General features: G+C 42.5%; 1 long non-coding RNA gene across 1 annotated transcript; it reads left to right on the forward strand.

The window, feature by feature from the left end:
• The first annotated feature begins 54,050 nt into the window (after nt 1–54,050).
• On the forward strand, nt 54,051–97,010 carry LOC140741552 (uncharacterized). The gene is made up of 3 exons (XR_012102078.1): nt 54,051–54,302; nt 56,445–56,520; nt 95,187–97,010. It is a non-coding gene; the product is annotated as an uncharacterized lncRNA (long non-coding RNA).
• Nucleotides 97,011–144,179: the final 47,169 nt, after the last annotated feature.

Raw genomic sequence — 144,179 nt, forward strand, 5'->3', positions numbered from 1 at the left:
ACAGTGACAGACAGGAGCTACAGGGAGGTAGTCACCCCAAGGCTACAGGAGACAGATAAATGGGTAACTGTCAGGAGAGGGAAGGGAGAACATCAGATAGTAGAGAGCACACAGGTGGCCATCCCCTTCAACAATAAGTACTCTCTATATGTGCCAAACATTCATTAATACAATTTAAGGTTGTACATAGGGCCCATATGTCCAAGGATAAATTAGCTCATTTTTATTCTTATATAAACCGTATTTGTGACAGATGTCAATTGGAAATCGCGTCTTTAACTCATATGTTTTGGTCATGTCCGCTTTTGAAAAAATATTGGAAAGATATTTTTGATATTATCTCTGCGGTACTGAACATCGATTTACAACCCCATCCTATTACCGCAATTTTTGGTTTACCGATGATGGACTCACTTCATTTATCTCCTTCCGCCTGTCGAATGATTGCTTTTCTCACTTTGATGGCTAGGAGATCTATTTTGTTGAATTGGAAGGAAATTAATCCTCCCACTGTATTTCATTGGCTTTTTCAAACTATGTTATGTTTAAATTTAGAAAAAATTAGAAGTGGTGTATTCGATACTTCTATTAAATTTGAAAAGATATGGAGACCATTTATTCAATATTTTCATATGATGTAATACGACCCTGTTCCAAGCTTATTGGTTTTTTCAGCTTTAATCGTATTTATGTTGAGAGGATCGGAATTGATGACATTGATGTTTATGTATTCTTGTGAGATATTATAAACAGCCCTTTTTTTTCTCTTTTTTAGTTTTTCTTTTTTTGCTTCCTTTTTTTCTTTAGAGATTAGATTAGTAGGTTAGTCAATTTGCAAATATTTTTTTTTCTTTTTTTATATTATATATTATGAAATATCCAGATTTACCTTGTTCATACATATACTATATGGTTCATGTTTTGGGAAAACTTATTTATACTGTAATCATTGCTTATGTATTCTTTCATGTGTAATGGGAATTTGTACGTTTGTAATCCCTTTATTAATATATCAATTGTATTTTGTTCATAATATTATTAATACTAATAAAAAGATTGAAAAAGAAAAAGAAAGAATAAGTACTCCATTTTGAGTACTGTTGGGGGAGACGACCTACCTGGGGGAAGCAACAGTGGCCGTGCCTCTGGCACAGAGTCTGGCCCTGTGGCTCAGAAGGGTAGGGAAAGGAAGAGGAAGGCAGTAGTGATAGGGGACTCTATAGTTAGGGGGTCAGACAGGCAATTCTGTGGACGCAGGAAAGAAACACGGATGGTAGTTTGCCTCCCAGGTGCCAGGGTGTGGGATGTTTCTGAACGCATCCACAATATCCTGAAAAGGGAGGGTGAGCAGCCAGAAGTCGTGGTACATGTTGGTACCAATGACAGAGGTAGAAAAAGTGAGAAAGGAGGTAGGAAAGAAGCTGAGAAGCTGGATCCCAAAGGTAGTAACCTCGGGATTGTTGCCTGTGCCACGTGACAGTGAGTATAGGAACAGAATGAGGTGGAGGATAAATGTGTGGCTGAGGGATTGGAGCAGGGGGCAGGGATTCAGATTTCTGGATAATTGGGACCTTTTCTGGGGCAGGAGTGACCTGTACAAAAGGGTCGGGTTGCACTTGAATCTGAGGGGGAACCAATATTCTGGCGGGCAAGTTTACTAAAGCTGTTGGGAGTGGTTTAAACTAATATGACAGGGGGTTGGGAACCAGGATGATAGAGCTGAGGATGAGCCAGCAGGTTTACAAGCAGATGATGGGTGTAACATGGATGTAAGGAAGGACAAGCCAATGACTGGGTACAAATACAGACAAAGCAGAGTGTTAAATTGTACCACAGAGGCAAAATTCAAAAGTGTGAAGAATGCAGGACTGAAGGTGCTGTATTTAAATGTATGTAGCATTTGGAATAAGGTGGACGAACCTATGGTGCAACTAGAGATTTGTCGGTATGACATAAATGGCATCACTGAATCGTGGCTGAAAGAAGGCCATAGTTGGGAGCTTAACATCAAAGGATATACTTTGTATCAAAAGGACAGGCAGGGAGTCATAGGTGGTGGTGTGGCTCTGTTGGTAAGAGATGGAATTACATATTTAGAAAGAGGTGACATAGGGTCAGAGATTGTCGATACTTTGTGGGTGAAGTTAAGAAACTGCAAGGGTAAAAAACGATTATGGGAATCGTATATAGGCCTCCAAATAGTAGCCAAGATGTGGGGTTGAGTTTGGAGGTTGCAAAGGGAGCTGGAAAAGGCACGTAATAAGGGTAATGACACAATTGTAATGGGGGACTTCAATATGAAAGGGGATTGAGAAAATCAAGTTGGTGTTGGAGCACAAGAGAGGGAATTTGTTGAATGCCTATGAGATGGCTTTTTAGAGCAGCTTGTGCTCAAGCCTACTCAGGGAAAGGCTATCTTAGATTGGATGTTTTGTATTAACCCAGATCATCGTGGCTTGTTGGGGCTCAAGGAGGTGCACCTGATGCCCATTGGCTGGCAGGTGTACATAGGGGGCTCTGGGACTGGAGGGGGGTCATCCTGCTTATCCTGTTCCTCTGGTTGCCCTGGCTTGGAGTTCCCCTTGTTAAAGATGAGTTCTTTGAGTAGGTCTGGCAGTCACCCTGGACCTAGTTCCCTTCCTATCCCTTGTCTCTGTCGGGCAAGCCTGGCTGGACTGCCGTTGCCCGGTGGGGAACTCTGCCCCTTTCCATCCCTCGCTGCTGATGGGTTGTGCCTTGCAACCTATCCAGGTGTCCTGTGACCTGCCCAGGCCCCTGTGTTCCTGCCTGGGAGGTCTGGGCCCTGCCTAGGAGTTATGTGGCCTGCCTGGTGAACTCCGGGATCCTGCCTTGCCTGAACTCCGGGATCCTGCCTTGCCTGAACTCCGGGATCCTGCCTTGCCTGAACTCCGGGATCCTGCCTGCCTGAACTCCGGGATCCTGCCTTGCTTGAAATCTGGGATCCTCCTTGCCTGAACTCTAAGACTCTCTCGGAACCCCAGCATCACCTTGAACGTCACGTCCCTCACACACAGCACGGTCTCCACGTCTTGTCTCTCATTTAGCTGTTCCCGTCCTGCCCCTAGTACTTCAGTGCCTGTATCCTGTGCTTGGGTCCAGCCTCCTGTCCCCTTATGACAGTTTTTAAAAAAAAAACTTAACCCTGACATCTCTACCTACTTCCAAGTACCATAAAACTGTGCCCTCTCATGTTAAGCATTTCAGCCCTGGGGAAAAAGCTTCTGATTATCCACATGATCAATGCCTCTCATCATCTTATACACCTCCATCAGGTCACCTCTCATCCTTTGCCATTTTAAGGAGAAAAGGCCAAGTTCACTCATCTTATTCTCAGAAGGCATGCTCCCCAAACCAGGCAACATCCTTGTAAATCTCCTCTGCACCCTTTCTATAGTTTCCACATCCTTCCTGTAGTGAGGTGACTAGAAATGAGCATAGTAATCCAAGTGGGGTCTGACCAAGGTCCTATAAAGCTGTAACATTACTTCTTGGCTCTTAAACTCAATCCCACGATTGATGAAGGCCAATACACCATATGCCTTCTTAACCACAGAGTCAACCTGTGTAGCAGTTTTGAGTGTCTTATGGACTCAGATCCCAAGATCCCTCTGATCCTCCACACTGCCGAGAGTCTTATCATTAATACCTGTACTATATTTCGCCATCATATTTGACCTACCAAAATGAACCATCTCACACTCATCAGGGTTAAACTCCATCTGCCACTTCTTAGCCCAGTTTTGCATCTTATCAATGTCCCACAGTAACCTCTGACAGCCCTCCACACTATCCACAACACCTCCAACCTTTGTGTCATCAGCAAACTTACTAACCCACCCTTCCACTTCCTCATTCAGGTCATTTATAAAAATTACGAAGAGTAAGGGTCCCAGAACAGATCCCTGAGGCACTCCAGTGGTGACCGACCTCCATGCAGAATATGACTTGTCTACAACCAATCTTTGCCTTCTGTGGGCAAGCCAATTCTGGATCCACAAAGCAAGGTCCCCTTGGATCCCATGCCTCCTTACTTTCTCGATAAGCCTGGCATGTGGAACCTTATCAAATACCTTGCTGAAATCCATATACACTACATCTACAGCTCTACCTTCATCAACATGTTTACTCACATCCTAAAAAAATTCAATCAGGCTCTTAAGGCATGACCTGCCTTTGACAAAGCCATGCTGACTATTCCTAATCATATTATGCCTCTCCAAATGTTCATAATTCCTGCCTCTCAAGATCTTTTCCATCAACTGACTAACCACTGAAGTAAGACTCACTGGTCTATAATTTCCTGGGCTATCTCTACTCCCTTTCTTGAATAATGGAACGACATCCGCAACCTACAATCGCCAAGTATCGTAGTGAATACTGAAGCCAAGTATTCATTAAGTACCTCTGCTATCTCCTCTTCTCCACTGTCACACTTGATTAGTCCTATTCTCTCATGTCTTATCCTCTTGCCCTTAACATACTTGTAGAATGCCTTGGGGTTTTCCTTAATTCTGCCCACCAAGGCTTTCTCATGGCCACTTCTGGTTCTCCTAATTTCATTCTTAAGCTCCTTCCTGCTAGCCTTATAATCTTCTAGGTCCCTATTGTTGCCTAGTTTTTTTGAACCTTTTATAAGCTTTTCTTTTCTTATTGACTAGATTTACAACAACCTCTCTACACAACAGTTCCTGTACCCTGCCATACTTTCCCTGTCTCGTTGGAAGTACCTATGCAGAATGCCACTCAAATATCCCTTGAACATTTGCCACATGTCTGCTGCACATTTCCCTGAGAATATATGTTTCCAATTTATGCTTCCTTGTTCCTGCCTGATAGCTTCATATTTCCCCTTACTCCAACTAAACGCTTTCCTAACTTGTCTGTTCCTATCCCTCTCTAATGCTATGGTAAAGGAGATAGAATTGTGATCAGAATTTAGATAATGGAATTGATGGCTTTGTAGCCAAGTTTGTGGATGATACAAAGATAGGTGGAGGGGTATGTAGTGCTGAGGAAGCAATGTGATTGCAGCAGGACTTAGACAAATTGGAAGAATGGGCAAAAAAGTGATAGATGGAATACAGTGTTGGGAAATGTGTGATAATGCATTTTGTAAATGTCTTATGGTCTTATCTTATGAACTTGATCATACTTTTGGAATCTCAGGTTTCACTGTCAGGCTGTGAATCTGCAGGTAACAAATGATGGAAAATAGTGAAAGAAACAAAGCAGCTTCAGGTAATTGAGTTGTAAGTAAATCTCCTGCAGGTCAGTTGACATCATTAAAATGAAGGAACTGGTATATGTGATGAATACAGCACTTTTCCAGATATGTGAAGCTGAAAGATAAATTTTAACAAGAGAACAAAAGAAAATGTGGGAAGAATTAGCAGCCATCAAATATCTTGCTGTTTGCCTTTTCATGGAGTGGAAATGTTGGTGCAATGTCTGCATTTATTGCTCACCCTTTCTTACTCTATAATGGAGCAGCTGTTCCATAAGGCAGCTAACATTCTTCCAGAGATTTATGGACCAGTTGCACAAGTTGGACCAGATAAGATTTCTTTCCATTCCTCAGGCAATCAGGGTGTTTGGAGTTTTCTACATGGACATCTATAGATGGTTGGTCATTGAGTATATTCAAGATTGGGAATCTCAGGACAGCATTGAAGATGGAGATGTCATGGAAGATTAGTCTAAATATTATTTGATAGGGGAGAGTGCTTGATGGGATATGCACTCCTATTTTGTACATTTGATGTCTTTAAATTCAGTCTATGCAGAAAATACCCTAAACATGCAGTGGTTACCATGGAGAGATCACAGAAACAAACATAAAATAACTATGGCTGCTGCTCCCTTTAGTCCTCACTTTCCCCTTCAGAAACTGGGCTCAGGCTACATATTGAATGTCAAACATAAACTTTAGTTATTGTGGCATCTCCTACTTATTGTTTAGACTGTATATTTTAGCTACTTCCTTGCCAACAAAGGAAGTAAGAAAATATTTTTAAAAACAGCAGAACATTTGAGTGTAGCTATAAATGCCTATGACAAGTTGGTCCTCAAGAATTTTCTGCGTAAGCATTTTTGATTTCCTTTTGCAGTTAAAGACAATAAGATATAGGAGCAGAATTGGGCCATTTGGTCGAGCCTGTTCCACCATTTCATCATGGCTGATCCATTTCCCTCTCAGTCCCAATCTCCTACTTTCTCCCCATATCCCTTCATGCCCTGACTAATCAAGAATCTATCAACCTCTGCATTAAATATACATGAAGACTTCGCCTTCACAACCATCCATGGCATCAAATTCCACAGATTCATCACTCTCTGACTAAAAAAAAAAATTCCTCCTCATCTCTATCCTAAAAGGACGCCCCTCTATTATGAGGCTGTGACCTCTGGTCTTAGACTCTCCCACCATAGGAAACATCCTCTCCACATCTACTCTGTCTAGACCTTTCACCACTTAATAGGTTTCAATGAGATCCTCCCTCATTCTTCTGAATTCCAGTGAGTACAGGCCCAGAGCCATCACACGCTTTTCATACGACAAGCCATTCAATCCTGGAATCATTCTCGTGAACCTCCTCTGAACCGACTCCAAAGTCATCACATCCTTTCTTAGATAAGGGGCCCAAATCTGCTCACAATACTCCAAATGAGGCCACAGCAGTGCCTTATAAAGCCTCTATATTCCATCCTTGCTTTTACATTCTAGTCCTCTCAAAATAAATGCTAACATCACATGTGCCTTCCTCACCAGTGACTCAATTCGCAAATTAAACTTTAGGGAATACTGCACGAGGATTCCCAAGTCCCCTAAGGTTAACTAAGGAGCAGGACAATGTAAAGGTTAAAATAAAGATTAGCCCTACTGGTCACATGTACATTGAATCATTGAAACATACAGTGAAACGCATCATTTGTTTCAAAAACCAGCATTGTCTGAGGATGTGATGCGGGTAGCCCGCTAGTCTCACCATAGCATACTCACAACTTACCAAACCTAACCCATACACCTTTGGAATGAGGAAGCCAGAGAACCCAGAGGAGAATGTACAAACTCTTTACAGCCAAAGTTGGGAATTGAACCACAATTGCTAATTGTTGCACTGTAATAGTGTTACGCTAACTTTTAAACTACCATGCCTACCTTAGAATAGAACAGAAAATTTTATTTCTTACGTCCAAGGGAGTAAAACTCTTTCTGTTGCGCCACTGTTCCTATGTACAAGCAATAATGAAGGGAAATGTGGGAGGATATTGCCCAAACACTCAGTTTGTATACATAATTGTTTTGTATACATGTAAGTACAGTCAGATACACAATCAGATCAATGTGTATGATAAATCTAATGGTCTGGTGAAGGAAGCTGTCCCAGAGCCTGTTGGTCTTGGCCTTAATGCTGTGGTACTGTTTGCCAGACGGTACCAGCTGAAACAGTTTGTGGTTGAGGTGGCTGGAGTACCTGTTGATCCTTCAGGCTCTTTTTATGCACCTGTTGCTGTAAAAGTTGTGAATAGTGGGAAGTTCACATCTACAGATGCACTGGGCTGTCCGCACCACTCTCTGCAGTGCCCTGCGATTGAGGGAAGTACAGTTCCTGTACCAGGGAAAGACACAGCCAGTCAGGATGCTCTCAATGGTGCCCCTGTAGAAAGTCCTGAAGATTTGGGGACTCTTGCCAAACTTCTTCAACCATTTGAGGTGAAAGGTGCTGTGGTGCTTTTTTTAACCGCATAGTCAGTACATACAGTCCAGGTGAGATCCTCAGTGATGTGTATACCAAAGAACTTGAAACTACTCACCCTTTCAACTACAATCCCATTGATGTCAATAGGGGTTAGTCTGTCTCTATTCCTCCTGTAATCCACAATCAACTCCTTCATTCGTTCAACATTGAGGGAGAAGTTGTTTTCTTGGCACTACTGTGCCAGGGTGGTGACTTCTTCTCTGTAGGTTGTCTCATCTTTGTTGGAAATAAGGCCTGTCAATGTCATGTCATCTGCTAATTTGATCAGAGAAATTGTTTTGCTCTGTGATGTAATGAGTGATGTTGCAATGGTGAACAGCATCAGAGAGCCCTGGATGGAATGACAAGATTTCTTATACATAACTATTAAGTTAGAAAATAGATCTAAGTTTCTGCAACTTGTGATATAATTTCAAGATGATTAGTGGATGGAAATTGTTATAGTTATAAAGTTATACAACATGAAAATAGGCTTTTCATATGCTGTCCATGCTGACTAATGTGTTTATTGGAACTAGTCCCATATGCCTGCATTTGGCCTATATCCCTCTATCTGCTACTTACTCTTGTACTCATTGCAAGCCTGATGTATATCTGCTTCATCATCCTGTCTGAATGTGTCGCCAAGTTCAGAGAATGACATTGTTGCACTCATAAGCCTCTCTCTTCTACACCACTCCTCACTGTATATGGCATCTGCCCACTTTCCCAAATCATCTGTTGTTACCTCAAATAACCTTCTTCACTGCCCACTATGCCACCAATTTCGGTATCACTTGAAAATCATGCTACCTACATCCTCATCCAAATTGTTAATATACAATATATGACCAATACCAGGGAACCCAACCCCGATCCTTGCAGTGCACCATTGGTCAGAAGCCTCAGTCTGAAAAACAACCCTTCATTGCTACCCTCTGACTCCAGCCACCAAGTCAGTTTTGTATCAAGTTGGCTAGCTCTCCCTGGATCCATTCAGATCAGTCTGCCATGTGAGATCCTGTGAAAGATCTTGCTAAAATCCATGCAAGCAAAATCTACCAATCTGCCATTATCACTCCTGTTGGTCATCTCTTTGTAAAATTTGTGAGACTTGATTTTCTACACATTTGCCTCATAGGTAGATAGGGTAGTTAAGAAAGCTTATGGGATGTTAGCTTTCATAAGTCGAGGGATAGAGTTTAAGAAACGTGATGTAATGATGCAGTTCTATAAAACTCTAGTTAGGCCACACTTGGAGCACTGTGTCCAGTTCTGGTCGCTTCACTATAGGAAGGATGTGGAAGCATTGGAAAGGGTACAGAGGAGATTTACCAGGATGCTGCCTGGTTTAGAGAGTATGCATTATGATCAGAGATTAAGGGAGCTAGGGCTTTACTCTTTGGAGAGAAGGAGGATGAGAGGAGACATGATAGAGGTGTACAAGATATTAAGAGGAATAGACAGAATGGACAGCCAGCGCCTCTTTCCCAGGGCACCGCTGCTCAGTACAAGAGGACATGGCTTTAAGGTAAGGAGAGGGAAGTTCAAGGGAGATATTAGAGGAAGGTTTTTCACTCAGAGAGTGGTTGGTACATGGAATGCACTGCCTGAGTCAGTGGTGGAGGCAGATACACTAGTGAAGTTTAAGAGACTACTAGACAGGTATATGGAGGAATTTAAGGTGGGGGGTTATATGGGAGGCAGGGTTTGAGGGTCGGCACAACATTGTGGGCTGAAGGGCCTGTAATATACTGTACTATTCTATGTTCTATAAAATCATGCTGCTTATATAGTTGCTGCCTTTTCAGAATCTCTTTCAGTAGGTTTTTTCACCATTGATGTCTAGCTCACTAGTTTGTCCCTGCAGCCCTTAGTGTTACAGCCTGTCATACCAGCCCAAGGCAGTTATTGATTATACACATCAAACTCTCATAGTACAAGCTGAATAAATGATCAAACAACCTGCACTTTATCAATAGTAATATGATTGCTTTTTTCTATTACCACAGTGTGGCTTATCAAGCCAGCCGTTTGGTTCAGTGATATTGTCATTGATCTGTAATTTCATCCGCTTTTCTGCCTGATCTCCAGATCTCTTGTTTCTTAAAACTCTCATTGAACACGGTCAACAAATGATCATCTGAGATTTCTGAGTGAAAATTCCAAAGTTGTATAATTCATTGAGTAAATAAATTTCTCCTCATTTCAATCCTATATAACTATATAACCATATAACAATCACAGCATGGAAACAGGCCATTCCGGCCCTCCTAGTCCGTGCCGAACTCTTAATCTCACCTAGTCCCACCTACCCGCACTCAGCCCATAACCCTCTACTCCTTTCCTGTCCATATACCTATCCAATTTTACCTTAAATGACACAACTGAACTGGCCTCTACTACTTCTACAGGAAGCTCATTCCACACAGCTATCACTCTCTGAGTAAAGAAATACCCCCTCGTGTTTCCCTTAAACTTTTGCCCCCTAACTCTCAAATCATGTCCTCTCGTTTGAATCTCCCCTACTCTCAATGGAAACAGCCTATTCACGTCAACTCTATCTATCCCTCTCAACATTTTAAATACCTCGATCAAATCCCCCCTCAACCTTCTACGCTCCAATGAATAGAGACCTAACTTGTTCAACCTTTCAATATGCCTGACTATTGATCCTAAAATGACATCCTTTTATTCTAGAATATTCAGTCCATGGAAACAGCCAGTCAATATCTACCCCATCAATTCTTCCACCTCCTTTAGATCTCTCTGCACAACAATGCACAACTCCTCCACAAATCTCTTCCGATTTGGAGCTACACATCTGAATAACTTGGCCCCAGATTTCAACCAAGTATCTGTTTCTTCAACACTCTTTGCTGCTCCCAAATTCCAACTTCCCCAGTGTCAGTTGCTGTACTAGAGACAAACACCTGTTCTATTAATAGGCTGAAAAAATCCATTTATGTGGACACACAAATGACTGCAGATGCTGGAATCTGGAGCAAAAAAGCAATCTGCTGGAGGAACTCAGTGGGTCAAGCAGCATCCATGTCAGGAAAAGAACTCCTGATCCTGATGCAGGGTCTCAAGCTGGATTTCAACCCCGAATGTCATTAATTCCTTTACTCCCAACAATGTGCTCAATCCATTAAGTTCCTCCAGCAGATTGTTTGTAGATTCATCCACTAGTCATGTGCTGATATCGGGCAGCTGAATTTTATGTTTACACTTAGGTTTAAAATAAACTACTGTGTGACTGCCATGTTTCCTACTTGTCTGAGGGAGGAGCCCATAGTATCTGGGAAGGAATGTATCCGGGTTCCAGGATGGTTATGGCAAACACTCTCTTCCCATGACTGCCTACTTAATATTGCTTTCTTTCAGACTTTTGAAGCCTCTATTAATCAGATTTGACTATATGCTGCAATTTATTGTCATATTTAAATTCACATTTAATTCTTACAGTGGATCCTTCTGTAGGAACAAAACAACTGAATTACTAATCCAAGTTTGAGATATAAATGGAACCAGACTGGATTCTTCTTGACCTCTCACCTCACAATCTTTCTCAAGCTTTCCCCTCATAAGCATATTGGTGGTGTTGACAATATCAGAACTCTCGATTTTTTTTCCGCTGCCCATATAACTTTACATCCATTAGAAAATTAGTTGGACATACCTTCAGGGAGACCTTCCTTAATGTAGTTTTTTTTTATTAATGACAGATAGCCTCTTTTCTCGGCTCCTGTTATCAGCAGTTCCTGTCATATTTTCGTTTGTCAAGGCGTTTAACACTTTGAGTGCGAGGACTGAGGGGTCCCAGCCAGATTAGGGCTGTCTGTTTGAACAAATGATATATTGCAGGAAGAGATTATACTTGTACTGTAAAGTGAATTTACAACCAAATATATTCTGTGGAATCAGCAGAGCATCATGCTTAAAAGTAATCATCTCCCAATGGGAACATTATCGAGTAAAGGGCTGAGCCACTGCACAAACATTATTTATGGGGCAATCATTTTTAATTAATGTTCTGAGATCATAACGGCAAAGAATAAATCACTGAGTGGATGTGATAATAACAATAATACTGAATTAGTATTAATCCTAGAATTGTATTCTTGTGAAATGCATTAGTGAAGTGGAATTTTTTCCCTCTAGTTGTATTTCAATGGCTTTCTTCAGGCGGTCCTAAAAGCTACTGGCGCGACACAGTAATTTTGTGCTGAGGTCAATCCTGTGGCCATTATGAATGCAATGTTCTGCTACTTCTTATTTCTCTGGGTAACCCAAATAGATACACCTCTTGTGCTCCTTGATGTGGGTTTTCACCGCATGGTCCCGTCTGGCCAAAAAACGCTGCTCCACATTCACAAGGAATCCTGTAAACGTCAACTGTCCCGAGTCCCGAGTCATCTTTGACCCTCATAATCTGTGATTTAAGCTTCCTCATGGGCTTGTGGATGGTATTAATCTGGAATTTCCTCAGGATTTTGGCACTCTTTCCAGTGAGTGTGGAAATATAGGGAAGACAGGCAGTAGTTACAGATTCCTCCTTGTTGTTAGGTTTCCAGGTTTTTCTGTCGGCCCTTTTAAGGGCCTGATTGATCTCCCCTTAGAAGTGGTACAAATACCACTGGACCAGGCAGGCATCTCTGATGAAGATGGCAGAGTTTGTCATTGAAACATTGGTTAAAATCAATACTCATAGCCAGCTGGAAGCCCGAGAAGTGTTTATTCAGAATAAGGGCTATTATGGGGCTGGGTTTGCAGGATCAGGATTGGCCACAAAGGCACAGTGGGAAGTAGAGATAATGGAGTGTTGGGGTGGGAATGAGTAGTTAAGGATGCTGGTGATTGTTTGGTGGAGTTGTTGTAAGGATGAGGGCTTCAAAAAAGAACCATGTACACAACAGGTTAAAGAAGAGTGAGGTTCCTAGTGTGGGAAGACACTAAGTTATTCTCAATAGGTACATTTAATGTCAGAGAAATGTATACAATATACATCCGGAAATGCTTTTTCTTCACAAACATCCACAAAAACAGAGGTGTGCTCCTAAGAATGAATGACAGTTAAATGTTAGAACCCCAAAGCACCCCCCAGTTCCCTCTCCCTCCCGCACATAAGCAGTAACAAGCCAACAACACCCCCCAATGAACACTCAAGCATTCAGCAAAGCATCAGTAAAGACACAGACTTGCAGTGCCTTAAAGATTGCTTGTTCATCCAGTAATTTGACATACCACAGGCTCTCTCTCTCCCTAATAAGGGAAAAAGAGGTGTCCCTGTTTCACAGTAAGAGGGGAGACATAACAAACAATTCACTGACTTACGCTGTTAAATGTCTGTTGCATCGCCTTTTCCGAGCCCCATGCCCAAAGAACTCGGGTCCCTGGGCACACAGCCAGCTCGCTGCTTCTGATCTTCTGTGTTCCCTCGTGACGCAACAGTCAGCAGCACTAGCCTTGAATCAGCTCATCCCCAGAGACCCAAAAATTCCAGGCTGCGTCCTTGGCATATCGAAAAGCGGCCGGTCCTGAGGCCCTGAGAGCGGGTCCCATTTCCACAAAGAACCAAAGTCAGCGTGTAACTTCAGATCAGGGTCTTCAAAAGAGCCTTGAAAAGGAAAAAAAGCGATATCAAAAATAGAAATAGAGCTGTTTCCAAAGATGCAAGCAAAGGAGTCATGAGGCCAGGCAGCATCTATAGGGAGAAGCACTGTCAACGTTTTGGGCCGAGACCCTTCGTCAGGACTAACTGAAAGGAAAGATAGTAAGAGATTTGAAAGTAGTGGGGGGAGGGGGAAATGCAAAATGATAGGAGAAGACCGGAGGGGGTGGGATGGAGCTGAGAGCTGGAAAAGTGATTGGCAAAAGGGATACAGAGCTGGAGAAGGGAAAGGATCATGGGACAGGAGGCCTAGGGAGAAAGAAAGGGGGAGGAGAGCAGACAGAGTGATGGACAGAGAGAGAGAGAAAAAAGGGAGGGGGGAAAGCTAAATATGTCAGGGATGGGGTAAGAAGGGGAGGAGGGGCATTAACAGAAGTTAGAGAAGTCAATGTTCATGCCATCAGGTTGGAGGCTACCCAGCCAGTATATAAGGTGTTGTTCCTCCAACCTGAGTGTGGCTTCATCTTGACAGTAGAGGAGGCCATGGATAGACATATCAGAATGGGAATGGGACGTGGAATTAAAATGTGTGGCCACTGGGAGATCCTGCTTTCTCTGGCGGTCAGAGCGTAGGTGTTCAGCGAAACAGTCTCCCAGTCTGCGGCGTCGGGTCTCACCAATATATAAAAGGCCACACCAGGAGCACCGGACGTAGTATTCCACAACAGCCGACTCACAGGTGAAGTGTCACCTCACTTGGAAGGACTGTCTGGGGCCCTGAATGGTGGTGAGGGAGGAAGTGTAAGGGCAGGTGTAGCACTTGTTCCACTTACAAGGATAAGTGCCAGGAGGGAGATCGGTGGGAAGGGATGGGGGGGACGAGTGGACAAGGGAATCACGTAGGGAGCGATCCCTGTGGAAAGCAGAAAGGGGGGGAGGGAAAGATGTGCTTGGTAGTGGGATCCCATTGGAGGTGGCGGAAGTTACGGAGAATTATATGTTGGACCTGGAGGCTGGTGGGGTGGTAGGTGAGGACAAGGGGAAACCTATCCCGAGTGGGGTGGTGGGCGGATGGGGTGAGGGCAGATGTGCGGGAAATGGGAGAGATGCGTTTGAGAGCAGAGTTGATGGTGGAAGAAGGGAAGGCCCTTTGTTTAAAAAAGGAAGACGAAGGAGCTCCACCCCACCCCCTCTGGTCTTCTCCTATGATTTCGCACTTTCCCCTCCCCCTCCTACTTTCAAATCTCTTACTATCTTTCCTTTCAGTTAGTCCTGACGAAGGGTCTCAGCCCAAAATGTCGACAGTGCTTCTCCCTGTAGATGCTGCCTGGCCTGCTGCGTTCCACCAGCATTTTGTGTGTGTTACTTGAATTTCCAGCATCTGCAGATTTCCTCGTGAGCCGTCATTAGGCACCATCATAACTAAGCTCCGCCCTCCTGAAACAAGTTTGACAGGTGTGAAAAGTTTGCTTTGTTTGTGAGCTAGCCACACAAGCCACACACCTGCTACTGAAACTCCCGGTGACAGTAGGTTTGCTACATTGGTCCTCAGGACTCATGACAGTACTCCATTCATTGTGTATTTCCTACCCTTATAAGTCCTCTCAAAGTTCATCACATCACACTGACAGTGTCTATACAAAGTACTCACTCCACTTGGAAGTTTTCATGCTTTATTGATTTACAACATTGATTCACAGTGGATTTAATTTGGCTTTTTTGACACTGATCAACAAAAAAAATCTTTCTTGTCAAAGTGAAAACAGATCTCTACAAACTGATCTAAATTAATTACAAATATGAAACACAAAATAATTGATTGCATAAGTATTCACCCCCTTTAATATGACACACCAAATCATCATTGGTGCAGCCAATTGGTTTTAAAAGTCACATAATTAGTTAAATGGAGATCTGTTTTGGAGACCTGTGTGCAGTCAAGGTGTTTCAATGATCGCATAAGAATTCACTCCCTTCAAGTCAGTATTTAGTAGATTCACCTTTGGCAGCAATTACAACGTTGAGTCTGTGTAGATAGGTCTCTATTAGCTTTGCCCGTCTGTACACTGCAATTTTTCCCCATTCTGCTTTACAAAACTGCTCAAGCTCTGTCAGATTGCATGGGGATCATGAGTGAACAGCCCTTTTTAAGTCCAGCCACAAATTCTGAATTGGATTGAGGTCTGGATTCTGACTTGGCCACTCCAGGATATTAACTTCATTGTTTTTAAGCCATTCCTGTGTAGCTCTGGCTCTATGCTTGGGGTCATTGTCTTGCTGGAAAACAAATCTTCTCCCAAGTCGCAGTTCTCTTGTAGACTGCTTCAGGTTTTCCTCCAGGACTTCCCTGTATTTTGCTGTATTCATTTTACCCTCTACCTTCACAAGCCTTCCAGGGCCTGCTGCAGTGAAGCATCCCACAGCATGATTCAGCCACCATCATGCCTCACGGTAGGGATGGTGTGTTTTTGAAGATGTGTGGTGTTTGAGTTATGCCAAACATAGCGTTTAGTCTGATGGCCAAAAAGCTCAATTTTAGTTTCATCAGACCATAAACCTTCTTCCAGCTGACTTCAGAGTCTCCCTTCTGGCAAACTCTAGCTAAGATTTCATGTGATTTTTTTTCAAACAGAGGCTTTCTCTCTGCCACTCTCCCATAAAGCTGCAACTGGTGAAACACATGGACAACAGTTGTTATATGCGCCGACTCTCCCATCTCAGCCACTGAAGCTTGTAACTCCTCCGGACTTGTCATAGGTCTCTTGGTGGCCTCCCTCACTAGTCCCCTTCTTGCACGGTCACTCAGCTTTTGAGGACGGCCTGTTCTAGGCAGATTTAAAGCTGTGCCACATTATTTCAATTTCTTGATGATTGACTGAACTGTTCTCCAAGGGATATTCAGTGATTTGGAAGTTTTCTTGTATCCATCTCCTAACTTGTGCTTTTCAAAAACCTTTTCGCAGAGTTGCTTGGTGTGTTCTTTTGTCTTCATGGGATAGTTTTTGTCAGGATACTGACTCACCAGCAGTTGAACCTTCCAGATACAGGTGTATTTTTACTACAATCAATTGAAAAATGTAATTAATGTTGTTAAAAATAAAACATGAAAACTTCCAAGGGGGTGAATACTTTTTAAAGATTTGGAATCAGAATCAGAATCAGGTTTACTATCACCGGCATGAGTCGTGAAATTTGTTAACTTAAAAGGCAGAAGTTCAATGCAATATATAATATAGAAGAAACAAATAAGTAAATAAACCAATTACAGTATATGTGTATTGGAGATTAAAAATCATGCAAAAACAGAAATAATATATATTTAAAAAGTGAGGTAGTGTTCACAGGTTTAATGTCCACTTAGGAAATGGATGACATAGGGAAAGAAGCTGTTCCTGAATCACTGAGTGTGTGCCTTAAGGCTTCTGTACCTCCTACCTGATGGTAACAGTGAGAAAAGGGCATGCCCTGGGTGCTGGAGGTCCTTAATAATGGACGCTGCCTTTCTGTGACACCGCTTCCTGAAGATGTCCTTGGTACTTTGTAGGCCAGTGCCCAAGATGGAGCTGAATAGATTTACAACCCTCCGAAGCTTCTTTCGGTCCTGTGCAGTAGCTCCCCACCCCCATACCAGACAGTGATGCAGCCTGTCAGAATGCTTTCCATGGTACATCTATAGAAGTTTTTGAGTGTTTTTGTTGACATACCAAATCTCCTCAAACGCCTAATGAAGTATAGCTGCTGTTTTGCCTTCTTTATAACTACATCGATATGTTGGGACCAGGTTAGATCCTCAGAGATCTTGACACCCAGGAACTTGAAGCTGCTCACTCTCTCCATTTCTGATCCTTCTATGAGGATTGTATCTGTTCCTTTGTCTTAGCCTTCCTGAAGTCCACAATCAGCTCTTTTGTCTTACTGACGTTGAGTGCCAGGTTGTTGCTGTGGCACCACTCCACTAGTTGGCATATCTCACTCCTGTACATCCTCTCGTCACCACCTGAGATTCTACCAACAATGGCTGTATCAGAGTCTCCCACTCTGAAATGGATCCGGCTGCTGCTCCTCGACCACTGTGTTAGGGATCTGGAGCAACACCTGGATGATCTCAGGCTTGTACATGAGAGTGAGGAGATCATCGATCAGATACAGGGAAGAAGTCACCCCTAGGTTGCAGGAGGTGAGTAGCTGCGTGATTGTCAGGAGAAATGGAAATGTGAACAGGCAGTTAGAGCAGAGCACCCCTGTGATCATTCCCCTCAATAATAAGAAAACCATTTTGGATACTGTTGCAGGAGATGACCTCCCAGGGGAATGCCACAGAGACTGGGTTACTGGCACTGAATATGGGTCTGTGGAGCAGAAGGGAAAGAGGGAGAAGAAGGGAGTGGTAGCGATAGGGGATTGAATAGTCAGGGGAGCAGACAGGAGATTCTGTGGACATAGAAACATAGAAAACCTACAGCACAATACAGGCCCTTTGGTCCACAAAGTTGTGCCGAACATGTCCCTACCTTAGAAATTACTAGGCTTACCTATAGCCCTCTATTGTTCTAAAGTCCATGTACCTATCCAAAAGGCTCTTAAAAGACCCTATCGTATCTGCCTCCACCACTGTTGCTGGCAGACCATTCCACACACTCCACTGGTGACTGACCTCCGTGCAGAATATGACCCATCTAAACCACTCTTTGCCTTCTGTGGGCAAGCCAGTTCTGGATCCACAAAGCAATGCCCCCTTGGATCCCATGCCTCCTTACTTTCTTAATAAGCCTTGCATGGGGTACCTTAACAAATGCTTTGCTGAAATCCATATGCACTACATCTACTGCTCTTCCTTCATCAATGTGTTTAGTCACATCCTCAGAAAGTTCAATCAGGCTCATAAGGCACGACCTACCCTTGACAAAGCCATGCTGACTATTCCTAATCATATTATACCTCTCCAGATGTTCATAAATCCTGCCTCTCAGGATCTTCTCCATCAACTTACCAAGCACTGAGGTAAGACTCACTGGTCTATAATTTCCTGGGCTATCTCTACTCCCTTTCTTGAATAAAGAAACCACATTCGCAACCCTCCAATCCTCCGGAACCTCTCCCATCCCCATTGATGGTGCAAAGATCATCGCCAGAGGCTCAGCAATCTCCTCCCTCACCTCCCACAGTAGCCTGGGGTACATTTCGTCCGGTCCTGGCGACTTATCCAACTTGATGCTTTCCAAAAGCTCCAGCGCATCCTCTTTCTTAATATCTACATGCTCAAGCTTTTCAGTCTGCTGCAAGTCATCACTACAATCACCAAGATCCTTTTTCATAGTGAATACTGAAGTAAAGTATTCATTAAGTACCTGTTCCATGGGGCGACTGAGGACAACCCAAGTGCAGGACACACAGGGTGTCAAAGGATATGGTGAGAAGGTATATGTATGGGGTTGAGAGGGATCCGTGATCAGCAATGTTGAAATGACGGAGCAGGCTTGATGGGCTGAATGGCCTAATTCTGCTCCTATGTCTTATGCTCTTAAGTTAGGGACAATGAAGGCAGCATTTGTACAAGGTCCATGAACACAGAACTAAGTTAGACATCAGGAGGTTTACTCTTTCCCAGAGGGTTATTGACATGTGGAATGCTGGTTTGTTCAGTAGTTATGCTCTCATTGCAAATATTCAGTAGGGAACTGTAGGCTGGGTGGTAGGCTCAGTGCATGATCTGAAAATTCTTACTCAGTTTACTGAAGTATATGTGCACTAGAGAAACCGGAATAGAACAAATAGTTTGTGTTGAAAATAGCAGTTGGGCCTCCTTTCATGCTCTATGCTTAGACTTCCTATTGCCGCAGGTCTAATTTGAGGTCTTACAGGATGTTTTTGACAAAAAAAGATGTATGTTTGCAGAGGGGAAATCAGAATGTCAGGCATTCAAAAATCACCAAATTTAAAGACCATAAAGATTCTGTGGTTCTTGATGCAGATTATTTGGCTGAGATTATTGCCATTTTCTCACGTTTCAGAAAAGAATGTGTAAATTCACCATGGTATTTTAACATAATATGGGTTACAATAAGCAAACTATGTGCCTGTTGATGTAATTAATCAATATTAATTGCGACAAATTTCTCGGGGTTAGTTAGATCTTGGAATATTCTCCAAATGCCTTCACAGAACTGAGTCAATCAGCAGAACAAATGTTCAGGAACTCAAGAATCTATTCAAAAATATTCATTAAAAGTGACAGATCGTGCAATAAAAGAAAATGCTTGTAAGGTTGGAAGTAAATTAGTACAATTGATTTCAATTCATGCCATCTTGCTGCTCTGCATTACTTACCAAATTATAAAAAGTGTTGACTTATAGATCACCCAATAGTAACAGGGACATCGAGGTGTAGATAACGAGACAGATTCTGGAAAGATGCAATAATAACAGGGTTGTTGTGATGGGAGATGTTAATTTCCCAAATATCGATTGGCATGTCCCTAGAGAGAGGAGTTTAGATGGGGTGGAGTTTGTTAGGTGTGTTCAGGAAGGTTTCTTGACACAATATGTAAATAAGCCTACAAGAGGAAAGGCTGTACTTGATCTGGTATTGGAAAATGAACCTGGTCAGGTGTCAGATCTCTTAGTGGGAGAGCATTTTGGGGATAGTGATCATAATTCTATCTCCTTTACAATAGCATTGGAGAGAGATAGGAACAGACAAGTTAGAAAAGCATTTAATTGGAGTAAGGGGAATTATGAGGCTATCAGGCAGGAAATTGGAAGCTTAAATTGGAAACAGATGTTCTCAGGGAAAAGTACAGAAGAAATGTGGCAAATATTCAGGGGATATTTGTGTGGAATTCTGCATAGGTACATTTCAATGAGATAGATAAGTTATGGTAGGGTACAGGAACCGTGGTGTACAAAGGCTGTAATAAATCTAGTCAAGAAGAAAAGAAAAGCTTATAAAAGGTTCAGAGAACTAGGTAATGTTAGAGATCTAGAAGATTATAATGCTACTAGGAAGGAGCTGAAGAAGGAAATTAGGAGAGCCAGAAGGGGCCATGAGAAGGCTTTGGCAGACAGGATTAAGGAAAACCTCAAGGCATTCTACAAGTATGTGAAGAGCAAGAGGATAAGATATGAAAGAATAGAACCTATCAGTGTGACAGTGGAAAAGTATGTATGGAACCAGAAGAAATAGCAGAGGTACTGTCATGGTTCCAGTTGGCTGTTTCCCTTTAACACTCCTTTCTCCCTGATTATGCCCTAACTTCAGTCATTAGATTTCCAATTGCTGCTAGTTTTCTTAATTACAGTACACCTGGTTTTCATCAGAAATAAATACGATGGCATCACTATCACAGGTTGCCAGTTTGTTGGTGTATTCTCATGTGATACTTCGTTCTCTTGTCCGATTAAAACCGTTAGTTGTAAGTCAGCTCCAGTTTCAAGATAGTCCCTGTAAATCCTATCTCCTTGTCAAGATTCCTCTGGTTTGCTGTTCTACATTCACATCCATGCCAGCATCCCCAACTCAGTTGATGTGCCGGTGTCCTGCACTTGGGTTGTCCTCAGTCGCCCCATGCAACAGGTACTTAATGAATACTTTACTTCAGTATTCACCATGAAAAAGGATCTTGGTGATTGTAGTGATGACTTGCAGCAGACTGAAAAGCTTGAGCATGTAGATATTAAAAAAGAGGATGAGCTGGTGCTTTTGGAAAGCATTAAGTTAGATAAGTCGCCAGGACCGGATGAGATGTACCCCAGGCTACTGTGGGAGGTGAGGGAGGAGACTGCTGAGCCTCTGGTGATGATCTTTGCATCACCAATGGGGACAGGAGAGGTTCCAGAGGATTGGAGGGTTGTGGATGTTGTTCCTTTATTCAAGAAAGGGAGTAGAGATAGCCCAGGAAATTATAGACCAGTGAGTCTTATTTCAGTGGTTGGTAAGTGTTGATGGAGAAGATCCTGAGGGGCAGGATTTATGACCATTTGGAGAGGCATAATATGATTAGGAATAGTCAGCATGGCTTTGTGAAGGGCAAGTCATGCCTTACCAGCCTGATCGCATTTTTTGAGGATGTGACTAAACACAATTATAGGCCTGTCAGTTTGATGTCAGCGGTGGGTAAGTTAATGGAAAGTATTCTTAGAGATTATATATATAATTATCTGGATAGACAGGGTCTGATAAGGAACAGTCAGCATGGATTTGTGCATGGAAGGCCATATTTGACAAAATTTACTGAATTTTTTGAAGAGGTTACGAGGAAAGTTGATGAGGGTAAAGCAGTGGATGTTGTCTATATGGCCTTCAGTAAGGCCTTTGACAAGGTTCCACATGGAAGGTTAGTTAAGAAGGTTCAATTGTTAGGTATTAATATTGAAGTAGTAAAATGGATTCAACAGTGGCTGGATGGGAGATGCCAGAGAGTAGTGGTGGATACCTGTTTGTCAGGTTGGAGACCGGTGACTAGTGGTGTGCCTCAGGGATCTGTACTGGGTCCAATGTTGTTTGTCATATACATTAATGATCTGGATGATGGGGTGGTAAATTGAATTAGTAAGTATGCAGATGATACTAAGGTAGGTAGCGTTGTGGATAATGAAGTAGGTTTTCAAAGCTTCCAGAGAGATTTAGGCCAGTAAGAAGAGTGGGCTGAAAGATGGCAGATGAAGTTTAATGCTGATAAGTGTAAGGTGCTACATTTTGGTAGGAATAATCCAAATAGGACATACATGGTAAATGGTAGGGCATTGAAGAATGCAGTAGAACAGAGTGATCTAGGAATAATGGTGCATAGTTCCCTGCAGGTGGAATCTCATGTGGATAGGGTGGTGAAGAAAGCTTTTGGTATGCTGGCCTTTATAAATCAGAGCATTGAGTTCAGGAGTTGGGATGTAATGTTATAATTGTACAAGGCATTGGTGAAGCCAAATTTGGAGTATTGTGTACAGTTCTGGTCACCGAATTATAGGAAAGATGTCAACAAAATAGAGAGAGTACAGAGAAGATTTACTAGAATGTTACTTGGGTTTCAGCACCTAAGTTACAGGCAAAGGTTGAACAAGTTAGGTCTTTATTCTTTGGAGCATAGAAGGTTGAGGGGGGACTTGATAGAGGTATTTAAAATTATGAGAGGGATAGATAGAGTTGACGTGGATAGGCTTTTTCCATTGAGAGTAGGGGAGATTCAAACAAGAGGACATGAGTTGAGAGTTAAGGAGCAAAAGTTGAGGGGTAACACGAGGGGGTACTTCTTTACTCAGAGAGTGGTAGCTGTGTGGAATGAGCTTACAGTAGAAGTGGTAGAGGCAGGTTCAGTATTGTCATTTAAAGTAAAATTGGATAGGTATATGGACAGGAAAGGAATGGAGGGTTATGGGCTGAGTGCAGGTCATTGGGACTAGGTGAGAGTAAGTGTTCAGCATGACTAGAAGAGCTGAGATGACCTGCTTCTGTGCTGTAATTATTATATGGTTAGAAATGGACTTTAGCAAGGCATTGGATAAAGTATCCCATGCAAGGCTTATTGAGAAAGTAAGGAGGCATGGGATCCAAGGGGATATTACTTTGTGAATCCAGAACTGGCTTGCCTACAGAAGGCAAAGAGTGGTTGTAGATGTGGCATGGAGGTCGGTCACCAGTGGAGTGCCTCAGGGACCTGTTCCGGGACCCTTATTCTTCCTAAATTTTATAAATGACATGGATGAGGAAGTGGAGGGATGTGTTAGTAAGTTTTGCTGATGACACAAAGTTTGGCCGTGTTGTGGATAGTGTAGAGGGCTGTCAGAGATTACAGTGGTATACTGATAGGATGTAAAACTGGGCTGAGAAGTGGCAGATGAAGTTCAACCAAGATAAGTGTAAAGTTCATTTTGATAGGTCAAATATGATGGCAGAATTTAGTATTAATGGTAAGACTCTTGGCAGTGTGGAGGTTCAGAGGGATCTTGGGGTCCGAGTCCATAGGATGCTCAAAGCAGCTGCGCAGGTTGACTCTGTGATTAAGAAGGCATACGGTGCATTGGCCTTTGTCAATCATGGGATTGAATTTAGGAGCCGAGAGGTAATATCGCAGCTATATAGGACCCTGGTCAGACCCCACTTGGAGTACTGTGCTCAGTTCTGGTCGCTTCACTACAGGAAGGATGTGGAATCCACAGAAAGGGTGCAGAGGAGATTTACAAGGATGTTGCCTGGATTGGAGAGCATGCCTTATGAGAATATGTTGAGTGAACTCAGTCTTTTCTCCTTATGGTGACGGAGGATGAGAGGTGACCTGATAGAGGTGTATAAGATGATGAGAGGCATTGATCATGTGGCTAGTCAAAGGCTTTTTCCCAGGGCTGAAATGGTTGCCACAAGAGGACACAGGTTTAAGGTGCTGGGGGGTAGGTACAGAGGAGATGTCAGGGGTAAGTTTTTTACTCAGAGAGTGGTGAGTGTGTGGAATGGGCTGCCGGCAATGGTGGTGGAGGTGGATACAATAGGGTTTTTTTTAGAGACTTTTAGATAGGTATGATGGCAGAATATAGCATTAATGGTAGGACTCATAGCAGTGTGGAGGATCAGAGGGATCTTGGGGTCCGAGTCCATAGGACACTAAAAGTTGCTACGTAGGTTGACTCTGTGGTTAAGAAGGCATACAGTGCATTGGCCTTCATCAATCGTGGGATTGAGTTTAAGAGCTGAGAGGTAATGTTAAAGCTATGTAGGACCCTGGTCAGACCCCACTTGGAGTACTGTGCTCAATTCTGGTCGCCTCACTACAGGAAGGATGTGGAAACCATAGAATGGGTGCAGAGGAGATTTACAAGGATGTTGCCTGGATTGGAGAGCATGCCTTATGAAAATAGGTTGAGTGAACTCAGTCTTTTCTCCTTGGAGCCCAAGGCTTTTACCCAGGGTTGAAATGGCTAGGACAAGAGGGTACAGTTTTAAGGTGCTTGGAAGTAGGTACATAGGAGATGTCAGAGGTGAGTTTTTTATGCAGAGATTGGTGAGTACATGGAATGGGCTGCTGGCAACGGTGGTGGAGGTGGATACGATAGGGTCTTTTAAGAGACTCCTGGATAGGTACATGGAGCTTACAAAAATAGAGGGCTATGGGTAACCCTAGGTAATTTCTAAGGTAAGGACATGTTCGGCACAGCTTTGTGGGCCAAAGAGCCTGTACATTTTCTATGTTTCTATGTTTATATTTCAAGGTCTTTACCCTTTCTTAGTATCTTAATTCAAACACTTTAGAAATAGTACGGTAGACCACTTTGTTTACACCACCATTTAAGATCATAGCTGATATCTTATCTCAGCATCACTTCCCTACACAAAACACCTGTCCCTTTATTCCATAGGTAGATGCATGGTATTCTGTCTGGAGGCTGGTGACTGGTGGTATTCCATAGGGATCTGTCCTGGGATCCCTGCCAATTTTTATTAATGATTTGGATCAGGAAGTGGAAGGGTGGATTTGTAAGTTTGCTGGTGACATGAAGATTGGTGGTGCTGTGGATAGTGTAGAAGATTGCCATAGGTTACTTTGGGACTGATAGGATGCAGAGCAGAGCTGAGAAGGTGACAGATAGAATTCAATTCAATAATGTGTGAATTGATACACTTTGGAACGTCAAAATTGAATGCAGGGTACATGGCAGAATTATAAGCAGTGTGGAGGAACAGAAAGATCTTGGATGTCCAAGTCCATAGATCCCTTAAAGTAGCTGCACAAGTTGGTAGTGTGGCTAAGAAGGTGTGTGGTGCTTTGGCCTTCATTATTCAGGGGATTGAGTTCAGGAACTGTGAGGTAATATTGCTGCTCTATAAAACTCTGGTTAGACCACACTTCAGAAGTTGGAGATGTAAAAGGGACCAGAATTTGAGGAACGTAGAGACCTTAGCAGTTGGAAGTGTGAAGGAAATTGAAGGGATAGGAAGGATGGGAGAATCAGAAAATTCTATGTAGTTCTGGTGAGGAGTGACACAATATTCTGTCTTTTAATAGAAGCCATCAAGAAAAACAGGCATTGTTAGAATCTTGGCACCATGTCTGCCTATACTTGCTGTGCCCATCCATTTAATACACCAACCTCTAAAACAAGGAGGATTTCCTTCATGTATCTGCACAATCAGTGAGGATTTCATAGTGTGAGTTAGTTGCACTGTAGATGTCTGGATAAGATTCCAGCATCATAGTAGTAGAACATAGAATAGTACAACACAACCAAAGCTCTATTATGCTGCAGCCACCAATGCTCCCTTTTCTACTAGGATAGTAAACCTGAGTGAAATCTCCTCCTCTCAAAACTTCCGATGTCCAGATTAGTAGCTGGTGAAAGGATAAGAGAGTTTACATGGAGACACAAAGTGCACTGCAGATGTTGTGGTCAAATCAAGACGTACAAAAAAGCTGGATGAACTCAGCAGGTCAGGCAGCATCCGTTGATGCAGTCAATGTTTCGGGTCAAGACCCTTCGTCAGGACCAAAGGAGGAGGGACAGGGGCCCTATAAAGAAGGTGGGAGTAGGATGGAAAACCAATCAGAGGAAAGATCAAGGGGTGGGGGAGGGGAAGCAGGGAGGGGATAGGCAGGAGAGGTGAAGACGGGATCTAAGGGGAAAGCACTATGGGTAGTAGAAGAAAGCAGAGTCATGAGAGGTGATAGGCAGCTAGAAGAGGAGACAGAGTGAAGGTGGGATGGGGGAAGGGAGAGGGAGGGAATTACTGGAAGTTGGAGAATTTGATGTTCATACCAAGGGGCTGGAGACTACCTAGACGGTAGATGAGGTGTTGTTCCTCCAACCGAAGAGGGAGGAACCTGGCTCACCTGAGTACTTTTCTGGAGGAGGTATCAAAGTTCAGTCAGGGATCAAAACATCCAGAGAAGTCCAAAAACCAGAATCAGGAAACAGGCAGAGTTAATATTCAGACAGACAGAATTCAGATACAAATACCCTACTGGGCCTACACGATCAACTGCTCAGAGACGTCATGGAGAATCTCCGTGCCCTGTCCGAGAATGTAAAGAAGCTCAGTGAGCAGCTCGACCGAGTATCCGCTCCTCTTACTCCGTCCCTTCTGAGAACCCAGTCTGACCAACCCGCACAGCCTGGGATGGCAACACCCGATGAGTCGGCAACACGATCACCAAGAGAGCCGCACATTCCCGAACTGGAACCCTACGCTGGGGACCTAGGGAAATGCCAGGCTTTCTTACTGCAATGCTCCTTGGTTTTTGAGCAGCAGCTATGTATGTACCCCATGGACAGATCAAAGATAGCGTACATCATGGGGTTGTTGTGAGGGAATGCCTTAGTATGAGCCACCGCGATTTGGGATAACCAGCCAGAGAGCTACAAAGCGCCTACCATCTGGTCAGAATAAGTGAGGGGACGAGTGGAAGACGACATTTAATATCCCTCTAGGCCACTTCGAATACTTGGTCATGCCATTTGGCATCACCAATGCCCCCGCCGTTTTTCAAGCCTTGATTAACGATGTGCTGAGAGACTTTATTAACCGCTTCATGTTTGTCTATCTGGATGACATCCTGATCTTCTCCAGCAGTCTCTAGAACCACATTCATCATGTCCGTCAAGTTCTACAGAGGCTGTGGGAGAACAAATTATTCGTGAAGGCTGAGATGTGTGAATTCCACGACCTCTCGGTCAGCTCCTTAGGCTACATCATTGAGAACGGATCCTGAGAAGATCCAGGTGGTGACGGAGTGGCCCAGACCCATGACCCGCAAGCAACTCCAGCAATTTTTGGGGTTTGTGAACGTCTATCGCCAGTTTATCAGGGATTACAGTCGGGTGGCGGCACCCCTTACCCGATTTACCTCACCTTCAACACCTTTTCTTTGGGACTCCAAGGCTGACTCAGTGTTTGCTGAACTGAAGAGGTGTTTCACCTCCGCCCCCATCCTGGTCGAACTGGACCCCTCCTGTCAATTCATTGTGGAGGTCGACGCCTCCGACTCCAGAGTGGGAGCGGTCCTGTCCCAATGCTCTGGACCTGATCAAAAACTTCATCCCTGTGCCTACTTTTCTCGCTGGCTGTCCCCCGCTAAACGAAATTACGACGTGGGAACTGGGAGCTACTGACGGTCAAACTGGCGTTGGAAAAATGGAGGCACTGGCTGGAGGGAGTGAAACACCCATTCATCATCTGGACCGATCACAAGAACCTTGCATATATTCAAACCGCCAAACGCCTGAATTCCTGCCAAGCCCATTGGGCATTATTTGGTCAGTTCAGATTTACACTCACCTATGGTCTGGGGTCCAAGAACAGGAAACCTGACGTGCTCTCCCGTCAATAGATTTCCGAGGAGGACCTTTCTAGCCCGGAGACCATCCTTCTGCCATCCTGTGTAGTGGCTGCCCTCACCTGGGAAATCGAGTCCATAGTAAAAGAGGCCTAATAGGCTGAACCTGACCCCAGCAACGGACCCGCCAATCACCTCTTTGTGCCTGATTCCGTTCGATCTCAGGTTCTCCCGTGGGGGCACACATCTCGTTTCGCCTGCCATCCTGGAGGCTCCCGTTGAGAGGGGGAGTACTGTCATGGTCCCGTCTGGCTGTCCCCCAACTTGCTCCTATCTCCTTGATTATACCTTAATTCCCGTCATCTGATTCCCAGTTGCTGCTAGTTCACTTAATTACAGCACACCTGGTTTCCATCAGAGACTGTAGGATAAGAACCCCAGCGTCACAACCATGGGTCTCCAGTTCGTTGGGTGATTCCCGTATGTTAACCTTGTTTCCCACTCACTTAGGACCGTGAGTTCTAGGTTCAGCTCTAGTTTCAAGATATTCCATGAAAACCCAGTCTCTGTGTCAAGACTCCATATCAGTGCTCCGTGTCAAGATTCCTCCTGGTTATCTGTTCCACATTCGCAAGTGTGCAAGCACCTCTCACCCCTATCTCCGTGTCTGTGTCCAGCACTTGGGTTTGTCCCCAGTCGCTTCGTGTAACATTGGCAAGTGTGGATTGGGACAGACTGTTTTCTGGCAAAGGTGTACTTGGAAAGTTGGAAGCCTTTAAAAACAAAATTTTGACAGTACAAAGCTTGTATGTGCCTGTCGGAATATAAGGTCAAGTTAACAAGTTCAAGGAACCTTGGTTTTCAAAAGATATTCAGGCCAAAGTTTAGAGAAAAAGCAAGGAGCACAACAGGTATACACAAGTAGGAACGAATTAGGTGCTTACGGAGTGCAAGAAATGCAAGAGAACACTTCAGAAAGAAATCAGGAAAGTTGAAAGAAGGCTTGAAGTTTCCATAGCAGACATGGTGAAAGAGAATCCTAAAGGATTTTACAGATATGGTAAGAGTAAAAGGATTGCAAGGGGCAAAATTTGTCCTCTGGAAGACAGGAATATTAATCCATATGTGGAGCCAAAACGGATGGGGGCGATCTTAAATACATTTTTTGCGTCTGTATTTAGTTAAGAGATGTATACAGAATCTATAGAAGTGAAGCAAAGTGGCATCAACTTCATGGACCCTATACAGATTACAGAGGAGGTGTTACCCCCCCCCCCCCCGAAGTAAATCAGGATAGATAAATTCCCAGGGCCCTACAGAAGGGCCCTACAGGGCGAGCAGAATCATCTGCAGCTTAATGTGAAAAAGACTAAGGAGCTGGTGGTGGACGAGGAGGTCTAAGGCACTGGTCACCCCTGTTTCCATCCAAGGGGTCAGTGTGGACATAGTGGAGGATTACAAATACCTGGGGATATGAATGGACAATAAACTGGACTGGTCAAAGAACACTGAGGCTGTCTACAAGAAGGGTCAGAGCTGTCTCTATTTCCTGAGGAGACTGACGTCCTTTAACATCTGCCGGACGATGCTGAGGATGTTCTATGAGTCTGTGGTGGCCAGTGCTATCATGTTTGGTGTTGTGTGCTGGGGCAGCAGGCTGAGGGTAGCAGGCACCAACAGAATCAACAAACTCATTCGTAAGGCCAGTGATGTTGTGGGGGTGGAACTGGACTCTCTGACGGTGGTGTCTGAAAAGAGGATGCTGTCCAAGTTGCATGCCATCTTGGACAATGTCTCCCATCCACTCCATAATGTACTGGTTAGGCACAGGAGTACGTTCAGCCAGAGACTCATTCCACCAAGATGCAACACTGAGCGTCATAGGAAGTCATTCCTACCTGTGGCCATCAAACTTTACAACTCCTTCCTCAGAGGGTCAGACACCCTGAGCCAATAGGCTGGTCCTGGACTTATTTCCACTTGGTATAATTTACTTATTATTATTTAATTATTTAATAATTTATGGTTTTATATTGCTATATTTCTACACTATTCTTGGTTGGTGCGGCTGTAACGAAACCCAATTTCCCTTGGGATTAATAAAGTATGTCTGTCTGTCTGTCTGGAAGGCAAGTGCAGGAATTGTGGGAGCCCTAGAAGAAATATTTAAATCATCCTTAGTGACAGGAAAGTACCAGAGGATTGGAGGATGGGCAGCATGGCCTTGTGCATGGTAGATCATGTCTAACCAATCTTATAGAGCTTTTTGAAGAAGCTACCAAAAAAATGGATGAAAATGGCAGTGGATGTTGTCTACATGGTCCCGAATGGAAAGCTGGTCAAGAAGGTTCATTTGCTCGGCATTCAGGATGAGGTAGTAAATTGGATTAGACTTTGGCTTTGAGGGAGAAGCCAGAGAGTGGTAGTCGAGAGTTGCCTCTCTGACTGGAGGCCTGTGACTCGTGGTGTGCCGCAGGGATCGGTGTTGGGTTCTTTGTTGTTTGTCATCTATATCAATGATCTGGATGATAATGTGGTTAACTGGATCAGCAAATTTGTGGATGACACCAAGATTGGGAGTGTAGTGGACAGTGAGGAAGGCTATCATGACTTGTAGAGGGATCTGTATCAATTGGAAAAATGGGCTGAAAAACGGCAGGTGGAACTTAATGCAGACAAGTGTGAGGTTTTACACTTTGGTAGAACCAACCAATGCAGATATTGCACAGTGTACGATAGGGCAGTGAGGAGTGTGATAGAACAAAGAGATCTGGGAATACAGGTCCATAATTCATTGAAAGTGGTGTCACATGTAGATAGGGTCATAAAGACACCTTTTGGCATATTTGACTTCATAATCAATGTATTGAGTACAGAAGCTGGGATGTTATGTTGAATTTGTATAAGACATTGGTGAGGCCTAATTTGGAGCATTGTGTAAAGTTTTGGTCCCCTACCTACAGGAAAGATGTAAACAAGGTTGAAAGAGTACAGAGAAAATTTACAAGGACATTGCTGGGTCTGGAGGATCTGAGTTATAAGGGGAGTTTGAATCGGTTAGGACTTTAGAACGTAGAAAATATAGGGGAGATTTGATTGAGGTATACAAAATTATGAGGAGCATAGATAGGGTAAATGCAAGCAGTCTTTCCACAGAGGTTTTGTGGGACTACAGCCAGAGGTCATGGCTTAAGTGTGAAAGGTGAAAAGTTTAAGGGGAACATGAGGGGAAACTTCTTCACTCAGAGGGCTGTGAGAGTGTGGAATGAGCTGCCAACAGAAGTGGTGCATGCGACCTTGATTTCAATGTTTAAGAGAAGTTTGGATGGGTCCATGGATAGTAGAGATTTGGAGGGCTATGGTTCCGATGCAGGTTGATGCAAGTAGGAAACTTAAATTGTTTGGGCATGGACTAGTTGAACTGAAGGACCTATTTCTGTGCTGTACTTCTCTGTTAATGCTCTTATCTTTTACTGTGACAAATAAAACTTCAGCAAAGGTACAACTTGAATACATCATAGAATCATAGAAACATAGAAAACCTACAGCACAATACAGGCCCTTCGGCCCACAAAGCTGTGCCGAACATGTCCCTACATTAGAAATTACCTAGACTTACCCATAGCTCTCTATTGTTCTAAGCTCCATGTATCCATCCAGGAGTCTCTTAAAAGACCCTATCGTTTTCGCCACCACCACCGCCGCCGGCAGCCCATTCCACGCACTCACCACTCTCTGCGTAAGAAAACTTACCCTGACATCTCCTCTGTACCTAACTCCAAGCCTTCTCGTGCTAGCTATTTCAGCCCTGGGGAAAAAGCCTCTGACTATCCACATGATCAATGCCTCTCATTACCTTATACACCTCTATCAGGTAACCTCTCACCTTCTGTCTCTCCAAGGAGAAAAGGCTGAGTTCACCCAATCTATTCTCATAAGGCATGCTCCCCAATCCAGGCAACATCCTTGTAAATCTCCTCTGCACCCTTTCTATGGGTTCCACATCCTTCCTGTAGTGAGGCGACCAGAATTGAGCACAGTACTCCAAGTGGGGTCTGACCAGGGTCCTATATAGCTGCAACATTACCTCTCAGCTCTTAAACTCAATCCCACGATTGATGAAGGCCAATGCACTGTATGCCTTCTTAACCACAGAGTCAACCTACGTAGCAACTTTTAGTGTCCTATGGACTCGGACCCCAAGATCCCTCTGATCCTCCACACTGCCAAGAGTCTTGCCATTAATGTTATATTCTGCCATCATACTTGACCTACCAAAATAAACCAGCTCACACTTAACTGGGTTGAACTCCATCTGCCACTTCTCAGCCCAGTTTTGCATCCTATCAATGTCCTGCTGTAACTTCTGACAGCCCTCCACATTATCCACAACACCCCCAACCTTTGTGTCATCAGCAGATTTACTAACCCATCCTTCCACTTCCTCATCCAGGTCATTTATAAAAATCACAAAGAGCAGGGGTCCCAGAACAGATCCCTGAGGCATACCACTGGTCACCGGCCTCCATGCAGAATATGACCCGTCTACAGCCACTCTTTATCTTCTGTGGGCAAGCCAGTTCTGGATCCACATGCCTCCTTACTTTCTCAATAAGCCTTGCATGGGGTACCTTATCAAATGCCTTGCTAAAATCCATATAAACTACATCTACGGCTCTACCTTCATCAATGTGTTTAGTCACATCCTTAAAAAATTCAATCAGGCTCATAAGGCACAACTTGCCCTTTACAAATCCATGCTGACCATTCCTAATCATATTATGCCTCTCCAAATGTTCATAAATCCTGCCTCTCAGGATCTACTCCATCAACTTGCCAACCACTAAAGTAACACTCACTGGTCTATAATTTCCTTGGCTATTCCTACTCCCTTTCTTGCATAAGGGGACAACACCTGCAACCATCCAATCCTCTGGAACTTCTCCTGTCCTCATTGATGATGCAAAGATCTTCACCAAAGGCTCATCAATCTCCTCCCTCATCTCCCACAGTAGCCTGGGTTACATCCCAGCTGGTCCCAGTGACTTATCCAATTTGATGCTTTTCAAAAGCTCCAGCACATCCTCTTCCTTTCTATCTACAAGCTCAAGCTTTTCAGTCCACTGCAAGTCATCCCTACAATCGCCAAGATCCTTTTCCATAGTGAATACTGAAATAAAGTATTCATTAAGTACCTCTGCCATCTCCTTTGGTTCCATACACACTTTTCCACTGTCACACTTGCTTGGTCCTATTCTCTCACGTCTTATCCTCTTGCTCTTCAATACTTGTAGAATGCCTTGGAGTTTTCCTTAATCCTGTCCACCAAGGCCTTCTCATGGCCCCTTCTAGCTCTCCTGATTTCATTCTTAAGCTCCTTCTTGCTAGCCTTATAATCTTCTAGATCTCTATGATTACCTAATTTTTTGAACCTTTCATAAGCTCTCCTTTTCTTCTTGACTAGATTTACAACAGCCTTTGTACACCACGGTCCCTGTACCCTACCACCCTTTCCCTGTCTCATTGGAATGTATCTATGCAGAACCCCACGCAAATATCCCCTGAACATTTGCCACATTTCTTCTGTACATTTCCCTGAGAACATCTGCTCCCAATTTATGCTTCCAAGTTCCTGCCTGATAGCCTCATATTTCCCCTTACTCCAATTAAACGTTTCCCTAACTTGTCTGTTCCTATCCCTCTCCAATGCTATGGTAAAGGAGATAGAATTGTGATCACTATCTCCAAAATGCTCCCCCACTGAGAGACCTGACACCTGACCAGGTTCATTTCCCAATACCAGATCAAGTACAGACTCTCCTCTTGTAGGCTTATCTACATATTGTGTCAGGAAACCTTCCTGAACACACCTAACAAACTCCACCCCATCTAAACCCCTTGCTCTAGGGAGATGCCAATCGATATTTGGGAAATTAAAATCTCCCACCGCAACAACCCTGTTATTACTCCTTTCCATAATCTGTCTCCCTATCTGCACCTCGATATCCCTGTTTATAAAAACACCCAGTAGAGTCATTGACCCCTTTCTATTCCTAACTTCCACCCACAGAAACTCCGTAGAAAACCCTTCCATGACTTCCTCCTTTTCAGCAGCTGTGACACTATTTCTGATCAACTGTGCCACACTCCCACCTCTTTTGCCTCCCTCCCTGTCCTTTCTGAAGCATCTAAAGCCTGGCACTCGAAGTAACCATTCCTGTCCCTGATCCATCCAAGTCTCTGTAATGACCATAACATCATAATTCCAAGTACTGATCCACGCTCTAAGCTCATCCACTTTATTCATAATTCTCTTTGCATTAAAATAGACACATCTCAAACCATCGGTCTGAGCGCGTCCCTTCTGTATCACCTGCCTATCCTCCCTCTTGCACTGTCTGCAAGCTTTCTCTATTTGTGAGCCAATCTCCCTTTGCTCTGTTACTTCAGTTCGGTTCCCATCCCCCAGCAATTCTAGTTTAAACTATCCCTAATAGCCTTTGCACACCTCCCCGCCAAGATATTGGTCCCCCTCAGATTCAAGTGCAACCTGTCCTTTTTGTACAGGTCACACCTACTGCCGAAGTGGTCGCATTGATCCAGAAATCTGAATCCCTGCCCCCTGCTCCAAGCCTTCAGCCACACATTTATCCTTCACCTCAATCTATTCCTATACTCATATTCACATGGTGCAGGCAGTAATCCTGAGATTACAACCTTTGAGGTCTTGCTTCTCAACTTCCTTCCTAACTCCCTGTGGTCTGCTTTCAGGACCTCCTCCTTTTTCCTACCTATGTTGTTGGTACCAATATGTACCACAATCTCTGGCTGTTCTCCTTCCCACTTCAAGATATCGTGGACCTGATCAGAAACATCCCGGACCCTGGCACCTGGGAGGCAAACTACCATCAGTGTTTCTTCCCTGTGTCCACAGAATTGCCTGTCTGACCCCCTAACTATAGAGTCCCCTATCACTGCTGCCATCCTCTTCCTTTCCCTACCCTTCTGAGCCACAGGGCCAGACTCTGTGCCAGAGGCACGGCCACTGTTGCTTCCCCCAGGTAGGTCATCTCCCCCAACAGTACTCAAACAGGAGAACTTATTGTTAATGGGGATACTCTCTAGCATCTGCTTTCTGCCCTTCCCTCTCCTAACTGTTACCCATTTATCTGTCTCCCCAGGCAGAGAGTGACTACTATCTGTCCCAAATTAGGTCTTCAAGTTGCAAGGAATCTTTTCAAGATGGTCAGAATTGCAATAAAGTTCAGAATAGTATTTCATTTCCTTATAGGAAGTTCTTACCAATTACAAGTTAAATAACTGATTCAACTTTAACATTAATAATGATGGGCAGAGGACTAGGAAATCTCAGCTTTCTCTGTTTAAGAGAATTTTTTTCTCAGGTAGCGTGGTGCATCCTTTTTTACCTCAGTAAGTGTCAGCATCTTGTTTTTACATCCCATCCAAAGATGGAAGCTTTCCCTTTTGTGCTACACTCCAAGGATGTGAAGTAAAAAGTCATTCCTATGGCTTGGTTGAGGTGAAATTCATGCCAATAAATTAAGCTTCTTTCTGTGTTATGTATTCCCAAGGGCAAAGAGCTGGGATATGCTCAGCAGGCCAAATTGTACTACGAATGCAACTCGGGGTCTTGTCTTTCTGTAATAGTACATTTGGCCTGCTGAGCATATCCCAGCTCTTTGCTCTTGGGAATACATAACACAGAAAGAAGCAGCATGTTTTTCCAACAGACAAATTGGTTCATTTGGTCTCCCCCTATTGTTCTACCCATTCCCTCCTCCACATTCTCTGCTCCTGAAAACTAACTTCTCAATTTTGAATTCTGATGGAAGGCATCTGAACTGAAACAATAACTCTTCTTCCTTTTCCCCAAATGCCTCCTGACCCACTGAGTATTCCAACCTTTTCTGTTTTTGTTATGGATAGTTCATAAGGATCCATGGCTTTGACCTGAATTGCTTTATTCATTACTTGGGACCAAACACTTCAAAGATGTAAGAACAATCTTATTGAAGCCTCTTTCTAACAACATTTTTGGAACATCTGTGTCCAGGCAATCAGTCAGAATAATTAATTGCTCAAACATTGGCATTTTCTAGAAGTGAATCTGGATTTTTAATCCAATATTTACCTTAACCCGCAGTCAACAGCTTACTCCCTCAGTCGAAAATACTTAATTTTTGTCCCCCATTAGAGTTAACCATGACAGTGCAAACTGTACCACAATTAAGTAGTGATTTATATGTCAGCTTAATTTAAATAGATATTGTACTACCAATGCTCAAGAATCTGAATCTGAATATTAAAAATTTGATACGAGTTACAGTACTGAATCTAATCATTTTCCTTTTGCAATATTCACAATGTCATTTTAAATCACAAGCCAAACTTTGAAGGATATTTCAAATGTGTGTGGCGTACTTGGAAGAGCATGTGAAAGTTTGTGAGGCCAGCCACAACTTATTTGCTTATTTTCACTGAGGAAGACATTTATCTGCCCACTGATGGAACAAAAATATCTATATTGTGTGGTCTTAGAACTTTGAAAAATAGATGGGAGTTCTTAATAATCATGAGTTTTGCCTAAGTTTTAATCAGTGCAAAAATGTTTTATTGAAAAAAACACAACATCTATTCTGAATCTAAAGAAATGAGCCACTCCAAGTTTTTACTCAGGTGGTAATGATGTTGAAGATGAGGATTTGAATATTTCCTCCTCATGCTGCAGGTACAGGATTACCTGGAGAGTTAAAATATGGATATAACCCATGATAATATAATGCAATGTTTCAATAACCATTTCCTGGTTCCATATTTGCATCAAATAAGAATGTCAAGATGTACAGAGCTAAGGCTAGCAAATGGATTGAGTAATACACACAAAATGCTGGAGGAATTCAGCTGGCTAGGCAGCATCTACGGAAAAAAGTAAACAATCAACATTTCTGGCCGAGACCCTTCAGCAGGACTGGAGGGAAAAAAAGATGAAGAGTAGAGTTAAAAGGTGGGGAGGGTGGAGGGAGAAGCACAAGGTGATAGGTGAAACCGGGAGGGGGAGAGGTGAAATAAAGAGCTGGGAAGTTGATTGGTGAAAGAGATACAGGGCTCTGGAGTATGGAGAATCTAACAGGAGAGGACAGAAAGCCATGGAAGAAAGACAAGGGGAAGGAGCACCAGAGGGAGGCGATGGGCAGGCAAGGAGATGAGGTGAGAGAGAGAAAAGGGGATGGGGAATGGTGAAGGGGGGGCATTACCTGAAGTTCGAGAAATCGATGTTCATGCCTTCAAGTTGGAGGCTACATGGAAGGAATATAAGGTGTGTCCTTCCAACCTGTGTGTGGCCTCATCGCGCCAGTAGAGGAGGCCATGGATTGGAATGGGAATGTGAAGTAGAATCAAAATGGGTGGCCACCAGAAGATTCTGCTTTTTCTGGCAGATGGAGTGTAGGTGCTTGGTGAAGCGATCTCCCAATTTCCTTTGGGACTCACCGATACACAGGAGGCCACACTAGGAGTACCAGACACAGTATATGACCCCAACAGACTTACAGGTGAAGTGTCACCTTGCCTGGAAGGACCGTTTGGGGCCCTGAATGGTGGTGAGGGAGGAGGTGTAGACATAGGTGTAGCACTTGTTCCACTTGCGAGGATAAATGGATTGAGGTGCAGATTAGCCTTGATTTAAATGAATGGAAGGGCAGGCTCAAGGGCTTATGACCAGCCATCCTCTCTTTCTATGTCCAAACATTTTCTTGGGTATGAGTGCTGAGGTGGGACATCTGCTTGCCTGATGTCCAAGCTCTGACCCTAATAGGAATTACCAGGGTCACAGTAATTTCGGATGAATTCCATATGTTTGAAATGCCAATCACGGGAGTTTGACTGCTGTGTGACATAGGGTTGAAACAGCTTTAAAATAACTACAACACAAACCTTTGCTCAGTGTGCTGGTTAAAAATGCCTTATGAAACACTGTTGGGAGCAGAATACTGTAGGGGACAGAGTTGCTTCCAGGCTTTATGCTATGGATGCCACTATTAAATTGTTGATTTAGGATCCTGGTCTTACATAGGGCTTACTCTTTGCAATGTGTGAAAGGCAGGACTAAAGATTTGTAGCAGAAAGTTGAAAGAGGATGTTTGGATTAGTGAGTAATTAATAACATGGATTTAAAATTTTAATAGTGAAATTAATAAAATTGTAAGTAACACCATGAAGGTGGAAGATGATGTTGGAGACTTTTAATGTAATAAGTTCTTGGAGCATGGGATGTTTTTCAGGGGAACTAATTAAAGCAATGACCATTGCATCTCTGGATGTTAGAGCCAGCATTAAATTAGAAGAATATAAATGCTGCTGGGAAAGATTAGGGCAGTGGGTTAGAAAAGAGTTGTTACATATTTGGCCACATGGTCATATTCCACATGTAAGTTGCTAATAGCCTTTGTTCACTGTTCTGTTTTCCCCGTTTACTAATGAGTTAAGAAAGACATGATCTTGTTTCTTCTGTGATCATTGACATGTAAGTTCTTTTTCCCAAAATCCATTCTTATCTTTTACTATTTCTGTCTAAGGTGTAAAGGCTGATGCATCAGGCATGGTAGATCTAGTTTGATCAATATTACAGAGTACATTTCATCAATCAATCTCTACACCTTCCAAGTTTTTGTATAGTGGAATTATGAAGTAATTTACACAGGAGACATTGCATAGTGCACAGAACCTGATCCATTTATCTCTTGCCTCTTGAGATTGATATCTAAGTATCACTTTTAAAAAGGGCTTTTACAAGCTTTCATGAATTTACATGGATCAGACACCCCGCAGTCCAGATACCTCAATTGCAGATCAATTGAAAGAGCAGATCCTTATGCATGATTTTCATATATTGCAAAGTTCATAACAGCACATGACAACTAGTCACATCACTTCACAGTTGCCATTCAGGTAGCACTTGAAGAAGCACTGGATTAAAGTTAATTTTTACACTTTCTTCATAGCTACCAAGAAGAGGCAGAGATGGAAGGAAACACCAGGCACAAACACACAAATCCAGGGTTAGCATTAAAAATCATGCTTGCACCAGTATTGTTTATCTAGCAAGTGTTGTTCTTGGCAAGACTTGGTGGAGGTTTTCATCAGATCGCATGCACAGGAATCATGTGATGATATGTTGGAGGGGGTGGTATATTTGTGGAAGGAAAGGAGAAGAGATAGACAAGGCTTTCAGTGTACTAGCTGGATTAGGAACGCAAGAAAAGGCTCTTGGGTAAGAATATATCTCTTTCAGCTGGTTCACCACATCTGCTTCAGGATCTTTATTTGATGCTGTTGTTTTTTTTTTGGTTAGGTTGGGATTATGGGGAATGGGTCCCTCCCTTCTTTAAAAAGACCTTTTTGAACAGGCAGTGTTCAACCACGATGGAAGGGACTATCACACAACATCCCTGGACAGATCTAGGCATGTGAACAGCTTTCAATATTCTGACTAGATTTTCAGTGATTGCAATGATTTCATTATACAGATACTTGGCCGCAGTTCAACAGAATAATAAAAGCTTTATCACTTTGATTTGAATCTTGCACAAACAACACTGAATATTGCAGTCAGACTTTAAATTGAGTTAATCCATTTCAGACAAAAGCAGCAGTCAGTTCATGCACTGTGTACCACACCCAACATTTTCATTCATTGAGGTATTGAGGAAGTTGGTGTAATCCTCCTTTTTTGCTAATTTGATACCTTTGATTTGACCTCACTTTCTGAATTAACTACCTGATAGTCCCTTCTTTCAAGTGTCATTCTTTAAATGAACTATTGTCACAACAAAGTTAATAAGTATGGTGGTTCAGATGGTGCATATTAATAACACACAGAAATCTGTAATACTATTTCTCTGTGCTTCTACTTTGCTCTTTCTTTCATTATTGTCTACATAATTACCAGAATCATATTTGTTGCTTAATGGCTTTTGACTTGTCCTTTCATTTGCAATGAAACTGTTGTCAGAGATTTCAACACTATGTCAGGCTGTATCACTAATAAAAAGTGGGGGGAAAAGTTAACCATTTGAAAGAGGAGGCAGAAGTACATCTGAGCTGGAAATAAAAATGAAAAGACTTCAACAAAATTCTGCAAAATATTTTCAAAAGCAGTGTCAAGACACTGAATGACCCACATAAAAAATGAGTGAGATAAAGATAATTAAACACAGTATAAAGCAAAAGAGATCCAGTTATGCTCTTGGAGAGCTTTTAGGTAATTGAAATGTAACATACTTAATAAAAGGTATATTACATGGAGAATATGAACATTTGCAGCAATAGTCATGATTACAAATTAACAGCAATAAAATACCATCAATACTCTGTTATATACTCAAACATAAAGGGCTTTTCAAATTCTGGTAAGATGGGAACGGCCTCTCGGGTGTCAACCAAAGGTCTTCTTTTCTTTATTAAATGTGTTTTTTATGATCATAAGACTATACTGGACTCTAAGAACTATGGATACAGCAGGTCTACCACATCAGTGAGATGCTGGCTGTTCAGAGTAGCCAGCCAGGGTGTTGTAGGAGCTGGCTGGCGGATTGGTGGAGTTGACCTGGGTACAGACCATGTAGCAGGCTGCTAATTGAAGGCATAGATATTGTTGGGTGAAGGCAGCGTGCAGTTTAGCTGTGAGTGATTGTCTTGGATGTTTCTCTTGTGATCGCAAGACCCTGTTGGACATTGATAATGTAAGATGCCACAGACATGTTTCCTTTGTTTGGTAGTGAGACGGACGGTGTGGTAGCTGTGTAACCTCAGTTGCAGTGAGGACTAGGCCTCAAGCCGTGGGCTTTCCTGCTGCTGTAGTCCAGGTGAAGAGACGCTGGAGGTAATGTAGCATGGTGTCTCTGCTCGGTTAGAGACTGTCCATCCTGTCAGTGTTGCTCTCCAGTGTTCGATCGGTGGACTGACAGTCTTGATTGCCGGAAACTGTACCATCAATTTGTGGGATGTGGACTATATATGTGATTCTTGTGTGACTATGTTTTTTTTTTGCTATTTTGAATGTGCTGTGAATGTTTTGTACCTTGGCCCCAGAGGAATGCTGTTTCGTTCGGCTGAATTCTTGTATGGTTGAATGATAATTAAATCTGATTTGATTTGATATTAACATACCATAAAATGATAAGACATAGGAGCAGAATTAGGCAATTCAGCCCATTGAATCTGCTGTGCCATTCCATCATGGCTGATTTATTATCTCTCTCAACCCCATTCTCCTGCCTTTTTCCAATGCCCTGATTAATCAAGAACCTATCAACTTTTGCTTTAAATATACCCAATAACTTGCACAAATTCACCACCCTCTGGCTAAAGAGATTCCTCCTCATCTCTCTTGTAAATGGATATCCCTCTATTCTGAGGCTGTGCCTTCTGCTCCTAGACTCCCCCATTATTGGAAGCATATTCTCCACATTGACTTTGTATAGGCCTTTCAATATTCAATAGGTTTCAATGAGATCTGCCCTCATTCTTCTAAACTCCAGCAAGTATAGGACCAGAGCCATCAAATGCTCCTCATAGGTAAACCCTTTCATTCTTAGAATAATTCTCATAAACATCCTCTGCATCCTTTCCAATGTTAGCACATCTTTTCTTAGATCAGGGACCCAAAACTGCTCACAATGTTCCAACTGTGGTCTGACCAGTGCCTTAAAAAGCCATAACAATACATCCTTGCTTTGTATTCTAGTCCTCTCAAAATGATTGCTAACATTGCATTTGCCTTCCTCACCACTGACTCAACCTGCAAGTTAACCTTTAGGGAATCCTGCATAAGGACTCCCATGTCCCTTTGCACCTAGTATTTTTGAATTTTCTCTCCATTTAGCAAATAGTCCATGACTATTCCTTCTACCAAAATGTAAGACCATGCCCTTCCCTATATTCCATTTCAGGATCATTTTATTGCCAATATGCAGAACAAGTCAGAATCGATTGTAGTTCAGTGCCAAGCACAAAAAACATAGAACACAATAGCAACCAACAACTTAGAAGACAATAGGGGCAAACAGTCATGAGCAATCAACAATTAGCAGAATGGTCACATGTGCAAATGTCAATAATTAGACTTAAGTAAATGTGGATGTATGAACATACTTAAAAATTATCAACAGAATAAGGTGAGCAGGAAAGACTATTTAATAAATATTGTGCAGGGACAGTTAGGGTATTACACTTGAGTGAGTTTTGTAGAGAAGCTGAACAGCTACAGGAAAGAAGCTTTGGAGATTATGTTTAATCCTCATGATGATGGACTTGTGGTGTCTCCCTGATGGCAATTTGGAGGATAGGTGACTGCTAGGGTGGATGGAGTCAGGAGTAATTTTTTCAGTTCCTTGCTTCACTCTGGTGATGAACAGGTAACTGGCATTTACTGTCGGCAACTGACAGCCAATGATCTTCTCTGCTGAGTGGACCACTCACTGAACTTGGACTTGGAGAGGGAGGAGGTGGTGAGAAACCAAACGGTGATGGAGATAGAGGTGATAACAACACTTTCAATAATGGCTGGGTAAAAATTAATCAGGATATGCCCTAAAATGTTAAGTTTCCTAAACTGGTGTAGGAAGACCAATCTCTGCTGGGTTTTCCTAGTAATGAGCATAATGTGCTTGTCCCACTTCAATGAATTGGTAATGGTAGTTCCCAGGAACTTGAATGACTCGACCACAGACACAGTCTGACCATTAATTTCCAGGGGGCGGGGGCAGGTAGGGAGGTCAATCCTCATTTCCACTGTCTTGATAGCATTCAGCTCCAAGTTGTTACGAGCACATTATGCTGCAAGACAGTCTACTTCTCTTTGGGAGCAGGTCACAACATTGTTAGAGATGAGACCAACTACAGTCGTATCATCCGTGAGCTTGCTGTGGAGCAACTCCAGAACAATAGTGTTGAAGGTGGAGTGCAAGTCCACAAACAAGATTCCCACATAGGTGTTGGGGGAGTCCAAGTGTTGAAGAATGTGATGAAGAGACAAGTTAACTGCATCCTCAACTGAGTGATTTGCTCTATAAGCAAACTGCAGTGGGTGAAGAAGAGGATCAGTAATGGACTAGACCAGCACCAGAAGTTCAAAAGTTTTCAAAGTTAGAGTGACTGGCCAGTGATCTTTCTTGGAAACTGCAACATTTGTAGCAACTTTAAAGCAGTCCGGAGCCCTGCATCATTGCTCCCTTGTGTGTGTGTGTGCCCTTAACTCCTGGTGGAGTCGTCGGGGGGTGCCATCACAACAAGCTTTTTGCACCGATCTTTTTGGTGATTGCTCATTCAGTCTTGGGCGACCAAAACCTGGCAGACCCCATCCCTCTCCAGGCTTTTTTTAACGAGGTCAAGTTGCTCAACCCAGGCACAGATGGAGAGCGTGCAAGGGAGCCGGCTGGATTCGAACTTGGGACCTCTCACTCCGAAGTCCAGCGCAGATGCCACTATGCCACTAGCCGGTGCATCATTGAAGAGATGTTAAATATCTCAGTGAAGACAGGTGCTACTTGGTCTGCAAAGTGCCTCAGAATACCAGGTGAAACACCATCAGGGCCTGCAGCTTTCCCAATGTTCTGCTTTCCAAATAGTTTGCAAACGTCTTCTTCTTTCACAGAAAGTATAGGGTAGGATGGTAGGAGGGGACAAGAAGGGTGAAAGAGGTTGAACACGTGAATGGGGCTGGGTAAAGGGGGATGGTGACATTGAGTGATTGTGAAAAGGAGAGGGTTAGGGGGTAGGGAGGGGCTTAGCATATCTGCCATTTATTTGCTCATTCTCCTTATCTATACTTCTACTATTTTTTCAGCATTGTGCAGATTTTACACTCAAAATTTAAATTCATGGTACAGTCGGCCCTCCTTATTCGCAAGTTCCGCATCCACGAATTCAACCAACCGCGAATTGAGAAAACCTGGAAGTGCTCTTCCAGCATTTGTTGCTCGAGCATTGTTCACCTCACATCTCGTTCTTTTGCTACTTTGTTCCTGTGAAAAAATGGCTCCTAAAAAACAATTACGTGGTCAAAGCAATTCCTCAAAGGCTAAGGGGAGCGTAAAGGGCTCTCTCTCACCAAGAAAGTAGAAATATTAGATCTTTTGAAAAGTGGCATGTTGCTTTCCGAAGTGGGCCGTAAGGTTGGTAAGAACGAATCGAGCATCCGCACAATAGAGCAGAAAGAAGCTGAAATTCGTGGAAGTGTTAGTGCGGCCCCTACAACGGCAAAAATGGTTTCTCTGGTCTGTGATAAAGTGCTTGCGAAGACTGAGAAAGCATTAAGTGTGTGGCTAGAGAACATGTCATAGAAGCATATCCCTATCGATGGCCAAATTATACGTGAAAAAGCTTTTAGTCTCTATGAGCACGACTGTGATGGAGTTGACGAGAGTGAGAGAAAAGAGTTTAAGGCTAGTAAGGCTGGCTGGCTATGTAAAGCGCTATAGCCTCAAGAACGTAAAGATCACAGGAGAATCGGCGTCTCATTCATTCACTGTTTGTGTTGTGAGCGAGAGGAACATGTACAGTTTTTTTTTCTTGTCAATATTCCATAAACAAGACAGTGTAACAACTTTTTACGTAGCATTTCCACTGTATTAGGTGTTATAAGTTCTGTAATCAGGAGATGATTAAAAGTTTTACTCATTGTTTGGTCATTGTTCGCCTCGCGACTCGTTCGTTCGCTACTTGTGCTGTGAGCAAGAGGAACATGTACAGTTTTTTTCTTGTCAATATTCCCTAAACATTACAGTAAAACAACTATTTGCATAGGATTTACATTGTATTAGGTATTATAAGTAATCTAGAGATGATTTAAAGTATACGGGAGGATGTGCGTAGGTTATATGCAAATACTACACCATTTTATATAAGGGACTTGAGCATCTGCGTTTTTTGGTATCCGCGGGAGGTCCCGGAACCAATCCCTCGCAGATAAGGAGGGCCAACTGTACATATGTATGTGTGCTATGGGTGCAATTTCATTTCCAAAATGGCATCCAGGATGCATGCACATTTGAGGGCACAAGTCATTCCTGGAACTGTATCAATGAGGATGTTGTTATGATCCTCACCTATCCATGTCAGCTTCCAAGGTTTAGATGCTCTATTGTCTCAGAGTATGTGCAGCCCCTTTAAAGGTTAAGGACTGTCCCACTAATTGGCAATCAATTTTTGGGTGCCAAGGATTGAGTATTTAAGGAGCATCTGAACTGAAGTTTGGGGATCAGTCGTAAGCCTACTCATGATTTCGTCTAGTGTTTGTTTGGTGCTCAGATTCTTGATCCAGTTTGAAATCTGTATTTGGGTCCAAGCTATTCTCATCAAGAACTCTAGTCATAGTATGATTGAGCCAACATGGACCCAGTGGGGTATCAGTCTTTTGTCCGCTGTGACCAGCCACAGCGAAGATATTTCCCAACAGATCCTGGAGATACATGACCTCCAGGTAGCCATTGGTCAACTTTTGCAAGAAGGAGGCCAGAATCACTTGGGAGAATCAGTCAGTACTGTTCTAGAGCCAGTACATCTTCCAACTCTCGAGAGAATCAATGGTGACCTGGGTTCTTGCCATGGCTTATTTATCCAGTGCTTGTTGGTGTTTGAACTTCAGCTATCCTGGTTCCCTTTGGAGTGCGGAAAGGTCACCTTCATTATCTGTCTTCTGACTGGAAGACCCCTGGCCTGGGCCACTGTACACTGGGAATGAAGGTCAGAGTTCTGCACGGAGTTGGAGGAATTCATGGCCGCAATGAGGGAGGTGTTTCATCATCCAGCCAAAGCGACTGAGCCTTGAACAGTCTGATGAAACTTGGACAGGGGGAATGGTCAGTGGCCAACTATGCAATTGAATTTTGGACCTTGGCCCAGGAGAGAGGTTGGACCGGGGAGGCCTTGGTCATGCTCTACAGCCACAGACTCTGAGTTAAACTGAAGGATGCCCTTGCCTTGGGAAAGCCAGTAGAGAACCTAGAGGTTCTTATCAACCAGTCCATCCGTCTCGGTAGCCGTCTGGCAGAGCGAGAGTGGAACTACGTCATGAGGTCGAAGAGGGCTAGCCCGAGCCTGGACTCAATGCATTGTTGTTCCAGTCCCAAACCTCAGACCACGACAAGCCCATTGCCTGCTCAAGATCCAACTGAACCCGTGCACGAGACTCTCCGCCGGAGTCAAGGTTGCTGCTTTTACTGAGGGGAAGCGGGCCACCTGCAGGCAGAATGTCTGAAGCTGGGGAACTGCTAAGACTGTCCAGTGTCGGGAGGACTGTGACGGTTGCAGCCACTACTCCCAATCCCACAGATTCTGGTTTTGTGCTGAACTCACCTGGGTTAAGAATCTGAGGCAGGTAAAAGCTTTTGTGGACTCGGAGGCAGCGGGTAATTTTCTGGATAGGGGACTGCCCATCAGTTCGATATACCGCTGCGAGACTTGAGTCAGTCCTTGCCTGCAACTGTCTTGGGCAGCCGACCACTAGGCTGCGGGCAGATCCAATACAGACTGTGGTGTTGCAGATGAGGTTAGGGGATCATGCAAAAGATATTAGTTCCTACAGTATTTACTTCAAAGTCAAAGTCCTGTCCCGAGCCTTTGTGGCTCAGCATTGTGGCATAAACTGGTGCTTTTGCCGGTTACTGTGAAGTGACTGAATGTACGAGACTCCCCCCCCCCCCCCACCCCGGATAGGACGCCAGTCTATCGCGAGATTGACCTCCAGCATTTTTTTTTGCTGGTACCCATTTTTCAGCTGGTTAGACTGGAGCATTGCGTAGTTAAGTGCCTTGCTCAAGGACACACACGCTGCCTCGGCTGGGCTCGAACTCACGACCTTCAGGTCACTAGTCGAACACCCTAACCACTTGGCCACACATACAGTATTGACTTTCCACTCATATGCCTGATCCTCAGGTACCCTTGGCTGTCCCAGCATAACTCATCCGTGGGCCGGAGGGAGGGGAGAATCATCGCTTAGTCCAGTCAGTGTAAGAGGGTTTGTTTGTGGCATGGTGGGCCGACACCCAGACTCTCCCAAGACCAGCAGCCAACAAGGGGACAGACTTCTCTCAGGATAACCTGGAGCCTTCAGGAAACCTAGTCCTACTTTCCATAAGACCATAAGACACAGGAGCAGAATTAGGCCATTCAGGCTGATCCATCATGGCTGATCCTGGATCCCGCTCAACCCCATACAGCTGCCTTCTCACCATATCCTTTGATGCCCAAACTGATCAGGAAGTGATCAACTTCTGCCTTAAATATACCCACAGACTTGGCCTCCACCACAGTCTGTGGCAGAGCATTCCACAGATTCACCACTCTCTGGCTAAAAAAAATCTTCTTTACCTCAGTTCTACTCCTCCACCTATCTTCATTTCATCTTTTCCCTACTTATAGCTATTCTTAGTTGCCTTTTGTTGGATTTTAAAAGCTTCTCAATCAATCAACTTTCCACTTACTTTTTCTGCCTTATATGCCCTTTCCTTGGCTTTTATGCAGTTGTTAACTTCCCTTGTCAGTCACTGTTGCCTGCCACTGCCATTTGAGAACTTCTCTGGCGCATATCTATCCTACACATTGTGAACTATTCCCAGAAACTTCAGCCATCTCTGCTCTGCCGTCATCCCTGCCAGTATCCTCCTCCAATCCACCTGGGCAAGCTCCTCTCTCACGCCTCTGTAATTCCCTTTATTCCATTGTGATACTGATACATGTGGGTTTTGCTTCTCCCTCTCAAATTGTAGTATGAATTCAATCATATTATATTCACGGCCTCCTAAGGATTCCTTTACATCAAGCTCCCTAATAAGATTTGGGTTATTACATAGCACCCAATCTAAGATAGTCTTTCCCCGAGTAGGCTCAAGGACAAACTCCTCTAGAAGCCATCTTGTAGGCATTCAATAAACTCCTTCTCTTGCGATCCGACACCAACCTGATTTTCTCAATCCCCTTGGATATTGAAGACCCCATAACAATTGTGTCACTACCCTTATTACATGTCTTTTCCAGCTCTGTTTGCAATCTCAACCCCACATCTTGTCTTCAAAGGCAGACAGGCCGGCTCCAGCCAATAGGCCTGTACGAGCCCTGATCCAGTCCAGTCAGGGATGCACTGGAATGAGATTTCTCATTCAGGAGCAAACCAAGGAGGTACCCAAACAGTATGGGACTCTAGTAGACTCTAAATCCAAGGGGATTTAGATACCAGATCCGTCTAAGGGGAGGGCTCCAAGACAGGTCCTTGGAACCTCATGTCAGGAGCACAAGGATCATTTGTCACACCTCACTGCCAATGTCTGAGGAGACGGATAAGGAGTTGGACTGTGATTTGGCTTCTGTTTTCACTAAAGACTCTTGTGGACCGTTGGGAGAGTCTGGGGTCTGCCGAAGCAGCCCTGCTAGCAATGGAGTCTCAGAAATCATCCTTGGAGGAAAGTTCAGGGTAATTTCTACCAAGCTGGTAGAAATCCCATCTGCTTACAAGGATTTGGAAGAGGTCTTCAGTTAGGGCAAGGCCTCAACTTCTCCACTGCACTGACCCTACAACTGTGCGATGGATCTACTACCAGGTTCAAGTCCTCCGCAAGGTCAATTATACACGCTCTCAGGTCCAGAGAGATGCACTATGGAGGAATATGTTAAGGAGGCTCTTGCACTGAGATTCATTTGGCCCTCCACTTCTCCAGCCAGCACTAGCTTTACCTTCAGACAGAAGAAGGATGGGAGTCTGTGGCCTTGCATTAATCATAGAGGGCCGAATCACATAATGGTCTTGAATCATTACCCTCTTCCACTCCTGAACACTGCCTTCGAGATTCTCCAAGGAGCAAGAGTATTCTTGAAGCTAGACAGCAAGAGCCCTGCTGGCAGCCGATGGGGTAACATCTTTTTAAATTGTTATGAATGTACCACAGCTCTGAGGGGCCGAAGGGTGCGGGGGTAGCCCCCTCCTTTGTGAGAATCGCAAGATCACTATTGAGTCAATTTAGGAGACACAGGAAATGAGAGAAAGACATGCAGAATCCACAAAAGGGTTAGAATGTGTCCTGGCCTCCGAAAGGCGGACCCATTGATACCGGCTATTGTCTCTTGGAGACGGACTTGTGTATTGCATCCTGGACAATGCAATCAAAGCCCCAGGCAATGAACCAAGGATCGTCATCCCCAACCTGGTTGACACCTGAGACTCTGTGAGTCAGGATAAAAAGAGGGTCTGTGGGAACAGCCCCTCAGACGCACCAGAAGAAACGCTAGCGATCCCGTAATAGCGAAAGCAGGTGGAAGGCCACGTGCGTCCGCTTCCATTTGCCCGGAATCGGTGACCTTTGCCACGGAAAAACGGTTTTTAGCTAACAACGGGGAACTCAACTCTCAACGACTCTCGAAGGATTGACATCATAAACAGAATGGGCAAGTTTTAACCCGTCTCTCTCGCTCTCCAACAATTGCCACACAGGGTCCCCAACGGCTGCAGCCTGTATGAACTGAACGAACTATATATTTCCATCGGACAATTCATTATCCCCTAGACAACGATACAGCTTATTTCTTATTGATTATTATTATACCCACGCTTTTAGATTTAGTATTGACGACGTATATTATCTGTGTGTTTGCCTTGATATTATTTTTGTGTATTTCTATCAATAAATACTGTTAAAAATAGTACCATCAGACTTCAACGGACCTCTCTATCTTTGCTGGTAAGTGACCCAGTTACGGGGTATGTAACAATTGGGGTTCTCGTCCCAGGATTTGACACCAAATTGGGGGGGCCAGTGAATCGGGCTTGTAAGTCCAAACTTGGATCTGGTTACGCGGGTAGCCAGACAGGAAACCAGCAAAGATGGACGTGGGGGAATTATAGAAAACCCGACTCTGGAGGTGCTGGAGGTGGCCACCAAATCAGACTTGATAAATTTGGTGAAGGGGTTAAACCTCGCAGAGGTGAGGTTGTCAATGAAAAAGCGGGAGGTGCGAAGGGCAATAACTCAGTATTATATTGGGAAGAATGTGTTTACAGCTGAGGTATTGGAAAATATCCCTGAAAAGGTACCAGCTAGTGGGACGGCTCAGTTAGAGTTGGAGAAATTAAGGTTGAAACATGCAATTAAGTTAAAGCAGCTGGAAGCAGCTGAGAAGGAGAAAGAAAGAGCTGACAAACAAAGGGAGCATGAGCTCCAGCTAAAGGAGTTAGAGCGGGACCGGGCTGAGAAAGAAAGGGAGAATGCGCTCCAGCTAAAAGAGTTAGAGCAGGAAAGAGCTGAGAAACAAAGAGAGCACGAAATTCAGTTAAAACAGCTGGAAGCAGCTGAAGAAGAGAAGGAAAGGGCCAAGAAGGAGAGGGAGGCAGAGAAACAGAGGAAACATGACTTGGAGATGGAGAAGTTAAGGCAAGAGCAACGAGTTCAGGGGTCAGACCGAGAGGAGCGGTTTAATGTTAGTCGGGAGTTGAGATTAGTACCTCCGTTCGAGGAGACGGATGTTGATAGTTATTTCTTGCTTTTTGAAAAGGTGGCAGTGAATCAGAAGTGGCCCAGAGAACAGTGGGTGGTGTTGTTACAAAGTGTGTTAAAAGGGAAGGCACAGCGGGCATATACGGCGTTGTCCATGGAGGAGGAAGAGGAGGAGAGTTATGACAAAGTAAAGGCGGCCATTCTCCGGAGTTATGAGCTAGTACCTGAAGTGTATAGACAAAAGTTCAGAAATTTAAAGAAAGGGTGGAATCAGACATATACCGAGTTTGCCTATGAGAAGGGTGTGCTCTTGGACCGTTGGTGCACCGCAGAAATAGTGGACGAGGATTATTGGCGTCTCAGGGAGTTAATTCTGATTGAGGAATTTAAAGGTTGTGTTTCGGAGGATATCTGGATGTATTTGAATGAAAAGCCGAATAAATCCATCTCAGAATTTGCTAGGTTCGCAGATGAATATGCCCTAACCCACAAGACAAAGTTTTCCTCGAATAAAAGTTCCCAGAGAGACCGTGGGAATGATCGAGAAAGCCCGCCGGCTGAGGCAGAGGTCCCACCGGGAGCTAGTGGTAAGATTGAGGGGGAAAGGCAAGATGGCCAGAGATTTCCGGGCTTGACCTGTTTTAATTGTGGAAAGGGGGGGGCATATTGCATCTAGGTGCTTTGCTCCGAGGAAAGAGACAGGAAAAGGGAAAGCAGCAGTCCCTATCGGATGCGCCGTGGTAATCAGTAAATTGACAAGAGAGCGCCGGGTAGACAGAGTACGAGAAGGGTCTGAGACTTGTATGTCAAACGGAACCGTGTCTGTGAGGGAGGGAGGCACCCCAGTTCCAGTACAGATCTGGAGAGACACGGGGGCGGAACTATCATTGATCAGCAGTAAGGTACTAGATTTTGGTTGCAAGACGGGAATGGTAGCTGTGAAAGGGATAGGAAAAGGGACGGAAATGGTGCCCTTGCATAAGATCATTATGAATTGTGAGCTAGTCTCTGGACCAGTTGAAATGGGGGTGCGATCAGAATTCACGAGAACTGACGCGGACGTCCTTCTGGGTAACGATTTAGCCAGTGGTAAGGTTTGGTTGGCAATGACGCTGACAAAACAGCCTGTGAGTGTTGAGGCTCCGCCCCTAGATTCCAAGATCTATCCCGCATGCGCGGTCACTCGCAGCATGTCGAGAAAGGCAGCTGAGAACGAGAGCAGTTTAAATCTGGCCAGTATCGATTTGGCCGAGACGTTTTTACCGACTCTGCACCACGAGGGTTTGGAGGGTGGTAAAACAGAGGGTAGTAAAGTGAAAGAGAGTAAGGGAGAGGAGATAGACCTGCCCTTAGCGAGGAATGAAGTGCTAGAGGCACGAAATGGAGATGAGAAACAGGTAAAGCTGTTAAAAGGTCCAGAGGTGGACATGGATGATCTGTCTGGTTTGGCAGAACTGTTTGAAGAAGTTGAAAATTCTAAAGGTGTTCCCAATAATGAAATGAGGGCAGTCCTAGATGAAAAGGATGCCCTTACCTTGAAGAAGTCTGCTGGGTTGGCAGATGAGGTTGTTGCAGCCCACGGGGTTGAATTTTCTCCGGAAGGGAGTTGCCCAGAGAGCAGCTGGGAGAATCAGGGGAATTTAGAATTTGGACTGGGTACGGGTATTGAAAGCCTGGAAGAGGCAAATGTCCCGTTTGAGTGTGTCCAAGATGTGGATGCACGTGGTACTGAACCTAGTAATGGAGCTCAGAAAAAGTCTGAGGTATTTGATTCAGTTAAAAAGGAATGCAGTCCTTGTGGGTCAGATAGACTTGGTTCAGTGAAGAAAGGGTTAACCTTGGTAATAGTGGGAAGTGAGAGTTCCCAGGTGGTTGTGCTCGAAGGGGTGTTAAAAGTTAATGCGGAGATCAAACGTGGGGAGATGAATATTATCATTGAAGAAAACGGGAAATATGTAGTTCCCAAATCGAATGAAAAAAATTTAAAACCTGTGGATCACTTACAGGTTGAGTTGGAAGATGACGGGGCCCCCCATGCTATTGTTATTCCAGAGTGTGGTGTGAAAAGGCAGAATTTGAAATGCTGCTTGAACAAAGAGTTCGAACTGAAAACTAATAGCCTGAAGGGTCCTGAAGAGAAAGCTAGCAACTTGCGTAAAATTAAAGAATTGGGTGGAAATTCAGAAGATGGTCTAAGTTTGGGACACAGTGTTGATAAAATAACTCCTATGAAAGAAGTGGGCAAAAGCCTATTTTGCCAGGTTACCCGAGCTCCCCACGTGGGAACTAACCGGAAAAGAGACGAGGGTTAATGGGGACGCCATTTTTAAATAGCAGAAACCGGTTTTAAGGGATTTCGACAAAGCCTGTGAATAATAAAAGACAACCCCCATGCAAGCCTGCCTGTTGAGTTTGAAAGCAACATAACGATTGGTATTTGCATGAACTGTTGTAGTATACCCGTAAGCTAAGATCACAACTCTTTAGTTTTGTTGGCTAAAGAAAAATAAGACCTAAAAATAGGTGGTTATTCAATTGGAGTCTGATGCTACAAGACTTTAGTAGGGTACAAGATGTTAAGATATTAAAGGAAGTGTCAATTGTAATCGGTAACCATCTAGATACTGAGTTGAATGTATAACTGTATTACTCTGTAAAAAAAAAAGAAAAGCTTTTGTATTGTGTTAGATTCTAAAATCCTGTAAGACTCTGTACTACTTTGTTTTCACCGCTGGTGAAAACGCTTTGAAGAAAGGAGGTGTTATGAATGTACCACAGCTCTGAGGGGCCGAAGGGTGCGGGGGTAACCCCCTCATTTGTGAGAATTGCAAGATCACTATTGAGTCAATTCAGGAGACACAGGAAATGAGAGAAAGACATGCAGAATCCACAAAAGGGTTAGAATGTGTCCTGGCCTTCGAAAGGCAGACCCATTGATACCGGCTATTATCTCTTGGAGACGGACTTGTGTATTGCATCCTGGACGATGCAATCAAAGCTCCAGGCAGTGAACCAAGGAGGAGGTTGGTGGAGGGATTGCATCATCCCCAACCTGATTGACACCTGAGACCCTGTGAGTCAGGATAAAAAGAGGGTCTGTGGGAACAGCCCCTCAGACACACCAGAAGAAACGCTAGCGATCCCGTAATAGCGAAAGCCGATGGAAGGCCACGTGCATCCGCTTCCATTTGCCCGGAATCGGTGACCTTTGCCACGGAAAAACGGTTTTTAGCTAACAACGGGGAACTCAACTCTCAACGACTCTCGAAGGATTGACATCATAAACAGAATGGGCAAGTTTTAACCCGTCTCTCTCGCTCTCCAACAATTGCCACACAGGGTCCCCAACGGCTGCAGCCTGTATGAACTGAACGAACTATATATTTTCATCGGACAATTCATTATCCCCTAGACAACGATACAGCTTATTTCTTATTGATTATTATTATACCCGCGCTTTTAGATTTAGTATTGTCGACGTATATTATCTGTGTGTTTGCATTGATATTATTTTTGTGTATTTCTATCAATAAATACTGTTAAAAGTAGTACCATCAGACTTCAACGGACCTCTCTATCTTTGCTGGTAAGTGACCCAGTTACGGGGTATGTAACAAAATTTGCTCCTACCTTACCTATCTCTACCTACCAGTTTTTTGAAACCTTATTATAAATCTTAATATTGTTCTAGTATGTCTTTGAGAAAGACGAAAGCCTCTGCAAAAGAAAAAGAAGATAACTTTCCAACTACTTTGGAATCAATTGGAGATTTCCTTAAAAAGCAAAGAACAGAGCTCTCTGTGGAATTTCAACATCTTAATGTTAAGTTGGACGCTATTCAACAAACTTTAATTGAACATGAAAAGCGAATTAAAGAGAATAAAGAAGCTTTGTTGTTACTGGAAGCGGACTTAGAGGACATGAATAAGCTCTGCAAAAAATTATCATTATCTAATGAAAAATTAACAAAGAAGATTTTGGAAAGCAGAAGCAGAAGGAACAATTTACGTATTCTGGGTCTTGAAGAATCAATTGAAGGTGCCCACCCCACAGAGTCCTTTGCAAGTTTTTTGAAGCAGCTATTCCCTGATTTATTGCCATCCGTGCCTAAATTGGACTATGCCCATCAATCACTGCTCCCAAAACCAAAGGCGGGAGAGCGTCCCAGGTAGGTCATTTTATGCTTTCATGAATTTCACACTAAGGAGCTTTTAATCCGACATACCCGTCGAGTTGGAATGATTGATTTCAATGGGAAGATGATTAGATTCGTGGAAGATTATACACCGAAGGTTATGGCTGAATGTGTTAAGTATAAAGAGGTCATATGGCTGCTTTATAAGAAAAGGTTTAAGCCCTCCCTTTGTTTCCCCGCACATCTTAGAATCGTTCTGACAAATGGTGAGCAGAAATGGCTGGGATCGGTTGAACACATACAGAAGTTTTTGGAAGCAGAAGATTAATTGCATTATATCTCTTACAAGAGCAATTATCTTTTAAATGTTGGACAGAATAAGGTTTTAATAAACCTACATTTTGAGCGTTTATATATCTTGTTTTTTGATATTTTCTTCAATATCTTACTATTTTATTCTTTTTTGTGGGTTTTTTATATATATTTCTTTTGAAATTGTTAAAATGAATCCTCTTATGTTTTGGATTTTTGATCTAAGTTTTTTCTCTGTTTTGTCTGGGTAGGAACATAACAACCTCGAATGTTTTTGGGGATTTGCCAGCAGGATTCCTTGGGGAGAGTTGTCTTTAGGGTTAGCATGCCAGCTGTCCTTTGGCTGGCTTTTTTAGCTTTGGGAGGGTGTGGGGGTGGGGTTTCTTTTTTCTTTTTTTCTGGAAGCTGGGTTGGGCTACCATCCAAATTTTCTGTTTGAGTACCTTATTTTAATGGTCTGTCCTTTGGATCTAATAATTTATGCTCAGATATTTTAACTCTTCTGTTAATTAGAATTTAAAATGGAGAAAAAATTAATTTACTTAATTTTAATCTGAAAGGGTTAAATCATCCTGTGAAACGAAATATGATCTTTGCTTATATTAAAAAGTTAAGGGCCCTCATTATTTTTCTACAGGAAATGCATGTACGTAGTTGTGATAATGCATGCCTTTTTAATCGGTGGAGGGATCTACAATTTCATCCTTCATTCAGAGCAAAATCTCGAGGGGTCTCGATTTTTATAGATAATGCAATTTCTTTTGATCAACATAAAGTTGTCTCTGACCCTAATGGGTGATCTGTCATAGTGTCAGGGAAACTAGATAATAAATTAATTGTATTTGCTAATGTGGATGACTCAAGATTTTTTGAGCTTTTCTTTCTTACCAGATTTGAGTTTTTATTCTTTAGTGATGGGAGGAGATTTTAATTGTTGTCTAGACCCAGTATTAGATAGTTCTTCTCTTAAATTAGCCTCACTTAATAAATCAGCTTTATTTATTCAATCCTTTCTAACGAAATGTGATATTGTTGGTATCTGGTGTTTTCTTCACCCAGCAGAAAGGAAGTATTCATTCTCCTCTCATGTCTATCATTCCTATACTAGGATTGATTATTTTTTTATTGATAGTCAAATGATTCCATTAGTTCATTGAATATAAAGAAATAGCTGTGTCCGACCACGCTCCTGTATTTCTATCTTTAAATCTTCCTGGTTTCACTCGTAAGAACAGATCCTGGTATTTTAATTCAACTCTATTTTCTGATAAGGACTTTCTAAAATTTCTGAAGAATCAAATTACTCTTTTTTTTGAAGAAAATGTGTTGGAAGAGACTTCTAGTCTTATCATTTGGGACACTTTTAAGGCATATATCAGAGGACAAATTATCTCCTGTACTGCCTATATTAAGAAAAAAGCTAATAAAGAGAGAACTGATTTAGTTATTCAATCAAGACAATTAGACCAGAAATATGCTTTGGCATCAGACCCTGAACTATACAAAAGAAGTATTGAAATTAAAACTAAATATGACGTTCTTATAACATATCCAATTAAAAGCCAACTTTTAAAAGATAGAAGCCAATTCTATATACACAGAGAAAAAAAAACCAGTAAACTATTGGCTAATCAATTGAAGACCTTTATAGCTAAATGGCAAATTAAAGAAATTTGCAAAACTAATGATGATATGACAACTGACCATTTTGAAATAAATGACACTTTTAGAGAATTTTATTCTAAATTGTATAGTTCTGATTCAGTTAAAGATAATACTGCAATGAACAATTTTTTAGATCAATTAAATATTCCTGGACTTTCAGTTGATAATTGAAAGCAGTTGGATCAACTTATTTTTCAGGAGGAAATCACTGAGGCTATACGTTCATTGCATTCTGGGAAATCTCCACAACTCGACGGATTCTCTGGAGAATTCTGTAAGACTTTTTCTTCATTGTTTATACCTTATTTATGTTCTAACCTTACTGTGTCCTTCAAGGTCAGTAGGTTGCCACTGTCTTTTTATGAAGCTTCCATTTCACTTATTCTTAAAGAATAAAAATCCCACTGAATGCTCTTCAAATAGATCAATCTCTTTACTCAATGTTGATGCTAAGATCCTATCTAAAGTTTTGGCCTGTAGACTCGAAAATATTATGCCTTCTATAATATCTGATGATCAGACAGGATTTATTAAAAATCAATATTCCCATTTTAATATATGGCGACTGTTAAATGTTAAGCATTCTCCATCCAAGGAAATATCTGAATGTGTGATTTCTCTGAATGCGGAGAAGGCTTTCAATCGAGTTGAACGGAATTACCTATTTAAAACCTGAGAAAAATTTAATTTTGGGCCCAATTTTATTCATTGGATTAAATTATTTTATGTACCTCCCTCTGTTCGGGGCCTTACTAATTTTCAGATTTCTAAACCAATTAAACTCCAACGTGGAACCAGACAAGGATGTCCGTTGAGTCCTTTGCTTTTTGATTTGGTATTAGAACCTTTAGCAATTGCCTTTCATGAGTCTAAAGATATCACCGGTATCTTAAGGATAGGTACTATTCATAAAGTCTCGCTTCATGCTGATGACCTATTGCTTTTTATATCTAATGTTACAACTTCTTTACCCTCTATGTTTTGTTTACTGACTAATTTTAGTCAGTCTTCAAGATATAAATTGAATTTACATAAGTGTGAATTGTTTCCTTTAAATAGTTTGATACTAACTGATATTAACCTTCCTTTTAAAATTGTAAGAAAACAATTTACATATTTGGGTGTAACAATCACTAAGACTTACAAAGATCTATTCAAAGAAATTTTTTTAACCTTAATGAATTATTGAAAAAGACACTTTCTAATTGGTTGCCTCTCTCTTTATCATTGATTGGTCAAATTAATTCTATTAAAATGAATATTTTACCTAAATTTTTATGCCTTTTACAAGCCTTACCTATTTTTAATCCTAAGTGGGTTTTTTTTGATTCTCTAGATTCGATTCTTTCTTCCTCTATATGGAAGAACAGAAAACCCCGATTAAATAAAGCACACCTTCTAAAAAGCAAAAGAATGGTGACCTTGCTTTACCCAATTTTAGGTTATATTATTGAGTAATTAACATACGAAATCTCATGTTCTGGTTATATTATATTAATAGTGAGGATTGTCCAATATGGGTCTTTTTGGAAGCCAATTCTGTTATGAAATTTTCTATTACTTGTCTTCTTGGATCCTCTCTTCCTTTATCTGTAAATAAATTAACTGACAGTTTGGTGGTTAAACACACTTTGAGGATCTGGCTACAGTTTAGAAAGCATTTTGGTTTATTGAGATTTTCTCTTTCCAGTCCAATTTTTTTTTTTCTAATTTTATTTAAACCATATACGACCGATCTGTTTTTTAGAGAATGGGATAGATTAGGCATTAAATGATTTCAGGATCTATTTATTGGAGGGTATCTTTCTTCTTTTGAGCAGTTTTCAGTGAAATATAACCTATCAAATACTCATTTTTTCCGATGTCTACAGATTAAGGATTTTTAAGATCTAAACTACATATATTTCCTACTAGCCCAGATAAGAACCTAATAGATGTAAATTTTAATTTGAAACCTTTTGAAAATGGCTCAATATCTTATACTTATGGTCTGTTGTCGGGATTGAGAATGGCTCCTTTAGATAAAATTAAAAAAGATTGGGAAAAGGATTTACAGACTTAATTATCTGATGAGACCTGGAGGGTTATTTTCAAAATGGTTAATTCTTCATCACTATGTGCTAGCAATTCCTTCCTATAATTTAAAGTAGTTCATAGGACTCATATAGAACCATAGAACATCACAGCACAGAAACAGGCCTTTTGGCCCTCCTTGGCTGTGCCGAACCATTTTTCTGCCTAGTTCCACTGACCTGCTCCTGGACCATATCCCTCCATATACCTCTCATCCATGCTCAAGTTTTTCTTAAATGTTAAAAGTGAGCCTGCATTTACCACTTCATCTGGCAGCTCATTCCACACTCCCACCACTCTCTGTGTGAAGAAGCCCCCCCCCAATGTTCCCTTTAAATTTTTCCCCCTTCACCCTTAACCCATGTCCTCTGGTTTTTTTTCTCCCCTAGCCTCAGTGGAAAAAGCCTGCTTGCATTCACTCTATCGATACCCATCATAATTTTATATACCTCTATCAAATCACCGCTCATTCTTCTACACTCCAGGGAATAAAGTCCTAACCTATTCAACCTTTCTCTGTAACTCAGTTTCTCAAGTCCTGGCAACATCTTTGTAAACCTTCTCTGCACTCTTTCAACCTTATTAATATCCTTCCTGTAATTCGGTGACCAAAATTGTACACAATACTCCAAATTCGGCCTCACCAATGCCTTATACAACCTCACCATAACATTCCAACTCTTGTACTCAATACTTTGATTTCTAAAGGCCAATGAACCAAAAGCTCTCTTTATGACCCTATCTACCTGTAACGCCACTTTTAGGGAATTTTGTATCTGTATTCCTAGATCCCTCTGTTCTACTGCACTCCTCAGTGCCCTACCATTTACCTTGTATGTTCTACCTTAGTTTGTCCTTCCAAAGTGCAATACCTCACACTTGTCTGTATTAAACTCCATCTGCCATTTTTCAGCCCATTTTTCCAGCTGGTTCAGATCCCTCTGCAAGCTTTGAAAACCTTCCTCACTGTCCACTACACCTCCAATCTTTGGATCATCAGCAAATTTGCTGAAACAATTTACCATATTATCATCCAGATAATTGATATAGATGACAAATACAGTAACAATGGATCCAACACTGATCCCTATGGCACACCACTAGTCACAGGCCTCAGAGAAGCAATCTTCCACTACCACTCTCTGACTTCTCCCATTGAGCCAATGTCTAATTCAATTTTTTTGTAATTTATTTTTTTATTGAAGTTCATCAAACAAACATTTCCATAAGATGTATTTCAGACATTGTACATATATATCATATAATCATATATATCACAAAATCTCCACAAAGTATTTATCTGGGGTATATACTTATAGAAATGAGTGGAAAGAAAAAACAAGCAAAAGGAAAGAACTACCGTAGATTCCGGACTACAGAGCGCACCTGATTAAAAGCCGCTGGCTCTAATTTTAGAAATAAAATCATTTTTTTAATTGTAAAGGCCGCATCGGATTTTAGGCCGCACCGGATTTTCGGCTGCAGGTGTCCCACGTTGTAATATGAGATATTTACACAGAAAGATATTACACGTGAGGATTTTTTTAACTTTTAATTAAATCCATATGGTAACAAAAACAAATACATATTGCAAATGCTTTTTTTCGAACCGTGCCCGTACGCGGCTACTTTTAAATATACGTTGCGTATACTTCTTTACTGAACAACATTCCAATATCTCCTAACGACTGGTAAAAAAATATATATATTGCAGCCTACCAGGAAAAGTTATTGATACCTTTAACTTAAAAGCAGAGTTCGCTCAGATCCAAAGCCGCTCGCGTAATGCGCTCCCTCCCTCCGTCCCGTTTCATCGCAAACCGGCATTTTCCCACAAGACACCGCGAAACCGGGTGTGACGTCATAGCATCCCGCTATATTGTTTATATATTTAAACAAATATAGTTTAAACTAAGTAGGCAGCACAATGCTTCGAGTGTTTTCCATGTTGATGAGGGTGAGTACAAATGACTGATTTACAATAATTTAATTGTGAAAGTGCGCTTGATTTATCGTACAATTTCATTGGACCTCTGTGAACTACTCATCAATTTTATTGGTCTACTGTTATGAGGCAAAATGTTTACGAGGCGGCATGAAAAAAATCATGCATTAGCCGCTTCGGATTATTGGCCGCAAAGTTCAAAGCTGTTCAAAATGTGGGAAAAAAGTAGCGGCTTAAAATCCGGAATCTACGGTATGTACAAGTAGGGAGTGATCTTTTTTTACAACAGATTCATTGATTTGTGAGAATAAAATCAGGCCTATGAGGCATTATGTAGTTAAACCATTTTTCCCAGTATGAATCAAATTGTTCCAGCTGATAATTAACAGATGCTGTTATCTTCTCCATTGTAATTTCCATCCATGGATTTAAAGTTGGGCTCTCCTGTGATAACCAGTTCCTAGTAAGAGACTTTTTACCAGCCACCAACAGTATATTCATTAAATATTTATCTCTTTTCAACCATTCTTGAGGTATATATCCAAAATATATGGTCTTACTCTCCAAGGGTATTTCACATTTAAAGATGTCTTGTAGGGCATTGTGTATCCCCCTCCAATAGTTTTTGATAACAGGGCAGTCCCAAAAAATATAGATAATGATTTGCATTTTGATTTCCACTATTTCTCCAGCACACAGGGAGGTTATTGTCATAATGGGATTTCTGAGAGGGTGTAATAAAATATCTTATTAAGTTTTTCCATCCAAACTCCCTCCATTTCTGTGAATTGGTACACTTCCATTGATATCTCCATATTATTGTCCATTCTTCCTCAGATATAATTATTCCTCCTTCCTTCTCCCATTTTGTTTTAATGTATGAAGTCGAATGTGTTTTAAGATTTGACAACCCCTTATACATGCTTGAAATGATTCTACTACCATTATCTGAATTATATGCTTTTCTAAAGAGCTCTATCAAACATGTATTTGCCTTGGTTACATTTTTAAGCGTCTTATTAACATATTGTCACATCTGTAAATACTGATTAAAAATCTTGTTTTTCTAATAAGTGTTTCTCTTTAAGCATTTCAAAACTGAACAGTGTTCCTTCTTTCATTATGTTGCACAGAACTGTTATTCCATTAGATGTCCAGTCCTTAAATCTAGCATCCAATTTATTTGGTGTAAAATCCGAGTCATATGCACAGCATTTAAGAATTGCAATATCTCCCTCTAGATTATATTCTTTTATAGTAGTTTTCCATATTTTAAGAGTCAATTTCACCCATGGGTTATCAATAGTATTTATGTACCTTTGCAGGTTGTTATCAGCCAAAATTGCTTGTATGGGGATGGGAAGTACCCACTCCTCAATGTTTTTCCATTGAGCGTCATATGATGGGTTGCACCAACATATCACAGCTCTCAACTGTGCTGCAAAATAATAATCGCTAAGAGAAGGTAGGCCCCATCCCCCCTTTTCCTTTGCTAATTGCAAAGTTTTGAGACGAACTCTAGGCCTTTTACCCTGCCAAATATACCTTAATAGCATCTTGTTCCATTCATTGAATTGATTTTGATTAATCTCTATTGGTAGGGTCTGAAAGATATATAACAGTCTGGGCAGTATATTCATTTTAATAGACTCAATCCTTGAACTGAGACTGAAAAAAGGAATCAGGCTCCATCTTGCCACATCTTCCTTAATTTTTTTATATAAAGGCTGATAATTACATTCTGATAATTTTGCCAAATCTTTTGGCATAATGATGCCCAAATATTTGAAAGACTCTGTGTGCCATGCCCAGGGGTATCAACTTTCAATTTCTCTTGGTGGGCTATATTAATATGAAAGTAATTGGGTTTTATCTATGTTGATCTTGTATCCTGATAATTGACCATATTGTTCAAAGGATTGCATCAATTCAGGTAAAGAGTATGTTGGTTGCCCCAGATAGATCAAAATGTCATCTGCATAACAAGCCAATTTATGCTCTGTCCCTTTAATAGTAATTCCCCTGATATCTTCATTTTGTCTGATGTATTGAGCTAATGGTTCCAGATATAACACAAAGAGTAGTGGTGACCATGCACAACCCTGTCTCGTGCCCCTTTCTAGGGTAAGACTATTTGATAAATATCCATTGATTTTAATCCTAGCACTAGGATTGTCATATAGTGTCTGTATAGTTTTAATAATTGTGTCTTGGAAACCAAATCTATGTAAAACTCTGTAAAGAAAATTCCAATTAACCACATCAAATGCTTTTTCAGCGTCCACGCTTATCACTATTGCTTCGATTTTATTTTTTTGTTTATGATCCATAATGTGAAGTGTCCTTTGTATATTGTCTTGAGTCTGGCGTTGTCGTATAAAACCTGTCTGATCATTACGTATCATTATGGGTAGAAACTCCTCTAATTGTTTGGCCATGATGGAGGTAAATAACCTATAATCTATATTAAGAACGGATATTGGTCTAAATGACCCGCATTCTATTTTATCCTTGCCTTCTTTCGGTATAGCTGAGAGTATCGCTTCCTTCCAACTGGGTGACATTTGTGCCTTTTTTAGAGCCCAGTTCAGTGTGGGGAGTGAAACAGGAATTAACTCATTTTTAAATTCTTTGTACCACTCTGCCATATACCCATCTGATCCTGGTGACTTGCTTAATTTAAGCCTACTAATTGCAGCTTTTAATTCAACTTCAGTTATGTCAGCAGTCATCCTTCTATTTTGTTCTTCGCTTAAAGTGGGTAACTCTAGAGAATTCAAGAAGGTGTCATTTTGGGTTATGCTTCCCCCTGGAACTTCGGAATATAGCGTTTTGTAAAACACTTCAAAAACTTCTTGAATTTCACTTACCTTATTTTTTATCATTTTCATTCTTGGGTCCCTAATCCTATGAATTGTATTTTCTGCTATCTTTTTTTTCAGTTTCTATGCCAGTATTTTCATAGATTTCGATCCACTTTCATAATGTCTCTGTTTCAGAAACATTAAGTTTTTCCTGATTTCTTGCGTAGCCAAATTATTTATTTCATTCCTAAATCTTTTAATTTCCCCTAATGTATCCTGTGCCAAATTCAATTTGTGTTTTTTCTCTAGTTCCGTCAGCATATTTTTTAATTCCTCTACTGCTTTATTCCTTTTTTTTTCTTATATGAAGATATTGCTATAATTTTCCCTCTGAAAACAGCCTTCAGAGTATCCCATAAAATGGGAGGTGAAACCTCTCCATTATCATTAAATTCTAAGTAGAGACCAATTTCTTTTTTAATTTGTTCCTTAAAATATGGATCATTGAGTAGACTTGAATTTAGTTTCCAAATAGTATTCTTTGGTTGTAGGTCAAAATCAACAGATAAATATATAGGTGCATGGTCACTTACATCTATTGTCCCAATTTCACAGGTGTTTATTTTGTCTTTGTCTTTTCCAAATGTTATGAAATAGTCTATTCTTGTATATACAGAATGTGGAGCAAAATAATAAGTGTAATCCCTTCTGTCAGGGAAAAGGTCCCTCCATATTTCAATTAAACCAATATCCTCAAAAAGTGTATTAACTTTCTTATGTAAAGATTTTGTTTCATAGGTTTTTCTATTGGAAGAGTCTAAGTTTGGTTGTAATTGTAAATTTAAGTCTTCCCCACATATCAGGAGACCTTCTGTTTCCATTACCATAATATCAATAATTTTCTGAAAGAAACCAATATCATTTCCTGGGGGTGTGTATATATTCAATAGAGTAACTAAATTTCTGTCTATATTCCCCCTTACCAGAATATATCTGTCTACTCCCTGAACAAATAAGAACCAAGAAACTCAAATAATAACAAAAATTATTGGCAACGAACGTGTAATTCCAAGGCTGAGGTCTCTAATAAATGACCCTGCATTGAACTAGAGGAAATGTCTAGCTGTGGGGGGTAACCCCTCCTACTTGTGAGTTGAGGGCCCCCATTGCAGTACTCATGTACTCATAAAAGTCAGTGAACAAATCCATTACACAGAAAAGATTTCCCTGTGTACTCCTCCTATATACACACACACACACACATATCTATATCTCAAGAAATACTTATTATAATGTGGATTTTATATTACTTAGTTGTTATTCTTTATTCGCTCACTTACTCCTTTTTCCCCACCAAAATGAGAATATATATATGTGTGCATATATGTGTATGTGTGTAATGTGTGTGTATATATATACATACACACACATTACACACATACACATATATGCACACACACACATATATATATATATATATTCTCATTTTGGTGGGGAAAAAGGAGTAAGTGAGCGAATAAAGAATAACAACTAAATAATATAAAATCCACATTATAATAAGTATTTCTCGAGATAGGTATATCACTGTGTACTTTTGCTTCTGTTTAGCTTCTCAACATTTTTCAAGTTAGCCAAACCTTATGGCTCTTCTGAAGGGGGTGAGGACTGTCTTTGGGAAACTCCCAGTCTCCTCCTGATGTGTTTCTCTCGGCCTCCTCCCGTCTCCTGCCTTCTTGTTTCTCGCACTATTTCCCAAGCCGAGCGGGACAATTCCTCTTGGTTTCAAGAATAAGAAACCTTGGTTCTCTAGGGATATTGGAACTCTGATAAAGAAGAAGAGAGAGATGTATGACATGTATAGGAAAAGGGAGAAAATAAGGTACTTGAGGAGTATAAAAAGTGCAAAAAAATACTTAAGGAAGAAATCAGGAGGGCTAAAAGAAGACATGAGGTAGTTTTGGCAGTCAAGGTGAAGGATAATCCTAAGAGCTTCTACAGGTCTATTAAGAGCAAAAGGATAGTAAGGGATAAAATTGGTCCTCTTGAAGATCAGAGTGGTCGGCTATGTATGGAACCAAAAGAAATGGGGGAGATCTTAAATGGGTTTTTTGCATCTATATTTACTAAAAAAAACTGGCATGGAGTCAATGGAAATGAGGCAAACAAGTAGTGAGGTCATGGAACCTATACAGATTGAAGAGGAGGAGGTGCTTGCTATCTTGAGGCAAATCACAGAGTAGATAAATCCCCAGGACCTGACAGGGTATTCCCTCGGACCTTGAAGGAGACTAGTGTTGAAATTGCAGGGGCCCTGGCAGATATATTTAAAATGTCAGTATCTATGGGTGAGGTTCCAGAGGATTGGAGGATAGCTCATGTTGTTCCGTTGTTTAAAAAAGGCTCAAAAAGTAATCTGGGAAATTATAGGCTGGTAAATTTGGCGTCTGTAGTAGGTAAATTATTGAAAGGAGACCCAAGAGATAGGATCTACAAGTATTTAGATAGACAGGGACTTATTAGGGAGAGTCAACATGGCTTCGTGCATGGTAGGTCATGTTTAACCAGTCTATCAGAGTTTTTCGAGGAGTTTACCAGGAAAGTGGATGAAGGGAAGGCAGTGGATGTTGTCTACATGGACTTCAGTAAGGCCTTTGACAAGGTCCCGCATGGGAGGTTAGTTAGGAAGATTCAGTCACTAGGTATACATGGAGATGTAGTAAATTGGATTAGATAGTTTCCGGTGACGTCATCGTCGAGAATGGCAGCTTAAGTCACTAGCTCCTCCGGAAAAATGCGCATTAAGCCCCATTAACCCATCAAATATAATATTTTTTGAAAAATATTTGAACTGAAAAGAGGGGCAAGAATGGGGAGAAGAAATGGAGATTAAAAAAGCGACACTATGGCGCCTGCGTCCGAGAGGAGTGCAGCGAGCGGCTCTCCTACCCGACTGTGTGTGAGTGAGGTGGCCGCCAGGCCTCGTTCAGGCAAAGCGGCGAATATCTTTGAAATCCTGAAAGAAATAAGGGAAGTCCAGAAAGATATGAAGCAGCAGCTCCATGATATTAAGGCAGAGCTCACCAGCGTTAATCAAAAAATAGCAGTGGCAGAGACTCGCATTGAGAAGGTGGAACAGATACTGAGCAAGACAATAAAAATAATACATCACCAAGAAGGTAAACTGCTTGACCTGGAGGGAAGATCACGGCGGAAAAATATCAGAATCTACAACGTTCCTGAAGGAGCAGAGGGCTCGTCTATGACAGAGTTTGTCGGAAAGTTACTGCGGGACGTGCTGGATCTTCCCTAGGTTATGAAGCTGGAAGTCGAAAGAGCCCACCGCGCGTTAGTCCTAAAACCTACCCAGGATAGAAAGCCACGCTCAATAATAATTAAATTCCTTCGGTACAGCACCAAGGCAGAGATTCTACGAAGGGCCTGGGGTAAGAAGAGAGTGTTTTTAGAGGATAAATAAATGTATTTCGACCAAGATTACCCCCCCCCCCGCGGTCCTCCAGAAACGCAAAGACTACTCCAAAGTAAAGCGAGTATTAAGGCAAAATAAGATTAGATTTCAAACTCCGTACCCTGCTAAACTTCGAGTGTTTTATGACAACGGGACGCAGTTGTACCAGACAGTGGAAGAGGCGACTACAGACATGAAGGCCAGAGGGTTGCCCGTCAGCGTGACCAAAACGACGGAATTCGTTGGTTTCCAAGCCGAGCGGGAGATGAGGAAAAACTTCTTCACACAGAGAGTGGTGAATCTGTGGAATTCTCTGCCACAGGAAACAGTTGAGGCCGTTTCATTGGCTATACTTAAGAGGGAATTAGATATGGCCCTTGTGGCTAAAGGGATCAGGGGTATTGAGAGAAAACAGGTACAGGGTTCTGAGTTGGATGATCAGCCATGATCATACTGAATGGCGGTGCAGGCTCGAAGGGCCAAATGGCCTACTCCTGCACCTATTTTCTAAGTTTCTATTCTTGATCCAGTTTGAAACCACATCTTGATTCTAGCCTCTGGATACTCCAGCATTTGGGTCCAAGCCATTCTTGTTGAGGACTCTTATCACAGATTTTAACTTGTGCACATGTAGTGCTTGCTGTATTTGCTTCCTCAGGCAAGTCACCATACTGCTCTCAGTAAGTACTGCATGACAGCTTCTGTCCTTTAAGACTCAGCCAGAAAGCTTTTAGAAGTGTTCACAAGCCTGTTAGACAATGGTCATTGAAGTCTGCCACCCAAAGTTCAAGTAGTGCTCTTATTATCCTCAGTGTTTCTTCCAAGTGGTAGTCAAGAAGGAAGAGTCCTGATTCATCAGCTGAATGAATGGTAGAAAGTAATCAACATGTTTACTTGCACATGTTTGACTTAATGCCATGAGACTTAATGTCTTGGAGTTAAGGGCTCTCAACACCATGTCTTTAGGAATATATATTTCTGAGGCACAGCCTCTGGTGGATCTATCCTATTCTTAAGACAGGATATGTTCAGGAATGGTAATGTAGACATGGGCTAGTCTTTGGAATATCCTTCCCAATTAACTCATGTCTCTGGAAGCAGGTGAAGAACCATTTCTGGGTTCCTGTATGGGTATTCCTTTGATTAAAGCTGGTTCATCCACTTTTATTTTTATTGTGCTTCTATACAATGGTTTAAGACTTGTTGGTCCAGACTATGGGAGTCTCTGTGTTTTAGCAATTCTCTGTAGAGCCAATCTAAGAATTCTGATCTGTGAAACTCATGGTCTGTGAGTGTGCCCAATTCTTTACCCACAAGGTTATACAAATGTTACAGGAACTGTACTGGATGATGAAGATGGAATGAGATTGAGTGATTCCTTCAATTTGCTAGATCACAGGAATCCTAGATACAACTTGGCAAATCCAAAGGGTAAAGTTTGATCCAGGAAAGTGAAAATTCTGATGAAAACAGTGCCCTAAGAAAGATAGCCAACAGTATCAGTTCTGATATATTGGAGGACTGGGTAGATACAATTAAACACAGGAAGCACTTAATAAATACATGGAGGAAATGGAGATGTTTGCGATAATAAAATAGTGGTGGTAATAGAAGGTGTAACAGTTGCACAAAAAATCAGATGCTATAATTTTTATGAGGAGTGTGGAGTGCTTGAAGTAAGTGATCACAGGTTGGTAGCATTACATCATAAGTATTCAAGTTATGCTATGTGAAGAGATCTGAGAAGTGCACAAGTGAAAATATAGAATTTTCAATTTCACTCAATGGAACCACATAGCTATTGATTCGTACCTTCAGGAGAGGAGGAAATAATGACAGGAATACTGGGAAATTAAAGTTGTTTATTTTACTTCAGACTTTGTGTGGAATTAAGAGTTAAAAAAGGTTTGCTTAACATAAATGCTTGATTGTTTCTGGTTTATGTTCATCAATTGGTATTGAAGGAAGAATGGATTAGAGCTTCACAAATACTTATCATTCCATTTTAAATTGAAAGATTAAGAAAGAACACTAAATATACTTAGTTACACTGAATTTCTTTTTCAATGATATTTCTCTTTGCTGAATGACATTTTTTACTTTTAAGAGCACAGCCATTAGCGCTGCTTGTAACTCTATCTGGCTGTTGTTTGTCCCCTTGAGGTCTTTATGAAGGATCAATTCTGACCACTGGGCAGTTCCAATAGCACTCATGTCTATGATTACTTGCTAACCCTTGACTAACTTCCTGCTTCCATATTTACTAAAGATCAAATTTTCTGCATCATCCGTTTCTCTTCTGTTGCCTGGAGCGTGATATCTAGTCAGGCATGTCTGTCAAGTGATCCCTTGTTCATTCAAGTCTTGTGATATAGATCTGGAAGTTGACTGAACCTGAGATTTGAGACAGACATCCTGCAAGGGTGATACAATAATATGTTGTGCTTACACTTTGGCTACAGTACTTTTTAAAGCATCTTCAGTTTTTTGATGTTTGAAAGCTAATAGCAAACATTAATATAAGCAGGCCATCAGATAACAATTGGACTTATCCCCACTCCACAATGAGCATGTTAATCCCATTTAAGTTTAATATCCAGGTCTAATTTTATGCCATATATGGCAGAAGTTCATCAAAGCTCAGGCAAGCCACCAGAATCAAAATAACTTTATCTTCCATGTTCATTTTTATCCTACTTCTGTGGAACTTAGAGCAATAGTTCATTGGGAAGTATTGGGGAGCTCTGCCTTCACCAAGCCCCATTTCTTCTGAAGAACAAATAAAAAAAAATATTGATTTGGAAACTGTAAATTTGTGCTTCTTTTAAAGTCAGTCACAGGATGTGGCATCACCAACTTGGTCAGTTTTGTTTATCCCTGAAGTAAATTGCTGTGCCTTTTGGAGGCGAGCTGAGAATTAATCATGTTGTTATGAGTCTGGAGTAGCAAACAGGTCAGAACAGGTGAGGATGGCAGGTTAACCACTCTAAAGGAATTGAATGAACCAGATGGCATTTTACAGGAGTATGATAGTTCTGTATTCTTCATTACTGCTTCTACAGTGAACCAAATGTGTTTACAGACTGGCAGGAACTGGCAGGTATGCTTACAGACATTTTTAATCTCTCTCTCACCCAGTGTAGAGTGCCCTCCTGCTTCAAAACATCCACCATTGTCCCTGTACCTAAAAAGACTAATGTAACATTTCTGAATAACTGGCGTCCTGTCACACTCACCTCAATAATAAGCAAATGCTTTGAGAGGCTGGTCAAGGATTACATTTGCAGCATGTTGCCACCCACACTGGACCCCCTACAATTCACCTACCGACATAACTGATTGACAGATGGTGCAATAGCCACAGCACTACACGCCATCCTTGCACATCTGGAGAAGAAGGATGCTTATGTGAGAATGCTGTTCTTGGTTCAGCATTCAACACCATAGTTCCCATCAGGCTTGACAAGAAGCTCAGAGACCTTGGCCTTGACCCTGCCTTGTGTAGCTGGATCCTGGACTTTCTGTCAGATCGCCAGCAGGTGGTAAGAGTAGGCTCCTTCAATTCTGCCCCTCGGACCCTCAACACTGGAGCCCCTCAGGGCTGTATCCTAAGCCCCCTCCTTTACTCTCTGTATACTTATGACTGTGTCGCCACCCACAGCTCCAATCTGCTAATTAAATTTGCTGAGGATACCACATTGATTGGCCTTATCTCAAATAATAATGAGACAGCCTACAGAGAAGAAGTCATCACCCTGACACAGTGGTGTCAAGAAAACAACCTCTCCCTCAATGTCACAAAAACAAAGGAGCTGGTTGTGGACTACAGGAGGAATAGAGACAGACTAACCCCTATTGACATCAATGGATCTGGGATTGAGAGGGTAAAGAGCTTTAAGTTCCTCGGCATACACATCACCGAGGATCTCATGTGGTCTGTACATACTGGCTGTGTGGTGAAAAAGGCACAACAGCACCTCTTTCACCTCAGATGGCTGAAGATGTTTGCTATGGGTCCCCAGATCCTTAGAACTTTCTACAGGGGCACAATTGAGAACATCCTGACTGGCTGCATCACTGCCTGGTGTGGGAAATGGACTTCCGTCCATCGCAGGACTCTGCAGGGTGTGGTGCGGACAGCCCAGAGCATCTGTAGTTGTGAACTTCCCACTATTCAGGACATTTACAAAGACAGGTGTGCTAAAAGGGCCTGAAGGATCATTGGAGACCCAAGTCACCCCAACCACAAACTGTTCCAGTTGCTACCATCTGCGAAACCGTATCGCAGTATAAAAGCCAGGACCTACAGTCTCCAGGACAGCTTCTTCCACCAGACCATCAGACTGATTAATTCACCCTGACACAACTGTATTTTTATGCCATATTGACTGTTCTACTGACAATACTATTTATTACAAATTACTCTAAATTGAACATTGCACATTTAAATGGAGACATAGTGTAAAGATTTTTACTCACGTATGTGTAGGATGGTAGTAATAAAGTCAACTCAATTTGGAAGGAATAATAGAAGAGCAGATTATTATTTAAATGGTGAAAGGTTGCAGCATGTTTTTGTGCAGAGGGACTTGGGAGTGCTTGTTCATCAATTGCAAAAAGTTGACTTGCAGGTACAACAGGTTATTAAGAAGGCAAATGGAATATTGGCCTTCATTGCTGGAGGGATTGAATTCAAGAGCAGGGAGGTCATGCTGCAAGTATACAGGGTACTGTTGAGGCTGCACTTGGAGTACTGTGTGCAGTTCTGGTCTCCATACTTGAGGAAGGACATACTGGCTTCGGAGGCAGTGCAGAGGAAGTTCACCAGGTTGATTCCAGGTGTGACGGGGTTCAGAAATGACCCTAGTTGTGATGGGGTCCAGAATTGACCCTATGAACTGTGCTGCTATTAAGAGAGAGAGGGAGGCATCCAATGCAGTGAGAGAGAGAGAGAGAGAGAGATAGAAACTGCTCGAAAGATTGATGTTATGGTTTCTCTACAAGTTGTTCACCTTTCCACAAGGACACTTGCCTGCTTGCAAAGTTCTTGCAGAGAGAGGAGGGCAGAGCAGGTTGATGGACAGCTGGTGTCCAACATGTGGAGATAAAAACCAGGTCCATGGTTACACAGACAGACACACGGTTTCGGACACTGGACGAGCTTTGTTGCACCCACAGGAAGGTGGGGGCTTTGGAGGATCGATTCGGAGAAATCGATCAGTGGCTCCAGTAGTGTGAAAAGGTGTGACCAGTGGAGAATTATTTGTGTGTGCACCCTCGCCTGGGTGATAATTCCATCACTGAAGAACAGTCGTACGTGTTATGGTCATAGTTGGTGACTACAACAGGATTTCGGAAGACAACGGGAAGATTGACAGCATCAGCTCACCTCTCACCTCTCTCCCTCTCTCTCTCTCCAATATTACTCAACTAACTACCTCGAACTGAACTGAACTCTCTTCACCATTGTAAGACTATATCCATCCACCCCTAGGTTTGAAAGAGCCTAGTTTTGTTCCTATTTCCACACTTATGTGTATATATATATATATATATATATATCATTGGTAACCTGTTTAATATATTTGCATTTATAGTACTGTATTGCGTAGTTTATTAATAAACACTATTAGTTGAAAGCAATACCAGACTCCAATGCATTTTCCATTTCTGCTGGTTCTTTAACCGGGTCACAGGGTACGTGACACAGAGATGAAAAGGTTAACCTATGAGGAAAGATTGAGTTGCCTGGGACTATACTCTCTGGAGTTCAGAAGAATGAGAGGGGATCTTATAGAAACATACAAAATTTTGAAAGGGATAGATGAGATAGAAGTAGGAAAGTTATTTCCATTGGCAGGTGAGACTAGAACTAGGGGACATTACCTCAAGATTCAGGGTAGAAGATTTAGGACAGAGATGAAGAGAAACTGTTTTCCCAGAGAGTGGTGAATCTGTGGAATTCTCTGCCCAGGGAAGCAGTTGAGGCTTCTTCACTAAATATATTTAAAAAACAGTTAGATAGGTTTTTACATAGTAAGGGAATTAAGGGTTATGGGGAAAAGGCAGGTAGATGGAGCTGAGTTTACGGACAGATCAGCCATGATCTTATTGAATGGGAGGGGCAGGCTCAATGGGCCAGATGGACTCCTCCTGCTCCTATGTATATCTTATGTTCTTATGTAGCAGAACATATTGATGGAGGTAGAGCAGTGGATGTAGTGTAAATGGATTTCACTAAGGCAGTTGAGAAGTTTCCCCATGCAAGGCTCATTCAGAAAGTAAGGAGGCATGGGTTTCAAGGAGACCTTGCTTTGTGGATCCAGAATTGGCTTGCCCATAGAAGGCAAAGAGTGGTTGTAGACGGGTCACATTCTGTATGGAGGTCAGTGACCAGTGGTGTACCTTGGGGATCTGTTCTGGGACCCCTGCTCTTGGTGATTTTTATAAATGACCTGGATGAGTAAGTGGAGAGATGGGTTAGTAAATTTGCAGAAGACACAAAGGTTAGGGGTGTTGTAGATAGTCTGGAAGGTTGCCAGAGGTTACAGTGGGACATCAATAGGATGGACTTCAACCCAGATAAATGTGAAGTGGTTCATTTTGGTAAGTCCAATTCGAAGACAGAATTTAATATAAATGGTAAGACTCTTGGGAGTGTTGAGGATCTGAGAGATCTTGAGGTCCGTGTCGATAGGACACTCAAAGCTGCTGCACAGGTTGACAGTGTTGATAAGAAGGCATATGGTGTGTTGGCCTTCATCAACCATGGGACTGATTTCAAGAGCCGTGAGGTAATATTACAGTTATATAAGACCTTAGTCAGACCCCACTCGGAGTACTGTGCTCAAGGATGTGGATGTTGCCTGGATTGGAGGGTGTACCTTATGAGAATAGGTTGAATGTACTTGGCTTTTTTTCCTTGGAGCAACTGAGGACGAGAGGTGACCTGACAGAGGTGTGTAAGATGATGAGGGACATTGATTGTCTGGATTGCCAGAAGCTTTTTCTCAGGCAATAAAGATATTGGTATCTCACTGCAGATGGCTGTCAATTAATGCTGACCCTTCAAAGGAAAACGACTGAATGCTGGAAATAAAAAATCAAAGTTCAAAATACATTTATTATCAAAATATTTATACAAAATACAACCTTGAACAAATCGTGCCAACAATAAAAGAAAGTAAATATTATTCAGGACCTAAAGTTCACAAAAGTAAGTCCACAGTCACAAAGCCAGTCATCACCGCAGCCAGTCCAGGAGCCCTAGTTGTAGGCCACAGCCTCAGTTCAGTGCAGAGATGAGTAAACCTTGCTGAGCAGTGAGCTGAATGCAAACTCAACGCTCTCCTCAGGCTCCAACATCCTAATCTTTTCAATATGGCCCAGTGCTTAAATTGGCCAAACTCTTGACTCTTGGGTCCAGGTCCCACTTGCCTTGATTCAGCACATACTTGACCTCCCAATTTGTCCCTTAAATTAATCAAATATTGACTCATTCCTCATTCTCAAGCCTGGACCCTACCACCTCAATTCTGCCTCACCTCAGAAATGAAGAGGATGACAGTAGTGATAGAAGACTCTCTAGTCAGGGGGACAGATAGGCAAATCTATGGATGCAAAAGGAAACACAGATGGTAGTTTGCCTCCCAGGTGCCAGGGTCCAAGATGTTTCTGGCCATGTCCTCAATATCCTGAAAAGAGAGGATGAGCTGCCAGAAATTGTAGTAAATATTGGCACCAATGACATAGGTAGAAAAAGGGAAGAGGTCCTGAGAACAGAATACAGGGAGTTAGGAAGGAAGTTGAGAAGCAGGACCTCAAGGGTAGTAATCTCGGGATTATTGCCTGTGCCACACGACGGTGAGTATAGGAATAGAGTGAGGTGGAGGATAAATGTGTGGCTGAGGGATTGGAGCAAGGGGCCGGGGTTCAGATTTCTGGATCATTGGGACCTCTGCTGGGGCAGGTGTGACCTGTACAAAAGGGTCAGGTTACACTTGAATCTGAGAGGGACCAATATTCATGTGGGCAGATTTACTAGAGCTGTTGGGAGTGGTTTAAACTAATATGACAGGGGAATGGGAACCAGGATGATAGAGCTGAGGATGAGCCAGCAGGTTTACAAGCAGATGATGGGTGTAACATGGATGTAAGGAAGGACAAGCCAATGACTGGGTACAAATACAGGCAAAGCAAAGCGATAGATTGTACCACAGAGGCAGAATTCAAAAGGGCGAAGAACGCAGGACTGAAGGTGCTGTATTGAAATGTGAGTAGCATTCGGAATAGAACATAGAATAGTACAACACATTACAGGCCCTTTGGCCTTCAAACCCTGCCTCCCACTTTAAATTCCTCCATATACCTGTCTAGTAGTCTCTTAAATTTCACTAGTGTATCTGCCTCCACCACTGACTCAGGCAGTGCATTCCACGCACCAACCACTCTCTGAGTGAAAAACCTTCCTCTAATATCCCCCTTGAACTTCCCTCCCCTTACCTTAAAGCCATGTCCTTTAAGGTGGATAAAGTGGATGAACTCGTGGTGCAGTTAGAGATTGGTTGGTATGACTTTGTGGGCATCGCTGAATTGTGGTTGAAAGAAGGCCATAGTTGGGAGCTTAACATTAAAGGCTATACTTTGTATCAAAAGGACAGGCAGGAAAGCATAGGCAGTGGTGTGGCTCAGTTGGTAAGAGATGTAATTACAGTTTTAGAAAGAGGTGACATAGGGTCAGAGAATGTTGAATCTTAGTGAGTGGAGTTAAGAAACTGCAAGGGTAAAAAAAACATTATGGGAATCATATATAGGCCTCCAAATAGTAGCCAAGATGTGGGTTTGGGATTGCAAAGGGAACTGGAAAAAGCATGTAGTAAGGGAAATTCAAGCAACACACACAGCAGGTAATGAGGGACTTCAATATGCAAGAGGATTAGGAAAATCAAGTTGCTGTCAGAACGTGAGAGAGGGAATTTGTTGAATGCCTAAGAGTTGGCATTTTAGAGCAGCTTGTGCTTGAGCCTGCTTGGAGAAAGGCTATCTTAGATTGGGTGTTGTGTAATAACCCAGATCTTATTAGGGAGCTTACAGTAAAGGAATGCTTGTGAGGCAGTGATCATAATATGATTGAGTTAATACAGCAATTTGAGCGGGAGAAGCGTAAGTCACATGTATCAGTATCACAATGGAATAAAGGGAATTACAGAGGCATGAGAGAGGAGCTTGCCCAGGTGGATTGGAGGAGGATACTGGTGGGGATGATGGCAGAACAGATATGGCTGAAGTTTCTGGAAATAGTTCACAGGGTGCAGGATAGACAGACAGACATGCTTTATTGATCCCGAGGGAAATTGGGTTTCGTTACAGTCGCACCAACCAAGAATAGTGTAGAAATATAGCAATATAAAACCATAAATAATCAAATAATAATAAGTAAATTATTCCAAGTGGAAATAGGTTCAGGACCAGCCTATTGGCTCAGGGTGTCTGACACTCCGAGGGAGGAGTTGTAAAGTTTGATGGCCACAGACAGGAATGACTTCCTATGACGCTCAGTGTTGCATCTCGGTGGAATGAGTCTCTGGCTGAACGTACTCCTGTGCCTAACCAGTGCATTATGGAGTGGATGGGAGACATTGTCCAAGATGGCATGCAACTTGGACAGCATCCTCTTTTCAGACACCACTGTCAGAGAGTCCAGTTCCACCCCCACAACATCACTGGCCTTACGAATGAGTTTGTTGATTCTGTTGGTGTCTGCTACCCTCAGCCTGCTGCCCCAGCACACAACAGCAAACATGACAGCACTGGCCACCACAGACTCGTAGAACATCCTCAGCATCGTCCAGCAGATGTTAAAGGACCTCAGTCTCCTCAGGAAATAGAGATGGCTCTGACCCTTCTTGTAGACAGCCTCAGTGTTCTTTGACCAGTCCAGTTTATTGTCAATTCATATCCCCAGGTATCTGTAATCCTCCACCATGTCCACACTGACCCCTTGGATGGAAACAGGGGTCACCGGTGCCTTAGCCCTCCTCAGGTCCACCACCAGCTCCTTAGTCTTTTTCACATTAAGCTGCAGATGATTCTGCTCACACCATGTGACAAAGTTTCCCACCGTAGCCCTGTACTCAGCCTCATCTCCTTTGCTGATGCATCCATCTAGGGCAAAGTCATCAGAAAACTTCTGAAGATGGCAAGACTCTGTGCAGTAGTTAAAGTCCGAGGTGTAGATGGTGAAGAGAAAGGGAGACAGGACAGTCCCCTGTGGAGCCCCAGTGCTGCTGACCACTCTGTCTGACACACAGTGTTGCAAGCGCACGTACTGTGGTCTGCCAGTCAGGTAATCAATAATCCATGACACCAGGGAAGCATCCACCTGCATCACTGTCAGCTTCTCACCCAGCAGAGCAGGGCGGATGTTGTTGAACGCTCTGGAGAAGTAAAAAAAAAAGACCCTCACAGTGCTTGCCAGCTCATTCAGGTGGGCGTAGACATGGTTCAGCAGGTAGACGATGGCATCCTCAACTCCTAGTCGGGGCTGGTAGGTGAACTGGAGGGGGTCTAAGTGTGGCCTAACCATAGGCCGAAGCTGCTCCAGCACAAGTTTCTCCAGGATCTTCATGATGTGTCCCACAGAGGGAGAAGTTCTCAAATGGCAGGGGTAGACAACCGTGGCTGACAAGGAAGATTAAGGACTGCATAAAAGCCAAGGAAAGGGCATATAATGAAGCAAAAGTGACTGGGAAGTTGGATGATTGAAAAGCTATTAACATCCAACAAAAGGCAACAAAAAAAGCTATAAGAAGGGAAAAAGATGAAATATGAGGGCAGATGAGGTGTATAAGATGATGAGAGGCATTGATCGTGTGGATAGTCAGATGCTTTTCCCCAGAGCTGAAATGGCTAGCACGGGAGCACACTTTTAAGGTGTTTGGAAGTAGGTAAGTTACCTACCTGTCAGGGGTAAGTTTTTTACACAGAGAGTGGTGAGTACATGGAATGGGCTGCCGGTGACGGTGGTGGAGGTGGATACGATAGGGTCTTTTAAGAGACTCCTGGACAGGTACATGGAGCTTAGAAAAATAGAGGGCTATGGGTAACCCTAGGTAATTTCTAATGTACAAGTTCAGTACAGCTTTGTGGGCCGAAGGGCCTGCATTGTGCTATAGGTTTTCTTTGTTTCTATCTTTCCTGTAGGTAGGTGACCAAAACTGCTCACAATAATATGCCTCACCAATGCCTTATACAACTTCAACATAACATCCCATCTCCTGTACTCAATACATTGATTTATGAAGGCAATGTGCCAAAAGCTTTCTTTATGACCCTATCTACCCTTTCTATATACATAGAACATAGAATAGTACAGCACATTACAGGCCCTTCGGCCCACAGTGTTGTGCCGACCCTCAAACCCTGCCTCCCATATAACCCCCAACTTAAATTCCTCCATATACCTGTCTAGTAGTCTCTTAAACTTCACTAGTGTATCTGCCTCCACCACTGACTTAGGCAGTGCATTCCACACACCAACCACTCTCTGAGTGAAAAACCTTCCTCTAATATCCCCCTTGAACTTCCCTCCCCTTAACTTAAAGCCATGTCCTCTTCTACTGAGCAGTGGTGCCCTGAGGAAGAGGCGCTGGCTGTCCACTCTGTCTATTCCTCTTAATATCTTGTCCACCTCTATCATGTCTCCTCTCATTCTCCTTCTCTCCAAGGAGTAAAGCCCTAGCTCCCTTAATCTCTGATCATAATCCATACTCTCTAAACCAGGCAGCATCCTGGTAAATCTCCTCTGTACCCTTTCCAATGCTTCCACATCGTTCCTATACTGAGGCGACCAGAACTGGACACAGTACTCCAAGTGTGGCCTAACTAGAGTTTTATAGAGCTGCATCATTACATCGCATCTCTTAAACTCTATCCCTCGACTTATGAAAGCTAACACCCCATAAGCTTTCTTAACTACCCTATCTACCTGTGAGGCAACTTTCAGGGATCTGTGGACATGTACCCCCAGATCCCTCTGCTCCTCCACACTACCAAGTATCCTGCCATTTACTTTGTACTCTGCCTTGGAGTTTGTCCTTCCAAAGTGTACCACCTCACACTTCTCCAGGTTGAACTCCATCTGCCACTTCTCAGCCCACTTCTGCATCCTATCAATGTCTCTCTGCAATCTTCGACAATCCTCAACACTATCCACAACACCACCAACCTTTGTGTCGTCTGCAAAATTGCCAACCCACCCTTCTACCCCCACATCCAGGTCGTTAATAAAAATCACAAAAAGTGGAGGTCCCAGAACAGATCCTTGTGGGACACCACTAGTCACAACCCTCCAATCTGAATGTACTCCCTCCACCACGACCCTCTGCCTTCTGCAGGCAAGCCAATTCTGAATCCACCTGGCCAAACTTCCCTGGATCCCATGCCTTCTGACTTTCTGAATAAGCCTACCACGTGGAACCTTGTCAAATGCCTTACAGAAATCCATGTAGATCACATCCACTGCACTACCCTCATCTATATGCCTGGTCACCTCCTCAAAGAACTCTATCAGGCTTGTTGGGCACGATCTGCCCTTCACAAAGCCATGCTGACTGTCCCTGATCAGACCACGATTCTCTAAATGCCCATAGATCCTATCTCTAAGAATCTTTTCCGACAGCTTTCCCACCACAGACGTAAGGCTCACTGGTCTATAATTACTTGGACTATCCCTACTACCTTTTTGGATCAAGGGGACAACATTCGCCTCCCTCCAATCCTCCGGTACCATTCCCGTGAACAACGAGGACATAAAGATCCTAGCCAGAGGTTCAGCAATCTCTTCCCTTGCCTCGTGGAGCAGCCTGGGGAATATTCCGTCAGGCCCCAGGGACTTATCCATCCTATTGTATTTTAACAACTCCAACACCTCCTCTCCCTTAATATCAAGATGGAAGAATGGCTGACAGGCAGGAGGCAGTGAGTGGGAATAAAGGGGGCCTTTTCTGGTTGGCTGTCAGTGACTAGTGATGTTCCTCAGGGGTCAGTATTGGGACTGCTATTTTTCACATTGTCTGTCAATGATTCAGATAGTGGAATTGATGGCTTTGTGGCAAAGTCTGCAAATGATACAATGATAGATGGAGGGGCAGGTAGTGCTGAGGAAGCAATGTGATTGCAGCAGGACTTAGACAAATTGGAAGAATGGGCAAAAAAGTGGCAGATGGAATACAGTGTTGGGAAATGTATGATAATGCATTTTAGTAAAAGGAACAATAGTGAGGACTATTATCTAAATGGGGAGAAGGTTCAAACATCAGAGGTGCAGAGGGACTTAGGAGTTCTCGTGCAAGACTCCCAGAGGGTTAATTCACAGGTTGAGTCTGTGATAAAGAAAGCAACTGCAAATATTGACATTTATTTCAAGGGAAATAGAATTTAACAACAAGTAGATGATGCTGAAGCTTTATAATCACTAGTCAGGCCACACTTGGAGTGTTGTCAATAATTTTGGGCCCTATTATCTCAAAAAGGATGTGTTGCATTGGAGAGAGTCCAGAGGAGGTTCACAAGGATGATTCTGGGAATGAAGGGGTTAATATATGAAGAACATTTGGCAGCTTTGGGCCTGTATTCACTGGAATTTAGAATAATGTATGGGGATCTCATTGAAACCTACTGAATGTTGAAAGGACTAGATAGGGTAGATGCGGAGAGGATGTTTCCTATGGTGGAGGTATCCAGAACTAGCGAGCACAGCTTCATAATTGAGGGAAAAAACTTTTAGAACAGAGGTCAGGAGGAATTTTTTAGCCAGAGAGTAGTAAATCTGTGGAATGCTCTGCCACAGATTGCAGTGCAGGCCAAGTCTGTGGGTATATTCAAAGCAGAAGTTGATAGTTTCCTGATCGTTTGGGCCATCCAGGGATATAGTGAGAGAGCTGGTGTATGGGGTTGAACGAGATCTGGGATTAACCATGATGGAATGGCAGAGAAGACTTGATGAGCCAAATGGCCTAGTTCTTCTCCTATGTCTTATGATCTACCACTTTGAATCGGCTCCAAGTCTGCTCCAACAATGGCCATTCATTGGCTCATTCCTCGCTCTTGGGCCTGCCTGAGCCCCACTGCTCAGTTTGGCCTATACATGCCATGCCACTACCATTCTACACCTTCGAGACTTCAGTTCACACCGAAAAATACAGGCAGTTCCAAAGCTGATCCCTGAAGGAGAAGTTACAGGCTGTTAATTGCATTGATCATTTTCCAGAAAATGTGTGACTAATAATGTAGTTAGTACTTTTGTTTGTTACCAGTAAGTCATCAATGTGTTTCAACAGTGTCATCTTAAACTTAAATCCTAGATATAAACAATAAATGTACAAAATCCTCAACAGATTGGGCATTATCTATGGGGATTCAAAGTTATCAGTTGGAATTGGAACTGGTGTTGGTTTATTATTGTCACATGTGCCAGGATACAGTGAAACACTTGTATTGTTTACTGTTCATACAGATCAAATCATTATGCAGTGCACTGAAGTAGAACAAGGAAAACAATAATAATCCAGAATAAAGTGTATTTCAGATTGATGATTTTTCCTAAAAATGTACATTGACTTGGAATGCCAACCTTATTTTTTGTTGCACTGATCTCCTGGGTATTGTCTATTGTATTTGCGAAGAATTCCCATGCAGTCTTGCTCAGGGGGTTGAAATGTGTGCATTTGGCTGTCCCATATTCCAATTTCCTTTTTCCCTCCTGCACATTGTTTCCTTGCCCATGCCCTGAAGCACTCTGATACATATTTGTCCTGAATGACAGCGAAATAAGTTCTTGTATAAGTGGTGCTTTAGAGAATGTGAGGTAAGAACTGCTGTGATTTTCCCCAAAGCAATTTGGCTTGAGTGACAAGTAACCCTTGGAATCTTGAACTAAGACATGTTACTTTCTGTTTGGCAGTCAAGAGCCTCAATGCCTCTTAGTACTGAGTCATCTTGTAAATGTTTCTTATTCAAGGGGCTTTTGGAATATGAGCTATACTCTTGTTTGTAATAGACATTGTACTTTATACTTTGAATCTCAGAACATCTAAATCATTATATTAACAAAGAGGAACAGGCAAACAATTGAACTAATTTATTTATGATGATCTGAATCTGACCTAATTTCCTTTCTGAAAAGTCTCCACTCAGCCACTGACAAGTTTCTTTTCTATTAAAACATGATGCAAATACAATTTCCCAGCATATTATGATGACACAAAAATAATATCCTGTCTACAACTTGTCCCTGGAAGTAAGTTTCACATGAAAGTTGGATTTTCATTGTGTTAATTTTGTCTTTTGATTCATCGTATGCACTTTGCAGCTAATGATTTTCTATGGATATCCAAACTTTGTTGTATAGCCGTTAGCGAAAGGAGACCAAAAGAATCCAGTTATTCTCAGTGCTAAACAAGACTGCACATTTTGTTTTCATTTGATCATTTGATTTAGGTCATTCTGTAGCTTAAAATGTAAAGCTTTTCTCAAGTTGGCTTGAGGACATCAAGATTCAACTATATAAGTCACATAACTGGCATGTTGAGTGGGTTTCATGTACAAGATCTAATTGAAACTTACCAAATGTTGAAAGGACTACATAAGGTGGATGTGGAGAGTATGTTTCCTCTGCAGGGGGTATCCAGAACTAGAAGGCACAGACTCAAAATTGAGGGGTGATCTTTTAGAAAAGTAGTAAGGAGGAACCTTTTTAGCCAAAGAGTGGTGAATCTGTGGAATGCTCTGTCACAGGCTGTAGTGGAGGACAAGTCCGTCGGTATATTTAAGGTGGAAGTTGATAGACTCCTGATTGGTTGGGGCATCAAGGGATATGGTGAGAGGGCAGGTGTATGGGGTTGAATCTGAGATCCGGGATCAGCCATGATGAAATGGCAGAGCGGACTTGATGGGCTGAATGGCCTAATTCTGCTCCTGTGTCCTATGGATAAGGGGCCCAAAACTGCACACCATACACCAAGTGAGGCCTCACCAGTGCTTTATAAAGTCTCAATATTACATCCTTGCTTTTATATTCTAGTCCTCTTGAAATGAATGTTAACATTGCATTTGCTTTCCTCATCACAGACTCGACCTGCAAATTAATCTTTTAGGGAATCCTACACAATCCTGAATCCTGTGTTCAGAGAGGAAGCAACAGAAACACATCAAATGAACTGAAGAAAATAAAGTGACAGGAGGCACTTGTGGAGTGGAACCACTGGAACCTAGAAAGTGCATCCATTATCATCTATTTTTTCATATCCAAACAGTGCATGCAAGTGACTTAACCTGAATTAAATCATGCTGACCATCATTTCCAGATAATATTGTGACTTTAAAGAAAATGTCTTGGTAATGACTGTGCACAAATTACCTTCACATATTTGTCGGTTTTCTGACATTTCATTCCTTATTGCTCATATATTGGCTTATTTTGGTACAACCACAATTTCTCTTGGAAAGTCACAAAAAGTATTATTTGAATATTATGCTGAGTTTGGCAATCAAACCTTAATTAAAGGATCTCATCTGAGTTGGAGATCTTGTATCTAATATTCATCAATGCTGAGGATATTTAAAATCACACAAGTTGTTGCTTCATCACTGATTAGAATCCTTGTATACTGTGTACAAAGCTTCTCACTGACCTACAAGACTGTGCTCGCACTCCCTATACATTCCCTATATATGTACATTGCTCCCTATGCATTCATTACTCTGACCAGATTTTACTATAACTAAAGGATTGAAGGATTTCTTATAATAATGAGACTGAGTACAGAAAAGAGTTAGGGAGCCTAATTGCATGGTATCAGGATGGCAACCTTTGCCTCAATGCCAGTTGGTCATTGGCCTCAGGAAGTGTAGCGGAGTTCACACCTAGAGCACACATTTCTATATATCAATGATGCTGAGGTGGCGATGGTTGAGAGGTTCAAGCACCTGGGTGTAAATATCACCAACAGTTTGCCCTAGTTCAACTATGTAGACACTATGTTCAAGAAAGCACGCCAGTATCTCTATTTCCACAGAAAGCTAAGAAAATTTGGCATGTCCCCATTGATTCTCACCATTTTTTTAAACACATACACCATAGATTAATTGGAGGAGACTGGATTTCATGACATATTGGGCAGTGGTCCTGGAAGAGCATATGTAGATGATTTTACGTAGAGATTTCATTCAAAATCTGGTGTCTCTGCTGGAGTCCACTTGTTAAGCAGCTGTAATTCTTATTCAGCTCTTGATCATACAGGTCTGGCTGCATCACAATTCTAGTTTTAAATCATTTTAACCATGTTTTGAATACTCTTTTGTTCAAATTCACAACTTTCTGAGGCGTTAATGCTGTATGGAGCATAAGCTCAGTCAGCCTGCCACAAAAGCTTAAAGTTACTTTGCTAGGCATAAATGAATTCTAATGGCAGGTCATTGACCTAAAATGTTGATTTTGTCTTTCTTTCCAAAGATTCTGACTGGCCTAATGAAGATTTTCAGTGTTTCTTATTTTCTAACACTGAGTAAGTGTCCTGTAAACATGTAGCATGCAATTCTGCATCAAGAACTGAGAGCTTGGATAAAGGTTTAACAAAAATTTGAAATCTATAAAGTAAATAAGAAGAAAATGTCAAATGAAACTCCATACTGATTAAAATAAAACAAAACAATATAAGCATGGGATGAATGACACAATAAAATGGTAGAGGAGAATTGAGTCCAAGGCCAATCATTGCAGTTTGGCCCAGATAGAAGCATGGTGCTTTTACACCAAGCTTTACTTGGTTCTTTGAACTGGCCTGTTTATGAGAAAGTTTTGTCCTGCCAGCTTAGAAAAATGCACAGAGGTCTCTCAGTAAAAGCTAGAAATGAAATATTTAGAGAGTGGAGACAGGAGATTCCTACTCTATAAACATCTTAGCCAATGTCAGGCAATTTATTAAATATCCGGGTGTCCAATGATGTATTGCCAGATGTGCACTCTACAGATGAGACATTAAACTTGAGTTATGTTGGTCCATTTCACTGGAGCAGTTCCCTCAGTGCCTATCGGAAGTAGAGGACAACATTTTTCTAGAATCTTAGCCAATCTTTGTCCCTCAGATGTCACCTAAAGAAAATATAATTCATCATTCATCTGGTTGTAATTTGTGAGATCCTATTGTGCACAGCAAGAGAACCCTCTTTTTTGCATCATAACAGTCATTGCAAGTCCCAATAATTTATTTCATGTTGAAGAGTGCAATGCCACACATACATAAGCTTTTCCTTTTTTATGTTGTCTTTACATGCAGTATTTTAGCACACCTAAAACACTCCCATCTCTCAGCAGTTTTGATTTCCACATGCTTCTGGAGTTCTTGTAAAAGAGCACAGAAAGTTCCAGACTATGAGCTATCAAAAGAAAGCAATGGAGCCTCCTCACCGCACCTCAAAATAGATTTGAAAAGCAATCAGCAAATTGCTAGTGGTATACAGAGGGGAAAAATCAGCAAATTGGACACATAAACTAGATGTTTAGTAACTTTTTTATGTAAAAGCTGATTAAATAGTGCTGCTGGAATTTTGAATGAGACAGTTGGCTGACTCGCACGTGTCTGTCCTCTATTCCAGCCTATTTTGTTTCTGATCACCAAAACAAAAATATTGCTCAAACCTCTTTTTTGATATTCAAGAAAGCAGCCCAATAGAACCCTTTTTATAAATTACAATAGCAACAGATGTTTGTTGCTTCCTTGTGTAAGTGATGATAGAATACTAGACAAACAATGGCCCTACAGTACTGGCTAGTCAGAGCCAGCTACCAGTACCAATAGGAGCTTTATATGAACCACTCCAGAATACAGAACATACTTCTACACGAACAACCAAATCCATTCACATTTGAACTGTGGCACGAATGCACAACGATTCAGATGCTGTCTTCACACTTGTCTGATTGAGTTTAGGCTTTAGAGTTTCCAAATACTCAGATCTGGTGGCTGCAAGTGTTTTGATTCTTGTCTGCACTGCACCCTTAGGAACAAACAGGATAGAGCTCTCATGTGATTGTATGGCTAGTGCACGTCCTGTCAAAGGGAATACAGACAGGCATTTGTCAGTGATCCATGCAAAAGCCTCCTAGGAGGGCTGCAAACCAGTTTGGAGGCTGCTTAACTGATAGACAAGTTTATTAGAACTGAAGAGCTAAATTCCTCATGACATTGAATAAACATTTACATTCACAACATAAACTATTCAATCATTCTGAAATCAGCCACTCATTCTGCCACCGAATTCCATGTTTCTTCACTGATGTTTTGAAAATATACTTTTCATTATCAAGTGACAGTATGTTTTTGTCTGATGCTGGTGTCTGCCCAAATCCCTCCAGGAGCGAATACATGGAATATTAAAAAAAGTCTCAAAGAGATTGCATCTTTGATTTTCTCCTATATACTGCAAGTTAAGATAAGAAAATGTGGTTCCATCTGAAAAAATTAAAATAAGCTTATTAGAAAACTTATAATTAGCTCAGAATAAAATGGAGAAAACAAGAAAGGTTGGAACAGTTAAGATCTGGTGACTAAATTAATCTATTTTGGGGAATGTATTTGTTGAATTGAGTCTCAGTTCAGGTAGATTTACACTACCAGAATCCACAGAATGGTGCTTTGATACTTGTACAGTGATTCAAGAACTAGAACCCAGGTTCCAACACTCCACAGATGTGTGCCTGGGCCAGATTGTGAATGTGAAATATGAATATTTGGTGCTAGGCTGGCCTAAGTTTATCTCTAAGACATAAACTGATAGCTCATTTCATCACACCATCTGCCCTCTGAAGGTGGGCATAAAAGATCCCAGTAATCAGCAAACTTCATGGTCAACGTGAATCTATCACTCAGTTTTGCCAAGACATGTTCTGTTATTACCTCTGTGAACCCCCGGGCTGTATGCTTTTCCTTGATTCTAATAGTGAATAGACTTCAGGCACCTCTGCAGGGGCCAATATTTTTTTGGATTGTTTTTGCCAAAAGGAAGAGTGCAGATGAAAAATAGGAAGAGACTAAAACTGGATCTTTGAGGAATTTAGGAACCTTGAGCAATAGATTAGGCCTATTGCAGGTGGTTCCCTGGCTTAAAAAAAATAGAATCAGACAATGGTGCTTCCAGCTCAATACATGAGAAGGATAATGTCACTGAATGGAGGAAGATGAGAAGAGAAAGCTTACCATGCTCAGTTATATAGAATAACACCTGCAACATTAATAATGGCTGTTTGTATGCTGCGGTGAGCTGGAATTAAAATTAGAGTAATTCAAGTATGGAAAGAGACAGAGTTGGGAGATAATAGCACATTCAAGGAGTTCCATCACTCAATGAGATTGTGAGTCACCATTTACAGTGCCTCCAAGTGGAACGGGACCACCAGTATATTTGATTAATATTTAGTCCTCAATATCAAGCAGTAGTAAGTCAAGGCAACTGGACTTGCTGTGTTGTCTAGAATACGTTTCGCCACTCGTTCGAGAGGCTTCTTCAGTTCTGATTTATGGTGGGTAGTTTTCTGGCTTATAAACTCTGACTTACTTAAAAGGTATAGCAATCACATGAAGGTCGTTGAGTTGTAGATAGCATATACAATATTGGTCTGCTTATGTTTGCGTGTAGGATCCTTAGGGCGAATGGGTTTCGGTCTGAATGTGTCTTTAGCTTTGAAAAGCACAGGAATTTGGTGTTTGTTGCAAATCCTCTGCAGCTACACATGGGATGACTATCTTTTTCTGTTAGCCTTGATCCTTCCCTCTGTTTGTTGGGCTGATGGCCTGCTGTTTTTTGTTGCTCTTTTGATGAAGGCCCAGTCAGGGTAGCCACAAGCTTTCAAGACTTCTCTCAAATACTTGTGTTCCTTGTCTTTAGCTGTAATGTTGGTGGCACATTCTCAGCATGGTGATAACCCCCAACATGTGTGGATTGGTTTCCTATAAACTTCAATATCTAGATGTCCATTTTCTTTGATAAGCACTGCACAGTCTAAAAAGGCCAGTCTATTGTTCTCAATGTATTGTCATGTAAATTTGATGTTATTACCCACTGGTTTGATATATTCTGCAAAGGTTGTACGTCATGGGTTTTGATCTGGACCCAGGTGCCATCCACATACCTGAACCAATAACTGGGTGATGTTCCATGGAAGGTTTTCAAGACATCACAGCAGGTCCAGTTACCTTGATGTACTACTGCTTGATATACAATGACCTGGATGACTGAGAACCTTCTTAGACAGATTCAGGCCTCAAGCTTTTCATTGCACCTGTGCATACATGTAATATGCATATCAGAATCAGACTTTAATCGCCAAGTACCTATGCACATACAAGGAATTTACTTCCGGCAGATGTTGTCTCTCTGCTCATAACAATAATAATGATAAATATAAATGAAAATATAGATTATACATACAGGTAGTGCAATCCAAGTAATAGTTAGCCGACAATAAACTTGACTTAGACTTTGTTGTGAAATTTTACTACTCACAAGGCTCAAGGTGTGACATGCTACTGACCAGCACAGTAGGGAGGTCTAGGGCAATGCCAAGGTGAGGTTTAGGTAGTCACAGAGGAAGGCATCAGATTTGATTGGAGGGCAGTGGACTGGAAAGGATTCAAGCCTGATTGATAGGTGTTGGGAAAGCATGAGTGGGAGGTACTGAGGTGTGACATGCAGTTGATGATGTGATGGATGGCCTGTGGATTGGTCAGTAGTAAGGGCTGATGGATGGGCTGGAGTTTAATTGGAGATCACAAGCTTAAAGAGAGGTTTTGGCACATTGGCCTTCAATGAGTTTGTTCCCAGATAGTCTTTACAATGCCTCCTGAGATGGTGATGTGCCTCTCCTGTGAGATGTGGCAGTCTTGGGGGAACTCCCCTCTCCCGCAGAGTCACATCTGCCAGAAGTGCTTGCGGCTGGGCGATCTGGAAGACCGTGTGAGGAATCTGGAGCAGCAGCTGGATGACCTTCGACTCATAAGGGAAAATGAGGCAGTCGTAGATGAGAGCTACAGGGAGGTAGTCACACCTAGGCTGCCACAAGCAGGTCGTTGGGTGACAGTCAGAGGGGGGAAAGCGAAGGAGAATAGACAGGTAGTGCAGAGCACCCCGTAGCCATTCCCCTGAATAATAAGTTTACCGTCCTGGATGCTGTTGGTGGGGACGACCGACCAGGTGTGAGCCACGGTGGCAGGGCCTCTGGCACTGAGTCTGACCCTGTGGTGCAGAAGGATGAGACGGAGAAGAGGAGAGCTGTCGTCATTGGGGACTCTATAGTCAGGGGAGCAGACAGGAGATTTTGTGGATGTGAGAAGGAAACCGGCATGGTTTGTTGCCTCCTGGGTGCCAGGGTCCGGGATGTCTCTGACTGGGTGCATGACATCCTGGTACAAGAGGGAAAGCAACCAGAAGTCGTGATACATGTTGAGACCAACGACATAGGCAGGAAGAGGGATGAGGTCCTGAAGTGTGAGTTTCAGGAACTAGGCAGAAGGCTGAAGAACAGGACCTCAAGGGTGGCGTTCTCAGGATTGCTGCCAGTACTATGTGATGGTAAGAATTGGAGGAGGTGGCAGTTGAATGCGTGGCTGAGGAGTTGGTGCAGGGGGCAGGGTTTTAGATTTTTGGACCATTGGGATCTCTTCTGGGGAAGGTGGGACCTGTACAGATTGGATGGGTTGCACCTGAACTCGAGGGGGAGCAATATCCTTGCAGGTAGGTTTGCTAGCATGGTTCGGGAGGGTTTAAACTAATTTGCAAGGGGGATGGGACCCGGAGCGATACAGCAGTGAAAGAAGTGCTTGGAGTAAAGCCAGATCTAACATATAAAGAGGCTTTGAGGAAAGAGAAGCAGAATAAAGGGTGTAAAGGTAGTAAGGTAGAAGGGCTAAAGTGTGTGTACAAGAAGCATCAGGAACAAAGGTGATGAACTGAGAGCTTGGATACATACATGGAATTATGATGTAGTGGCCGTTACAGAGACTTGGCTGGTACCAGGGCAGGAATGGATTCTCAATATTCCTGGATTTCAGTGCTTTAAAAGGGATGGGGGGGGGGGAAGAGGAGGAGGGGTGGCATTACTGGTCAGGGATACTATTACAGCTGCAGAAAGGGTGGGTAATGTAGCAGGATCCACTTTTGAGTCAGTATGGGTGGAAGTCAGGAACAAGAAGAGAGCAGTTACTCTACTGGGGGTATTCTATAGGCCCCCTGGTAGTGGCAGAGATACCGAGGAGCAGATTGGGAGGCAGATTTTGGAAAGGTGCAAAAATAACAGAGTTGTTATCATGGGTGACTTTAACTTCCCTAATATTGATTGGCACCTGATTAGTTCCAAGGGTTTAGATGGGGCAGTGTTTGTTAAGTGTGTCCAGGATGGATTCCTGTCACAGTATGTTGACAGGCCGACTAGGGGGAATGCATACTAGATCTAGTATTAGGTAACAAACAGAGTCAGGTCACAGATATGTCAGTGGGTGAGCATCTGGGGGATAATGATCAACGCTCCCTGACCTTTAGCATTATCATGGAAAAGGATAGAATCAGAGAGGACAGGAAAATTTTTAATTGGGGAAGGGCAAATTATGAGGCTATAAGGCTAGAACTTGCAGATGTGAATTGGGATGATATTTTTGTAGGGAAATGTACTATGGACATGTGGTCGATGTTTAGGGATCTCTTGCAGGATGTTAGGGATAATTTTGTCCCGGTGAGGAAGATAAAGAATAGTAGGGTGAAGGAACCATGGGTGACAAGTGAGGTAGAAAATCTAGTCAGGTGGAATAAGGCAGCATACATGAGGTTTAGGAAGCAAGGATCAGATGAGTCTATTGAGGAATATAGGGTAGCAAGAAAGGAGCTTAAGATGGGGCTGAGAAGAGCAAGAAGGGGACATGAGAAGGCCTTGGCGAGTAGGGGAAAAGGAAAACCCCAAGGCATTCTTCAATTATGTGAAGAACAAAAGGATGACAGGAGTGAAGGTAGGACCGATTAGAGATAAAAGTGGGAAGATGTGCCTGGAGGCTGTGTAAGTGAGCGAGGTCCTCAATGAATACTTCTCTTTGGTATTCAGCAATGAGAGGGAACTTGATGATGGTGAGGACAATATGAGTGAGGTTGATGTTCTGGAGCATGTTGATATTAAGGGAGAGGAGGTGTTGGAGTTGTTAAAATACATTAGGACAGATAAGTCCCCGGGGCCTGATGGAATATTCCCCAGGCTGCTCCACGAGGTGAGGGAAGAGATTGCTGAGCCTCTGGCTGGGATCTTTATGTCCTCGTTGTCCACGGGAATGGTACCGGAGGATTGAAGGGAGGCGAATGTTGTCCCCTTGTTCAAAAAAGGTAGTAGGGATAGTCCAGGTAATTATAGACCAGTGAGCCTTACGTCTGTGGTGGGAAAACTGTCGGAAAAGATACTTAGAGATAGGATCTATGGGCATTTAGAGAATCATGGTCTGATCAGGGACAGTCAGCATGCCTTTGTAAAGGGCAGATCGTGCCTAACAAGCCTGATAGAGTTCTTTGAGGAGGTGACCAGGCATATAGATGAGGGTAGTGTAGTGGATGTGATCTACAAGGATTTTAGTAAGGCATTTGACAAGGTTCCACATGGTAGGCTTATTCAGAAAGTCAGAAGGCATGGGATCCAGGGAAGTTTGGCCAGGTGGATTCAGAATTGCTTGCCTGCAGAAGGCAGAGAGTCATGGTGGAGGGAGTACATTCAGATTGGAGGGTTGTGACTAGTGGTGTCCCACAAGGATCTGTTCTGGGACCTTTTGGTGATTTTTATTAATGACCTGGATGTGGGGGTAGAAGGGTGGGTTGGCAAGTTTGCAGAGAGACATTGATAGGATGCAGAAGTGGACTGAGAAGTGGCAGATGGAGTTCAACCTGGAGAAGTGTGAGGTGGTACACTTTGAAAGGACAAACTCCAAGGCAGAGTACAAAGTAAATGGCAGGGTACTTGGTAGTGTGGAGGGGCAGAGGGATCTGGGGGTACATGTCCACAGATCCCTGAAAGTTGCCTCACAGGTAGATAGGGTAGTTAAGAAAGCTTATGGGGTGTTAGCTTTCATAAGTTGAGGATAGAGTTTAAGAGTCGCGATGTAATGATGCAGCTCTATAAAACTCTGGTTAGGCCACACTTGGATTACTGTGTCCATTTCTGGTCGCCTCTCTATAAGAAGGATGTGGAAGCATTGGAAAGGGTACAGAGGAGATTTACCGGGATGCTGCCTGGTTTAGAGAGTATGGATTATGATCAGAGATTAAGGGAGCTAGGGCTTTACTCTTTGGAGAGAAGGAGGATGAGAGGAGACATGATAGAGGAGTACAAGATATTAAGAGGAATAGACAGAGTGGATAGCCAGCCCCTCTTCCCCAGGGCACCACTGCTCAGTACAAGAGGACATGGCTTCAAGGTAAGGGGTGGGAAGTTCAAGGGGGATATTAGAGGAAGGTTTTTCACTCAGAGAGTGGTTGGTGCGTGGAATGCACTGCCTGAGTCAGTGGTGGAAGCAGATACACTAGTGAAGTTTAAGAGACTACTAGACAGGTATATGGAGGAATTTAATGTGGGGGGTTATATGGGAGGCAGGGTTTGAGGGTTGGCACAACATTGTGGGCCGAAGGGCCTGTACTGTGCTGTACTATTCTATGTTCTATATTTCCTAAATGGACAGAAAATACAAAAATCTGAGGCACAAAGGGACCGAGGAGTGTTTATGCAGGATTCCCTTAAGGTTAATATTCAGGTTGAGTCTGTTGTGAGGAAGGCAAAAGTGACGTTAACATTCATTTCAAGAGGACTAGAATATAAAAGCAAGGATGTAAAGTTGAGACTTTATAAAGCACTAGTGAGGCCTCACTTGGAGTATTGTGAGCAGTTTGCGCCCCTTATCTTAGAAATTATGTGCTGACACTGGAGAGGATTCAAAGGAGGTTCACAAAAATAATTCCAGGATTGAATGGCTTGTCATATGAAGAGCGCTTGATAGCTCTGGCCCTCTATTCACTAGAATTCAGAAGAATGAGGGGTGACCTCATTGAAACCTATCAAATGTTGAAAAATCTTGATAGAGTGGATGTAGAGAGGATGTTTCCGATGGTGGAAGAGTCTAAGACCAGTAAACACAGCCTCAGAATAGAGTGGTGTCCTTTTAGCCGGAGATAAGGATGAATTGCTTTAACCAGAGAATGACGAATCTGTGGAATTCATTCCACAGGCAGCTGTGAAGGCCAAGTCTTCATATATATTTAAGGCAGAGGTTGATAGAATCTTGATTGGTCAGGGCATAAAGGGATATCGGGAGAAGGCAAGAGACTGGGGCTGAGAGGAAAATTGGATCAGCCATGATGAAATGACAGAGCAGTTTTGATGGGCCAAATGGCTGAATTCTGCTCCTATATCCTGTGGTCATATCTTATGTCTGGAGTCGTACATGGTATCGGGAGAATCTGAAATGAAAATCGTGGACTCTGAGCAACTTGCATGAATTTCTTGATTTCAGATTACATTTGATTTTTGGTTGAATTTACAAATATGTGCCCACATAATTGACCGATCCCATTTAATCTAAAGCTCCAACAATTCAGTGTGTCTCCAAACATATATGTTTTTCTTGCAGCCATGTACCTTAATTAAAATTAAAATAATGATTAATATTGTCAAATTGTATAACCCACCCTCCACACCATCACCACCACTACATGTACAGACACTCCTGTACCTAGTGTTACTTTATGGACATTCAATCAACTTATGTGTATAAGCTATCTTATGTATTCATATTTATTGTGTTTTTTTTACTGTTGTTTTTTTAATCTTATTGTGTTTTTTGCGCTGCTTTGGATGCCGAGTAACAGTTATTTCATTCTCATTTACACTTATGTACTGGAAATGACATTAAGCTATCTTGAATCTGAAATATTCAGAGTAGAAAATAAAATTATTCTTTGGATGTTTTCTGATATTAATACTGCATGGTTACATTTAGAACATGCTGTCTCAGGTAATTTTCTCCTGGGGTTGACCTCTCAATGTTGAACAGATCAAGTGGTGTCTTAACAGCTGGTGGAAGCAGAACCTGATTCTCTTGTTTTTGCCCAGCAGCTCTATGAGAGGGTTCCTTGTTCCTGTAACTTCTGTTGACACAGAATACCATAACAGCTGTATGAAGATGTCCTGCAGTCCTATCTATCTATCTGTTGGCTACCAACACCTGATACTTTTCTTATCCAGCAAATGAATAAACGGAAAGAGAGTGACTTCAATGGTATTGCTGCATGAATAAGAGGTGCACAGTGGCATATAATAGTCAAGACGAAGTCTCCCTATTTTATCATAAAGTTCAATTCATAGCCTTTGTCTGTGTAGCAAGGTTAGAATAATATTTGATAAGGTATGCTCAGTCTCTGCAGCATTTAATGAAGTTTTGATTTATGTTTCTATCTTTTTCGAATAAAATTCCTCTATATCTGTGCGTTTCACACCCGACAGAACCTGACGTGTGTGTGTGTGTGTGTGTGTGTGTGTGTGTGTGTGTACAAATGTGAAACAGATAGAGACTATATGTGTCAGTGTCAGTGTGTTGAGATGTCGGTAGAGGTGAAAGGATTTAGGGGTAGGTGTGGGTTGAGTATGTGCGGGTTTGTAGATATAGATGTAGCTTTAAGGTTATATACTGTAGGTGTGTCTGTAAGTATAGTGGTATAACAGTGGCATAGGTGTGGAGAGTGGTAAGTGCAGGATTGTGTAGGCCTGGGCCTGTTTTACAGGACACTGATCCATAGATCATTCACTTATTGAAGGATATTGGTAGTAGGCAGTCGTCGATCCCAGGGGATCATGGGGTTGTGCCTCTGGTGAATTGTGTCCTCTCCAGGGTGCAAGAGTGGGTGGGAAGATTTGAAGAATCGGCTGTTGCCCATGCATTGGGTTCCCCCTCTCCACATCAGTGATGTAGTCCAGGGGAAGGGCAAGCGCCGATACAGCTTGGCACCAGTGTCGTCGCAGACGTTGCCAGAGTGAAGTTGTAAACAACATCAAACTGTCTTAGAGACCCCGGCTCTGGATTTCTTCCTCGGGGTTTACTCCCGAAGCCTTTCCCATGGGTGGGTATTTCTGCAGGGCAGCAGAGGTTTAAAATCAGGGTTTTCCTTCTCCTAGGCAGGTTGCCGTCCAAGGCTGACAAGCCCCACCTGCCCGAAGCAACTGGTTTTGAGGCACCAGTGGTCCACCTTTGCCCTTTCTCTTGTCAGTAGAAACAGTTCTGCCCCACCTAGTAGCTAAGCCACATGTGAAGGCCGAGTTGGACTTGGTTGTTAGAGGCTGTTAGAGTTGCACGCCATTTGGAGCACTTTATAGGTAGTGGGAACTTATCCTCATCCCCATCCCCACTACCACCTCGGTTATGACAATCTTAGGACCCTGAAAGATAATGGAATCTTACAAACAAATCTTACAAAGGTGATGGAGGGTGGAGCTTAAGATGATGCTGCTTAACGGTGACTCCTTTGCTTGCATCTTCAGAAACAGCTCTATTTCTATCTTTAATATCATTTTTTTCCCTTTTCAGGGTTCTTTTGAAGACCCTGATCTGGAGTTACACGCTGACTTTCGTTCTTTGCGAGAATGGGACCCGCTCTCAGAGTCTCATGACCGGCCACTTTTCGATATGCCAAGGATGCGGCCTGGAAAACTAACGTACCTTCAGGGTGCCAGATTTTTGTGGCTCTGGGGGCGGATGGATTCGAGGTCAATGCCACTGCCTGATGTGTCATGAGAAGATCAGAAGCAGTGAGCTGGTTGCCGGCCGTGTGCCCAGAGACTTGAGCTCTTTGGGCACAGAGCTCGGAAAAAGTGACACAACAGACTTTTAACACCATAAATCAGCGAGTTGTTTTGTTATGTCTCCCCTCTCATCAAGACACATCAAGACCCTGCTGCCACCCTCACTGGACCCCCTACAGTTTGTGTACTGGCCCAACCGCTCAACAGACGACGCCATTGCCATTACCCTCCACCTGGCCCTAATCCACCTGGACAAAAAAGACACGTATGTTTGAATGCTGTTCATAGACTTCAATTCAGCATTTAACACAATTATCCCTCAGAAACTGATTGGAAAGCTGAGCCTATTGGGCCTGAACACCTCCCTCTGCAACTGGATCCTAGACTTCCTGACTGGGAGACCTCAACTTGTCCAGATCGGGAGCAGCATCTCCAACACCATCACACTGAGCATGGGGGCCCCCCAGGGCTGTGTGCTCAGTCCACTGCTGTTCACTCTGCTGACCCACAACTGTGCTGCAACACACAGCTCGAACCACATCATTAAGTTCGCAGATGACATGGCTGTGGTGGGTCTCATCAACAAGAACAACGAGTCAGCTTACAGAGAGGAGGTGCAGCGGCTAACAGACTGGTGCAGAGCCAACAACCTGTCTCTTAATGTGAACAAAACAAAAGACATGGTTGTTGACTTCAGGAGGGCATGGAGCAACCACTCCCCGCTGAACATCGACGGCTCCTCGGTAGAGGTTGTTAAGAGCACCAAATTTCTTGGTGTTCACCTGATAGAGAATCTCACCTGGTCCCTGAACACCAGCTCCATAGCAAAGAAAGCCCAGCAGCGTCTCTACTTTGCAAAGGCTGAGGAAAGTCCATCTCACACCTCCCATCCTCACCACATTCTACAGGGGTTGTATTGAGAGCATCCTGAGCAACTGCATCACTGCCTGGTTCGGAAATTGCACCATCTCGGATCGCAAGACCCTGCAGCGGATAGTGAGGTCAGCTGAGAAGATCATCGGGGTCTCTCTTCCCGCCATCACGGACATTTACACTACACACTGCATCCGTAAGGCAAACAGCATTATGAAGGACCCCACACACCCCTCATACAAACTCTTCTCCCTCCTGCCATCTGGGAAAAGGCTCCGAAGCATTCGGGCTCTCACGACCAGACTATGTAACAGTTTCTTCCCCCAAGCCATCAGACTCCTCAATACCCAGAGCCTGGACTGACACCAACTTAGTGCCCTATTGTCTTGTTTATTATTTATTGTAATGTCTGCACTGTTTTGTGCACTTTATGCAGTCCTGGGTAGGTCTATAGTCTAGTGTAGTTTTTTTTTCTGTGTTGTTTTTACATAGTTCAGTCTAGTTTTTGTACTGTGTCACATAGCACCATGGTCCTGAAAAACGTTGTCTTATTTTTACCATGTACTGTACCAGCAGTTATGGTCGAAATGACAATAAAAAGTGACTTGACTTGCCTTGACTGTCGTTGTGAAACGGGGCCACCTCTTTTCCTCTTATTAAGGAGACAGAGAAAGCCTGTGGTATGTTGAATACCAGGTGAACGAGTAGTCTTTGGGGTACTGCAGTCTGTGTCTTTATTGATGTTTTGCTGCACGCTTGAGTGCTCGGTGGGGGGGTGGTGCTAATGTTTTTTTGCTGGTGGGGGGATGGGGCATCATTGCCTTGCTGCTGCTTGTGGGTGGGAGGGGGGAGCTGGGGTGTCTTTGAGGTTCTAACATTTAACTGTCATTTATTCTTTGCGGGCACTCCTCTGTTTTTGTGGATGTTTGCAAAGAAAAAGAATTTCAGGATGTATATTGTATACATTTCTCTGATATTAAATGTACCCATTGACCTATTGAAATAATCAAAACTGAAATATGACATTAAGTATAACTAATCAAATTATCAGATTGACTGATGCAAAATGTTTCACATGTTTTCCTTCAACAATGTTTATGGCCCACACATAAAAACTCAACAATTTCTTTTTCTTGTAACTGATCTCAGTTTTCACTGTGACTCAGCTTGCTCTTGTAGATTTTGATGTTTGTGAAAAACATATTAAACTGCCACCAGAAGCACCGTTAATTAACCAAATGTCAAATCAGATGTGTGACTTTGCAATCACCTCATTAAGAATTATAAACCACCTTTCTTTTATAATCCCCACCTGGTGCACCTTTGGAGTTCTCTATCTCAGATAATCCACAGAAAAATCTCAGCTACATGCCTGATACCTGTAGATCACACACAATATTCCAAATGCTAAAAGAAGTAGAGGGTTGAGGAAGAGTTAAAAGGGTTCACCGAAATTAGTTGTTCAGACTGAGAGATCTTGACCAGGTGGATGTGGAGGGAATGTAGAAAAGGTTTGGACTGTATTCTTTAGAATGTAGGAGATTGAGAGGAGATTTGCTTGAGGTATTCAAAATTATGAGGGGTATAGATAGGGTAGATGCAAGCAGGCTTTTTCTATTGAGGCTGGGTAAAACCAGAACTAGAGGTCATGGATTAAGGGTGAAAGGCGAATGTTTAAGGGAAATCTGAGGGGAATTGGTGTGAAATGAGCTGCTAGCGGAAATGATAGTCATGGGTTCAATTGTAACACTTATAAGAAGTTTGGATAGGTACATGGATGGGAGGGGTTTGGAAAGATATGGTCTAGGTGTAGATCAATGGGACCAGATGAGCATGGACCAGGAGTGAAGGTCCTTTTTCTGTGCTGTACAGACAATAGTAGATCTGCTGCAGAGACATGACAAAATACTGGCTTATGTACTCTTGTACAATAATATATGGCTCTCCAGTATCTTTGAAATGGTTAATACTTCCAAATATCCTGGTGGTCAAGCACATTTGGAATTCCGGAGATTAATTTTGGTGCAAATTTGTCTTTCCTCTCAGGCCTCTATGTATCTCTTTTCCCAGACCACATTCTTATATGGCTTCTGGTCCATCCTGTTGTGTCAGAACACTGCAAAGTGTGACATGAATGTGGAAGAAAAAAAAATTGTGTGTCATGGTAACATCATGGTTAGCACGGCGATATTACAGCACAGGGTGTTGGAGTTTAGGGTTCAATTCTGTTGCTGTTCTGTAAGGAGTCTCAGTACGTTCTCCCTTTGACTGCGTGGGTTCTTCCTGATTGCCCAGTTTCCTCCCACTGTCCAACGACATACTGGGTAGGTTATCTGGTCATTGTAAATTGTCTCATGATTAGATCAGAGTTGGGGTAGTGGGATTGCCTGGTTTGTGTGGCTCGAATGGCCACTGTATCACTAAATAAATAAATAAAAATTAAAAAAGGCTGTGACCATTTAGAACTCTCTTCCTTAAATTGCAATGGAACAAATTCTTTAAAGGTTTTTAAGGCAGAGGTAGAAAGGATTTTTAGGTGAAAAGTCAGCAGAAATGTGATACTGAGGTTACAATCAGTTAAGCTTGTTTTTATTGAGTGACAGAGCGGACTCATAAGGCTTACTGGTGTTCCTACTAAGAGTCATAGTCATAGAGAAGTACAGCATAGAAACAGGCCCTTTGGACCATCTAGTCTGTGCTGAACCATTTAAACTGCCTACTCCCATCGACTTGCACCAGCCCTATATCCCTCCACGTACCTATCCAAACTTCTCTAAAGTGTTGAGATTGAGTTCGCATGCACCACTTATGCTGGCAGCTCACTCCACACTCTCACAAACCTCTGAGTGAAGAAGTTTCCCCTCATGTCCTCCTTAAACTTCTCACCTTTCACCCTTAAGCCATGACCGCTGGTTGTAGTCCCAATTACTCTCAGTGGAAAAAGCCTGCTTGCATTTACCCCATTTTACCCTACAGGAGTGATGGGAACAAGGTTGAAAGAGTGCAGAGAAACTTTACAAGGATGTTGCCAGGTCTGGAAGACCTGGGTTATAAGGAAAGATTGAATAAGTTAGGACTGTATTCTTTGGAATGTAGAAGGTTGAGAGGAGATTTGCTAGAAGTTTACAAAATTATAGATAGGTAGATGGATACTTCATTAATCCCAAAGGAACTTACATTGCAAGTGCACAGATATACAAATATACAAATATTACAAGAGAAGTAAAAAAGAATAAAAAATAAGCTACCTCAAACTAGATTTGCAGGGGGATGGGAACCAGAGTGCCAGAGCAGATAGTGGAGTGGGGGTGAAAATAAATGATGTTAAAAGTTCATGCAAAATCAGAAATAGAAGGGTTGTATGTGGTGATAATAATCTTCTGAGGTGTGTCTATTTTGATGTGAGCAGTATTGTGGGGAAGGCAGACGAGCTGAGGGTGTGGATTGACACATGGAATTATGGCATTATAGCCATTTGTGAAACTTGGCTACAGGAGGGGCAGGACTGGCAGCTTAATGTTCCAGGGTTCCGATGTTTCAGACATGATAGAGGCAGAGGGATGAAGGATGGGGGGGGGGGGGGGGGGAGTGGCATTGCTAGTCAGGGAAAATGCTACAGCAGTGCTCAGGCAGGACAGATTAGAGGGCTTGTCTACTGAGGCCATATGGGTGGAGCTGAGAAACAGGAAAAGTATGACCACATTAATGGGGTTGTATTATAGTCCACCCAATAGTCAGTGAAAATTGGAGGAGCAAATCTGCAGAGAGATAGCAGACAACTGCAGGAAACATAAAGTTCTGATAGTAGGGGATTGTAATTTTCCACATATTGATTGGGACTCCCATATTGTTAAAGGTCTAGATGGGTTAGAGTTTGTATAATGTGTTCAGGAAAGATTTCTAAATCAATATATAGAGGTACCGACTAGAGAGGATGCAATATTAGATCTCCTATTAGGAAACGAGTTAGGACAAGTGACAGAAGCGCGTGTAGGGGAACACTTTGGTCCAGTGATCATAACACCATTAGTTTCAATTTGATCATGGATAAAGATAGATCTGGTTCTCGGGTTGAGGTTCTAAACTGGAAAAAGGCCAAATTTGAAGAAATGAGAAAGGATCTAAAAAGCGTGTATTGGGACAGGTTGTTCTCTGGCAAGGATGTGATTGGTAAGTGGGAGGCCTTCAAAGGAGAAATTTTGAGAGTGTAGAGTTTGTATGTTCCTGTCAGGATTAAAGGCAAAGTGAATAAGAATGAGGAACCTTGGTTTTCGAGGGATATTGGAAATTTGATAAAGAAGAAGAGAGAGATGTATGACAGGTATAGGCAATAAGGAGCAAATAAGGTGCTTGAGGAGTATAAAAAGTGCAAGAAAATACTTAAGAAAGAAATCAGGAGGACTAAAAGAAGACATGAGGTTGCTTTGGCAGTCAAGGTGAAGAATAATCCTAAGAGCTTCTACAGGTATATTAAGAGCAAAAGGATAGTAAGGGATAAAATTGGTCCTCTTGAAGATCAGAGTGGTCAACTATGTATGGAACCAAAAGAAATGGGGGAGATCTTGAATGGTTTTTTTTGCATTTGTATTTACTAAGGAAACTGACAAGGAGTCTATGGAAATAAGGCAAACAAGTAGTGAGGTCATGGAACCTATACAGATTAAAGAGGAGAAGGTGTTTGTTGTCTTGAGGCAAATCAGAGTAGATAAATTCCCAGGACCTGATAGGGTATTCCCTTGGACCTTGAAGGAGACTAGTGTTGAAACTGCCGGGGCCCTGGCAGATAGATTTAAAATCTCGGTATCCACGGGTGAGGTGCTGGAGGATTGGAGGATAGCTCATATTGTTCCGTTGTTTAAAAAAAGGCTCTAAAAGTAATCCTGGAAATTATAGGCCGGTAAGTTTGATGTCAGTAGTAGGTAAATTATTGGATGGAGTACTAAGAGACAGGATCTAGAAGTATTTGGATAGACAGGGACTTATTAGGGAGAGTCAACGTGGCTTTGTGTATGGTAGGTCATGTTTAACAAATATATTAGAGTTTTTCGAGGAGGTTACCAGGAAAGTGGATGAAGGGAAGGCAGTGGATGTTGTCTACATGGACTTCAGTAAGACCTTTGACAAGGTCCCGCATGAGAGGTTAGTTAGGAAGAATCAGTCGCTAGGTATACATGGTGAGGTTGTAGATTGGATTAGACATTGGCTCAATGGGAGAAGCCAGAGAGTGGTAGTGGAGGATTGCTTCTCTGAGTGGAGGCCTGTGACTAGTGGTGTGCCACAGGGATCAGTGCTGGGTCCATTGTTATTTGTCATCTATATCAATGATCTGGATGATAATGTGGTAATTTGGATCAGCAAATTTGCTGATGATACAAAGATTGGAGGTGTAGTGGACAGTGAGGAAGGTTTTCAAAGTTTGCAGAGGGATTTGGACCAGCTGGAAAAATGGGCTGAAAAATGGCAGATGGAGTTTAATACAGACAAGTGTGAGGTATTGCACTTTGGAAGGACTAACCAAGATAGAACGTACAAGGTAAATGGTAGGGCACTGAGGAGTGCAGTAGAACAGAGGAATCTGGGAATACAGATACATAATTCTCTAAAAGTGGCGTCACAGGTAGATAGGGTTGTAAAGAGAGCTTTTGACACGTTGGCCTTTATAAATCAAAGTATTGAGTATAAGAGTTGGAATGTTATGATGAGGTTGTATAAGACATTGGTGAGGCCGAATTTGGAGTATTGCGAGCAGTTTTGGTCACCGAATTACAGGAAGGATATTAATAAGGTTGAAAGTTTGCAGAGAAGGTTTACAAGGATGTTGCTGGGACTTGAGAAACTGAGTTACAGAGAAAGGTTGAATAGGTTAGGACTTTATTCCCTGGAGTGTAGAAGAATGAGGGGTGATTTGATAGAGGTGTATAAAATTATGATGGGTATAGATAGAGTGAATGCAAGCAGGCTTTTTTCACTGAGGCTAGGGGAGAAAAAAACCAGAGGATATGGTTCGGCACAGCCAAGAAGGGCCAAAAGGCCTGTTTCTGTGCTGTAATGTTCTATGGCTCTATGGTTCTGAACAGTTGAACAGAAGGGGGTCAATTAGAGAACATGTTAGAACAAAGGACCCTACTATGGGAAATCCTGGCAATTCTGGACAATGTTTCTCACCATCTGTATGCCACAGAGGAGCACTTTTATTAATGGCCTCATATAGTGCTGCAAAGATCACTTTATGAGGTCATTCTTACCTTTGGCCATTAGGCTCTATAATGAGTCAAACTATAGCTGGGAAGTTCCCACATGTCTGCATTAAGTTCCATCTGTTGCTTTTCAGCCCATTTTTTCCAGCTGATGCAGATCCCTTTGCAAGCCATGATAGCCTTCTTCACCGTCCACTACACTCTCAATCTTGGTGTCATCTGCAAATTTGCTGATCCAGTTAACCACATTATCATCCAGATCACTGATGGATGACAAACAACAATGGACCCAGCACTGATCCCTGTGGCACACCACTAGTTATAGGCCTCCAGTCATAGAGGCAGCCCTCTACTACCACTCTCTGCCTTCTCCCACAAAGCCAATATCTAATCTAATTTACTACCTCATCCTGAATGTCGAGCAAATGAACCTTCTTGACAAGCTTCCCATGCGTGACCTTGTCAAATGCCTTACTAAAGTCCGTGTAGAAAACATCCACTGTGCTTCCTTCATCCACTTTCCTGGTAACCTCTCCGAAAAACTCTACAAGATTGGTTAGACGTGACCTACCATGCACAAAGCCATGCTGACAATCCTTAATCAGTCCATGCCTACCCAAATACTTACATATCCAGTTCCTTAGAATACTTTCCAATAACTTTCCCACAAGTGATGTCAAATTCACTGGCCTATATTTTCCTGGTTTATGCTTAGAGCCTTTTTAAACAGAGGAACAACATTTATTATCCTCCAATCCTCTGGTACCTCCCTTGTTGCTAAGGATGATTTGAATATCTCTGCTTGGGCCCTGGCAATTTCTTCACTTGCCTTCTGTAGGGTTAGAGGGAACACCTTGTCAAGCTCTGGAGATTTATCCACCCTGATTTGTCTCAAGACAGCAAACACCTCCTCCTCTATAATCTGTATAGGGTCCATGAAGTTGATGCTGCTTTGCCTCACTTCTGCAGACTCTGCATCCGTCTCCCAAGTGAATACGAATGTAAAGAGTACATTTAATATCTCCCCTATCTGTTTTGGCTACTCACATGGACTACCATTCTGGTTGTCTAGAGGACCAATTTTGTCTCTTGCAATCTTTTTGCTATGAACATACTTGTAAAATCCCTTAGGATTCTCCTTCCCCTTGTCTCCTCAAGTAATTTCATGCCTTTTTATAGCCCTCCTGATTTTTTTCTTAAGTGTTTCTCGCAGTTATTATAAACACCTTATTTGTCCCTACTTGCTTGTCCCTGCCATACAGTTCAATTTTATCTTAACCATGGCCTCAATATCTCTTAAAAACCAAGATTTTATCTTTACCTTTTATTCTAACAGGCACACACAAGCTTTGTACTCTCAAAATTTCATCTTTGAAGACCCCCTCCCACTTGCTGAGTACACCTTTGCCAGAAAGTAGCCTCTCCCAATCCACACTTGCCAGATAATTTCTGATACCATCAAAATCAACCTTTCTCCAGTTTAGAATCTCAACCCACACACCAGCCAGATCTTTTTTGCATATTTACTTTGAAAATAAAGACATTGTTGTTTTTATAAGACATGCTGGCTTTAATAACAAGAGGAATTGAGTATAGGAGTAAAGAGGTCCTTCTGCAGTTGTACAGGGCCCTGGTGAGACCACACCTGGAGTATGGTGTGCATTTTTGGTCTCCAAATTTGAGGAAGGACATTCTTGCTACTGAGGGAGTGCAGCGTAGATTCACAAGGTTAATTCCTGGAATGGCGGGACTGTCATATGTTGAAAGATTGGAGCGACTGGGCTTGTATACACTGGAATTTAGAAGGATGAGAGGGGATCTGATTGAAACATATAAGATTATTAAGGGATTGGACACACTGGAGGCAGGAAGCATGTTCCCGCTGATGGGTGAGTCCAGAACTAGAGGCCACAGTTTAAGAATAAGAGGTAGGCCATTTAGAACAGAGATGCAGAAAAACTTTTTCACCCAGAAAGTGGTGGATATGTGGAATGCTCTGCCCCAGAAGGCAGTGGAGGCCAAGTCTCTGGATGCATTCAAGAGAGAGTTAGATAGAGCTCTTATAGATAGTGGCGTCAAGGGATATGGGGAGAGGGCAGGAGCGGGGTACTGATTGTGTATGATCAGCCATGATCACAGTGAATGGTGGTGCTGGCTAGAAGGGCCAAATGGCCTACTCCTGCACCTACTGTCTATTGTCTATTGTCTATTGGTCACTAGATGCAAAGTGTTCCTCTACACAAACTTCTGTCACCTGCCCTGTCTCGTTCCCTAATAGCAGATCCAGTATTGCATGCTCTCTTTGGGACTTCTACGTTCTGATGAAGGAAACTTTCCTGAACACATTTGACAAGCTCTTTCCCATCTCGTCCTTTTACAGAATGGGATTCCCAGTCAGTATGTGGAAAGGTAAAATAACCTACTATAACAACCTTATGTCTCGTGCAGCAGTCTGTGATCTCTTTACAAATTTGTTGCTCTAAATCTCTATGATCATTGGGTGATCTGTAATATAGCTCCACTGACATGATCATACCTTTCTTATTTCTCATTTCCACCTATAACACCACTCTAGTCGAATTCTCCAGCCTGTCCTGATGAAGACTGCCATGACATTTTCCCTGACTAATAATGCCACCTCTCCTCCTTTAATCCCTCCCGCTGTAACACATCTAACACAACAGAATCCCAGAACACTGAGCTGCCAGTCCTGCCCCTCCTGCAACCAAGTCCCACTAATGGGTACAATGTCATAATTCCAGGTGTTGATCCATGCCCTGAGCTCATCCACCTACAGTATTACAGTACTTTCCTTCTTGCATTAAAATATATGCAGCTCAGGACACTGGTCACACAATGGTCCCTACTGATTCCAAACTTTGTCTGAAGTCTTACCAACATCTGCCTCCACAGAACTACTGTGTTGTAGCAGCAGTACCCACATCAAGCCACAAACTTAAAAGTTTAAGTAATTGTCTTCCATTTAAAAAGTCATATTTTCACTGCGTATGAAATCTTTTAAAAATTGAAGTGTAAAATTGAGGTTTCCCTCCTCCACGGACAATAAAGATGAGAGAACCATAACAAAGGGTTGATCATTTGCCAGGCCAGAGAAAAAAGTAATATGCCTATGTACATTGCTCACAAAGACAGACTAATTTATTCTGATCTAACTATGATACCGAAAGGAAAGGAATAGGTTTCAAACATATCCTTATGAGGTTAAGATGGGTTACTGCCTCTGAGAAATAGACCATTGTTTAAATTCTTTTCAGTACTGGACATTGTTTGTCTACAGTTTCTCCTCCTTCTGTCATTATGATTTATGTACCAGTGATTGCTGCAGTGTATACAATTTAGAACCAATTGCTAAAACCAAAGTCTGTTTATAGCTTGATAAACAACTACATTGTGCAGTTATGTAGAATTGAAAGTTCAATGTGCAGAGTCCACTGCAGTTTACACCCAGCTGGGTAATAAAAGAAACTAAGTAACAAATATTATTGCTGGCTAAGCAGCTAATATTGGAAAACTGTGACTGTCTATGGAGTACGGGTCCAAGCAGGTTGATGTGTGTGGCCAAGTTGTTTCTGACCATGACACTTCTGTCCTCACTGCCGTACAGGCACATTCGTTGGTGGCTATTTGTTTGAATATTTTACTGGTGCTATCTTTCTTTGATGTTTTTACTTGAAGCATGTTGCAAATTGCCTGGCAGCTGTTATCTACTTCCATCCCTGCAGATAAGAGACAACAGAAGGCAACTGACTGGCTAACTAACATTGCCTGAGGGTACAGGAATTGGTCTTTACTCTTGAGACAATTGGACAAATCCATAAGAGTGAATGGAATAGAACAATACAGCTTAAAGTAAGAGCAAAATATTGGGAATGGGTCTAGGCAGTGGAAAACCGAGGGCTCTGCCAGGGCCAACTGCCTGCCCCTCTTCCGAGGATACGTTCGTTGTGGCAGGGTATAGAGCTTTGACCAATAACCAATCTGCATTTGGAATTGATTAGCAAGAGCAAATTTAAGGAAGGCAGAGGCAGGCGCAGCAGCCACTGTCTGCGTGGACAAAGTCAGAGTGGAGATCTTGAAGCTTTAGCTCTTTGAAGCTTCAGTGAAGACTGGCTTCAGTCAGAGAAAGCAAAGAAAGAAAAGCTCCAGGTTAAGTTTTTTTTTTCCTTTCCTTCCTTTATATAAGACCAGTGACATAGGAGCAGAAATAGGCTATTTGACCCATCGAGTCTGCTCCGCCATCCAATCATGGCTGATGCATTTTTCCCTCCTCAGCCCCACTCCCCAGCCTTCTCCTTGTAACCTTTGATGCCGTGTCTAATCAAGAACCTATCAAGCTCTGCCTTAAATATATCCAACGATCTGACCTCCACAGCTGCCTCTGGTACCAAATTCCACAAATTCACTATGCTCAGGCTAAATTATAAATTATTATAAATTGTGATAAATTGCTGTAATTGCACATTTAGATGGAGACTTAACTTAAAGATTTTTACTCCTCATGTATGTGAAGGATGTAAGAAATAAAGTCAATTCAATTCAATTCAAGAAATTTCTCTTAGAATTCTGAGATATCTGTTTAACTAGGGCAATAGAGATAGAAACATAGAAAATAGGTGCAGGAGTAGGCCATTCGGCCCTTTGAGCCTGCACCACCATTCAGTATGATCATGGCTGATCATCCAACTCAGAACCCAGTACCTGCTTTCTCTCCATACTCCCTGATCCCTTTAGCCACAAGGGCCATATCTAACTTCCTCTTAAATATAGCCAATGAACCGGCCTCAACTGTTTCCTGTGGCAGAGAATTCCACAGATTCACCACTCTCTGTGTGAAGAAGTTTTTCCTCATTGTAAGATTCAAAATTAAGATGTGCGTTTCTGAAAGAGGTTTGGATTAAAGTCAAAGGACAAATGTGATTTAATTATGTCCGGGGACAAATGTGATTTAATTATGTCTGGGTTAAAGTCTGTAAACAAATGTGATTTAATTATGAATGCAGAAGCCCTGACAAGATTAACTGTTTGTGGAATCATTGAAGTCCTGAGATATGGACTATTGTTTTACAGAAATGTGTAAAAAAACAACTCCAAATATGGAATGGGATAAGACTATGTACCTCCCGAGTCAGGGAGGGGGGTGGTAAGGAAGAAGGATAAAACCTGCTGCCCTGTAAGGTTCAGGGTTCCCTTCTCTGAGGGGGCCCAGCTCTGCAGAACTGTTAATAAACTTTGTTTCCTTAAATTTGTCTTAAAGCCATTATTCGGGAGTGTGGCTCGTTTCTGACACTCATCTCGGTCCTAAAAGGCTTCCCCTTTATCCTGAAACTGTGACCCCTTGTTCTGGACTTCCCCAACATCGGAAACAATCTTCCTGTCCAATCATCTTTAGAATTTTATGCGTTTCAATAAGATCCCCCCTCAATCTTCTAAATTCCAGTGAGTATAAGCCTAGTCGATCCAGTCTTTCTTCATATGAAAGTCCTGCCATCCCAGGAATCAATCTGGTGAACCTTCTTTGTACTCCCTCTATGGCAAGAATGTCTTTCCTCAGATTAGGGGACCAAAACTGCACACAATACTCTAGGTGCTGTCTCACCAAGACCTTGTACAACTGCAGTAGAACCTCCCTGCTCCTGTACTCAAATCCTTTCGCTATGAATGCCAACATACCATTTGCCTTTTTCACCGCCTGCTGTACCTGCATGCTCACCTTCAATGACTGGTGTACAATGACACCCAGGTCTCGTTGCACCTCCACTTTTCCTAATCGGCCACCGTTCAGATAATAATCTGTTTTCCTGTTCTTGCAACCAAAGTGGATAACCTCACAGTTATCCACATTAAATTGCATCTGCCATGAATTTGCCCACTCACCTAACCTATCCAAGTCACCCTGCATCCTTTTAGCATCCTCCTCACAGCTAACACCGCTGCCCAGCTTCGTGTCGTCTGCAAACTTGGAGATGCTGCATTTAATTCCCTCGTCTAAATCATTAATATATATTGTAAACAACTGGGGTCCCAGCACTGAGCCTTGCGGTACCCCACTAGTCACTGCCTGCCATTCTGAAAAGGTCCCGTTTACTCCCACTCTTTGCTTCCTGTCTGCCAACCAATTCTCTATCCACATCAATACCATACCCCCAATACTGTGTTCTTTAAGTTTGCACACTAATCTCCTGTGTGGGACCTTGTCAAAAGCCTTTTGAAAATCTGAATATACCATATCCACTGGCTCTCCCCTATCCACTCTACTAGTTACATCTTCAGAAAATTCTATAAGATTCGTCAGACATGATTTTCCTTTCACAAATCCATGCTGACTTTGTCCGATGATTTCACCTCTTTCCAAATGTGCTGTTATCACATCTTTGATAACCGACTCTAGCATTTTCCCCACCGCCGATGTCAGACTAACCGGTCTATAATTCCCCGGTTTCTCTCTCCCTCCTTTTTTAAAAAGTGGGGTTACATTAGCCACCCTCCAATCCTCAGGAACTAATCCAGAATCTAAGGAGTTTTGAAAAATTATCACTAATGTATCCACTATTTCTTGGGCTACTTCCTTAAGCACTCTGGGATGCAGACCATCTGGCCCTGGGGATTTATCTGCCTTTAATCCCTTCAATTTACCTAACACCACTTCCCTACTAACATGTATTTCCCTCAGTTCCTCCATCTCACTAGACCTTCGGTCCCTTACTATTTCTGGAAGATTATTTCTGTCCTCCTTAGTGAAGACAGAACCAAAGTAGTTATTCAATTGGTCTGCCATGTCTTTGTTCCCTATGATCAATTCATCTGTTTCTGACTGTAAAGGACCTACATTTGTCTTGACCAATCTTTTTCTTTTCACGTATCTATAAAAGCTTTTACAGTCAGTTTTTATGTTCCCTGCCAGCTTTCTCTCATAATCTTTTTTCCCTTTCCTAATTAAGCCCTTTGTCCTCCTCTGCTGGTCTCTGAATTTCTCCCAGTCCTCAAGTGTGCCACTTTTTTTTTGCTAATTTATATGTTTCTTCTTTGGACTTGATACTATCCCTAATTTCCCTTGTCAGCCATGGGTGCACTACCTTCCCTGGTTTATTCTTTTGCCAAACTGGGATGAACAATTGTTGTAGTTCATCCATGTGATCTTTAAATGCTTGCCATTGCAAATCCACCGTCAACCCTTTAAGTATCATTTGCCAGTCTATCTTAGCTGCTTGCTGTGTTCCACCAGCATTTTGTGTGTGTGTTACGTATCCCGTAACTGGATCACTTACCAGCAAAGATAGAGAGGTCCACTGAAGTCTGATGGTACCATTTTCAAACGTTTTTATTTATAAAGGGGCACAAAAGTAAGGTTAATACAAACATTCAGATACCATAAGTCGTCAATACTCAATCTAAAGCGCAGGTATAGTAATAACCAATAAGAAATAAACTCTATCGTTGTCTAGGGGTAATGTATATATTGTCCGCTGTATATCTGAAAGTCTCTTGCTGTCACTGCAGTCCCACCAGCTGCTGTCTTTTGTGGTGTCGCGTTGGTGCACTTTGTTAAAGAGAGAGAGATAGAGATTAAATGAAACAGTTACCCGGCGGGGTTTTCCAACCTTTAGGAGTTCGATTCGTCGAAGTCTCGTTGGGGAATGGACGCTCACTTGTGGCCTCCCCTGTAGCTAAGCCGTTCTTTCGTGGTGAGGTCGCCAACCCCAGGCAAGGAAAAGACGCACACGAACCCCCCCCACCGGCTGTCGCTATTAAACGCTGTCACAGGATTTCTAGCGTGATTTCTGGTGCGTCTGGGGGGCCGTCTTTACAACCTCTCTTTTATCTGAACTCACGGGGTCTCAGATGTCAATCAGGTTGGGATGATGCAATCTCTCTCCGTCTCTCCACCCACGTTGCCCTGAGGGTATACACGTAGTATAGTTCCCAATTCACAAAGGTGTCTCCACGAGACAATGACCACAGTCGCCAGCTTTTGCCTCGCCGTGAAATGAGGAACACCGCTCGTATCTCTCTCTTCTCTTGGGTCATTGACCCCCCCTTCACTAGGGCTCTGGCGATTCTCACAAAGGAAAGGGCTGGGATCATAACATGTGTAACTGGGACTTAGAGTCACTTTCTTGAATTTCTAAGTTGCACTCTGTGCAGGATTCTGGCTAACAACAGTTTGAAAAAACAGTGTCTGTGTCTGCTGGGTCCATGTTTGGCGAGAGCGTTCTGTCACAGGGTGGGCGTTGAGAGCGGACCCAAATGCAAGACACAAAACACTGTTCTGTGGGGTTAACTAAATAGAGTTTATTACTAGTTACAAGGAGAGCCGGGACGCAAGGATAGGACAGAGAGAAATCAAGGAGAGCAAAGTGGAAATGGAAGTAGGCGTAAATGGACAAGGACTCTGGCCCTGGACTAGGCGGGGACTCAGGGTCTGGATCATAGCACAAACAAGGTAAATTTAAAGGGAACCCAATCTGGACCATGACAGTTACACTTATCTGATGTACTTGCTGTTCACTAACTTTATAAACACCTCAAAAACACTAAAAGGGTTTGTCAAGCAGAACACAGGCATCAATATTGATTTCTCTAACTTCCATGTCTCTGTTTCCCACCTTCCTTTGCATTCCCTTATCCCACTGGTGACAAGATGTTCGGTGATGGTCCAAGTGCAGTGTCACTGCAACTCAAAAGCAGTAACTTAATACCACCCCTTTACAGCATCAACCTGAACTGTAATCTTCTTTCCTGGAATGTGGACTAAGGTAAGCAGGGAGCATTGCTGTCACTGTGCTTTGATCAAGACTCAACAAGACTGAAACGAAAGAAAAGAATTTATATACAATTACCAAGAAAAACTAATTTGCTGGAATGTGCATACTCACGAGCATGATTGCCAACTCCTTTCAGCTTCCTGCCTGTGAGGGTGCCCAGATTTTGCTACAGAGTCTGTGGTTGTAATATCTGGCCAGTATACCCCTTCACTTTGCTTTCCCCCACCCTCATGACACTTGCTCATTTCCTTCACCTTCCTTTGGTTCCCCATCTCCTTCCCTTTATTCCATGGTCTTGGATTCTTTCTTCTTCAGCCATTTGTCTCTTCCACCTATCACCTCTGAGATTCTTACATTCCCCTCTGCTCCCCCCTTTCTTCTTTCTCCTTATCACCTGCCAGTTCATGCTCTTCTGCTTACACCCTCTAATTTTGGCTTCTGCCCTTTTTCTTTCCAGTCCTGATGAAGGGTCTTGGCCTGAAACATTGATTTTTTGTTTCCTCCATTGATGCTGCCTGAACCAAAATGTTGTTTGTCATCTCTGTCAACGATCTAGATGATAATGTTCTTAACTGGATCACCAAATTTGTGGATGACACCAAGATTGGGGTGTAGTGGACAGTGAGGAAGACTATCAAAGATTGCAGTGGGATCTGGACCAGCTGGAAAAATGAGTTGAAAAATGGCAGATGGAATTTAATGCAGGCAAGTGTAGGGTGTGACACTTTAGGAGGACAAACGAGGGTAGGTCTTACACTGTGAATGGTAGGGAACTGAGGAGTGTGGTAGAACAAAGGGATCTGGGAATACAGGTACATAATTCATTGAAAGTAGCGTCACAGGTAGATAGGGTCATAAGGAAAGCTTTTGGCACATTGGTCTTAATAAATCAATGTATTGAGTACAGGAGATGGGATGTTGTGGTGAAGTTGATTACAAACAAATAGTGGGATTAGTTGATTACCAGAAAATAGTGGGAGATGGCCCCAAACAGTCATCGTAGGTGAGGCGACACCTGTGAACTTGTTGGTGTCATCTATTATATCCAGTGCTCCTGGTGTGGCCTCCTGGATATTGGTGAGTGCTGACATAAATTAGGAGACTGCTTCGCTGAGCACCTATGCTCCGTCTGCTAGAAAAAAGCAGGATCTCCCAGGGGCCACCCATTTCAATTCCACTTCCCATTCCCATTCTGACATGTCAGACCATGGCCTCCTCTACTGTCACAATGAGGCCACATTCAGGTTGGAGAAACAACGCCTTATATTCCATCTGAGTAGCCTCCAACCTGATGGCATGAACATCAATTTCTTTAACTCCTAGTAATGCCCCCCACCTTTCTCCTTCAGCATTCCCCATTCCTGTTTCACTTTCTCACCTTATTTCCTTACCTGCCCATCATTTCTTTCTGGTGCTCCTCCCCCTTCCCCTTCTTCCAGGGTCTTCTACCCGCTCCTATCAGATCCTCCCTTCTCCAAACCTTTACCTCTTTCACCAATCAGCTTCCCGGCTCTTTACTTCACCCTTCCCCCCCTTAGTTTCACCTATCACCTGCCACCTTGTACTTCTTCTTCCCCTTACCGCACCTTCTTACTCTGACCTCATCTTTTTTCCAATCCTGATGAAGGGTCTCAGCCCAAAATATCAATTGTACTTTTTCCATAGATGCTGCCTGGCCTGCTGAGTTTCTCCAGCATTTTGTGTGTGTTGCTCATTGATGCACCATCAATAACTCACGCCGAGACTTAGGAAGTGAGATTATCGGCTTTTATTGACTGAAGGACAACACTACATCCTGGGGAAAATGAGGGAGAGCAGCAGGCCACAGTCGCCTTTATACAGGGGTCTGTGGGAGGAGCCACAGGGGTAGTCAGCAGGGTCTTGGGAGGAGCCACAGGAGCAGTCAGACAGGTATATCTAGTTCACCACACTCAGATTTCCAGCATCTGCAGATTTCCTCGTGTTAAGGACTGAGAGTTACTTGCTTCTACATTGGTTCTATGGGGTTCTGATTTGTATGGGAACCACAGGCTTTTCCACAGATGAGATAGGAGGGGGCTGCTGAAGTGAGCAGATTCCATCACTGTGTGCTCCTGAAGCTCAGCTGCAAGGTCCCCAACATTAACGTTGATGCTCTTCCTTGAATCCCAGACTCAAACTACCCCAGCCACAAACATAAATGGCTATTTTTCTGACATTCCATAATGATCCAATGCATTAAGCAGAACCTTGGAGTGTATAAGGTTGATGCGTAGCGTGTGGTGCCTTGGATCTCTTACACTAATCAATTATTTTGCAGTAGGAACTCAAAAAAAATATGCCTGGCTTATCCAGATTCAACCAAGTTACCAGCACCTCTAATTTTTTTAAGCTTTGGTCTTTGAACTTCTAGTTGTGAGGAGACTTGCCAAGGATTAGAGGTGCAGCAGCAGTGACAAAAATTAAACCCACATTATAAACCACTCTTCTATTCTAAGCTTATTTAAATTCAACATTTTATTTATGTGAACATTAAGTAGATATGATGGTGCTTTTAAAGATGATGACGCAATTGGACCATATCCAACTGATATGGTTATCTGAAAAAGACAGAGACATCAGGACTGACATTTCAAAAATTAACTAAATTTGGCATAAAAGTACAGAGGGAACAAGCAGAGCGGCTATTGTTGGGAGTGGGCCAGTGGTGAGAGTGGGAGTGTCAGGCTTTGACTCAAAGGTGGCTTTGGCCTGGAAGAGGTGTTGGCTCAGGGTAAGTTTCTGTTAAATTTCTGATTTTTCTTACTGTGTCGGGGATATATATGTAGTTTAAATGACCATTGTGTGTACTTGGTGGCGGATGGCATAGTATATGGAATAAGCCAGATGAACTTGCACGACAGTTACAGTTTGGCATATAGGCTGATAATCAGTGGCCGATTGGCAGGAGGCACAGAGTGGGAATAAAGGGAGCCTTTTCTGACTGGCTGCTGGTGACTAGTGGTATTCCGCAGGGGTTCCACAAGGGTCAGTGTTGGGACTGACTCTTTTTACATTATGTGTTAATGATTTGAATCATGGAATTGATGGTTTTGTTGCAAAGTTTCCAGATGATTTGAAGATAAGTGAAGGGGAAGGTAGTTTTGAGGAAGTATTGAGGCTACAGAAAGACTTATTAAGATTAGGAGAATTAACAAATAAGTGGCAGATGGAATATAGTGTCAGGAATTGTATGATCATGTACAAGAAATGAAAGGGTTAACTATTTTCTAAATGGAGAGAATAAAAAATGTGAGGCACAAAGGGACTTGGGAATCCTTGTGCAAGATTTCCTAAAGGTTAATTCGCAGGTTGAATCTGTGGTGAGGAAGGAAAATGTGATATTAGCATTTATTTCAAGATGACTAGACTATAAAAGCACGGATGTAATGTTGAGACTTGAAAATCACTGGTAAGGCCTCATTTGGAGTATTGTGAGCAGTTTTGCACCCCTTATCTAGGAAAGGAAGTGCTGAAACCAGAGAGTGTTCAAAGGAAATTCACAAAAATGACTCCAGGATTCAATGGCTTGTCAAATGAAGAGCATCTAATGACTCTGGGCTTGTATTCATCGGAATTCAGAAGACTGAGGGGTGACCTCATTGAAACCTATCGAATGGTGAAAGGCCTTGACAGACTGGATGTGGAGAGAGTGTTTCCTGTGGTGGGAGAGTCTAGGATCAGAGGACTAAGCCTTAGAATAGAGAGGAGTCCTTTTAAAACGGAGAAGAAAAGGAATTTCTTTAACCAGAGAGTGGTGAATCTGTGGAATTCATTGCCACAGGCAGCTGTGGAGGCCAAGTCTTAATGTATATTTAAGGCAGAGTTTGATAGATTCTTGATTGCTCAGGGCATGAAGGGATACGGGGAGAAGGCAGAAGATTGGAGCTGAGGGGAAGATTGGATCAGAAATGATGAAATAGCAGAGTAATGGTCAAACGGCCTAATTCTTCTCCTATAGCTTATGGACTTAATGTCTTTAGCCATTACATAAGTTGTTTCAAGCAGTGGTTAGAGGCCAAATTCATAATGAGAAAAGGCATTTCAGCAATGCAAACACTGAATAGCAAATGGCCAACACACTATGGTTCAGAGAAGCAGTTATGACTTGCCTGTGACTTGGGCACCACGGTAGTGTACCAGTTAGCGCAATGCTATTACAGCTTGGGGTGATTTGGAGATTGGACTTCAGTTCCAATGCTGTTCTGTAAGGAGTCTCTGAACAACTTCCCCGTGGAATGCATGGGTTTTCCTCGGGAGTTTCGGTTTCCTCCCACAGTCTAAAGAAATACTGTGTAGGTAAATTGGTCATTATCAATTGTCCTGTGATTAGGTTAGGGTTAATCAGGTTGGTCGGGGGTTGCTTGGGTGGCATGTCTCAAGGGGCCAGAAGGGCCTACTCCGTGCTGTATCGCTAGATAAATAATAACTCACACACAAAATGCTGGAAAAGAGTACAGCCGATGTTTTGGGCTGAAACCCTTGTAAGGGGTTTCTTCTTTCATGTTATTTGCTAAGGCTAATAAAATGGCTTCTCTGTGATGTTAACTGCTGAGTTAATGGCAGCAGCTTGTTTGGGTTATAATTACTGATAACGGGAATTGTATTCATTTGCTAACCAATTGGGATAGATGTTATTCTTTCTTGTGTGTCTGTAAGCTATTGTTTTTCGCTGGCTTTGGGGAGAAGGTGCGATGGGGACAGAGAGAGGAGACACGGACGGACTCAAGCACAGCGTTTGTTCGATCACCGAGGGTGGTCCCATTCATGAGTTGGTGGAGTTCGGAGGACATCGACTGGATGAAGAGAGACCTGGTTCTGTAAGAACTCCAACAATGTGTGCACAAACTGATTAGTAATAATGGTGCCTTTTTCTTTTTTTTTTAAACAGTTAAACAGTTCAACAGTTCTGATTTTGTTCCTTTACTATCCACATAGTCAAAGTAAGAGTTATAAAGTGTAATCATCTAATCGCATATGGTGTACTGTCTGTTATTTGGCGTGGTGGGGTACATCACAAAGCATCTACACCACTTGATTACACAGTTTGACGGGGCCAAAGGCTGTTCCCCCTAGATGAAAGTGAGCTGAGTGAGCCTGAGGCTTACTAGGAGGCTACACCGTTTATCTTCCATGGATCTCCTTCAGATATTGAACATTCCATCATTCTAGAAACCTTACCAGTCCACAAAATTGTTCTAATATCAAACAAATAACACTAAATGTAGTCTTTGTGGTCTGGAAATTTCACACATATTTGTAAGATTAAAAATTCCCTTTCCTGACAGATCACAACCAAGCTTCAAGAATAGACAATAGACAATAGACAATAGGTGCAGAAGTAGACCATTCGGCCCTTCGAGCCTGCACCGCCATTTTGAGATTATGGCTGATCAATTACTATCAATACCCGGTTCCTGCCTTGTCCCCATATCCCTTGATTCCCCTATCCATAAGATACCTATCTAGCTCCTTCTTGAAAGCATCCAGAGAATTGGCCTCCACTACCTTCTGAGGCAGTGCATTCCAGACCCCCACAACTCTCTGGGAGAAGAAGTTTTTCCTTAACTCTGTCCTAAATGACCTACCCCTTATTCTCAAACCATGCCCTCTGGTACTGGACTCTCCCAGCATCTGGAACATATTTCCTGCCTCTATCTTGTCCAATCCCTTAATAATCTTATATGTTTCAATCAGATCCCCTTTCAATCTCCTTAATTCCAGCGTGTACAAGCCCAGTCTCTCTAACCTCTCTGCGTAAGACAGTCCAGACATCCCAGGAATTAACCTCGTGAATCTACGCTGCACTTCCTCTACAGCCAGGATGTCCTTCCTTAACCCGGAGACCAAAACTGTACACAATACTCCAGGTGTGGTCTCACCAGGGCTCTGTACAAATGCAAGAGGATTTCCTTGCTCTTGTACTCAATTCCCTTTGTAATAAAGGCCAACATTCCATTAGCCTTCTTCACTGCCTGCTGCACTTGCTCATTCACCTTCAGTGACTGATGAACAAGGATTCCGAGATCTCTTTGTATTACTCCCTTACTCAACTCTATACCGTTCAGATAATAATCTGCCTTCCTGTTCTTACTCCCAAAGTGGATAACCTCACACTTATTCACATTAAACGCCATATGCCAAGTATCTGCCCGCTCACCCAGCCTATCCAAGTCACCCTGAATTCTCCTAACATCCTCATCACATGTCACACTGCCACCCAGCTTAGTATCATCAGCAAATTTGCTGATGTTATTTTCAATGCCTTCATCCAAATCATTGATGTAAATTGTAAACAGCTGTGGTCCCAATACCGAGCCCTGTGGCACCCCACTAGTCACCACCTGCCATTCCGAGAAACACCCATTCACCGCTACCCTTTGCTTTCTATCTGCCAACCAGTTTTCTATCCATGTCAATGCCTTCCCCCCGATGCCCTGAGCTTTGATTTTACCCACCAATCTTCTATGTGGGACCTTATCAAATGCCTTCTTAAAATCAAGGTACATTACATCCACTGGATCTCCCTCGTTTAACTTCCTGGTTACATCCTCAAAAAACTCCAACAGATTAGTCAAGCATGATTTACCCTTGGTAAATCCATGCTGGCTCAGCCCAATCCTATCACTGCTATCTAGATATGCCACTATTTCATCTTTAATAATGGACTCTAGCATTTTTCCCACCACCGATGTCAGGCTGACAGGTCGATAGTTCTCTGTTTTCTCCCTCCCTCCTTTCTTAAAAAGTGGGATAACATTAGCCATTCTCCAATCCTCAGGGACTGATCCTGAATCTAAGGAACATTGGAAAATGATTACCAATGCATCCGCAATTTCCAGGGCCACCTCCTTTAGTACCCTAGGGTGCAGACCATCTGGACCTGGGGATTTGTCAGCCTTCAGTCCCATCAGTCTTCTCATCACCGTTTCCTTCCAAATGTCAATCTGTTTCATTTCCTCTGTTACCCTATGTCCTTGGCCCATCCATACATCTGGGAGATTGCTTGTGTCTTCCTTAGTGAAAACAGATCTAAAGTACTCATTAAATTCTTCTGCCATTTCTCTGTTTCCCATAACAATTTCACCTAATTCATTCTTCAAGGGCCCAACATTGTTCTTAACTATCTTCTTTCTCTTCACATACCTAAAAAAGCTTTTGCTATCCTCCTTTATATTCCTGGCTAGCTTGCGTTCGTACCTCATTTTTTCTCCCCGTATTGCCTTTTTAGTTAAGTTCTGTTGTTCCTTAAAAATTTCCCAATCATCCGTCCTCCCACTCACCTTAGCTCTGTCATACTTCCTTTTTTTTAATGCTATGCAATCTCTGACTTCCTTTGTCAACCACTGTGGCCCCTTTGGCCCCTTTGAATCCTTCCTTCTCTGGGGGATGAACTGATTTTGCACCTTGTGCATTATTCCCAAGAATACCTGCCATTGCTGTTCCACTGTCTTTTCTGCTAGGCTATCCATCCAGTCAACGTTGACCAGCTCCTCCCTCATGGCTCCATAGTTTCCCCTGTTCAACTGCAACACTGACACCTCCGAGCTGCCCTTATCCTTCTCAAATTGCAGATAAAAACTTATCATATTATGATCACTACCTCCTAATGGCTCCCTTACTGCAAGATCGCTTATCAAATCCTGTTCATTACATAACACTAAATCCAGAAGAGTCTTGTCCCTGGTCGGCTCTCGTACAAGCTGTTCCAAGAATGCATCCCGTAGGCACACTACAAACTCCCTATCCTGTGGTCCAGCACCAACCTGATTCTCCCAGTTCACCTGCATGTTGAAATCCCCCATAACTACTGCGACATTACCTTTGCCACATGCCAATGTTAACTCCCTATTCAACTGGCACCCAATATCCATGCTACTGTTTGGTGGCCTGTAGACAACACCCATTTGGGTCCTTTTGCCCTTACTGTTCCTCAATTCTATCCACACAGACTCTACTTCTCCTGACCCTATGTCCCCCCTTGCAAAGGACTGAATCTCATTCCTCACCAACAGGGCCACCCCACCCCCTCTGCCCACATTTCTGTCCCTATGATAGCACGTATACCCTTGAACATTCATTTCCAAGGTCTGATCTCCCTGCAGCCATGTCTCCGTTATCCTAACAACATCATAGTTACCCATTCGCACCTGAGCTTCAAGCTCATCCGCCTTATTTCTGACACTTCGTGCATTCAGATATAGAATTTTTAGCCCATTTCTCCTCTCTCTGTTTAAATCGCTGCTTATTGTGCTTAACCCAGCTCCCCGAACTCCCATCGGGCTATACACCCCTAGAATTTTGTTGTCCTTCCTACACTTACTTATTCTTTCAACACATTTAACTCCATGTTCCGTCAGACCATCCCTCTGTACACGAGCCCTCCTTATCACTTGTTCCGCCTCACCTTTCTCTACTACACACTTAATATTCCGGAACTGTGTAGTCCCCACCTGTCCTTTATTCTTCCTCTCACTATCCTCTCTCACATTCTGGATCCCCGCCCGCTGCAAATTTAGTTTAAACCCCCCCAAGAAGCTCTAGCAAACTTCCCTGCAAGAATGTTAGTACCGCTCCAGTTCAGGTGTAAACCATCCCTTCGGAACAGATCCCACCTTTTCTGGAACAAGGCCCAATTATCTACAAACCTGAAGCCCTCCCTCCTGCACCATCCTCTCAGCCACGTATTAATCTTTATAATCCTCCTGTTCCTTGCCTCACTCGCACATGGCACAAGTAGCAATCCTGAGATTGTTACCCTGGAGGTCCTGCTCTTCAGCTTTGCACCTAACTCCCTGAACTCCCTACGCAGGACCCCTCACTCATCCTACCCACGCCATTGGTCCCTACATGGACCACAACATCTGGATTCTTGCCTCCCTCTCGAGAATAACCTGCACCCGATCTGAGATGTCTCGGACCCCGGCACCAGGGAAGCAACATACCATCTGAGACTCCCGATCTTCCCCACAAAATCTCCTATCCGCCCCCCTGACTATAGAATCCCCTATCACTACCGCTCTCTTCTCTTCCCTCCTCCCCTTCCTAGTCGCGGGTCCAACCTCAGTGCCAGAGACAGGACCACTGCAGCTTATTCCTGGTAGGTCATCCCCACCAACAGTATCCAAAACGGTATACTTATTTTTGATGGGAACGGCCACAGGGGTGCTCTTCTCTCTCTGTCTGCTCCCCCTGCCTCTCTTGACTGTCACCCATTTGCCTACCTCCTGTCTTTTCGGTGTGACTGCCTCCCGATAACTCTTATCTATCTCTGCCAGGACTGGACTGGGCCTTGAACTTCTCAGGTGATGTGTTGAAAATCAAATACAGACATTCTCAGGATCATGCAAAAGTCAAAGCACATGAGGGGGAGATCTCATAGAAACATACCAAATGTTAAAAAGCCTGAACAGATTAGATATGACAAAGTTATTTCCCATGGTAGGGGAGTCTAGGACAAGAGGGCACGACTTCAGGATTGAAGGACGTCCTTTTAGAACTGAGATGTGGAGAAATTACTTGAGTCAGAGGGTGGTCAATCTGTGGAATTGTTGCCACAAGCGGCTGTGGAGGTCAAGTCATTGGATGTATTTAAGGCAGAGATAGATAGGTTCTTGATTAGCCAATCCATCAAAGGGTATGGGGAGAAGGCAGGGGAGTGGGGATGACTGGAAGAATTGGATCAGTCCATGATTGAATGGTGGAGTAGACTCAATGGGCCGAATGGCCTACTTATGATCCTATATCTTATGGTCTTAAGGTTGATGAATTTGCAGCACAGTTGCTGATTGGCAGGTATGAGGTTGCAGACATCATGGAATCAGAGCAAGCAAATGCATGGTCACACTCAGTCACCTTGGTGGACCTTTAAAACACTGAGTGTACTATTTTGAACGAGCAATACGAAGTCAAAAACACTTCCAACACAGAGATCAGAAATCATACACACTTTTCCTTGCTGAGATGAACCATTCTGCTAGATCTCATCATGTTTTTTCCTGTCCTGGTGTGAAAATTTTTATACCAAAATAACCTTCATTCATAATACAAAATATTGACAAGAAAAAACCGAGCAACACCTTTTTATTCTTACATTCATAGACAATGTGTTCAGTACTGTTCTATTACATTCCTTAAAACCAGTCGGACTGTTTCCACTCATGTGGCCACCTGGGGCGATACACAATTACAATAATTGAGAAGCTTCCTCACCCAACCCAGCCCCTCCTTCTCCAGCAGAAGACGACCCCTATACTGTGGTCCTTCCCCACTGGGTCCTTGCAGTGGCTGCACCAAGCTTCAGTGCGTCCCTCAACATGTACTCCTGCAGCCCGGAATGTGCCAATTGGCAGCATTCCTCTACGGACACCTCGACCAAAGGACATCTGTCACTTGATGCTTGTCTCTGTGTGTGTCCCCGGGAACAGCCCATAGATCAACGAGTCCTCTGTCACACAATCACTCAGGATGAACAATGATCATCAATAACTGGGAAGAACCTGGTCATCAAGTCTGGGGTGCACTTAGGACTACTGTACTTGATACAGTCCCCACTTCTCCAGGCTGGAATCACCCAAGTTGTCTTCAGATTTATCTGGGGATCCAAGATGGAGCAAGTCTGATGGGTCACGATGAACAAGTCCGTGGACAATGGAGACCCAGTGTCATCCTTGCCCTGATGACCACCTTCATGTGTGGCTGCATCAGGCTGTGTGCTGAATGTACTTATGTGGACACCAAGTACCATTATGTGTCAGGGTTCTAGCTGTCCCTGGTGTTACAAAGGATGAGTCTGGCTCTGTTACCGTGCAACATCCCAGTCAGCTGGATGGTGCCATACTACCCATCTTCCATCAAAAAGATCTTCCTGACCAACACCCTTTGGTCTCAAGTGCATCAAGTGCATCATGGAATGCCCTGCAGACACTGCAGGAGAAGGACTTGATATATACAGTGGGATCATTGGCCAAAATCACCAGATCTCACCAACGCCCACCAAGACCTTGTCTGGTTGGTAGTAAGGGGTGCCCTCCCAGTGAGATATTTCCTGCATGCCCAGACCATCACTCCAAAACACACAAAATGCTGGAGGAACTCAGCAAGCCAGGTAGCTTCTAGGAAAAAGTACAGTTGACATTTTAGCTCAAAACGTCAACTGTACTCTTTTCCTAGATGCTGCCTGGCCTGCTGAGTTCCTCCAGCATTTTGTGTGTGTTGCTCTGATTTCCAGCATCTGTAGATTTTCTCTTGTTCATCACTCCAAAATCCCACTACCCATGGGATGTCTAATGGGAACAATACAACTACTCACCTCTTTGTGGACAGTGAAACCTATTCCTGATAAGAATGATGAATGATTGCCATTAAAAACAGAACAGCATGTTCCACATCGCTCATTTGGATTATAAACTGGAAACCAATGTCATCAGAACTGTGACAAACTGTGCTGGGATGTGAGCAATGTGAATACTCAGGATGATGTTGCCATTCAGAAGTAGAGTTCATCCCATCAGAAATGTTGTGTCCACTATTTTGCTACTTAACATTCCATTGTACTCAAGAAGCAGTGTGGTGCAGTAACATGATAATGTTTATCTGTTGATTTTGGTGGTTGTGTTTCTAGTTTGAGCTAGACAGTTTTAGTATTATATTTGTTACAGGGCCAAAGAGCATTTAGACCAGAAAGTAAGGTATGAATAGTCCATAGCTTGATGCTGCCAATCTGACAATTAGCAAAACTGCCAGAATCCAACATTTTCACTTGAAATACAAGATCTAATAAATGCTACCTCATCAAGTTGGCAAAATCTTTAATTGAGGTCAGATAAACAAGTAATCTTTCAATTTTGAAGATACAAAAATAGTAGAAAATATAACCAAAGTCGGGTATGTAAAACATAAGATAGCCTGATAATCAGAGAGCTTGGGAGAGTTGAAACTAAATCCCCAATGCGTTCAAGAAAATGTTTAGATTCTTGTCAGGATAAAGCCAGTAAGGAAGGCAAAAAGGAAAGGATCCAGGCTGGCTAAAGTTACATGCAGCTCTGATTGATAAAAGAGAAGGCAGGTATTCAAAGCAAGGTAACATGCAGTATAAGTAACATTTTCCTGATTTGATAACAAACAAGCTGTCAAGGATAGTGGCTTCTGGCAGGAAGCCCCACCTGAAAACTGCACTTGCATCCAGATCTCAATATGGTCAAATTTATTGGTTATATACTTGAAGAATGCTCCAAAGGTGATAAATGAAGTGGGCACCTCATGAAAATGCCATAGATCTCTGCTTTGCCTGATTACGTTTGTGATCCAGTTCAGTCCTGTGTGGAGTGTTTCAGGTTGGATATTTAATAGATATTAAACAGTGCTTAATTTGTAATTTTTTTTATTGAAGTTCATCATCAAACAAACATTTCCATAAGATGTATTTCAGACATTATACATATATCATATAATCATATATATCACAAATCTCCACAAAGTATTTATCTGAGGTATATACTTATAGAAAAGAGCGGGAAAAAAAAGCAAAAGGAAAAAACTATGTACAAGTAGGGAGTGACTCAGACAGGATCCAAGGACATTTATGGATCCCTCTGCAAGTTCAAAGTGAAGCATGCAAGTTCAGCCTAAATTTACCAAGCAATAAACATCTTCACCACCACTTAATGATCCTTCAGTATATTTTCAGTGTTCCTCCAGGTATACCACACCCTGCTTCTAATCCTGTTGACAATGTGGCAGTGTTGCCTCCTGGCTCTCTCTGGTTTCCCAGGACTCTGACTGCATGCCTCTCATGAATTCCCAAAGCATTCTTCAGTCAATTAAGTACATTTTAACATGTGGTCACTCTTGTAACATGAGAGGCACCTTGTAACCAGCAACATCCCACAAACAGAACTGTGAGGATGACTAAATCACCACTTTATTGATTTTGCTTGAGGGATAAACAATGTCTTTGATACCAACAGCAGCTCTCTCTATATGTCTATAGATACTTTTACAGGATCTTTTACATTTTCCGGAGAGTTTAACCAAAAAAAAGAACAAGTGACAATGACAACACTCTCAATACTGGTTTGGAGATTGAGACTTGAACCCATAACTTTCAGACTCAGAAGCCAGAACACTACTATTAAGTCACTGTTGCATACACAGACAATATCTATTAAACCATGTTGAAATGAAATAATAAAACATTTTTATGTTCAATTTGAACAATTCCCACTTCCATGAACATGACACAGTTTGTGTGGATGTGCAGATGAAGATACATTCACTGATGCAAGTAGTCAAGGATAATGAGTCTCAGTGACTGCTCCGAAGCAGTTAATAAGAACGACCAGGGCCGAGAATTGGCAGCCAGCCCAACAGTTCACAGGCAGAGTAATCTGCCATGAATTATGGCTCGTGGCCGCATGTAGATGCAGACAAAACTCAGCAGTGCGTCGAGTTTTAAATCAACCTTTGACAAGATAATGACTAGTGAAACAGCAGTAATTGTGCTGTTATTCCAGAGCCAGGCACTTTTAGAAAGGCTCCTATAGCCCTTTCTTTCAGATCATAAGGATGAATTATAAATTTGATAACTTTTGTTGTCTTTAATTGAGTTTATCAAGTGAGAGGATCATCTCTTGAGCTAATAGTTTTGCATCACCATTTTTATGTTGTAGCATTGTTCACCCTTGCTTGGCACTTTTAGAGATGTTTTTGATTCCAGTCATGTGATTTCAGAAGATTCAGGCAAATTATATTAACTGACGTCATCATGCTATCTGATACAACTGATGCTATCTTATGGAACAAACACGAGGAAATCTGCAGATGCTGAAAATTCAAACAACACACCTAAATGCTGGTGGAACACAGCAGGTCAGGCAGCATCTATAAGGAGAAGCACTGTTGACGTTTTGGGCCAAGACCCTTCGTCAGGACTAACTGAAAGGAAAGATAGTAAGAGATTTGAAAGTAGGAGGGGGAGAGGGAAATGCGAAATGATAGGAGAAGACCGGAGGGGGTGGGATGAAGCTGAGAGCTGGAAAGGTGATTGGCAAAATTGATACAGAGCTGGAGAAGGGAAAGGATCATGGGACAGGAGGCCTAGGGAGAAAGAAAGGGGGAGGGGAGCACCAGAGGGAGATAGAGAACAGGCAGAGTGATGGGTAGAGAGAGAAAAAACGGAAGTTAGAGAAGTCAATGTTCATGCCGTCAGGTTGGAGGCTACCCAGCTGGTATATAAGGTGTTGTTCCTCCAACATGAGTGTGGCTTCATCTTGACAGTAGAGGAGGCCATGGATAGACATATCAGAATGGGAATGGGACGTGGAATTAAAATGTGTGGCCACTGGGAGATCCTGCTTTCTCTGGCGGACAGAGCGTAGGTGTTCAGCGAAACAGTCTCCCAGTCTGTGTCGGGTCTCACCGATATATAAAAGGCCACACCGGGAGCACCGGACATAGTATACCACACCAGCCGACTCACAGGTGAAGTGTCGTCTCACCTGGAAGCCTCCAACCTGATGGCATGAACATTGATTTCTCTAACTTCCGTTAATGCCCCTCCTCCCCTCCTTACCCCATCCCTGACATATTTAGCTTTCCCCCCTCCCTTTTTTTTCTCTCTCTCTGTCCTTTCAGTTAGTCCTGACGAAGGGTCTCGGCCCAAAACGTTGACAGTGCTTCTCCCTATAGATGCTGCCTGGCCTCATGACTCCTTTGCTTGCATCTTTGGAAACAGCTCTATTTCTATTATTGATATCGCTTTTTTTCCTTTTCAAGGCTCTTTTGAAGACCCTGACCTGGAGTTACACTCTGGTGTAAGCCATTTTTGAACCTCAAGGTGTGGGTCTTCAAACTTTTGTGCATCCTACCTGGAATACCCCAGCAAGACTTTGCCAGGTCTGAAAAATATTAAAGAACTTATCAGATTGTAAATGTCTGACATTCAGAGACAAACTCATTAAAATACTTTATAAATTAAAAGCAATAAACAAAAGTAGAATACTATCCATGGCCTCCTCTACTGTCAAGATGAAGCCACACTCAGGTTGGAGGAACAACACCTTATATACCGGCTGGGTAGCCTCCAACCTGATGGCATGAACATTGACTTCTCTAACTTCCGTTAATGCCCCTCCTCCCCTTCTTACCCAATCCCTGATGTATTTTTTTTTTTTTTGTTTTTTTCCCTCTTTTTTTTCTTTCTCTTTCTGCCCATCACTCTGCCTGTTCTCCATCTCCCTCTGGTGCTCCCATCCCCCTTTCTTTCTCCCTAGGCCTCCCGTCCCATGATCCTTTCCATTCTCTAGCTCTATATCACTTTCGCCAATCACCTTTCCAGCTCTCAGCTCCACCCCACCCCCTCCGGTCTTCTCCTATCATTTTGCACTTCCCCCTCCCCCCACTACTTTCAAATCTCTTACTATCTTTCTCTTCAGTTAGTCCTGACGAAGGGTCTTGGACCGAAACGTCGACAGTGCTTCTCCTTATAGATGCTGCCTGACCTGCTGTGTTCCACCAGCATTTAGTGTGTGCTATCTTATGGAATTTCTGTTTGTAGCCGAACAGCAACAACACAATTGAATGAACAATCTTTAAAACAGCAAATTAACAATGTGTTAATTGTACCCCAACATACATGATAATGCCATCAATTTCTCTGCATGATAAATATATTTTGATTTCAAAAAATGGTTTGTCTCCTAACAAAAGTTGGAACATTGAAACATCATTTTGATTGGAATATTAAAAGAAGAGAATGGGCAAAGAAGTGGCAGATGGAATACAGTTTTGGGAAGTTGTATGGTCATACACTTTGGTAGAAGAAATGAAAGGGTACTTCACATTCCCATTCTGACAATGAGGCCACACTCAGGTTGGAGTAACAACACCTTATATTTCGTTTGGGTAGCCTCCAACCTGATGGCATAATTATCAATTTCTCGAACTTCAGGTAATGCCCCCCCTTCAGCATTCCCCATCCCCTTTTCCCTCTCTCACCTCATCTCCTTGCCTGCCCATTGCCTCTATCTGGTGCTCCTTCCCCTTGTCTTTCTTCCATGGCTTTCTGTCCTCTCCTGTTAGATTCTCCATACTCCAGCCCTGTATCTCTTTCACCAATCAACTTCCCATTTCTTTACTTCACCCCTCCCCCTCCCGGTTTCACCTATCACCTTGTGCTTCTCTCCCTCTCCCCACCTTTTAACTCTACTCCTCATCTTTTTTTTTCTCCAGTCCTGCTGAAGGGTCTCGGCCTGAAACGTCAACTGTACTCTTTTCCATAGATGCTGCCTGACTGCTGTGTTCCTCCAGCATTCTGTGTGTGTTACTTGGATTATGAAAGGGATAGATAAGATACAGGCAGGAAAGTTGTTTCCACTGGTAGGTGAGACTAGAACTAGGGGACATAGCTGCAATGTTCGGGGGAGTAGATTTAGGACGGAGATGAGGAGGAACTGCTTTTCCCAGAGAGTGGTGAATCTGTGGAATTCTTTGCCCAATGAAGCAGTGGAGGCTACCTCAGTAAACATATTTAAGACAAGGCTGGATAGATTTTTGCATAGTAGGGGAATTAAAGATTATGGGGAAAAGGCAGTAAGTGGAGATGAGTCCATGGCCAGATCAACCATAATCTTATTGAATGGCGGAACAGGCTTGATGGGCCAGATGGCCTACTCCTGTTCCTATTTCTTATGTTCTTATGATTTGTAGCATCTGCAGATTTTCTCTTATTTGTGAAATGAAAGGGTAGACTCTTTTCTAACTGTAGAGAAAATTGAAGGCTCTGAGGTGCAAAAGGACTTTTGAGTCCTTGTGCAAGACTTCCTAAAGGTTAATTTACAGGTTGAGTCTGTGGTGAGGAAGGTAAATGCGATGTTAGCATTCATTTCAAGAGGACTAGAATATAGAAGCAAGGATGTAATGTTGAGACTTTATAAAGCACTGGTGGAGCCTCATGGAGTATTGTGAGCAGTTCTGGGCCTTTTATCTAAGAAAGGATATGCTGACATTGGAGAGAGTTCAAAGGAGGTTCATGAAAATGATTCCAGAATTGAATGGTTTGTCATCTGAGGAACATCTGATGCCTCTGGGTCTCTACACACTAGAATTCAGAAGAATAAAGGGTGACCTCATTGAAGGTAAGAGGAGGGAAGTTCAAGGGGGATATTAGAGGAAGGTTTTTCACTCAGAGAGTTGTTGGTGCATGGAATGCACTGCCTGAGTCAGTGGTGGAAGCAGATACACTAGTGACATTTAAGAGACTACCAGACAGGTATATGGAGGAATTTAAAGTGGGGGGTTATATGGGAGGCAGGGTTTGAGGGTCAGCACAACATTGTGGGCCAAAGGGCCTGTAATGTGCTGTACTATTCTATGTTCTATGTTCTATAAACCTATTGAAAGTTGAAATGCGTATTTCCAATGGTGGAGGTGTCTAAGTCTAAGAGGACACAGCCTCAGAATAGAGGGACATCCTTTTGGAACAGAGATAAGGAGGAATCTCTTCAGCCAGAGAGTGGTGAATCTGTGGAATTCTTTGCCACAGGCAGCTGTGGAAGCCAAATCTTTCTGAATATTTGTGGATTCTCTTGGTGGCACTAGACGGAGTAGGTCACATTTTGGCTCTGCTCTGGTCATTTTTCAATTTCCTTACCACCCTTTTATTATCTATATCAAAGTGTTTTTAACACCTTTATATGTTTGAATTCTGAATTTTAATCAACAAAAATGACTTCCAGAGGAGGAAAGGCATTAGCCGAATGCAAGGAAACTGGTAATGGAAATAGGAAGAAGGAAGATGTCTTCAAACAACCTAAATAGACTCAACTCTCTTTGCAGGCTATCTCGAAGCTTTTGGATGAAAAACTCGACAAGAGATTCACTGCTTTGGAAATTAAAGGAGAACGAAACTAAACTGGCAGCACTCGAGAAGGAGAATGAAAAACAGCAGCAGCAAAGATTGTGTTTTAAATTGGTGATGTCGGAATTATATCAAAGGAATTTCCGACCGGCTCTGCTATACCCCACTCGTTTAAGGGTTGTTCTGCCTGATAAATTGTTTAAGTGGCTTAAATCCGTGTACGACACACAACAATTTCTCGAGGAACATTGTTTGAGCTCGGATGTTTAATAAATTTACTGTTCCTTTATGTTTGTATACATCTGCTTTATTAGTTAATAACCAGCTTATAGATTTGGACATTTTAAGTTCGTAGAACTTTGCCCTTGGGCTGATACTTCTGGTACTTTGTTATGGCGTACGGAGGTTTATTATGTTTCTATGTTAAAGTTCCTTTCTTTTTCCTTTATTATTTTACTTTTTTTATTTTTAATTGTTCACTTAAGAAAATTATTAAGACTCTGACTTGGTGATTGTTTTTTCTTGAAATATTATTAACCATATATAACCATATAACCATATAACAATTACAGCATGGAAACAGGTCATCTTGGCCCTTCTAGTCCGCGCTGACGCTTACTCTCTCCTAATCCCACTGGCCCACACTCAGCCCATAACCCTCTATTCCTTTCATGTCCATATACCTATCCAATTTTTTTTTAAATGACAATATTGAACCTGCCTCTACCACTTCTACTGGAAGCTCGTTCCACACAGCTACCACTCTCTGAGTAAAGAAGTTCCCCCTTGTGTTACCCCTAAACATTTTCCCCCTAACTCTCAACTCATGTCCACTTGTTTGAATCTCCCCTACTCTCAATGGAAAAAGCCTATCCATGTCAACTCTATCTATCCCCCTCATAATTTTAAATACCTCTATCAAGTCCCCCCTCAACCTTCTACGCTCCAAAGAATAAAGACCCAACTTGTTCAACCTTCCTTTGTAACTTAGGTGCCGAAACCCAGGTAACATTCTAGTAAATCTCCTCTGTAGTCTCTTTATTTTGTTGACATCTTTCCTATAATTCGGTGTATTAAGAATGTATTCTGCTTCATTTTTTAAGAGTTTGTCCTTTAAAATGGTCTGCAAATGGTTGGTTTTTTTTCTTAACTTGTGTTTGGCATTCCTTTCGCAATGTTTTGACTATGGGTGGCTTTTTTAAATTTTTTTAAAACTTGGAGACTTGCCGTCAAGAGAGATGGGGGTAGGGAGGCTCTTAGATAGTTCTCTGGCTGTCTATTGGCCAGGTTTTGGGTCTGTGGGGGTGGGGGTGCTATTTTTAGTTCAGTATTTTTAATTGGGGCTGATTTGAAACTACAAAAATGTCTGTATTGTTGTAACTTCGGTTCATCTTTAAACTTTGTTCCCTCTTCCTGATTCATGAGTTTCCTATGCAATATGGTTAACCCTTTACATACAATATGGTTTATTTAAGGAAAATGAATAATATTATTAACTTTGTTTCATGGAACACGAACAGTTTGAATCATCCAATTAAACAGAAGAAGATTTTTAAAGCTTTTCATAGATTGAATGCTCAGTTTATTTTTGCGCAGGAGACTCATGAGGAAGGAGGATAATCAGCGTTGTTTTTAGGCTTTGGAAAGGAAAGCAGTTTCATTCTAACTCATCGACCAAAGTGAAAGGCGTTTCCATTTTTATAGACTCCTCGATCTCATTTATTTATTATGATTCTATCTCAGAACCATATGGTGGATTTCTATTAATTACTGGTTTACATTATAACTGAAAAGTAGTTTTGGTTAATATTTATGCACCACATACAGACTATCCTGAATTCTTTAAGCATTTATTTGTATCTCTTCCCAATTTAAATGAATACATGTTAATAATGGGCAGAGCTTAATTCTGCTCCTATATCTTATAGTTTATGGTCTTATAAACATTAGGAGGTTTTTGAAACTGTAGTCAGTTTCTGCTATAAGCAGAAGCAAGATCTGGATTCACAGAATCCCACAGCAGAGGAGAGGCCACTGGGCCCATCTCACCTATACTGTAGCACACTAATTGACTGCTCTTCCCCAGAAGGTCTGCATTCCAGGCATTTAGCTCCCTTCTGTTAAGATCAAATTGGATTCTACCACTTTTTCATGCTGCACATTCCTATCACAATCATTCACCATACTTAATAAGAAAACAAATTCTTCTTTTTTTGGAAGTTATCTTAAATTTATGTCTGGTGGTGAAACTAAGAGCAGCTAGCGAGCATGTGGCTTTCAGCTTAGTGGTAAAATCATTGCCAGGATTCTGAGTTCCTTCTGTGGAGAAAGTGGTGACATTTGGATGAGCAATCTATCCAGTGCAATAATGAGCAGGATAGGTGAGCAGGAGGACAGGAGGACCACAATTCCACCATTCAATGCTTGGGAGGCTCCAAAGGCATTGAGGTGAAACAGCTATAAAAATCTTGTAAAGTCAAAGGAAACAACCCCTATTACATTTACTGCCTGCAATGTCCAATAAAGACAACGGAAAACAATATGAATCCAGTCCAATGACGGAAATCAGTGGGTGGAAATGGTGACAGTGGCTAAGTGAAGGATATAGGCATAACTCAGTAATTCCCAGCCCAGAAATATATTATTAATGCATTGCTATTCTGGGCCCTCCTCAAAAAATGTTAAGCAAAACACATAATAAATCTGGATTTCTAGAAAACCTCAAAAATTATAATCGTTTACTCTATAACCTTTACTCATTAGCTGCACACCTATTTAGGTATCTTCTTTAGAAGGCACTGATTTCAAGACAACCATAAGACTTATGGTCATTGAATATATTTAAAGCAGAGATTGATAGGTTCTCAGTTAGACTGGGTGTCAAAGGTTACAAGGTGAAGGCAGAAGAATGGGTTTGAGAGGGAAAATAAATCAGCTACGGTGAAGCTGACTTGATTAGCTGAGTGGCTGAATTCTTCCACCACCCCAAGTCCTAAGTCTTAATCACCAAACTTGTCAGTGAGGCAGTCATCCAATATATTAAAAATTGTCAAGAATAGTGGTGCAGCAAGTAGTTAGAATCAGAATCAGGTTTATTATCACTGGTATGTGTCATGAAAATTGTTAACTTAGCTGCAGTTCAATGCAATAGTAGAAAACAAATAAATAAGTATATCAATTACAGTATATGTATACTGAATAGATTAAAATCATGCAAAAAAACAGAAATAATATATATTAAAAAAGTGAGTTAGTGTTCAAGGGTTCAATGTCTATTTAGGAATCGGATGGCAGAGGGGAAGAAGCTGTTCCTGAATCACTGAGTGTGTGTCTTCAGGCTTCTGTACCTCCTACCTGATGGTAACAGTGAGAAAAGGGCATGCCCTGGGTGCTGGAGGTCCTTAATAATGGACGTTGCCTTTCTGAGACACCGCTCCCTGAAGATGTCCTGGGTACTTTGTAGGCTAGTACCCAAGGTGGAGCTACTAGATTTACAACCCTCTGCAGCTTCTTTTGGTCCTGTGCAGTAGCCCCCCCCCCCAACCCCCCAATACCAGACAGTGATGCAGCCTGTCAGAGTGCTCTCCACGGTACATCTATAAAAGTTTTTGAATGTATTTGTTGACGTGCCATATCTCTTCAACTGTCTAATAAAGTATAGCCGCTGCCTTGCCTTCTTTATAACTACATCAATATGTTGGGACCAGATTAGATCCCCAGAGATCTTGATGCCCATGAACTTGAAACTGCTCACTCTCTCCACTTCTGATCTCTCTATGAAGATTGGTATGTGTTCCTTTGTCTTACCCTTCCTGAAGTCCACAATCAGCTCTTTCGTCTTACTGACATTGAGAACCAGGTTGTTGCTGCGGCACCACTCCACTAGTGAACATATCTCGCTTCTGTGCACCCTCTCGTCACCACCTGAGATTCTACCAACAACGGTTGCATCATCAGCAAATTTATAGATGGTATTTGAGCTATACCTAGACACACAGTCATTGCTATATAGAGAGTAGAGCAGTGGGCTAAGCGCACACCCCTCACATGCGCCACTGTTGATCGTCAGTGAAGAGGATATATTATCACCAATCTGCACAGATTGTGGTCTTCTGGTTAGGAAGTCAATTATCCAATTGCAGAGGAAGGTTCAGAGGCCCAGGTTCTATAACTTCTCAATCGGGATTGTGGGAATGATGGTATTAAATGCTGAGCTATAGTCGATGAACAGCATCCTGACATAGATGTTTGTGTTGTCCAGGTGGTCTAAAGCCATGTGGAGAGCCATTGAGATTGCATCTGCCATTGACCTATTGTGGTGATAGGCAAATTGCAATGGGTCCAGGTCCTTTGCTGAGACAGGAGTTCAGTCTAGTCATGACCAACCACTCAAAGCATTTCATCACTGTCGATATGAGTGCTAACAGGTGATAGTCATTAAGGCAGTCCACATTATTCTTCTGAGGCACTGGTATAATTGTTGTCTTTTTGAAGCAAGTGGGAACCTCTGCCCATAGCAGTGAGAGGTTGAAAATGACATTGAATTCTCCCGCCATTGTTTGGCACAGGTTTTCAGAGCCTTATTGGGACCTTCCATCTTGTGAGGGTTCACTCTCTTTAAAGACAGCCTAATATCGGCCTCACAGGGTCATCAGATGCAGCTGTAGTTGTGTTCTCCCTTTCAAAGCGTGTATAGAAGGCATTGAGTTCATCTGGTAGTGATGCGTCGCTACCATTCATATTATTGGGTTTCGATTTGTCGGAAGTAATGTCTTGGAAACCCTGCCAGAGTTGTCATACGTCCGATGTCGCCTCCAACTTTGTTCAAAATTCTTTGCCCTTAACCTAGCCCTCAGCAAATCATACCTCGTTTTCTGGTGCAGACCTCCTGGTTCATCCACTGCTTTTGGTTTGGGAATGTACAGTAAGTCTTTGTAGGCACACACTCATCCACACAGGTTTTAATGAAGTCGGTAACAACTGCAGCATAATACATAGAACATAGAACATAGGATAGTACAGCACATTACAGGCCCTTCAGCCCACAATGTTGTGCTGACCCTCAAACCCTGCCTCCCATATAAACCCCCACCTTAAATTCCTCCATATACCTGTCTGGTAGTCTGTTAAACTTCACTAGTGTATCTGCCTCCACCACTGACTCAGGCAATGTGCACCAACCACTCTCTGACTGAAAAACCTTCCTCTAATATCCCCCTTGAACTTCCCTCCCCTTAACTTAAAGCCATGTCCTCTTGTATTGAGCAGTGGTGCCCTGGGGAAGAGGTGTTGGCTGTCCACTGTCTATTCCTCTTAATATCTTGTACACCTCTATCATGTCTCCTCTCATCCTCCTTCTCTCCAAAGAGTAAAGCCCTAACTCCCTTAATCTCTGATCATAATCTATACTCTCTAAACCAGGCAACATCCTGGTAAATCTCCTCGGTACCCTTTCCAATGCTTCCACATCCTTCCTATAGTGAGGCGACCAGAACTGGACACAGTACTCCAAGTGTGGCCTAACCAGAGTTTTGTAGAGCTGCGTCATTACTCCGCAACTCTTAAACTCTATCCCTCGACTTATGAAAGCTAACACCCCATAAGCTTTCTTAACTACCCTATCTACCTGTGAGGCAACTTTCAGGGATCTGTGGACATGTACCCCCTGGGTCCCTCTGCTCCTCCACACTGCCAAGTATCCTGCCATTTACTTTGTACTCTGCCTTGGAGTTTGCCCTTCCAAAGTGTACCACCTCACACTTCTCCAGGTTGAACTCCATCTGCCACTTCTCAGCCCACTTCTGCATCCTATCAATATCTTTCTGCAATCTTCGACAATCCTCTACACTATCTACAACACCACCAACCATTATGTAATCTGCAAATTTGCCAACCCACCCTTCTACCCCCCACATCCAGGTCATTAATAAAAATCACCAAAAGTAGAGGTCCCAGAACAGATCCTCGTGGGACACTACTAGTCACAACCCTCCAATCTGAATGTACTCCCTCCACCACGACCCTCTGCCTTCTGCAGGCAAGCCAATTCTGAATCCACCTGGCCAAACTTCCCTGGATCCCATGCCTTCTGACTTACTGAACAAGCCTACCATGTAGACCCTTGTCAAATACCTTACTAAAATCCATGTAGATCACATCCACTGCACTACCTTCATCTATATGCCTGGTCACCTCCTCAAAGAACTCTATCATGCTTGTTAGGCATGATCTGCCCTTCACAAAGCCATGCTGACTGTCCCTGATCAGACCATGATTCTCTAAATGCCCATAGATCCTATCTCTAAGAATCTTTTCCAACAGCTTTCCCACCACAGACGTAAGGCTCACTGGTCTATAATTACCCGGACTATCCCTACTACCTTTTCTGAACAAGGGTGAATCCCTGAATACAGTCCAGTCCACTGATTCAAAGCAGTCCTGTAGGCGCTCCTGTGCTTCCTTTGTCCATACCTTCTTGGTCCTCACTGCTGGTGCTGCAGTCTTCAGTCTCTGCCTATACTCCGGGAGTAGAAGTACAGCCAGGTGATCAGACTTCCCGAAGTGAGGACGTGGAATAGCACGGTAGGCATTCTTGATGGTGGTGTAACAATGGTCCAATGTGCTGTTTCCTCTGGTATTGATCTGTTGGTGGTAGTTGCTTAGTGATTTTTTCAGACTGGCCTTGTTAAAATCTCCCAAAACGATGGTGAAGGCATTAGGGTGCACTGTTTCGTTCATTTTGATCCCATTGCTCAGGACATCTAAAGCCTGATTGACATTGGCCTGAGGTGGAGTGTATACTGCTACCAAAATGACCCCAGAAATCTCCTGTGGTAGGTAAAAAGGACGGCACTTAACTGCTAGATATTCCAGGTCCGGTGAGCAGAATTGGGACAGCACTGATATATTTGTGCACCAAGAAGAGTTGATCATGAGGCATACCCCTCCACCTCCACTTTTGAGAGACTCTATCGATCTATCCTGACGGAGTATAGTAAACCCGTTGATCTAAATCGCTGCAACCAGTATGGAAGGGGTTAACCAGGATTCCGTGAAACAAAGGACAACGCGGTCCTAATGTCCCTCTGATTCAGCACCCTACCTCTGAGATTGTTGATTTTATTCTTCAGAGACTGCACATTAGCCAGTAAGATGGTTGGTATAGGGAATTTAAAACATCGTTTCCTTAAACAGACTTATATCCCTGACCTGCAGCCACGTTTCCTACGTGGAATCAGGTGAGGGGTCCATCCACAATCAGCATTGTTTCTGTCAGTTTTAAGCAGTGATTGTTCATTTAAACACATTAAAACGTCTTTGTTGACTGTACTGACCTTGAAAGCAGTTGTGCTTTTTAGCTGTATCTGGCTGAAATGAGAATATTTAATCGTATCCATTGAGATTTCTGCTGTTACACGAGTTGCCTCGAGACACCCCATAAGTCAAGTATCAAATTTCAAGTTGAACTCAAGCATATTCTGATCACTGCCTCTTCAGGGTTCTTTTACCTTAAGTTCCCTAATCACCTCCAGTTCATTACTTAATACCCAATCCAGTAAAGCTGATCCCCAAGTAGGCTGAACAACAAACTGCTCTAAAAATCCATCTCTTAGACATTCAACAAAATCTCTCTCTTGAGATCCATTACCAACTTGATTTTCCCAAATAACCTGCATGTTAAAATCTCCCATTACTATCAACATATTGTCCTTTTGACACGCCTTTTCTATTTCCTGTCCACATCCCAGCTACTGTTGGGAGGCCTGTATATAACTGCCATCAGGGTCCTTTCACCCTTGTAGTTTCTTAACTCAACTCATAGGGATTCAACATCTTCTGATCCTATGTCACATCTTTCTACTGATTTGATGCCATTCTTTACCAGCAGAGCCACACCACCCCCTCTGCTGACCTTTCTATCCCTCCGATATAACGTGTAACCTTGGACATTCAGCTCCCAACTACAACCATCCTTCAGCCACGATTCAGTGACAGCAACAATATCATAACTGTCAATCTGTAATATTGCAACAAGATCATCCACCTTATTTCTTATACTTCGTGCATTGAGATTTTACACTTTGAGTACTCTATTTGTTAACCTTTTTGATTCTGCATCCTGAATACACTGATACTCACCCTGCTGAATGCAATTATGTCTCATCACCTGCCTGCCCTTCCTGACAGTCTGACTTCATGTTATCTTCGCTTTTTTTTACTATCCATCCTATCCTGAGTCCTTTACTTCAGTTCCTACCCCTCTGCCAAATTAGTTTTAACCCTCCCCAGTAGGTCTAACAATCCTGCCCATGAGAATATTGGTTCCCCTTAGGTTTAAGTGCAACCTGTCATTTTTCTACAGGTTATATCTCCCACAGAAGAGACCCCAATGATCTAAGAACCAGAAGCCCTGCCACTAGCATCAGCTTCTCAGCCAGGCATCAATCTGCTCAATCATCCTGTTTCTATCCTCATATACAGATAGATTGGAAAAATCAGGTTAGTGCTGGTTTCCAGAAGGGGGAATTTTTTAGAGTGCCATTGAGATGGCTTTTTAGAGCAGCTGGAGCATCAGCTATTCTGGATTGGGTATTGTGCAAGGAAATGGCAGACAATTTGAATAAGTATTTTGCATCAGTCTGCACTGTGGAAGACACTAGCAGTATCATGGAAGTTCCAGGTGTCAGGGGTCATGAAATGTGTGAAGTTATCATTACTATGGAGAAGGTTCTTGGGAAACTGAAAGGTCTGAAAGTAGATACGACACCTGGACCAGATGGTGTACAACCCTGAGTTTTGGAGAAGTGGCTGTAGAGATTGGGGAGGCATTAGTAATGAACTTTCAAGAATCATTAAATTCTGGAATGGTTCCTGAAGAATGGAAAATTGCAAATGTCACTCCACTCTTCAAGAAGGGAATGAGGCAGAAGAAAGGAATCTATAAGCTAGTTAGCCTGACCTCAGTGGTTGGGAAGATGTTAGAGTCGATTATTAAGGATGAGGTCTCAGGGTACTTGAAGACACATGATAAAATACGCCATAGTTAGTTTCCTGTAGGGAAGTTCTTGTCTAAGAAATCTGTTGGAATGCTCTGATGAAATAGCAAGAAATATAGACAAAGAAGAATCAACTGATGTTGCATATTTGGATTTTCAGAAGGCCTTTGACAAGTTGCCACACCCAAGGCTGCTTAACAAGCTATGAGTCCATGGTATTACAAGAAAGATTCTGGTATAGATAACTCAGTGGTTGAATGGCAGGAGGCAAAGAGTGGGAATAAAGGGAGCCTTTTCCAGCTGGCTGCCAGTGACTAATGGTATTCCACAGGGTGTTGGGACCGATTCTTTTTATGTTATATGCTAATGATGGAATTGATGGCTTTGTTACAAAGTTTGCAAATGATATGAAGATAGGTAGAGGGCAGTAGTTTTGAGGAAGTAGGAGGCTCCAGAAGGACTTAGACAGATTAGGAGAATAGAAGTGGCTGATGAAATACAGTTTGGGAAGTGTATGACATGCACTTTGGTAGAAGAAATGAAAGGTTGGCTATTTTCTAAATGGAGAGAAAATACAAAAAACTGAGGCGCAAAGGGACTTGGGTTTCATTGTGCAGGATTTCCTTAAGGTTAATTTGCAGGTTGAGTCTGTGGTGAGGAAGGCAAAAGTGATGTTAGCATTCATCTCAAGAGGACTAAAATATAAAAGCAAGGATGTAATATTTGAGACTTTATGAAGCACTGGTGAGGTCACAATTGGAATATTGTGAGCAGTTTTGGGCCCCTTATCTTGGAAAGGATGTGCTGAAATTGGAGGGGGTTCTTAGGAGGGTCACGAAAATGATTCTAGGATCGAATGGCTTGTCATACGAAGAACATTTGATGGCTCTGGGCCTGTATTCATTGGAATTCAGAAGAATGAGGAATGACCTCATTGAAGGCTATCGAATGGTGAAAGGCCCTGATAGAGCGGATATGGAGAGGATGTTTTCTATGGTGGGAGAGTCTAAGACCAGAGAACACAGCTTTAGAATAGAGGGCGACCTTCTAAAACAAAAATGAGGAGGAATTCCTTTAGCCAGAGAGTAGTTTATCTGTGGAATTTTTTGCCACAGACAGCCGTGGAGGCCAAGTCTTTGTGTATATTTAAGGCAGAGGTTGATAGATTCTTGATTGGTCAGAGCATAAAGGGATATGGGGAGAAGGCAAGGGATTGGGGCTGAGAGGGAAACAGCATTAGCCATGATGAAATGGCAGAGAAGACTTGATAGGCCTAATGGTCTAATACTGCTCCTATATCTTATGGTCTTAGGGCCTTAAATGTTTAATCCACTGGAAATTCTGATGAAGGAAGATACCGAGAGAAGAGGTTTTCCTGTTTTATTAAATGGCCCTAAATCACACTTAGCAACATCTTGTAGGTATAAGTAGCAGAATACATCAGTGTCATCACCTTTATTGGAAGAACATTTATTGGAATAAAATTTATTGAAGCAAGTGAAGGCTCTTTAATCGTTCATACCTGTTCTTCCCAGCAGACCATGAGCAATTCACTCTATCATTGTTGCCACTTGAATGTATTCAATCCCCTGAGAGGTGTGACTCTGCTCTGGAAAACTGCATTCCCCATGGTAATTCCAAGAAATCTAACATTGTGTCCTCCATTATTCCAGTCTGCACAGCCACATTGACAGCTAACATTTTAATAGTTGTGGAGAGATTTAAAGCAGCATCTCCAGCAACATATTTAAATATCAACATTGAGACTGATCTTTCATTTTCATTATTCACTCAATATTCATTGTGTTCTTAAAGGAAGTAATAGATGTGGATGTATTGCATTTTTGGCCTTTTGCATATATCCTCTGCTGTGAGGAGACAAAAACATCTCTTTTAATCTCTTGTCTTGCTCAAGGCTTGATAATGTTATAATTCTGCAATCGCAATTTAAATTAAATAAGTGCTTACATCAGTGTTATCAGTGCCTTTCAACATTTTAAAGATTTTCAGCATTATCCCATGACTTTGTTCTTCCCGAATGAGTTATAACAGTCTCTTCAATAAAACAAAATATAATCAAGCTTCTTTGAAAACTCTCGAATGCTTCTATATTCTTTTGAGCATGGCAGGTTGTAAAACAGTAGGTGTGGGTCCAGGTCTGTTTCTGCAACACATTGTGCCAGTGTAGCATGCCTGATCATGTGGGAGTAACAAGAAAGGAAACTTGGCCAGAGGCCCTTGTTATCAGGGCATGGATGATGCTAATCTCAGATGTGCTGTGATCAACAAGTTACTGAACTGGCATCCCTGACAATTTAAAGGAGAGCTGCATTTTGACAACAGGTAACTGGAAACCAAACTTGGGAGGTGGTAGGAGAAGCAACAGCTGCCGAGATGTCAATGAAACAGCCCAGCTTGTTCATGCTGACGAAGATGCCCAGCTTTGGTCCACATCATTCCAAACCTTTTATACCTGTGCATTTATCCAAATGTATTTTAAATGTTGCCACTTATGAAGGTCCTGTGTTTTTACAAAAATCACATGTAAGGCCATGGCCAACTTCCGCAGCTTAGAAATTCCTTTATTTTATGAACTGCAAATTTATAGCTTCGCATTCAGAATTTTATCTGAAAATTACAATGCGATCATGATGAAGTTACAAGAGTTAAGTGCTGTGAAATAAAGTAGTTGTACCTGGAATTATTTGATGTCAACATTAGTATGCATAATAAGTTATCAGTTTATCAGATGAAGTGACTTTAGCCAGTGAATTTTTTCAGTAGGTTTGAGTGGAGTCTCATCAATAAACCAGAGGCACCCCTAGAATGCTTTTGATTTCCTCCTCCCCATTCTGTTCCACTGCACCACATCCTTCCAGTCATGTGTTAGCTCCTGAAACACAGGACCAGAGTTAGTCCATTTGGCCCAGCAAGTCTGCTCTGTCATTCCATCATACCAGATTTATTATCACTCTCAACCCCAATCTCCTGCCGTCCTTTGATGCCCTGACTGATCAAGAACCCATCAATGGTCTCTACAGCCGTCTGATGCAATGAGTTTCACAGAGTCACACCCCTTTGGATAAAGAAATCCCTTTTCACCTCTGTTCGAAAACAATGTTCTTCTATTCTGACCCTATGCCCTCTGGTCCTCAACTGCTCCACTGCTCCTGGCACCAGGGCAGGAATGGATTCTCAATATTCCTGGATTTCAGTGCTTTAAAAGGGATAGAGAGGGGGGAAAGGGGGAGGAGGGTTGTCATTACTGGTCAGGGATACTATTACAGCTACAGAAAGGGTGGATAATGTAGCAGGATCCTCTTTTGAGTCAGTATGGGTGGAAGTCAGGAACAGGAAGGGAACAGTTACTCGACTGGGGGTATTCTATAGGCCCCCTGGTAGCAGCAGAGATACCGAGGAGCAGATTGGGAGGCAGATTTTGGAAAGGTGCAAAAATAACAGGGTTGTTATCATGAGTGACTTTAACTTCACTAATATTGATTGGCACTTGATTAGTTCCAAGGGTTTAGATGGGGCAGAATTTGTTAAGTGTGTCCAGGATGGATTCCTCTCACAGTATGTTGACAGGCCGACTAGGGGGAATGCCATACTAGATCTAGTATTAGGTAATGAACTGGGTCAGGTCACAGATCTCTCAGTGGGTGAGCATCTGGGGGACAGTGATCACTGCTCCCTGACCTTTAGCATTACCATGGAAAAGGATAGAATCAGAGAGGACAGGAAAAGTTTTAAGTGGGGAAGGGCAAATTATGAGGCTATAAGGCTAGAACTTGCGGGTGTGAATTGGGATGATGTTTTTGTAGGGAAATGTACTATGGACATGTGGTCAATGTTTAAGGATCTCTTGCAGGATGTTAGGGATAAATTTGTCCCGGCGAGGAAGATAAAGAAAGGTAGGGTGAAGGAACCATGGGTGACAAGTGAGGTGGAAGATCTAGTCAGGTGGAAGAAGGCAGCATACACGAGGTTTAGGAAGCAAGGATCAGATGAGTCTATTGAGGAATATAGGGTAGCAAGAAAGGAGCTTAAGATGGGGCTGAGAAGAGCAAGAAGGGGACATGAGAAGGCCTTGGCGAGTAGGGTAAAGGAAAACCCCAAGGCATTCTTCAATTATGTGAAGAACAAAAGGATGACAGGAGTGAAGGTAGGACCGATTAGAGATAAAAGTGGGAAGATGTGCCTGGAGGCTGTGGAAGTGAGCGAGGTCCTCAATGAATACTTCTCTTTGGTATTCAGCAATGAGAGGGAACTTGATGACGGTGAGGACAATATGAGTGAGGTTGATGTTCTGGAGCATGTTGATATTAAGGGAGAGGAGGTGTTGGAGTTGTTAAAATACATTAGGACAGATAAGTCCCCGGGGCCTGATGGAATATTCCCCAGGCTGCTCCACGAGGTGAGGGAAGAGATTGCTGAGCCTCTGGCTGGGATCTTTATGTCCTCGTTGTCCACGGGAATGGTACCGGAGGATTGAAGGGAGGCGAATGTTGTCCCCTTGTTCAAAAAAGGTAGTAGGGATAGTCCAGGTAATTATAGACCAGTGAGCCTTACGTCTGTGGTGGGAAAACTGTCGGAAAAGATACTTAGAGATAGGATCTATGGGCATTTAGAGAATCATGGTCTGATCAGGGACAGTCAGCATGCCTTTGTAAAGGGCAGATCGTGCCTAACAAGCCTGATAGAGTTCTTTGAGGAGGTGACCAGGCATATAGATGAGGGTAGTGCAGTGGATGTGATCTACATGGATTTTAGTAAGGCATTTGACAAGGTTCCATACGGTAGGCTTATTCAGAAAGTCAGAAGGCATGGTGCAGATGATTTATTATTATTCATCTCTAACCCTGAGAAATCTATTCCAGCAGTCTTATCATTGTTGGCTCAATTTAGTGAGTTTTCTGGGTATAAGTTAAATCTTAATAAGAGTGAATTGTTTCCTTTGAATAGACAGGTCCCAAGCTATGGTATTTTACCTTTTAAATTAGTTAATGATACTTTTACTTACTTAGGGATTAAAATCACAAAAAACCATAAAGAATTATTTGGGTTAATTTTCTACCCTTAATTGATCAGATTAAAGGCTTGTTTACTAAGTGGTCACCATTATCTTTATCTCTGATAGGTAGGATTAATGCTATTAAGATGGTTATTTTACCTAAATTTTTATATATTTTTCAAGCGGTACCAATTTTTATTCCGAAATCCTTTTTTACTAATGTTGATTCAAAAATTTCCTCATATATATGGCAGAATAAAAATCCCAGGTTAGGTAAAACATACTTACAGAAGACAAAGAAGGAAGGTGGGTTGGGTTGGCATTACCCAATTTCAGATTTTATTATTGGGCAGTTAATATTAGATATTTGTTATGTTGGTTGAAAGAATGGGATGGTCCTTTTGGCCCTCATTGGGTGAGTTTGGAAACTAAATCGGTATCAGGTTATGCTCTGGGTTCTATTTTAGGGACATCTCTCCCTTTTGCTCTTTCTAAATTGCTGAAACGAATTGACAACCCGATAGTTAAATATACCTTACGTATATGGTTTCAATTTCAGAAATTTTTCGGTTTGACTCAATTCGTTTTAAATAGTCCTATTGTAGCTAATTGTTTTTTCCACCCCTCAATTATAGATCAAGCTTTTTCGGTTTGGAAAACTAAGGGTTTATTAAGATTTTCCGACTTATTTTTGGACAATTGTTTTATGTCTTTTGAGCAATTATCTAATAAATATAATTTGCCTAGATTTCATTTTTTTAGATACTTACAGGTTAGGCATTTTTTAAGTACGGTACTTCCTACGTTTCCAAATTTTGTGTCTTCAGATATTTTGGAGAGTTTGTTTGAATTAAACCCTTTTCAAAAAGGGCTTATATCAAAACTTTATAATATAATTATGAAGATACGTACAGTGCCCTTTGATAAGACCAAAAATGATTGGGAAAGAGAGCTCAATCTTATTATTCCTATTGAGAATTGGGATAGAATTCTTCAATTAGTTAATACATCATCTATATGTGCCAAACATTCATTAATAC

Source organism: Hemitrygon akajei, chromosome 18 (genome assembly GCF_048418815.1).
Source record: "Hemitrygon akajei chromosome 18, sHemAka1.3, whole genome shotgun sequence".
Classification (NCBI taxonomy): Eukaryota; Metazoa; Chordata; class Chondrichthyes; order Myliobatiformes; family Dasyatidae; genus Hemitrygon; species Hemitrygon akajei.